Here is a 144,179-nt window from a genome sequence, read left to right as displayed (position 1 = left end):
TAACCCCGGGTCAGTCACTGGATAGAATTGTATGGGCATTGACGTCTTTGGCTGACCGATGAGTGATCTTTGAGGTGTGTTTGGGATCAAAGAGTGTCAAGGGTGTTCTCGGGAGTTCGGCGCTGACAAAGACGTGTGCGTGCGTGTGTGATTGTGATGAAGTGAGGAGTCTCGTCCTCCTCCAAGGGCCTGTAACTCAGGGTTTTCATCAATCACACGCTCCCCTTCCTCCCTTTGCTGTCCTCTCACTCCTTTAATTCTCTCTCACCCTGCCTCTGCCACATTCCTCAATCAAACGAGCTGTCCGTTGTTTTTTCGAAGTTGTCTTTTCTCCCTCTATGCCCTTTATGTTTCTGACCGTCCTCCCTCGTCCTCGCCTTGCTTTTATCTTTACCCATTTATTTCTCTACTCTCTTTAGCTTTCCTTCCCCGTCTTTCCCATCACACTTGTCCTCATCACCCTATACTTAAGTTCCAGGTGAGTCCCATTGTGGCTGTGCAGTGTGTGCAGTCATCTGCCAAGGCCTCCCCCCGAAGTCATGATTTATGAGCGCTTTTACAGGAGGTATGTTTGCCTAACAGTCACCTATCAAGGAGAAATCCCTCCTCCCAGCACTTCATTTCCTTATGGACTTTTTACAGAACACAAGTGTCAACTCCACTGACCCCATTTTTAAGGAACAGTCCAAATAACAGCATGTACACCACCCACACATACACCTCCACCTGTGTCTTACAAATTCATTTATGCGACTGATTCCGGACACTTGGGGTTTTCTTTCTCTATTTGAAAAATCCCTTTTATCCCTTGTTGTGAAGTTCTTATTTTGAGTGCTGATATAGCCCTCTTAACCCTTTGAAACCTGAGCAAACAAAAAAATAGTAAAAAGAAACTAATAAAAGAAATAAGTAAAAAGTAAAAGGAAAAACTGAAAAAAGAAAAATAAAGTTAAAAAAGGCAAGGAAATGGCCTGGGAAAAAGTGCTTAAATAAAAACTGGCTTCTTTGGCGGCAGGGTCTGTGTTGTGGGAGTGTTTGATTACGCAGCAGTTGCATCTAAAGCACATTCTGACGCTTTAATATACTGGAGGAGTACCTGTACATTTCTGTGTGAACATGTAAAAAGTCTGTTACTAAGGTTACAGCCAGGTCTTTGCAGACCCAGCCATTACATGAAATGGTGCCTCATTTGTGACACATCAAAAAAGGAGACAAAGGTGCACATTTGACGTCACAAGCCAAAAACTAAATTTTCGTTTCCCTGCCTACATGTCAACACTGGCTATATTTTCTGAGAGTCATCAACCTGGGAGGATTTTTTTTTTAATCTTGTTTAAGAAAGGTAACCCTTTTAAAATTTAGCAAATTGGCTTGAGTTCTTTAAAAAAAAAAAACATAAGAAGGCAGTGAGCAATGAATGAAGACATGATCCCAAAAAAATAATTAAGAAATCAGTTAAAAATACAAGAAAATTGCCCCAAGATTAGAAAGCTGAAAAAAGAGATAAAATAAAGCAAAACACACAATAACAAACAAACAAACAAAAACAAGGAAATGGCCTGGGAAGTGTGCTTAAAATAATATCAGTTTTGTAGCATATATATAAATAAATAGAATATCAAATAATGTAGAATGTATAATAATATTTAATATCTAAAATTTTATATTTAAAATTATGAAATTCTCAATATGTAATTTTCCCCTAACTGTTTTCTTTCTCTAGACATTTAATTTCTTGGTTGTTTATTGCCTTTTTTCCCCCGGAAATTGCACCAATTAGCTCAGAGTTCAAAGGTTGAAATATTTGTGAAAGTCATCTAAAAGCAGCACAGGAAAAGTGATGCCACTCCAGGTTTTAAAGGGCTATGCACATGTGCTTTGTGATACATGAGTAATAGCTGAGAGGATGGCTGTCTGTTTTTGGTTATGGCTCTGTGAAGCTGATATAGGGCAGAAATCAAACAAATTCTGATTTCTTTTGTTTTTGTGTTTTTTGTGTGCCATTTTTTAGTCTTCTTTGGTATCTTCTACCTCAGTTTGAACCTAGCACAAACACAAATCCCACCAACCACAAAAAAAAAAAAACACAAATTAGTATTCCCCAAACCCTCAGCATGAGCTAACTACTGAGCATTAGTAAGAAAACTTGTCCTGCTGAGTTCTCTTGCTACCCTGGAACAAAACGTTGGCAGGGGACGTTGAAAGAACTTCAGCGTAATGTCAGAGCCGGTGTGGGGGCTAGAACTGTTTTTCATTTGCATCCCTGAGTAAAGAACGAGGCGAGCGAGAGGATGGAAAAGGAAGGGAAAGAAGGGCAGGATAAGGATGAAAAGTTGTTTTGAAGGATGTTGTTTGGAGGGAACGAGATGTAAGGATACGCCGTTATCCTCCAGAGGGGTGTTTGCTCGCTTTGAGGCCTTGGCCCTTGAAGCGCTGACAGACATGTGCTTCATAGCACATTTAGCAGAGTGTTGATACGAGTCCAAGAGCCAGACTCCCAAACAGGTGGAGAGAGAAGGAGAAGGTGCTTCTCGTATAAAAGACTTGTTTGAATATAAGGTTTTGAAACCGTGTCTGATTTGCAATTTGCATGTGGAAATGTATATGTTATGTCTGGGTGCACTCTGTCGGTGTATCCTCCCCATGTGTTTTGGAATGTGCGCTGAAGTCGTGTTCACACTGCAGGCATGCGTGTTCATTTCCACATGCTGCTCGTATCACATTTTGATAACTGTTTATATCCATTTGGCTGTAAGTCGTATCCCGTTTCACTGCAAACTGGCAGTGCGGAAAAGACACGCTCGAGTGAAGGTAACAAAAGACGTCACATCTGTTCTGAAACTATGGCCGCTGCTTGTTTCCAACATGATACAAATGTGGTCAGAGCCTTTGAAATGGAGCTAATCTACTTGGACTTCTTCCATTGTTGGATAAAAAACTTTTTTGTTGTATGTGCCTGAGCCAGCCCCACCTATTAAGAGCTACAAGCAGTTGCTTTGCTCCCCCTGATGTAGAAAATTTGTCAGGGGCAATAAGAAAATATAAATTACAAAAAAAATTAATGTCCTAAACAAAAAGTGACATTTATTTTGCCAGAGATGGTCAAAATGAACAATTAGGTATGCTAAGCAAGTTATTTACTGTCCCCCACAAAACTAGGATGTGGTCTATTTAAATGGGAACATATGTTATTTCCATGTCCCAGGAAAGTATCTGAAAGTGTCACAGAATGTGATTTCCTCAAGTATAAAGTCTGGAGCTTCAGAAACTTTTTTTGCCCCAATTTTTGGGTCATTTCTTGTCGAGTTGCTCATTAGCATCCTCTCATATTTTTTAAAAGAAATGAAGGCAATTTGCTCTGGTTTAAAGGGTTAAACTTTTTTTTTCTAGATGCAAATTAAACTTCTATATGATTGAATCAACTAATCAGTGAATCTACAAATTTCGTAAGTGCAATTGTGAACACAGCGTCATTGTCAGCATGTGGGATGTGGGTGTGTGCGTGTGTGTGAGGGGGGTGTTTATGCGTGAGTGGACTGGAGTGTGTGAGCATTTGCGACCCCTCATGTGTGGTCAGCATCTATGGTTCTTATATCACAGTTTGAATCTCTCTCTCCCTCTTCACAGCGTCACCTGAGATGCTCTTTCGCTGTCCACTTGCCCCGAGGCTTCAGGTGCATGCGGCCATTCATTACCTGCCAGTCACCTCATAGTCACATCACTCTACCCCTCTGCTATCTCCACCTTTCTGCTCCTTTCTTTCAAACAGCCCCCCTTTTGTTTCAGCTTTTTATGTTCTCTGATTACTGTTGTTTTTCAATTTCATGGCCATTTCTTCCCGATAATCAATTTGCACAACATGCCCATTACTTATTACTGTTTGCCTCAGTTGCAATTGTCTTGGTATTCAATAATCATTTTCATTCTTTTCTGCTTGGTAATTGAGGCAGTGGAGTGTGTGAGTGTGTTTTTCTTCTCAGTCTAGTCAACTCTGTCTCTCATTCTCGCTTTACTTTGTGTGTGTGTGTGTGTGTGTGTGTGTGTGTGTGTGTGTGTGTGTGTGTGTGTGTGTGCATTGTGCGACCATAGTGGCGAAACTGTGCACAGCTTGGTGGCCAATAGAAAGACACATTAATTACACTTGATAAAAACACGACAAAGCATGCACACTCACAAACACGCAAAGATGTGCACGTACGGAGAGGAAAACACACAAGGACACACTGTCTCCATCTCCAGCATTTTAATTAAAAGCCAGAACTCCCAAATGTCGAGAAAATGACACACACACAGGCAGCACCGGTATTTACAATCCGATGAATTACATTTTCATGCCGAAAACACAACACTAATAAATCACACTTTTCACATTTAATGCGGGATCCGGTGACAAAATATGACAAAGTTTTATGCTGGGTTTTCATTTCCTAATGGTTTAGGCCTTACTGCTCTCATTCATTCCTTTTTTTTTCCTTGTCAGCTTCCATCACTGTCCTCATCTATCCTGGGCTCCTTTCTCTTGCCTCCACCTCCTGACTTTCCTGCCAACGTTACTTCTTCTACCTCTTTTCCCTACTCCTTTGTCCTCTGTTTTCTTCTTTCTTTCTCCTGCACCCCCACATGCCTCTCTTTCTCCCCTCATTGGGAATAGGAGGTAATTTAGAGCGATGTAGGTTAATGACAGCGGAGACTTGCGGCGGCCGCAGTGGCCTGGTGTCTGGGAACACGCCTGGAATCCAGACTAGGACATCTGACATCCTCTTCCTCTTACTGTATGCACTGATGAGCTCTGAGCAACCTCATATTATCCTGTTTTAAGCTGCATACACTATAAGAAATTGCTCTTAAGTGCCCTATTTTCTTAGCGCCTCACTGTAAAATTTGACAAGTTGATCTTAGTTGAAATAATCTTGAAGCCTTGAAAAAGGACAGTAAATATAAAAATTAATCTCCATTTATGTTTACTTAATATCTAATTAAGTCTACTTAAAAATTTGCCATATTTACTTATTATTTTTAAGTTGTTACTTCTTAAAAATGACATTTGAACTGACCTTGTTCTTTCCAAATGTTAGCAGCTTCTGTAAACCAAGTTAGTCTGACTTAACTTGATCATAACAAAGAGGATTTTGCCGATGTTGAAGTTAAGAGATGTGCAAGTTTAGTTTCTTTAAAAGACAAATATGACTACCTAACACTTGGAAAGACTGATTTAATTAAACTCTTCATTTTTAAGTTGCAACTTTGCAACAAACTTCACAAAATTACTATTACTTGTACTTTACTTGAGTATTTTTTTCATGCTACTTGATACTTTTATTCCACTACACTTCAAAGAGAATTACTGTACTTTGTACCTCACTACATTAATCTGACAGCTTTAGTTACTTTGAAAATATGATGTAGAATATGAATTAAATTACCAAATAGTGTATACAAGTACAGCTCCAACAGTTAGTTAATTAATCAATCAGTTGATTCACAGAAAATTAACTGACAATTATTGTGATAAACATTTAGGTCTTTTTTTCTACTATATATAGAGATAATTTTTCTATTTCTTTGGTAACATTTTCAATGCAGAACTTTTACTTGTAACAGAGTGTTTTCACAGTGTGGTATTAGCACTTTTACTTAAGTAAAGGATCTGAATACTTCCTCCACCACTGAAATTAAGTAAACAATTGGATTTAATGTAAACATACATTCAAATTCATTGTTACATTTGCAATGTTAGTTTCCAAGATTATTTTAAGTAAGATCACCTTGTCAGATTTTACAGTGCATGGCTAATAAAGTTCACATACTGCTCACCTGATACCAAAACTGAGAACGACCTCAAGCATGAAATATTTAGACACTTTCTATAGGTGCCTCCTTCCCAGACCTCTCAGCAGGCTCATCCAGACTACCCAGCCCATCTGTCAATACAGTATACAAGAAGGCATTAATCAGACAGCTCTTGACCATGACAGACCCCCTCTCAGCCACCCCAAACATCCCTCAGTTCTCACACAGTTGTTGTTAATGTCCAGCCCGCTCTGCAGAGACGACACAAAAACCCCTTTTGTCTAATTGGCTCTTTAAGACGCCCCAACGATTTAAAAGTCTCCCTGGTGGCAGCAGTGGAGGCAGTGGCTATAGCATCTCCTGCTGAGCTGTGACAGGCTACTGTTTACCAAAACTCTCCCTCTGCTCCTCCTCCCCCTCCTGCCATCATCTTTGCTTTCTTTCCCCGTGACTCTCCCACACAAAGGGAGGCTGCCCAGAGCGAGGGGAGAAGCCCTAAGGCAAACAGAGGCCCAGACAGGAGGACAGAGGACCATTGATGGCCAACGTATTGACAGGGGTCCTGAAAGACACCTCCGATGGATGGGAGGAAAAATGGGGGGAGAGAAAAAAAAGTGGATGCTGCATGGACATTAATTTACTAAACACTAAGCCAAGGCAAAGTGTTTGCACTTACTCATTTGATACCAGCCAAACTTCTGAACACACTCACATACAGCTTTCAAGGTCTATTGTGTAGATTTTAGGGGGATGTATTGGCAGAAATTGAATATAATATACTAAGTGTATTTGTTTTAGTGTCTAATCACCTTAAAATAAAAATAGCTGTGTTTTAATTATAAAGCTGTTTATTTTTACATAGGGAGCAGGTCTATGGAAATTGCCAAGTTGCACCGCTAGATTAGTGGCCCAAAATGGCGCTGGCTCTTGTCATGTAATACAGAGCAGGTGGACCAGGAGACAACAGGCAACAGGAACTCAAAAGGATCAGCCTTTAACCCCATAACACTTGGAGCTACCAGTTTTCCTGAGCTGCCTTAAGAAACCTCTCACGAGCACTTAAACCTATGAAAGGCAACAAGCAACTTGCCAAGAAATGTGCCACAATTGCAAGAAAAAAAAAATTTAAAGTAAAAGGTGAAGAGAATGAAAAATGATTGTTACATATTATCAAAAAAAAGAGAATGTCTATTGAATAGAAATCTTATCATTTTATATTTAAAACTTGAACACAGAAAAAAAGGTTTTAAAATGTCTTTTTTTAGCATTTTCTCAAGGTGTTCGTTTATTTTCAGGTAATTTTCCTAATTTACTTTTAATTATTTAGGCATTCCTTAAGGTGCTTAGTGTCTTCTCTCTCATGCTTATGTAAGAAATCAAACTAATTTGCTCAGGTTTCAAGGGGAGCAGCAACTGAACATCACACATCCAAAACAAAGATTGAACTGAAAACCTTAAATACAAACCAGACTGACGAGGTGATGAAGTGCAGGTGGAGGAAAATGGTGGAGAAGCTCAGGTGAGGGAAATAAAGTGATGAGGCAGAAGAACAGGCAGAGAGCTGATAGTCTGAGAGAAACTGGGGAGCAGGAAGGACTAACGAGGCTGATGCAGGACAGGCGTGCAGCTGGGCTAACGAGGGAGGGGCAGCTCAGGAAGACAGGAGAGGAAAACACTGTTAACTGACACTGAAAAATCAAGAAAATACTATTGTATCAGCAATAATCTGGCCAAATGAAAACAAAGACAGACTCACTAATTTAGACAACTTAAATGAGGCTTATACACTAGACCAGTAGAAATATCCTGCAACAGGCCACAAATTAACAGCATAATATGTTGCATTCATTTATTAAAGAAAGCTGACTTCATAAAAAAAGTTTAAGAAAAATAAAATAATAGTAAAATAAAAATGCTAAAAAAAAAGAAGTATTCATTTTATTCAAATTGAGGATTTTCTAGGGTTATGACATCATATAATGTCAATAAAAATAATGATAAATAACAAATGAATAATTAAAAAAATTAAATATATAATACACTTTTATCATTCATTATTTATTCATGATAATTACGATTATAACCAATCATAGAAAATGTAAATAGAAGCTTTGCATGTTTAAAAAAAAACACACAAAAAAAAACTTTCATCACAACCCTTGTTTTTACAAGTGCTAATGTCTGTCTGAACACTTCCTTGGGGATATTGGAAGATGGTGGATAGTTAGGAGAATTGAAAAAAAATTTGATGACATACTCAAATAAATTTGTTAAAAAGCTTCAAAAGCATTGTGGGGGGGGGGGGGGGGGGGGGGGGGTGTCATGTTGTCATGTTGGGTCAAGCTATCTTCCATATAGGAAGCTTTTAACAATGCCTGCACAAAGAAATGCATTTTGTGGCACAATCAGCAAAGTAAAAATTCTTAGCTAATGTGAATATTTCCTGATGTGAATGCTGCTGACATCTTTTCATTGTTGCTCTCTGCTCTTCGTTGTAATGCATAAAACTGTGACTCACTCTGGTTGAGCTGTGACAAGTGCCAATACCAGGAAACATCCACTCTGAGCTGCTTTGTTGGCAGGCAGAAGTGGTAATCTTTGGCAAATATCTGGACACATTTTTCCTGTAGTTTGATAGTTTTCACAGAGTGCATATCTGCTATTTCACTGTTTTTGCCCGAGGCAAATTTGAGGCTTATTATCTGTTCAGCAATTAGCAGGCAATCTGCTCATTATCAAGCCAATTATCCTGCACTAATAGCATGCTTAATCAATCTCATTTCATCAATTATTACCGTTTAAGGAGGTGAGTGCGAGATAATGACGCAGTAATTTGAAGTCAGAAAGAGTTGGGGAGATAAGAACTAAGTTGTTTAGACTGTGAAGATGTGTGTTTTCTGTGATTGAGTGTATGTGTGCGTGCATTTGTACTACTTGTAATGCTTAATGTGAGCACTTTTTTGTGTTTGTAAAAATCTGTGTGTGTGTGTGTGTGTGTGTGTGTGTGTGTGTGTGTGTGTGCGTGCTTGTCTGCATGTCTGTGTGTAGTTGAGCATGTGGAGATGAATGGAAGCCTGTGAAGCAGCAGGAGTGTGTGAGGTGGTGTGTGTTGTGCTTGTGGTGGCAGCTGCTCTGAGTGCAACATTGTCCTCTGGAGATAAGAGGACGGGGCCGCGGTCACAACTGTAAGACTTATCAAAAGGGAGCACGCACCATTACACAGCTATTCTGACAGCCTAAACCCTCCATTACACACACACACACACACACACACACACACACGCACACACACACACACAAAGGATATAGACTCACACACAGCCATATGGATGCATGTTCGAAATGATTTGCTTGAGCATACAAAGACAAATTCTATGTGCACATATGGATGCATGCATGGATAGACACAAATGCCCATGCACACACACACACACACACACACACACGCACACACACACTCAGTAGTTCACACTGTTTTCTAGACTACAGTCATTTCCACTATAACCCCCTCATACAAGTAATCTTTGTATGTCCTCACACACACTCACAACACTAAGTACACACTCACACACACTGTTTCCTCACCATTGCCCATGGATGCCCAGGCGAGATGCCCTGAAGGGGGCACGGAGGACAGGGTATCATTTTCAGAAGGGGACCCATTGGCCCGTGTAGCCCTCGCCCCACAGGGCAGGGTATGTGTGTGTCATGATGAGGAGAAGAGGGTGGGGTCGGGGGGCATTAATTACCTGTGTGCTCCTCCTGCTGAGGGAGGCACAAAGGTCGCCCCCGCCGAGGGGCTAATTATTAGGAAAAGAGCTTTTTAATTTACCGCTGTCTGCTGCCATTCCAGGGAGGAAGAGAAGCATGTCATTCAGTGCTGCTGCTTGTATGTGTGTGTGTATGTGTGTGTGTGTGTGACGGGGTAAGGCACTAAAATGGCACACCCAGCCTGCACAGGTGGCCCTCGATCTGACCCTGTGACCTCTGAGGACACACACAGTTTATCTGGAGCCCTGTTGTTTTCATGATGCTCACAGCTGTCAATCACCTGAGGTGGAGCGGAGGTGGGTTGAGTCACAGAGGCCTGCTGTCAGGTGGATGATGTTAACGTCAACACATTTTTGCCAAAATAAAAGTCTTCAGCTACTTTTGTGAAAGTAAATGCACGTAGTTTTGTTTTAAATGTTGAGGACGACGTGTCCCCTACATCCATCCTAAAATCTACTCGGATGAGATGATGTAATGCGATGATGTAATTGGGAGGAAGGAACAAGTGGAAAAACAAATAACGACCTTGTATCACATTGTGCACTGTGTGTATACTAATTAATACAAACGGCAGAGAGACCAGGGGCGTCACTTTGTGATAAAAAGTCGTGTGGACAGATGGAAAAAAATAATAGTTTAAATGGTTTTCAACATATGCAGTTCAGGAAATGTAATGGAGAGACTGTTAAGAGGTCAGAGTAATTAATAATAATTTAGATTGGGGAAAAACAGCACCACATTTTCTGCATTCTGGTTATTTTTTATGCATCAATTTATATTAGAAAAGTCTTTATTTATGTACAGAAAATCAAAACATTTAGGTGCAATGGTGACAATATGAAACATGAAAATAAAATGGGATACAATAAAGTGACGCTCTCAGACATTCTATATTGCCTTCAAATATTTATTCTTCTGTAGATCAACTTTACTCAACACACGCACGCAAACATTTTACTTTTCTGTCCTCTTTTGTTTGGGGAAGTAACCTCTTCAAATGTGCATGTTGGACTAATCTAACCCTGGATTTTAATAGCTCATACACACTGTAATGTTCAGTGAATATATAAACTTGGAAAAAAAGGAAACTTTTGTCAGGAGTTGTTAAATGTGGTTGTTTTACCTATTTTTTGTAGTTGTTTTGTCACTCTTTATAGTTCCTTTGCATTCCTTTTTGGTAATTTTGACACTCTTCCAAAGAATTTTGCTGTGTTAGCGGGTCAGTTTAGTTCAGAGTTGTGAGCTGTTTCCAGCATTAAAATTAATCCAGCTATTGATTGTCTTAAATCGCTTTAAGCTGTAATGTAATTATTTTTAAAGTAATATATAATGAGTTGATTTTATTCTTATTGTATCTTGCCCAACACTGATCACGACATACAGTATTTATAAAGAAGTTAATTTAATTTCATTTATGCCTGAGCTTTGGGGCCAGAGCTGTGATTAAAATGTCACAGAAATAACAAATGTTTCTTCTACTGTGTTTGGGTTTTTTGCTCATTAGGCTTATACATGCCTTTTTTTTGTTTTGCTACCTTAGTTAAAACTTAGTTTTGTCATCTATGAATGATCATTGTTTTCCTTCCTTTGGCTTATTAAATTTAAAATAGTGGGCATCCACCTCCAGAGGGTAAACCTGTGTGAGCATAATGAGAGAGGATGAAGAGGCAAGTGAAAGAGCAGGACAGGCTGAGCTGCAGTTTGATATTTAGAGTTAATGATTACCAAAGTCCCAACTCACTTTTCAAATCTCAGACTGATGTAAATACTGAAAAAAATAATTGTCTACTGCACTACTTCTTTAGACCGTCACTGTGAGCTCATGCACACACACACACACACACACACACACACACATGCATTCATCCCACATTCCCTTTGACACCTAAACTCACCCCATCCCACCCCAATTCATTGCCAGTCTTTTAACATGCGCCACCACAGCTGCACCCGAGCCGCAAAGGAGGGGTGGGGGGTTGGGTGACAGGAGGGGGTCTGTGGATTTTTCAATTAGCAGCGGCTCTATGAGCTTCTCCTGTTTGAGATATTCTGTCAGGTTGCTCCCTCCCAGCTCTGCCTTCCTGCAGTCTGTCAGATCCTGCTCCTTCTGTCTTCCTGCTCCGTCTGCAAATCAGTAAACCCAACCGCTCACATGCACCCCTTCCCTCAATGCACCCCCTGGCTCAAAAACCAGCAGGGGGTCCCAGTCTCCTGACACAGAATGATCTCTCAATTTGAGGGGAAGTAATCCATTTAGTTTGTGCACGCGGCCTCCATATAAGTGCTTTTTTCACCCCCCCCCCCCCCCCCCCCGCTTTACCCTTTTCAGTCAGGCTTGTGAATAAGCCAGGTCGATTTCTGTTACATGCTCCCACATCTGCTCGATAGGACTGTTATTCCTGGAATGTGTATAAAATGCTCCAAATATCATATTCAAATTAGTGGTGGTTGAAACATGATCACAGTGCAGATTTTTTTTACTTGCTGTCTCTTTTGTCTTGTGATGTCTATTTTGTGATGTCTGTATGACTTATTTTAGACATATGTCATTTTTGTTGCTATTAGACTGATGACAGGAAAACAAGCACAAGTACACAAGTGTTCCAACTTACAAAATAGGTCTTTTTTTTTTACAAAATGGTGCACATGAGTGTTTCCTGCTCTATTGTCTCTATTGTCAGGACTATATCACCCTCCGAAATGCATTCATCATTGCAAAAAACAATTTGCATAACTGTTTTCTGATCTGCCATGACAGCCCACATGTTGGCCATGGCCGCCGTTAAAACAGTTGTTTAATTTAGCCATAAAAACTGCAAGGTTAAAGCAATAATGTGGCAGATTTAAATGATTTAGAAGCATCCATCAGTGAGGGTTTCAGATTGTAACCAGCTGAAATTTCTCCTGGTTAGAATTCCTTCAGTGTTCATTGTTCAGGAGGTTTTTTCCAGGATCTGAATTATCATCAGAGGTCTCCTCCTCTCACGTAGATATAAACGGCTCATTCTAAGGCAACAAAAACACAGCCAATCTTTTCAGGTGTCAGCGTATCCCCCTAAATTGTACTGATGTCATGACATAGCCATGTCAGTTTGCTAAAGCTTTCACATGTGTTTATTGTAACACAAGGTGACTGCTGGGTTTTCAAATAAGCCTCTGGTGGACAACAAGTGGTGACTCTATTTAATTATTTATTTTTATTTATTCAATCATAAATTGATGATTTAATGAGAATTGATATCCCACAAAACATCATCATAACATCTGAACATCCTATCCTTGTCACACATGATAGCAACATTTTTCTTATCCTTTTTTTGGTTTTCAGCAGTCTTGAAGTTATAGCACTTGAGTCAGACTTGACTTAACAAATTTGAGGACTTGAGAATCCCTTCACTAACACTTGACTGGACTTGGATTTTCATTACTTAAGACTTGACTTAGACTTGAGACACATGACTTGAAAAGAGTTCACTTTTTAATCAAATATTTAAATTTGAAGTTCTGATTTATTTTTGTAACATGATTGGGTGAATCTAGTGTAATATGCTAAAACCTTGCAACGTACTGCTACACAACAGACCAGCAGAAGCCAATGCACAGGGCCACTACCATGGAGGAGGCTGGTCCAAAAGTAATAAAATCTGGATTCAAGGATTATGATGTCAACTAAAAAAAAAACAAGGAAATGACCTTAAAAACTTAAAATAATAATAATAATAATAATGATAATAATAATAATAAATCTACAAAATTCTACCTACAAAAATAGACAAACAAAAGTATATTCATTTTAAAAATAGTTCTCTGGATTTTTTTCCTAGCTTTTTTTTTTTTGCAGGACATTCCTTCACAAGTTGCTCATGTTTTTGAAAGAAATCGAAAAAATTTGCTCAGGGTTCAGGGGTTTATAAAAGGCTTCTGAATGCAGCAGAAGAAAAGTGATGTCACTTAAGGCTGCTACGAGTTACGGTAATACTTTAGCCTTCCCCAAAAAAATTAAAAAGTGCATCAGTCATCCATCCATCGATGTACTCATACTATTTTTTCTATACAGTGTCTTTGTTCACTTTCTGTCTGCACAACAGTCTTCACGCTTGTCAGTTCAAATCCATGATCTGATACCAGATGACACCTTTAAATCTGTTGGATTTGTCAGGTGAAGTCAAAATTGTGAGCAGTAAGAAGTTCTCTAACTGCAGTGCAGTGACTATTTGAAGACCTCCGAGTTCAGCAGAGGAGAAATAATGTTTAATGTCGGGGAGGAGAGCAACACAAAATCTCTGAAATGAGAGCGACTGGTCGGCCCCAGCCTCTGCAGCGAAACTAACCGGCTAAAGGTGTCAAGCTAAGAGGTCATGACTCGCACACACATACAATAAGTCATACACAAGCACGTACACACACAATCCGAAGATGGCCCGCTGTTGCCATGGGAACAACCTGCCAAATCCTGTGAGTGAGATGTATTTAAATGGAAATCTATCCGCATTCCCCCCCTGCACAAATCCAGATTCATTTCAGACACCCCTGTTAGTCCCCCCCCTTGTCTTGGTGCGTTTGGCTATGGCTGGTCGCACTGCAAAGACAGCACAGCCCAGAGGTTTTTAAGAAGATTATCAAACCCGCAGCGAAACCAGTGGAGGCGGAGGGTGTGTGGAAACTAATAAACACAGAGAAAAAACCCAACAAAGACATTTGGGGAAAGGGAGTGAGAATGGGAGGAGGTTTGGCGATGATTTAATTCAAATTGTCATGTTCCTGCTTGAAACGGAGACAGACTAATTCTAGCTTTAATATGGATTTACAAAATGATACTGAGCCATTTGCAGAGGGAGCTGGGAGTGGGCGCCAGTCCAAAGGGAAGAAAAAGTTGAGACTCGGGGATTTGGCTGAGGATATGTGACAAAAGCTAAGTGGCAAATTAAGGCTGAAGTTTTTCCTCTCCATTTCTTCTGTTAAAGCCGGTGTGGAATAAAGATGTTGAGCCTGATGTCGAGGAAAAAAACCCTGAGGAAGAAAATAGGACAGGACAGGAGAAACAAGAGAGGAGAGTGAATAAAAAGGTTTTCTCCTGCAGGATGTTCTGGGGAAAAAAAGGCACGCTTGGCCCAACCAAAATTTCGTAAGCATATGGTTGATTTAGCTGTGTGAGAAAGAGAGAGGGTGTGCATTTCACCACCTGTACCACCCCTGGATGGGATTGTACAATACTTTTTTAACCACCAACTCTGAGAGGACCTGAGTAACAGATTTAGAAAGAATACAGGCTGTATTTATTTTCTGTCCTGGCTGGTACTACTGAGAGTTAAAAGCCAGTGTTTGTGAATATGGTACAAATCTTAGTTGTTTAGTTGACTAAAATGTGGTATTTGTGGTCTCAGTGTTTTAAAGACCATAAAAAGGGAACATTAGAGCTGTGATAATTAGTAATTGTATGCTCGTGAATCTGAATGAAGATTATAGTTGTAGGGGAAAAAAATGTCTAAAATAAGTGTCAATCTGTCACCTTGATTCCAATTTCCAATTCTGTACAAACCTAATTTCATTAGTTCAAAGACAGAAATAATGACTGAAATTAATGACTAAAGGCTGAATAAAGTGTAATGAGTTTTTGTCAACTTCATTTTGGATTGCCATTGACTAAATTGACTAAAATTGACTAAAACTATGAAGGAAAAATGAAATGATTGAAATCTGACTATGACAAATAAGCATTTTATATCTAAAGACGAAGAACTGCCAAAACTTACACTAATACTTGTACATTTGTTTGGAAATTAGCCTTTTCGCTAATTCTAACACATTTATAGCAATGCTCATTACTATGGGCTGCCCCTGTCAAATATACAAATAAAGTATACATCACAAACATAACATACACTAAAATGATAACACTCTTTAATCACCCCTTTTTTTAAAATTCATATATTCTATTCATATGGTCTAAGCCATACCAGAAATATTAGGAAACATCAACATCAACAACCCCCTCCAAAATCCAAAAAACTAGAGTGCTAAGACTCAAATATGTGATGTATTCAACTTTAAAATCCATTTTTATTCAGAACAAAGACTGTACACTCAAAAAGAAAAAAAAACAAAACCAAATTCTTCCTAAAGAAAATATTCTGCCCGATAAAGTGAAAGGTCACCAATCCTCCCTTCTTCCTGCTATCTCAAGCAAAACGTGGAAAACATTTCCTACAGACGACCCCTTTCTTGAAAAGAAAAACAAGTAGAGCTTATACTGCAGCATTGCCTCCCTTGACCGGGACACACAGTGTTTGTTGTAAAGCTGCAAGTTTTGCCTGCCAAATTTGCATACTGGGATCCAAACAGTGCTTATCAAAACCAGGTGTAAACGCAAGGGCCTGTCAACCAAGGTTATTACTGTATATTTAACTGAAGCTTAACTAAAACCTAAAACAGTGCAAAATTAATTGAAATACTGAAATAATGATTTTAGATACTACAAAAACAATTGAAACATAGTAGAGTAGCCACCGACAAAACAAACTATATATATATATATATATCTATATATATATATATATAAATGCATGTCTTCAGTTTTAGTCTTTGTCAGTTTAGTCAGATCTGTTAACACATGTTCACTGAGACTGGAAAGACATGACTGAGTGAGTAACTGTAGTCTGAGACTGTGTTGTGTTTAACACAATTCTGAACTTCTCAAATCTTGCAAATTTCCACTGTATTATAAAAAATTATACAGAAAGAACAGGTCAACAAAAACTAAAAATAAATAAATAAATACATAAAAATTAAACATAAAAAACTAAACTGAAATGAGCAAACCCATCCTTGAAACGCTCTGAAACTAAACTGAACTGAAAACAAAAAATAAAACTACCTACTACAAAACAAACCAAAAAAAACCAAAAATAATGAAAAATACAAAGCATGTCATCAGATCTGTCATCAGATCTCATTATGGACATATGGATGTCAGACGGGGCTCACAGTTCATTTGTGCTCGGGGCATCCTTACGGGTTAATCCAGCCCTGCACCTGCCTCTGGTCCAGGGATTAGAACCATCACGGTCCAGCCCCCTCTCAGAACTAAACACTCTCGCTGCCCGAGAAGTGTGTGTACAGAAAGTTATTACATGCCGCTTAACATCCTCAGTAGTAGCAGTGTAGACACTGATAACTTGGCCCATTAACGTTACCCTCGACCAGCTTCCTCAGGGAGTACACAGCATGGGGGACGATCCTTCTTGTTCTGCCGGCTGTGCCGCCCACAACCTCGCTCTTTAGTGTTTACCTATATATTTTACTCTGACGGAAGGAACAAATTAATCAGCAAGTGCTCTCTGTAGCACAGTGCAAATGTGCTGTTTGTGACTAATGATAGTTTGAGGTTAATTTGTACACCTCCAAATGCACCTCCTGTGGAATGGGAATGCGTGTGTGTTGATGCAGGCGCACATACACACACTTCCTTATGTTACATTTACTGCTCTCCCCTGGGCTAAGAAAGTGCCGTTCCTCTGGAGGTATTAATGAATCACTTAGCTAGCAGTTACAGCTGCTTTAACCCATATAAATAGATACCGCAGCCTGTTTTACATTTTAATACGCATCATTTACCCTTCTTTTACCTACCTCACACTCACATGAAAGCACACGAGGGCCCTTATCCCCCCATATAAAGTGCAAATTATTAAGGATCAAATATCTTTTTATTACAGTCACTATTTTTGGCTTCATGACTCAGCGTATGTGTATTCTGTATGTTTCAGGAACAAGTGGCTTGCATGTAAATGTCACTGACTTTACTTCACCAATGTCATACAAGGAGGACATGTAAAAGTAAAGAAAACAAGGATATACAGTTTGACAAAATGACGCTTACTGACTACCGTTACAAGAGAAAGAAGAAAATAACAATACCACCCTCATATATGACTGCTTACTCTGTATGCTCATTCAATGGTTTGTATGACATCCAACGAATTAGTGCCCCATGAATGGCATTGTTACATTAGGCCAAGCTTAACATTAAGTTATGTAGGTTAGGTTTAGGCAAGTAAAGTTCCCTTAGGTTTAGAAAAAAAACAGTGATGACATTCACTTGATTTCAAACAGGACACAAACACCCAGCCCGTTCTCATGTTGCACCAATACCACCACGTTGACAGCGCTTTTGGTGTAAGATCGTGGCACCAAAAGCCAACATTCGCATATGCGTGAAACAGCTGAATGGCACCTGTCGCGTCACTTGAGAACGCAGCCAGACGGAACCCGTCGCATCCGTGTGAGGTTGAAATGCTGCCAGTAGCAACATGGAGCACGAGAACAGGTGGGAAAGGCGGTGATTGGGTCAAACAAAACCAGGACTTCCATGTGGGAGTCTAGTGTTTAAGCAACACAAGCCTGTGGTTAATGGTAGAAATATTCAAAAAAATCCAAGTGACCATTGCTTGTCTTAAAATAAGTACGTTTGTTTCTAACATCATAAAACTTCACAGGAAACAAACAGCATGTTCTCAGGTGATAGTCTGGAGTCTGTTTGACCACTGGTAGTTGCTGGGCGCATAACATACTGCTGCCAGCCAGTGCATTTCATAACGCCGCCAAGGGAAAATGTCATCAGTATCAGTAAGTGGCAGTATTTGACGAGCTGGGTTGTTGCCCGCTGCATAGACAACTGGCTTGGTGTGTTTCACACAGCCACAAAATGTGCCCCACTGTGTCAGTATTTCACGGTTAGGTGTGAGAACGAGCTGGCTACTTTTATTTCAGTAATATTTATTGTGTTAAATTAAGCTAACTGACTGGTAACTCCAGATTTCCGTACAGACATGAGAGTGGCATGAACAACATCTTCTCATTGGCAAGTAAGTGAATAAGTGTATCTCACAAAATATCAACCTACTGCTTTTAAATGCTTCACTATTTGTATGCGTGTTTGTATTTTAGTATGCAAGCTGGAGTTCAAGCCCAGCATTAGATCATCACCTCTCCTTGAAAGTGGCACTGTGGAACAGTGGTTTGCATTTTAGAGCGGCACTAGATTTATGATAACAGATCCCGGCACCCAGTGTGACACACCGCTGAGCTCATTATGTAGGCAAACCTCCATTTAATAAGCATAAATCTGCATACGAGTTAAAGGAAATGTAAACTTGAATGACCTCATCATATATCACCTTTCCAGGAGTGTCTGACGAGTTCTAGCCAGCTGAATGACATTCTGTGTGCCGCTGTAATTGTCAGTGTAAAATAGTCATCATCATGTCATAGGATCTTGAGTGGTACAGGGGGACGGTGTTAAAACTCCGTGGGCGTTTTATTGCAGGACAATGACGTAGTGCTACTGTACCGAAAAGTCATGCTGGGTGCATCTGTCGCAAACTTTAAATGGATCAAGGAGAAAACAAGAGACGGGTTAACGTCTAAGCCACTTATTTTCTCAGACAAAGGAAAGACATTTGAGAAATGATACATTATGAATGATTTGATTTTCCCCCTCAACAATTCCAACCCAGATTGCTGAAACTAACCAGAAGAAAATAAAGTGGTCTCGCGGTTGTCTCAGAGACATTTCCCACAGCTTTGTTGTCTTTCCAGACGTTTTCCCCCAAAATGATTTTCCCCATTATAATACACCCCTGGGTTCTGCTGCGGATTCAGTGCGTAAGATGTTTTCATGTGTCCCCTGCCAAACGCTCGCTCTCCGCTGAGCATGTTAACGACCACCCCAGATGGACTGCATCACTTCCTCTGAAGGCTGCCTGTGACTGCTCAAAGCGAGAGAGAAGGACGGGTAGACAGACAGAAAAGTGAGAGCAGTGTTTGCCAGGGGAAGGAAGAGAGAGGAGATCACTGAAGACTTTTCCATTTTACATCACAGCCCTGCAAGATGTTGACGAACAGGGACTTGCGGGAGGTGTCCAAGTTCAACATTAGCCCTCCAAAAAGTAAATTTTCACAGCACGACATTAGCGCATACTGCCAAACATGGCAACCAGCTGAAGAAACTGCTATGAACTGATATCAGACAGGGAAAGAGATGACTGGTTGCTCTGTATCCTCAAATGTAGATTAAAATATAAAATTCGGGGCTCATGGAAAACACGAACACGTTACACAGGAAGGAAATCCAGGCAATCCAAAATATATAAACTAGGGATGCACAACATTGGATGTTAAAACAATCAGTACTGTTGTTTAATGGTCGTGAATAATTATGTGCAGTGTGTTTGTTAATTAGCAGATGTCTTAACCAAACCATCCATTGTCCCCTCATCTTAATAAGTCAGCTCATATACTGCGTTAATTTAGAAACTTTGATATGTACAAAACTTGCTTAAATATAATATTTTTGGTTTGCAGAAATGATGGGGTTGAATATTTCTACGGTCAGACTGATCAGATCTGGTGAAAGTCTTCTACTGAGGACGCAGACCCAAGCATGTATTTGAGAAAACAGAATTTGTCAGTAACTTATACTGAATGGATTTCTTGCAGTTTTCAGATTCTCCCATGATCATTCCTTAAAATTTGAGTACTTTTAGTATTAATTAAATTTGAATCACAGTGATAAGATGCAGTGATAAGAAGAGTTATGTGCTTGTTCATCGATGACCATCCAACAAAATAAATAGATAAGCTGGCGAAGCTAATGAAAAGTAGCCTACTGACACCTTCAGCTCTCTCTTTAAAAGCCATAAAAGTCCCTTGAGATTCTTCCACAAATGGCATACCAACTTTTACATTGTGCGAGTGCAACTGTGATTCAAAAAAAAAAATCTCTTCTTATTTTATTTATCTATTGATTTTTTTTGTGTGTTGCATATTTTCATGTAATTTCCTTGTAACTTTTTAAGTTGTTGTTGCCTTCTCCCTGTGATTTTGAAAGAAATCATGCCAATTTGTGCAGGTTTCAAAAGGTTAATCAAAGGGACAGCAACTGAACATCACACAACCAAAACAAGGATCCAGCAAAAACTGAACTGAAAACCAGGACTTTAATACAAGCTAGACTGACGAGGTGATGAGGTGCAGGTGGAGAAAAAGGGCAGAGAAGCTCAGGTGAGAGGAATAAGGTGATGAAGCACAAGAACAGGCAGGAACTAATCAGGCTGATGTCAGACGGGTATGACAGGAAACAGGCAGGAAACAGACAAAGACAGGAAGTAACATGACATGACCCATGAGGAGATAACCTTCAAAAAAAAATCAGAAAATAGACTGACCATAATGAATACATGGAACAAGGAAAACACAAACAGAAAACCCTAAAACAAAGTCCAAAAAACAACAGAATAATAACAAAAAATTATCATGACAACATTACATTTATTCAGCTGATTCCTTTATCCAAAAAAACTAACGATGAGTTGATTGAACCATGTGGAAAAAAAATTGCAAGATGCATGCAAGTATCATTTTCATAAAATCTGCTAAAATACTACATTTTGAAAGATTTTTGCTTTAATGGCTGAAGAACAGATGAATTTTCAGTCTGTGTTAGAAGATGTGTAGAGTTTCTGCTTCTCTGATGTCAACAGGGAGCTCGTTCCACCGTTATGGAGCCAGGACAGCAAACAGTAGTGACTTTATTGAGAGGAAGCCCGACCTCCCAGGTAGTGAGAGAGTAGCAAGCTGATGACAGCAACAGAGCACAGTGGACAGGCTGTGGAGTATGGTTTGACCATGTTCTGGATGTAGGACGGACCTGAGCCATTCACACAAAAGGCATGTACCAGCGTGTTGAATTGGTTTCAAGCAGCCACCAGTAGCCAGTGCAGGGTGCGAAGGATGGGTGTAGAGTGTGAGGACATGGGGCTATTTAAAACCAGCCATGCTGCTGCATTTTAAACAAGCTGCAGAGGCCTTTCGCACATGCAGGAACACATGTAGTCTTGATCTGAGTGGTTTTTGCTGCTGTTATACGAGCAAGTACAGGTTTTTCTGTGCAGTTAGAGCTCATCACTTTTACTTCACTGACAAACAAGATCGTTTAGTTCATCTTCTTTGCGTTCCAATGTCCATACTACCATACTATACTGTATGGAAAAAAAGATTTAATATGTCTCACTTCATAGAATTTCAAATGTAATACGCCAAAAACAACAGGATGTTCAAGCCAACATACTTCCTGGGCTATTCTGACCCACAATCCTCCACAGAACAACAGATCCATCACATCTTGACAGCTGATTGACAGCTGACAGACACCCCAATGATGAATGACAGCGCATTTAAGTGACAGATCATCAGTCAAATGGTAATATTAGGGATATGAATTGTTTAAGGGAACAATATGTTGGTAACATAATGCTTAAAATGTTAGAATCCACAATGTATGCAAGGTAACAACAGCAGAGCTCTCTGGGTGAGCTCGGCGAAAATCGATTTGTTTTATCTCTACATTAATGGATATATGAGATTTTATGTTTCTTTTTGGTATGTCTTCGTTCATGTTTGTTCTGTAGTGAGGGTTTTTTTAGATCCAATATATGTTGTCATCAAACCTATGTAGGCTATTCATGTGAAATCAACTTGGCTCGTCGAATTTGTTTCATCATTCATCAAGATGAAGACTGAAAAGAGTTGTTTTCCACATCAGATCTTTAACATAAATCTGTAAGAGCAAAAATAAAAAACTATTATGAATAAAGTTTTGTTCAGTGTAGAACATAATGGAAACTATCCCAAATTGTCATCACCTCACCTCCACCTTCAGACACCCCCATTGTTCCAGCTGTCAGCCCCAGAGGGACAGACCTAAATGTGTGTGAGTCCTTTCCTGTGGTCCTTTAGCCTAACTTTTCACTCTGATGTCCATCCAGGATGCAGTTGGACATATGTCAGGGAGGATGAAGGCCAGCCTCCAACACCCTGCTCTTCACTTGTCCCAGCAACGTACTGGATGGATATCAGTGCTCCTAAAAAACTCCCTCTTCCTCATCCTCCCTTCCTCTTCCTCTCTCGCTCTGTCCTCATATTTCACTTTTCACATATGGGAAATCCCTCCATCTCTCACCCAGAACCCTCATCTCTGCAGGACCTGCTCTCTCCTGTTAGCGTTGTGGTGTTTGTGGTCCATTTTGTCTAAATCAATAATTGCCAAATGGAGAATAGATTGGATCATTTTGACAGTTGGATCTGTTTTTTCGGTGTTTTTTTCGAATGGCTCTCCAGAAGGTCAGAGAGAGAAAGCGAGATGTGGTTCCATGTTTAGTTTGGATCCGCTCTGACAGTGATTTGCTCGGCTTCTGCTCAATCTCACATTGTTGTAAAGTAATGGGATGTGAGTCACAAGGTCAGTTTGTTCAGCGCATGTGTATTTTTTTTCTGTTTTGTGTATCTTTTTTGTATGTTTGTGTTTACTCTTTTACATGTTTTCATTGCTTTTCTCGCTTTGCCTCTCTATCCCTGTGTTTCTGTCAGTGTGTTTGAGCACTCGTGTTTGTGTGTGGTTAGTTGAGGTTGATGAGAAACCCAGCGTTTGGCAGGGGAGCCATTGTGGCCGCTGCTCTGTTTATACAAGTTTCTGGCACGGTTTTTGTGTAAAGCATACCGTCCTCCTCTGGCCTTACAAACAGCAGTATACACACACACACACTCCTCTACAGCTTTCATTTTCACATCATTCACTATTGTAAGAATCTTGCTGTAAAACCTGAGTTAAAAGCCAGTCGGATCAGGGTGAAGGAATTAGAATTAATCAATCTTGTTAAAACCGCTTATGCTTCACACAGCCGCAGGCCTTAGTCAGCGAATGAGTCACTCTGTTGTTTGTTTGATTCCACGCAAGCTTTACTGAAAGACTGACGCTGGAAAACAATTTAACATCTCCTGCATTATAAATTAGAGTATCATACCTAACTAATTAAGTAATGGTCAAGTTTTGTAGTTTTCAGTGTGACTCACTTGAAAGATTTTAAAGACCCACTTTGACTTGTGGACCAAAGGTGAGGGTTTGGTTTCAGATGTCTGGGGGACCAAAAATGACAAACTGTGTAATCATGTTCTCCTTTAAAAAAAAAAAATGCTGTGCTTTCCATAATAATGTAAGCGAAACCAAAAAATAAAATGATATGTAAACTGCACCCCTTTACTGTATGAATTATGTTCAGTAAAAGATTATAGGGAACCGAAAATATTTAACCCACACTTCACAAAATGCTGTGAATGCTATCATAAATTGCAATTATGGATCAGTCTCGGTTAAGAAAGAAACTAATTTGATAAAGACCAAGAATGTGTGGTTTATGTGCATTGGTATTTTCCTGGGCCCAAATTTTGGAATCTGCCCACTTCACAGATTTGACTGATTCATCTGGCATCATGACATAAAACAGCGGTTTTTCGGTTAAAATAAAAACTATCCGATGAACGCTGCAGGGTACAAACCAATTGGCGAATCAGCAGCAGGGTCAGGACGAATGCATTTTAAACCCAAGCATTGTCAAGTGGTGTGGTGTAACCAATGAGGAGTAATAACAACAATGGCGAGCGCTATAGACAAGACAGACAATTCTGCCGTGATTGTTCTGTCAACATCGCCCATCATGGCAATTAGTTTTTACTTTTAAAAACTTAATCAAAACAGGTATGTTGGCATGACCTCACATTAGTGTCGACTTAAAATGATGTTAAATACATCACGGATACGTTGGTCTCTAGAAACTGGTAATGGAAATAGATTAGCGTGGATACAGTGTCAGACTAGAGATGGAAACATAATCTTATATCTGTCTGATATCAGACAACATTGGCATTAAACCAGTTAAAGCTACATATCTGCTGCTCAAACCAAAATGTGGGATCGATTCCTTCTCACTGGCACTCACACTTACTATTGGTAGTTTGTTACCACTCAATCAGGCTCCCTTCACCCCTGTAGATCATAAAATGTAAATGGGCTTTATAAATAAAATTGAATTTGAATGAATTGACTTGAATTGAATAGTCTTTATTACTAATAAGTACATGTACACAGCAAAAAATATGTTTCTTTACAGATTTGAGCACATGCTTGTATTTTTCAAACAGCTTATGTTGACTTAAAGGTATTAAATCACCATCGAAGAATTACAAGGTTTAGTCTGCATTCTGAGCAGCTTTGAGACATAGAGTTTTTCCAGTCCAAATAGCAAAAATGATATGAACCTCATGATACGAACACCTAACATAATAAGTTATTCACAGAATAGGAATAAATGAATAACTCAATTTTGAAAAAAATGTCACATAGAACTTTATAATTCCAACGTGACAAAATCATAAAATTGGCTTATCCTTTTCCAGCACTGTGTCACTAGTGACTCTCTTCCACCCAAAAATTCAACATTATACCCATTAAAAACACATTTACTCTCACTGATACTGACTTGATGATATATAATGTTGTGATTACATCTGTGAAGAGGAGGTTGAAAACATGTCCTTGCCAAAATTTGTGCCCATATAGGTGGGTTTACCCAATCAAGATGGCCATTTTTGGCCCATACCCACCAGGTAGCCCTTGCATAACCCTATAAAAATGTTAGGCCCACTTGGGAAAACCCATCCACCCATTTGGGCATTTGGCATGGGGCCATTATGGAACCTGTGGGTAATCCCATATTGGGCCCATTTTTCAGCCCATTTAATACCAACATGGGGCTCACACATGAATGTTGGCTGGGGTAGTGTCTGCAGATAATATCCTCAGGCTGCATTTGGCCCCTAGAAGAGCCACCAACCAGAGGCTTTTATGTAGCTCAAGAAAATAAAATGTCCCTAGGAAGTACATCATAGTAAAACTGTAAAAGTGTGGGGTACACAAAAAATATTTCATGTGATTGGGCCTTGTCCCCTCATCTTAACTGACAAACCTACTACTAAAACTATAATGTTCTGTGTCTGTATTATGGATCATTAATGGTAATATACTGCCTTCACATATGTAACTTGACTGAACTCTTCTTGCTCCTAGTTCAAAACACTTTAGGTTCCTTCCTGAGAGTTGGCTCCCTGTTTTTCTGCCGTGAACACACATCTAACTCTGTATCTGGCTCGTGTCTAGCTAAGCTGAATTACATTTTCAGTTGACATTCAAATCTGCCTCCAACATGGCCCACTTGGATTCTTCCTTCCTTCGCCAGAACCCAGATTGCTGTTTACATCTTTCCCGCTTCTAATATTTACATGCTGTAAAAATGCCAGTAAACGCCTTGTCTTGATTGTTGCATTATCCCAACAATCCATTACTGAGTGGGATGTTTTGCTTACTAAGCTGTCTGTCACCTGGTTGGATCCACACGACAAAGCTTATTTCCATGTACAGCATGACACCAAATGCATCAGCGTTCTCTTCAGCAGCTGATTTGGTTGATGAGATGTTGGGAGCATCTTGAGTGTATTTACGTCTGGATTTAATGTCATGTTTGTCTTGAGGTCTGAATGCAGTCCAAAGCCCAAATAAACTGTTTTTTCCATTCTTTAGCAGTAAATGTCTCATTCCTGGCTTGGAGTGCTAAAGGAACATGCTGCACATATCTCTGGCAGCTTATTGCCATAATTTGCCATCACAACTAATTGTCCAGATTAGACAAAAATAGTATAACTTGGTTGCAGCAGAAATTTGGAAGAATCTATTATTTTAAAGGGATAGGTTGAACCTTTTTTGTATGAGGTTCTTATCCATGGTAAATGTATTACCTTACAGTAGAGTAGTTATCGATTGCCACCATAGAAATATAAGTTCCCATCAGCAGTTTTGAGATACTGAGCTTTAAATGTTTTGCATTCCAAATAGCAAAAATGATATGAAACTTTTTATTAAATACAAAGTCCAAAAATGTATTTATTTAGTTATTTATAAGTGGGGCTCTTAGATGGCTAAAATAAAATAACTATGCCGCTGTTGTTCTATAAATTTTATTAGGGCTGGGGGATATAATGAAAATCAAATATCAAAATATTTTTGGCCAAATACATTAGTATCAATATTACGATGATATTGTAGGGTTCAACATTCACACAGCAAAATCTTTGCTGAATAACCATCAGCTGTATGGATATAATGATTAACTCAGAAATGGCAAATAATAGAATACCACAGTCTGGTAACTTCAAAAAATCACATCACTTTACTGGAATGCAGCCTTTAAAATCAGGAAACGAAAACACCTACAATATAATGATATTAGAAATCAAAGATTATATGCAATATCTAGTGTCATGTCACCATTGTGATATATTATTGATATATTTTCCAACTCTATATGTAATACATCAATGATAGACTAGTACATCTTAAAACCCATCTTGACTTGAACTATATCTTTAAGATAATGCATCTAGATTTGCACAATGTCTGACATCTGTCTGTGCCGCTCACTGACCCGAGTCTTAACAGAGACCAGCAACAGCCAATGAAAACACAGCTTTACAAGGACAAAGTAGAAGATGTGAGGAGTGATAAATGCTTGTTTTGCATGTTGTACCACCACAAAGTTTAGTGTTTTCACAATGCTGGGCATATTGTTGGTGTATTTTCCTTATTGACATTTGAGTCCTTGTAGAGAATTCTCTTCCCAACTGTTTACAGACAACCACTTTGTCTGGCAGGGAGATCTAAACATGGAACATGTCTTTATGGATAGAAGGATACTTCAACTAAGGCAGTCATCTGTTTATTTTCTAGTGAAATTTTAAACATGAATATAGTCAGCTCTTGCTTTTGAGCCAAATACTTAGATGTGATTCTTTAAGGGCCTTGACTCTTACTTTGTTAAATTCTCAAATAGTCACTGTCTATAATTCCTCATATTCTGTGATCGGTGAGTGAACCCTTTGGCACCTTCCTCTTTCTGCTGCATTAATATGTTTCAGAAATAATCATCACAAGGAAGAACTGAGAAGACCGCTGAGAAAGGTCTTACAATTCACAGTGGAGGGTAGGAGACACGCACTGATGAAAGTTGAGGCCTCTACAGTTTAATGCTGATGTAATGTGCTCCTGCAATTTGAAAGCCCACTGCAGGAATACATCATTCAAATCATCAGTGACACAAACTGCCAAAAGCACACATCGTATCCTTAATGAATGCAGAACAAATGAACTGATAATGCAGTTCCATAAATATTCTACGACCAACAATGGCAGAAGCATTATATCTTAATCAACAAAGGCAGGGATGCAGCCTGACAGTCAGTTGTCGAATACTGTATATCAAATCAGATGATGTGCTTACACTAATGCAGCATTTGCCGAGATGGAATGATCTGATTAGACAGCCAGTGCCAACTCCACTGTATGTGAATAAATGTGTCACTATCCACCTGTTTCTATGTGTGTGTTCAATTTATGCAAAAACATCTGAGTGAAAAAGCCAGGGATTTGAAAAAACTAAAAGAAATATATATTGCCAAAAGCTTGGCTGAGTTGCAAAAGTTGGGGCTTAAAGATAAAAAATAAAATAAAATAAAATAATTAGACAAATTTCAATGGAAAACAAGAAATAACTGCCATGTTTCCATTTTTTTCCTACATGGTTTTAATTTCATTTGAAGTTGGTCCGGCACTCCTTTAATTACATCTTGTGTCAGCCTCTTCTACTGCTACGATGCTTCAATGGCACCAGACTGAAGAATCAAAGCCACCAACTGTTTATCTAATTAAACTCCACTCCTAATATTCATCTAACAGTAGAGGATGGAAACACACAACAATTAATACATTTCTTTTGCAGATTTTCTCTACATTTGGTCAAAATGTGTGTTCCATTTGGATGGAAACCTAATGCACATACGTCTATCAGTGTTCATGTTGACACCCAAGCTTGATTTGACATAAATCTTCTGATGCCTATGGATCTACTTTTTTTAAGTCACATCATTGTAAACAGTGAACAATAGTTATTTTAAGTCATTTTTATTTAATTTCAATATGTTTTCATCCCAAGGATATATTGCCACTCTGCAGTAGACTTCTGTGTCTGAAAATTATGCTCTAGGTATCTTTCTACATCATCTGCTCTGATTTCAGAACTGATATCAGTCGAGGTGTGAAAGGGTTAAATCACAATGTTTGTGTGGAAAAAAGACTAAAATGCAGAGAAAAACTTACCTGTGCACACGTGGACTAGGCGTCAGTCCAGCTCAGCCACCTTTAATCTGCACTTTTGGAGCAGAGGCAGAAGTTACAGTTGTAACTGATCTGGCGTCTACCCAACCTCGCGTTGTAAAAGGGAAATAAGCTGAACTTATTAAAACGAGTCGGTTCGCTTCATGAAACACCCCCTCGTGTGTTCAGTCATGTAACGATCCCCCTGCCTCAGAAGCTGCTGGCTCCTTTTTTTTCTTTTTTTTAGAAAGTCACCTTTCATGCCGGCGCTCCTGACACACCTGTTTGTAATTGGCTCTTATTAGAGGAGTAATGTTTTGCACCTGTGCCACTCAGCGACACTCACTCATCCAGCCAATGAGCAGCAAAAGTTGTAAAAGTCAGCCTATGAGGGACGGGCCTTGTAAAAGTCGATTAGACATGAAAGAGGAGCTGGGATTGATGCCGGCCCTTCAGGGGAGGATTTCAGTGAAAGGCTCTCAGAGCAGAACAGCTTGGATTTATTCTAGTGGTGAAAAAGATACGCAAGATGGGACAGATAAGTGTTTTGTCAGATGGATGTAGCTGAAAACACGATACTCGACTGATATAATATTTCATATCAGAGAGTTCATGTTTATTTCTCTCTTTTTCTGCAAGGAACCTACAGATACTGGCGGCTTCTGTCTCAGTCCTTATATGTGTGTTTGTGTGTGTGTGTGTGTGTGTGTGTACGTGCGTCATGGTCTGAAGTTATGACAGCTCGGTGACAACACTCAGTTTGACTCATCTAACTTGCACTGTGATCTGCGCCGTATAAAATACACACACAGAACAGATACTTTATCATCATACTTCAATGGACCTTCACCCATGCAGATAAAAAGGGAATGTCTCCCACACACGCACACACACACACACACACACACACACACACACACACTCCCTCTCTTGATACCATGCAGAGTTCTGGCTCCATTCCTCCCCCTCTCCTCTCTTCTTTCCTCCCTTTTCCCATTCCTCCCTCGTTCCATGTCTTCCCCCTCAGGACAGGTTCAGGGTGAGGGCAGCTTAGAGAGAGAGAGGATGGAGAGATGGAGGAAGTGAAAGTATGGAAGGAGGTGCAGCAGCAGCAGCTGTCCGCTAATGAAGTGCCTGGCTCCCACCATAAACCAGTACCGACAGATATAGGACGGCAGCTCTGCGTGTGTGGGTTTGTTAGTGGGTTAGTATGCAGCAGTTTGCATGTGCATGAGTGGATGCATCAGCATGAGGAAGGGAAATGAGAAATTGTACAGTAACAGTCTGGCTCAATAATATGACTTAAAGGAAAACACAGATTTACATACAAGTACTTTTGCCCAAATGATGATTTAATGTTGAGCTTGAAGAATCATGCTTGACCTTGGCTGTAGTATTTCATGCCGCTCATAAGCCTTTTCTCAAACCATGTCACATTCTTTATCAGATATGATGTATAAATCACAAAATGCTGCAAACAGACAGACTGTCAAAAAACAAATAAACATTTTTTATTTTTTGTCACACTTCCTTTACACCAATCAAATAACAGATAAGCCATTATTTTTTGTAATATCAAAAGTGGGTTTTTGTATGTGATTTTTGCTTTTTTAAATTCTTTTGACCAACCTGCTTTAACCCCACTTAGCTTTGCATTTAATATTGAGCTAATATTATTTAGCTGGCACCAGACATTGTTATGTGGTAATAAATAAACAACAGAATGTGTAAATAATGTACATAGTTTCAGTGACATGTCCCATAGGGTTGTAAACTCCCATTTCGAAGCCTCGAGTTTTGCTTTTTGGCCGTCGCTGTCCTGGTATTTTGGAGCCAGAAGTGACCATATACCATAGACCATAAATATGTGGAACTTTAAGTTGTAATAAAATGTAAACATGTATGTAACATATTAAAAAACAGTTACCATGAGTGTTATTAGAGATGAAAACTGTTTTTGCAATGCTGAACACATGGGGGGCCACGGGTATTTACTCTCTTTTGGAGCCAGCCTCAAGTGACCATATGATGAACTGCAATTCCGTATTGGCTTCATTTTGCAGCCTCAGAGGTTTCCGCATGAGAATATGGTAATAGAAATAACAATGCAAGTGTTATATTACTGAAAATATCATTTCAATACATTACTCTAAATATGGTGTAGATTTTCCCAATGTTTCCAGACCAAAATGCACCATAGATGAAGAACAACCCTTTTATGTGAAATGCGTTGTTTGGAATTTATATTTATTTGCATAAATCTTGCCAATTGGACCACACACATATAAAAAAAGAAAATCTTTCTAAAATTTCCTGGGCAGTTGGACTGGAATCATTATCTTCCTAACAGTGAACAGATGCAGAGACAGAGGATAGAGGGCAGAGAGCAGAGGCACTGTTCTTACATTTGTGATTTCACTTCTTATCATATTCTGGCAAAATTGCAGGCTAATGGAATATGGCCCAGAACGAAACATTTGGACCACTCGAAGCGCATTTGACTTGCCAGATGCTTGAAGTGGACCCACAGTTTGAAAGACTTGTTCCTTTTGTGTGCTCAAGAATGAAATAGATTCATTTTCTCATGCCTGATCAGAGAAAAAAAAGGGGGGTAGAAAGTCTCAATGGAAACATTACCAGAGAAACAGAAAATTTAATTTTAGGTCCTTACACGACTGATGTTTTTTTAAAAACTGATCCAAGGAAGAAAGGGTCAAAGGGAGAGTCAAAGACATAAATAACAAAAAAGATAATCTGGTCCTGTGTAAATAAAGAGAAGCACAGGAGCTGATTCTGCATATTTTCCCCTGTTACAAAGTAAAGGGAAAGACCCAAAGGGGAGGTGATGGAAGGCAGAGCGAGGCCAACACGGAGAGGCAGACGAAGAGAGGGGAGTCACATAGTAGTGGAGGGGTGTATCTCACGGCACTAGGTGCGCTTGAAATTTACAACGTGTGGTCTCCTGCTCTAAACGCAGATATTAAAATCATTACCACTGTGTGTAAGCATAAGCTCTCCTTTGCCGGAGCCAAAGGTCTGTGTTTTATGGCTCTTTTATTTAGTAATCCACAGTGGTTTCTATGAGGCTCAGTTTCCCCTCTCGGCCTGCCGTTCTGACTGCTTCCCTCTTATCAAACAAGGCCATTGTGTACTTATTATTGAGCCTCTAATCCAGTTATCAATCCTGACAGCAGGGGAAAAGTACATACAGTTAGCTGTGAAGGTCGGCTCACATGCGAATTGATTTAGAGACAATAGCATACAGAAAGACACAGAGATAAAGGCCGAAAGAAATATTTTCCAGTGAGAGTAGCAAGGCAAAAACAGTAAGTACAGTGCAAAAACACACACAAATGTACACACATGCCTAGACACTTGCCTATAGTTTAACAGCCTTGTAAAGATTATAAATAAAATGTGATGAATTTAAAAGCTCTTACTGCCGAGTGTGTGTGTGCTGGTGTGAGACGTCATTCGATATAAGCAGCGGCACAGACTCGGCGAGAGAGCGGCTCCATGTATCTGGCATTCCAGTGCAGGGTAAACACTGAGTCAATGCTATGTTTTATGTCAGGCCAGAGAAATTCATTACGTCTTATCACACATTCAGGTTTCAGGGTCAGTAGCAGAGCATAAACCCACACATGTACTCAATGTTTATTATTGTGCACTTACATTTATTACACTCCTACGTTTTCATAACTCGCGTACGGGCCAAAGGCCCAGGCTGAAAATTCAGTGTTTATTAAATGGGCCGCGATGCAGGAGTCTGCATGGAAAACTCATTGCTGACACTCTCGGAGCATAAACAGAAGTAAAGCAGAGCAGAGAGAGAATATAGAGAAAAGCTTTGGAAAAGTAAGAGGAAAAATAAAATGGGTCTTTTTAACCAAACTACATATAAAAGAAAAGGCACAGATATTGTGTCTCCCCGTTGCATTCCTCTCCACAAGTTTTTAAGATATCCATCTCTTAAGAATCTGCCTCTACCCCAATATAATACGGAGAAGGAGAACTGACAGTGACTGCTGATTAGTGGGATAGTGTGAAACCAACGGTTGGTCATGTGCTGTATTGCATCACCTGCCTTCTCACACACATTGACAGTATGTGTATTCTCTTATGCATGCAAGATAAAAACAAAACTGTGACTCACTCATAAAAACATGACTCTGAAGCACTACTGGCAGTCAAAAACTTGGCTTTCCCTAACCATAGCCAAAGGATTGGCTATGGTTAGGGAAAGATGTCGGTTTGGGTTAAAATGACTCCTTCGGTAAGATAAGGGAGTGGTTATGTTCAAGGTTTTCGGAAAACAACATTAAACTTCATGTATGAGTCATGAGTACACACAGATATGATCTTAAGTTGTGCATGTGAACAATACTTTTGAGTCATACATCAATATTCAAAATGTTCCATCCCAAATAGTAAAATATTGCTGCTACTGTGGACTCCTGCATCTACATATTACACTAATAGGTAAAGCAGCCTAAAATACAAAACAACGTACACTTTGTTTCCTCTTTTGCCCGAGGGTAACATCACCTTCAAATGACTGTGGTTTGTTGGTTTGGTGTGTCTGTTGCCCATGTATGGGTTTATTGAGGTGTACACACAGGCAAATAGCAAAGTGGCAAACATGTGCATCCCATTTAAGATCAAACGCAATTCATCAACATACGTAGGTGGGAATCTCTTATTATCCACTTATTGCTTTATGTGAGGCCCATTCTGAAGCCCACTGACTTTTGGTTGGAAACGAACAGTGGTGTCCCGTGTCATGGTTTTGTATGTGCATCCAACCACCCTGACCTCTATAACATTGTCATGCAACTTCCATACAGTGAATGTAAGGCATCAACGCAAGCCATATGTACTACCCTTGCTAAAGGTTTTTGTCCCTAGAACATCAAATGACCTTTTTTTTATAACTGGAACAACTGCTAGGCTCAAGTGACACACTGGCCAAGCTCTTTCTTGATTTCCCTCTTCCCTCTGGGTATTGCACATCCACTTGCAACACATGACAGACATGGACGCAGACGATTGGTGCAGTCAGAGAGATGAAAAGGAATAAAGAAAATTATTATTATTATCATTATTATTATTATTTTCTATGCTGTGGACACCACATACAAAGTTACTCCTATTGCACAGCAGTTGAGTTATATCTTTCAGAGAAGGACATCTCAAAGCTTGGGCAAATAAATCAAAAACTATCTGCATGAGTGGACTCAACTCAAGTTAAGTAAGAAAATAGTTCTGCAATATGGGTTCCCTGAGCCTTCAGGGAAAAGAAAAGTGTAGGTATGCAAGATGTTGAGAATGTAGAAGAAAGATATCGTTTACAGAGAGTTTATTTCCCAGAGCATTCCAGACGTACCTGTCTGCTACCGTCTGCTTCTCTTTATTGCTGCCTGCAAATGGTATGCTTTTGATACAGCGAGGTATTCAAGGCCACCGGAAGAAAAGACAATCCTCAAACTACACCTCCCCCTTCCATTCAGCCTTAGTATTTTTGATTTGCCTTAATGATCAAAGGATGCCTCCAAGCTTCTTGACCAGTAAGTTTAACACAGCCTTGTCTTTTCTCGGTTGAAATACTTTCAAGATACCCTGCATTGATGTAATGGATTCAGGCCTTGGAGTCTGAAGGCCAAGGAGAAGTGCTTCACATTCAGTTATTTGTTTGGACTGGCTGTTGCATGAGCTAATTACTGCTCAAACTGTACATAACAACCTTCCCACCCTCACACAAACGCACACATTACTGATTTTAACTCCATACCTTTCTGACTTGCTGCCTGCACTTTAAAGCCTTCTCTCTTTCAATTTGCCTTGCACACACCGATAACTTTCTTGGCCTAGAAATTAGTTTGCTCTTCTGCGGATAGAGGCTCCCTTGTGTACAGGATGGCTTTTCATCTGACTGTAGCAGATACCCTTGGCCCAGTTCATCTGCAGCTCATCACATGCATGTCAACATGGCAGCTGTGTAGGCCGTTTCGCGTGCTGTTGAACATCACTGACTACATCATTCACTCAGTTACAGGACAAAAAAAAGACCAACATTGCAGACTGTTAAATCACTATGTGGTAGTAGCATTAAATAAAAAGGTTTATACCTTATTGAGTTCAATGCTAGTGACCTCTTTGATGTATTTGTTAACTGCTAATTAGTCTTTCCGTGTTTTACACTGCAGTTCATCAGTTACTGGAGGAGTGTTAGGGGGAGTGCAATTGTCAGAGATCTGAATCCACAGAGGAAGAAAGAAGAGGTAGAGAGTATTTCTGTAAGAGTGCATGACTGTGCATGTGTGTACTTGCTCCTCAATGTGTGTTTCTTGTGCTGCGTTGTGCGGTTTGCAGCTCCGGTGACTGATGTCCTGTTCTTCCTGTCTGCCGGTGTGGATGGATGTGCGTGACTGCACCACACTCAAGGCCGACACTGCTCTCCCCCAAGCCCCTCCCTGACCCTCCCTCAGCCTGGCTCAGCTCTCATTAGCCCAACGTGACCCTATTCAACTCTGGTTGACACTCGCCCGCCTGACTTGGCTCTCCTCAGTCGCACCCGACCCTCCTCGACCTGGCCTGGCTCAGCGCAACACAGCCTGCTTCGTCCCAGCGGCTCTTACCAGGGAGTGAAGAGAGGGAGCCTGAACCTTGGGGCCAGCAGATATACGAGCCCTAACTGCATTTTCATTAAGCTGACTGTCAGTATGAAAAAGCCCTTTCTTTTACCTTGTTTTCCTTCTCCGGTCTTTTCTCCTCCTCCTACGCCCTGTCTGTCTCCCTAATACTTTTACGTTCAAGGACGGAGCAGTCGTTTGATGCTTTATGGTGGAGGGGAGCCGGGCTGAAATGAAGGTTTTTTTCTACTTTGTGTGCGTGTTTGTGTGAGAAAGTGCACTTCATGGGGGGGAGACGCAGAGCTTGAGGAGATAGATGGCGAGAGAGGGATGGCCATTGTGAGGTGATGACCTCAGTGGTGTAGAGATTTAGTGAAGTTTATACGGGCAACATGCTCTTTTGACAAATGGAGTGGTGTGCATTTCAAGTCATTAGACAGCACCCACTCCTACAGGGGTAGAACAGAGTGTGTATTGTGTTGAAAGGAGAGTCCTCGGTTCATACTTTGCTCTTTTCCAATGCACCAGTTTTCTCTTTGTAACTCCATCCTCTGCATTCCACTTTCCAGTAAAGTTGTTGATTTTCAGCTCAAATATTTCATTCAGAGTCGTGTACATGTGCTTGATTTATCCATCCATCTAATTGGATGTAATGATGGTTTGATGAAAACCACACACGTGCAACAGCATCCACTGCACACCTCATCCCCGGTCAGTCCCCTCTAAATTCACCACACATGCGAGGCAGACAATCCTCCCTGACATCTCTGACGTGCTGTGGCTGTATAGCATTTTTATTTTCCTTCTGTCCCAAACAAAGCCCATAACTCAGGCACCCTTTCCACTCCAGATCGTAAAGGCGGGGTGGAAGGAATGTTAGGCAAGTGGCTGTTTTACAGCAGGAAGCGGGATGTAAATCCTTTGGGTCGTCAAAGCGGGGGCGGCTGGGCTGAAGACCACTGCTCTGGGGTACAACCCTAGACAAAAGACGTCTAACCATCATTGGACCCCCCGCAGGTGCACCTTTATTAACAGGCAGATCACACCCGCATATGGTGCATGAGCATGCATCTGCACTGAATGCAATCTTGAGGAGACGAAGCAAGAACATTATATCATGCCAGTCTTTGCTTCAAGTGCATCCTCTCTTCCTCTTCACCCCAGCGTCTCCTCACTTCCTCTGCTAACTAGCCGTATTGGGTGACCATAAGTGCTGAGAGTGTGCTTGTTGACGAGCAGAGTGACTGTATTTATGGCTCTTTCATAGGTCCTGCATGAATAATGCATGAGGGCTCATTGTGGCGCGCAGAGGAGCGCTGGATGTAAATCGATAGGTGTTCACTTGGACTGACACAAATGATATCTCCCCTAAGCAGCTCCCTCATCTCTCTCTCCCTCACTGTGTCTCGCTGTCATTTTACACCTCGTCCCGGGATAATAATGTTTACCGATGCAACATCACTCACGCTTACAAAAACACATGTGAGCAAAACACAGGATTAGGATGGCTTTGATGAATGCATTCATGTGTCGCTCGGAACGGATAAACAGATGAATAAGTAAATTCTATTCATTGCCTGAAAGGGAAAAGAAGGGAACAAGCATTGACTGGAGCTCCCTTTTTTTCTCCTGCTCTCACCATGAAAGTGGAGTGTCTCTTCTGAGAGGGGCGAAACTGATGTAATGACATGTAACAACACTACAATCTCAGGGTGACAACAAAGACTGAAAGTTGTGCTTTGGAAACTAATAACAGTTAAAAGCACTCACAAATTCTTGATTTTTAAAGATATTTTCTCTTTTTTGTTGTCTTTTGCTATCACTGATCTGCCTACAGCTATTGGCAGCACCTGGATATTACTTGATGTCTTGATCAAGACTCCTCACTTCATGTACACTTGTTTGAATGTCTTATAACACTTAAGGCCATGTGACAACTTTAATCTAATTCTTTGTAGCATTTTTTTTTTTTTTTGCTTTCAGCTTTTGTTGAATTTCTCCACCATATTTGCAGCAAAGAATTACTTACACTGACATGACAGACAAATCTTTTATGTTAGGAGTCACACACACAGGAAATGTTTACAGTATATTTCATAAGATTACATTAAGTAACCATTCACACATTTCAGTGTGAAAGCATTCAATTTGCTGAATGTGTCTTCCTCCTGGAATGTTTTCAGTCAGTCTTTCTTCAGTTCAGTCAATGGAAACTTGTTTTCAACTCCACCGCCATTAGCCTCCTGTCCTTGTTTTCAGATTGAAGGAGTGTTTATAAGTATCATTTGTTTCCACCACACAAAGAAACTCTGTAAGGCCTTGCTGACACACCTGTTTTGGAGGTCACAAGGGTCATGACCTGCATGTGAAGGGGGGGGGAGAAGGAAGTTTGTATCTGTGAGTGTAGTGCCTTTAACCAAACCTCAGCCCATGTGGTTTAGTTTTTCTGGGTTTGTTTTTCTCAGTATGATTGAGTCACATTTTATTTTTTACATGTTTTATATTCCGTTCAGTGCCAGTGGTTTTCCTTCTTTATTTTGCTTTCTTTTGCATGAGGCAGCATTTTTATGCTTCTGTTGTGCATTTCATTTCTCTTACGTACACGCACACACACACACACACACACACACACACACACACCCACACACCTACTTCCTTAAACACATTTTGAGCATTCTCACAGAGGCGAGTTGTCCTAATCCACCTGGCTTTGGCTCTCAACTTCCCAAATGCCGACATGAGAGCTAGTCATAACTCATCATACACACACACACACACACACACGTACCCAGAGTCACACAACGGCCGCTACTCCAGAGGCTTTCTTTGGTGAGCCATCGGCGCCGTATTACATTAAAGGTCAGTTACTGAGTTTCCATTTTAGCTTCGCCTTCCGCCGGTAGCTCGCTGCGAGCCAAATAAATTGGAGGATTGTCTGTCAGGCCGCCTATTTGATTTGCTCGGATGACTCGGAGTGTTTGGCTTGGAAGTAACCACCTCTGCCACCACCAACCCTCCCTCCTACTGAAGTTACATTTTAACGCCTGGCATGGAGAAAGTGTCATTATGTACGGCAGCTTAGCTCTTAAGTGTGATCGTGTCATTGAGTATGTGAGGAGTGAAATATGGTCATACTGATGCACTGCTGTGTCTACACACAGTATATGTGATGCTGGTTACTAATCCACGAGAGACCAACAGTGAGGGAACACAAAATGTCTTTGTGAGTTTTATTAAAGCAGTTTTTGTAGAAAAGGGCGTTATTTGAACACCATGTGGTTAGAGAAAGGTCAAACAAACGATGCATCCAGTCTTGATCATACAGTTTTCACCCTGCTGACTGGCTATTCAGCACTTTTACATTTTCAGGTTCCCAATTGCAGATCACATCTCTGACTGACAGGCTATCAAACTTCCACTTGTGTAAAAAATGTAGGTGCAGCATGAAAGTTACCCCATAAGATAAAACATTGCTAGTGGCTGCGTGAGGCTGCACTGCACCAAATTTGGTGATCTCACTCATCATGCCATAAACTAGAGGGAGCGCAAGGACTTAATTAAACATGCAAAATGCAAAATTGCCTCCTGCAGAGCTTTAAACTAAATTCTAACATTAACATGCTAACCTGCTAAAAATGCCAATACTTAAATTCAGTCTTCCATTTATATATATATATATATATATATATATATATGTAAGGACAAGTGTTATCAACTGAAAGCTTCATTGTTGGGATACAGCACTAGTTCTTAAACCATGGGGGTGTTGTGCCCCTAAACTAAAACTGCTGAGAGAAAAGCCAGAGGTCTATTTTTAAGTGAACTGAATTCCACACAGAGAGCACACTTTCTTCTTCTCTTTCTCCCTCTACTCACTGTTGTCCCCAACGGACATGTTAATCTCCGCTGTTTCAGGGACTGAGTTACCCCTGCAGACACTTTATTTAGACTAGGCAGAGAAAGAGAGAGAGGGAGAGAGAGAATAAGCAGAGGCAGAGGGAGGATGGTATTGTGGGTGGGGGAGGTGAATGTAGACCAAAATTTGCTTAAAATTCATCACAGTGATTGATCGACGTATGTGCATGTGTATTCCAGGATGACAAATGTTCAAACGGCAAGTTTTTAACAACTAAAAAAAACATGCTTGTTTTAGTCAAGTGTGCCCAACATGGATTTTCCGTGTGGGTTTCATCAGCTTGAGGGTCACAGTCTGCTCTTGACCCACAGAAGAACCACGTAATCCTTTAAATGAAGTGAAAACCTGAAAATGTCCAGAACCACAGCAAAAAGGTTTTCACATGACAGAAACATACATGAACCTTCTACAAACTACAACAGCAGTTTACCGAACATCCATTCAGCTACTCGAAAAAGTGAGCAGCAACCTGTTACCAGCCAAACCCTGGTCTGATTGTAAATGTACTTGTAAAGTCAACTTTAACGGCTATGTGGTAAATCATTGACATGCTACTTTGTTCAATTACACAGTCTCTACTAACATTTAATCTACACCTAACCAACCATTATTAATACATTTTCACAAAAAAATATGTTTCAATAACTGCATCTGCTTGGAAAAATGGAAAAGAAAGTCAGTGGTGACAGAAACTGAAACTACCTACACGATCTACAGGAGAAACTAATGCATCAACTGCCTAACACAAGATATGCAATGTTTCTCCATTACCTCATTAATAATTCAGCAATCATTTATCAGTTGATTCTGTTGTACTGATGTTTTCACTGAGGTGAGAATGGATTTTTAACTCATAAATAAGATAAGATGAACCTTTATTGATCCTGAGAGAATGAATTTGTTTTCATAGCAGTACAAGGGCAGCAATAAATGAAGTAAAAGAACAAAAAAATATGAGGTATATAAAAATACAATAAGAATATATTTTAAAAAGGAAGAAAAAACTGTACAAGAGCATTTGAAAATATGGTTGTAACCAGTAAAACACCTGCAAACATGCAACATGTTTCTGTTATAAGTGGTGTCTCAGCTATTCCCATCTCAAGTGAATGCAACAAAATCATTCCTGTATACTGCTCTCTTTTATGGTAACTGTGCTGCACAATACTGTATGTCACTGCCCTCATAAATGTAAAGTGATGTAGTCTGTCATAGGCAATGAAATACCCGTGTAAATAACATAACGTACATACGATTTCTTCAATGATTATACCATAATTCTGACCATTCTAACATGACAACATTTAATAGGGGGCTATCTCCGCTTACTCAAAAGGAAGTAAATGTTAAGTCCTATTTTAACTCTACATTGCGACCAACTTTAGTTACATTTGAATTTACAAATTTAAATATGTGACTGTGCTGCGCGGTGTTGCCAACTTGATGACTTTCTCACCAGATTTAGCGACTTTTCAAACACTCTTACTGACTGTATTTCTAAAAAGCAGCTTGCGACGGATTACTTATTCAGTCCATCATAAATATGAAATTGCAATTAATTCCCATGAACACTGCTAAAAGTAATCACAGTGAATGTCCTCTTCTGCCCTCAGTGCAAGGTCTCTTCCTCTCTTTCCTCTTGTACCGTGTTTAGGCAGTCAGTAGATGTAGGTCAGGGGGGGAAGAGAGAAAACGCTGCTCGACACAGAAGTGGGAGTTCGGTTGCGAGTTTTTATGGATAACTTATGTTGATGCTCTCGCTTTCTGGAAAGAAAGTGGTTCACAAAGTGCCATAGTTTTCTTACCATTCCAATGGTTTTATGGGGATTTTTCCATTGAATCTAACTCAGTGAAGTTGTAACGCTTCCATTATCATTTGGAAGTGAATGAAAAATGACATTGCTAATATGCAAATGAACATATGACATCACCTGTCAACATTTAGCAACTTTTGGAGCTATACTTTCATTGGAATAGCGTAACACTGGCTGCAACTACAAAAACGGTTATATATCAGACAGTGAGAAGGTCCTCCAGGCTGAAGTGACACTGTTTTAGACTCCCATTAATTAGCAACGTCGTCTAGATGATCTCTCCTCCATAATGAAGGATCTTGAATACTGTGTGTGTGTGTGTGTGTGTGTGTGAGAGAGAGAGAAAGAGAGAGAGCGATAGACAGAGGTATGGTAGAGTCGAATTCTAATTTGTACTTCTTCTTCTTCCACGTTTCTTACCTCTTTTGAACCCTTCTTCAAAAATGTTCACTTCTCATTGAAAACCTTGTTGTCACGCTTCACTGGCGAGCAGCAGTTAACTCTCCTGTTCTTTAAGAAACATCACAAATTCCCCTGAGACAGAGCATGGCCTTTGGATGAGAACCGAATTGAAGTTATCGGACCTCCATGATTTGTTAAAACAGGTTAGCTGACCCAGTTTAATTGCCAATTAATAAGAGGAAAGACTTGGGTTTCCATGGTGATAGACTACCTATGAGTTCCCTGGATAGGTCCATCCAGTAATGATGGTAGAGATACGGCAATAATAGTTATTAATAGGTGCTGAGCCACAGGGTTAATAAGGACACACAGAGATGAGCTGAAGATAACGGATCCCCTTCTGATAGTCAAACTTTAAATCTTTAGGGAGTGGAGAACTTCACTTGGAATGATTTGTCACAGCATATTTTTTGCCTTTGAAACCTGGAGAGAAGTCATTTTCTTGTGCTGCCTTCAGACACCTTTCCCAAGTGTTTAAACCTCTGAACCCTGAGCAAATAGGTGTGATTTTATTCAGAAACATGGGGGAAAAGGCAATGAGCAACCTGGTAAGAAATAGTTGATTTAGAACATTTTTTTTTTTAAATCTAGGGGAAAACTATATTATAATTATCACAATTACATATTTTAAATTATTTTACAGAATTATTTGAATCCATAAGCACTTCTCCAGTTCATTTACTTTTCTTTTTTTAAACTGTCTTTTTATTTATTTATTTTTATCCATTTCTATTTTTTTTTTTTTTTTTAGTTTTTAGTTGTTTTTTTTTTAAAACAAATTTTCAGGTAATTGTCTTGTACTTTTTACTACTGTCTTGCTAATTTTTGGGTCCTTTGGTCTTTTCTTTCTCATTGTCTTCTTTCTATATTTTTGAAAGAAATCAAACCAATTTCCTCAGGTTTCAAAGGGTTAAAATTTTTGTGTAACCTATGCCATGTTCACTATAGCTACTTAATGGACTGTACGATTACTGTCAGGGGTTCAAAAAGCGTGAGCGGACTGACCGCTGAACCAAAGCACGATGCACTTCATTCAATTAGCATAACTGTAACCTTATTAGGACCGAGCCCTGACTCCACCAGTACATGCTGTGTGGTCCCACTCCAACCAGTCAAACACACACACACACACACACACACACACACACACACACACACACACACACACACACATATTCCCACACTAGATGTAATGTACGTGTACTGTCGGGATTTGAGGGCAAACATGAAAGCAACGCTGTGTTAAGCCCTTACACAAACACATGCTCACTGGAAACACACTAACACACACTCCCCCAATATATACACCTTAACTACTCAAAAGGCTTGCTATTTTAAACTTTTATACCCGCAAGCACATTTTCTCACAAACATACACAAACACACTCTGCCTCATTCTTGCACACGTATTTTTACAGCGTCTCCTGGGCTGATTATACATGCACACACACACACACACACACACACACATACAAGCACACAGCCGACCAGCCAGTCAGCCTTAGTTGTTTTTGGACTCAGGAGTCTAGTTAGCAAAGGCTAGTATCAATCATTTAGCCAGTGGAGAGCGGCTCAGTCGATGGGGTCGTGTATGGGTGAAGAACCCAGCCCGGCCCCAGAATCCCTCACTCCGAGGGGGGTTGAGGAGCCGGGGCGGTGGGGGCCGGAGTTCAGAGATTGAATGATGTCTTAAATAGCATGTAAGGAGGCACGCTGAGCAAGGCCGGATGAAAAGGGCTGCAAATAAATATGCAGGGAAATACCAGCCCTGCTTATTACACGGCTTTATTAAGTACTCAATTTTCACTGTCCAAAGAATGCACGCTGAGCTTTGTTATTTCTGAAAAACACACTCCTGCTACACATCGAATTAAATCACTCTGTGTGATCTCGACTTCAGCAGTTTGTTGATTTCTGATCAGCAGAAAACTGAGAGGAACATGGCAGGAAATGCCAGTTTATTAAGTCATTAATTTCCAATCATTTCATATGCTAATTTGGAATTGATAAGGAGCTGGAGCCAAATCCCAGCATGCATTGTGCAGCTGGAATGGAGACACACATGAGAGGTCAGCAGTTGTCACATTGCGAAGACAGAAATGACTTATTTCAACTTTCTAATAATGTAACCTGCACATTTTTTGGGATTGCCAGGATGATTTGGACACTGACGCTGCACAGAGGTCGTCCAGTTTCTTATCTAATGGCTGTAAAAATGTCTCGCAGGATGTTGGTTCAGCTGTGCTCATCTTTTCTCATCATCCATCTTTTCTTCAATATCTACTGATGCTGACATTTGAAAACCTCGACCTGGTAGCAGGAGGAGAGTTTACAGCCCTGTCAGTGGATTTCCTCATCCCAAAAAGTGACTAGCATCCAGACATCACCACCATCCAAAGCTAACCACACAAAGAACCACAAAGATGAACAAAATAGATGTAAGAGTGTAAATTTAGAACAAATTTAGCAAAGCTGACAGAAAGGCATCTTTAAATGATCGCACCATTGTCAGATATAATAGTATATACAATAGTGAACATCTCTAAATAATTGCACTGCACTCTGTTTTTCAAAATGTGTCATGCTACTTTCAGATGACTGCAGGAAAATGACCCGAAAAATATATTTATTCAGTATAAATGTTAATTTAATTCAATTCTAAAAACTTTCTTTCTATGAGGGGCAAGTCCTGAGTCAGGCAGAGTAAAAGAAATATATAAAAGGACAAATAAATGACCAACAGCTGCTACAAGATGAGGAGAAGGTGGACTAAAACGCAGGAGACTGCGACAACTCAAACAGATCTCTGTAAATAGGGAAACAGCAAACAGAAAAACCACACGAACAGAACAAGAACCAACTGAAAACCAGGACTTAAATACAAGCTAGACTGATGAGGAGATGAGGTGCAGGTGGAGAAAAAGGGGGAGAAGCTCATGTGAAGAGAAAAAGGTGAAGGAAGGACTAACGAGGCTGACGCAGGACAGGTGTGCAGATGGGCGAACGAGGGAGGGGCAGCTCAGGAACACAGGAGGAAAAACACCAACTGAGACCCAAAAATAAGAAAACACAGTTTTCTCAATAATAATCTGACCAAGTGAAAACAAAATACAGACTTAACTTAACCCTTTGACACCTGAGATTGATATATTTTATTGTGCTGCTTTCAGAGCCTTTCACAAGCATTTAAACCTCTGAAACCTGATAAAACTGTTTTTCTTTCTTTCAAAAACATGGGGAGAAAAACATAAAGACCAACTTGGAAAGAAATGCTAATTCATAAAATGTGAACAAAAAATCACCAGAAAATATTATTAGATAAATCAAAAATAAATAAATAGAGAAAACATGTCCAATTATATATATATATATATATATATAATTAATATAATTAGATTGTACATTAGTTTGAGTACTTTCTTAAGGCGATTTCCTTGTTTGTGTGTTTTTTCCACTTTTTTTTAACTAATTTTCACATTATTCTCTGGTAACTTTTTTTTTTTCTAATTTCTTGCTAATTTGCAAGTTGTTTGTTGTCCTTTTTCAGGTTTCAAAGTTTAAATGAGTCTTATATACCAGACCAGTCTTCTTAAATTTCTGAAGAAATCAGGTCACAGATGAGACGATGATCAGGTGACAGAGACATTACAGTCACAGTATGTGACCAACAGGGACAGTGGCCATGTGGTAGCGGTAGAGTCAGATGGTAAAAATGTCCAAAAGTAATAATAAATTACTCAAAAGCCTTGAAGTAGGAGAGAGTGGGGCCGGCACAGTGGGTGGTGGTGGTCAGGGGCTTGTGTGGATGGAAGACCAGTTGGTGTGGAGGTTATTCCTAGACAGGATAGCAGAAGGGGGCTGGGAGCAGACTGGAGTTTAGTAGTCGAACAGTCTCATATACAAAGGTTGCCTTCCTCCTGTTAGTCCCTGCTGCAGGGAAGCGCAGACGCCTGCCAGAGGGCAGCCCGTTCAAAGGCTCTGTATGGGATGTGGGTGGGATCCTCGTCTACGGAGTGAGCTTTCGTACGGAGAGCTCAAAGACCGGAGGGGATGACCTTCGATTTTGGAGCAGGTGTGCAGTGTGCCCTGGAAGACCTTCTTATTATTGATTGTGATAGATTTGAACCAACAGATGGATACCCCAAAATAATATGCTGGCAATCCTTGATGTTCACCTCTGTGTTGTCTTCAGATTGTAGTTTGTCATTGATCACAGTGCCCAGTTATTTGTCTGCTGCACAGCTTCCACTGGTTTCCTGTGAGTTATGGCTACAGTCCTCCCAACTCCACGCTTGGTGATATTCAGCTCCAGACACGAGCTGTCACACCATTCGACAAACTCATTGAGGACAGGCCCGTGATCTTGGGCAGAGCCTGAGAGCAAGAAAAAAACAGTATCATCTGCAAACTTCACCAGATGGTAATTAAGATGGAGGCTTCCAGTCATCTGTATGCAAGATGAACAGCAGCTGTGGATAACAGATACTGTTAGAATCAATCATATCCATTAATTCATTTATTTACCAGCATTCCTGCTTTATGCACTCTAAACAGTATTTTTTAAGATGTAGATTTAAACAGATATACAGGTTGTTTAATAAATGTAGTTTATTTACCATTATTAGCATTTTTTTCTGTTGTTGCTGCACATGTGCTCCAAGTATTTTGATTGAGGTTGCATCAGGAACAGACGTGCTTCTGAGATATATTCTCAGTGCAAAGTCTATGGAAAATTTTCCACCAACATAACAACAACTGGCTTTACATTGACTCATTTGAATAAGCCTCCCACCTGTCTAGGCCTGTCCTCCCGCCTGAACCTGAGCACCATGCACTCTGCACAGGGCACCAAAAAAACATAACATTTCAAATACCAAACTGAGTGCAGCTTGTACTGGTTATTATACTTTTTTTGTTTGTTTGTTTGTTTTAATGTGCTATGCCTTAATATTCTAGATTTAATTTAATTTAATTTATTTTTTTAATCAACTCATCAGAAAATGTATTCTTAGTTTATTGTTGTTGTTGTTGTTGTTGTTGTTGTTGTTGTTGTTGTTGTTGTTGTTGTTGATGATGATTTGTTTTATTAATTTGCATTTTTTAAATGTTCATTTATTTATTTTTCTATTGTCATTAATCCATGTTCCATCCACAAGTGAATTGAAGTTTTCATCTTTAAGTCATATGTTTGTATCTGTATATATTAGCAAGTGGATTATGTGTAACTTATTTAACGATTGACTACAATCTTTAACATAACCAATAGTGGCATTAGTATTGGAATTTTTATTAGTATAAATGCAGCTATTGTAATACCTTTTTTTTGTAAAATGTAAGACTAATCTCTTGTTAACAAAAACCTGCTGGCCATGAAATAAATGTTACATACAGACGAGCTAGTCTGTTTCATACTGTATTTCTGTATTCGTGATCTTATCACAAAATGTTGAACCATGATCCCCTGGCAACGGTGCTATTTTTAATTCCATTCTCAGACCTGCTGAAAACCAAGGATTAAGACGGGGAGGATGGTGTGTGCATACATATCCACATGTGTGTGTGTGCTGGCTTTCATGTGTTGTAGCCCACATGTGAGCAGTGATAGGAATCTTATTGCTGTCAACAGTCCAAAGGCCAAAGCTGCGCTGAACAGAGAAAATCCCCGAGCCCGCCTCTCTCCACAATGTTACCGAGCTCTCTGTCTCCTTTAATCTACACTCCTTTTTCTCACCGCTGGTCTCAAACCAGCAGATGATGGATGGCCGTTGTGTCACAGGGTGTCTTTTCTTTCTCTCATTCACTCAATCATTCCCTCTTTTTACTTTTTGTGTTCCAACTTTTTTAATAAAATAAGGTTAAAAAAAGGGCTTTGGGGCCAATTGTAAAAAAGTTTGAATTGAATCTCCTGTCCATCTCCCGACAACTTCTTTCATCTACAGGTTTCTTTTCGTTTCTCTTTTCCACTTTTCTCCCTCTTGTCTTTTTATATATACATAGCTGTCCGTCCATCTCAGTCCATCAGACAGATATCAAGGGGATTCTGAACATTGCTTTCACTGTGATAACCAGGTTTCTGCTTGAGCTGATAGCCTGCCGGACCTTCATCAGGCCGCCTTCCAGACACAGAGGGGGATGAGGATGAGAAGGATGGGGGTTGACTTGATTAACCTTCATCTTTCTGGCAGAGATAGAAGCCAAATCCACATCACCCACTCACACATGCAGTGTCACTCCTTAACCTTCCAGTTTGTGAGCAGAGGAGTCCAAGACCTGGTGGCCGGGGAAAGTGGTTTGCTCTGGAGATTAGCATGTTTGTGTTTGTGAGTGTGGATTTGGCTCTGGTGCACATGTGAGGTCAAAAGTCAGCCTATCAGGTGGGACCAGCAGTGTGGCCCGTGAATCTGGATAAGGAGCAATTGAGTGGTCAAGTAGGAGACCTCCCATTGCCTTCATGTGGGAATAGGCCACCCGCCGGCACCCTTTGGCCCGGAGGTGAGATTAGTCTGGTGGGGCTGATAAAGCTCCACGTTCTCCCAACAGACCAACAATCACTGAGGATTATGCTCCTGGAGAGCGACGGTTTCCCACACAAAGCAGGTGGAGAAAGATGCAAAGGCTAACTTAAAGGCTCTTCTTGTCGTTGGTTTGGTGACTACGGCCTTGAGCAAAAACAACATAGCAATTTAGGTCTGCTGGTTGTCGTCAGTGTCAAACAATGGATTTTGGTTTCCCAGAAAAGCAGCTGCAGAATGTGTTCAACCAGCACATAATTTGGCTTTGCAGCAAATGTCTTTCAGCTTTGTCCTCCTAACCTTTACACAGATGTTCAGGGCTATGGCATGTTTGAAAACAGCAATGTTTTATTAGGTGTCGAGTACTGAGGTCATTAACAGAGGAAACTTCTTCGCCACTTCATCCAGATCTCCCCTGAAATCTCTTTATCAACCCTCCATGTCCAGCTTCTACAGTCTACAGCCATGGTAGCAGCTCTGTGAGACTATGCTTATAGGTACAGCTTCGTTGGTAGAAATGTGGTGGTAACTGAAGTATTCGGCAAGTGGAAAGATTGGACTAGATGAAATGTCAGAGGATCACTAAAATTTGCAACAACATTTGCATCCCATTATTGTCCAGACATTAAACTCAGCACCAAAGTTGACACTGGTGGCATAAGAAGAAAAGTCAAGATCACTTTAAACATTAATTTTGTCTGAGAGCCACTGTACCAAATCTCCAGCCGGTTCTGCTTCTGAAATCTTCAAATACCGTCACTTTTGCAGTGATCTCGACACCAAAAGCCACCTTTACCGTCCAGATGATACATCGCTGCATGGCGTCAGCCGAGAATGCAGCCGTGCAGAACCATTCACGGTGTTATGATAATCCATTGACAAAATCCATAATTTGACTTCACAGCTCACTTCCGCTGTTGGGCAACCGCTACCTTGATTGGTTAATGTGTAAAGTAAAGCCAAGAACATTTTCCCAATATTACATACACCTAAACTGACATTGATTTCTTTTATGATCAGTCTTTTTAAGCAGCTAAAATGCACAAAGCACCACAGTATATAAAATAAATACAGCATACATGTAATACAGGTTTTGACTGAAAATGACAACAGAAACAAAGAAGGATGCCAGTTTCACAGTTTCTATTGTAACCTAGAAGTAATTGTTCTTGTTAGTTCGACATTACAGTGATTCAGTCTGTAGTTGTTCAGATATTGCCATCTGGATAATAATGATGGACCCACCAGCCAAATGACCATAAGACCTACATTGAGAAAGAGAAAAGAGCCATGCTGCAAGGGTGGCTGAAAAAGGTTTTAGAGACATGAAATTGAAAGAAATTGTAGACATGTAAGTAAGTGTATTTTTGCTGCTGTCTTTTGTTTCTCCAAACTGCCCTTTCAAAAGAAAGCAGAAATCGCCGCTTCTTTCTTTGAAAAATCTTCACTGAAGGTTCTCATATAGACATCTGTTAGGTATGTATTTTTATTACTTTCAAGCATCCTTGCGTAAATGTTCTCAGATCTGCTGCCAATTACTTGTGAAAAATTTCAACTCAAATGCATTCTCAGTTTTGTCTCTAAAGTTGCCACCCATCAATCTTCACTCTCCTTCATCTCCCTTTTCTCTCTCTCTCTCTTTGTCGTGCCGACTCAGAGCTCTGTTTGTTTTGTTCTCTGATTCTCATTCGTCTTTCGTTCACTTCCATTACTCACAGGAGACTCAGAGGGGGGAAACAGTTGCCTTTAGGCCGGGTTGCAACTAAGAGAGGGTGCTTCTCCCGTAAGTGCTTTTTCATGTTGTTGGGTGTTTGTCTGCGATAGTTTCTGCCTCTGGTGTTTGCCGAAACAAAGCCGCGTTTGACGGCTACACAGACATGTTTTAACTGTGAACTGAGAGATTTCAAACACGGTTAAATTAAGATACATTTTGTCATGCTGCCAGAATTTGCTCCTGTTTTGTTCCGACACAGGCATTTTATAGGCCCTTTATGGGTATCGCTGCATACGTGTTGTCCATCAAAGGTCCACACAAGTAATACCTCACAGACCAGACACAAGGTCAGCTCTATGCTGGAAGCCTCTCGATCAATATGCTCAGACGTTTGAGAGGCTCTGCCCAGCTATTTTCCCACTGAAGCTTTCAGCTTTCGTTGTTTTCTTCCCCCAGCTTTTCTCTTTTTTTGACCCTGTCAGTTATTTCCCTGTACGTCATAGCAGCACTAAGTTTTCCTCTTAAATTGTCCTTCACCACAACAAAAATGCCAACCAATCACCTAGAGAGTTAAGAAAAGAAAACGCTACACTAAGAATTTGGTTGAAGCATCTGGGGATTAAGATTGAAGCATTTGGATTATGGATTATGATGTTTGGATTTAAGGATGCTCTTGAGAACGACAACAACAAAGGACAGAGTAATCATAATGTCAGTGTGAGAGGTGGCAACCCATTGTGACTGGCTTAAAGGACAGAGCAGGAGGGGTTTTATCTCTCGAATCAGGAAATTGAATTATGAAACAAAGTGACCCAATGTAAAGGGCTGCTGGGAAAGTATGGAGCTGCAGGGGTTAAGCCTGTTTGAAGGGCTGGTACTTCACCTGAAGGTTTCTTAATTAGATTGATTCACAAAAGCACAAAGGCTACTGGCGGTGTGTAAGTGTATGTATTTGTTTGGGTGTGTGTGTGTATTAGAGAATCTGAAGTAGGTTTGCTGACTCTTGACTTGTTCTTCATTTTAGCCCCTTTGTGTGTCTTTAAGTATAAGACACTTAGTTTTAAGGTTATTTAAAGCAGCCCACAAATGCCAAAGCACAACATTTAGATGATACTACAAACCCTGGAACAGACCTAGTGTCAGTCTTTTTTCTTTTTTTAAATTCACATTTACTAGTTGTACTTGGAAACTATGGAGCGGTTAAGGTTTGGGAAATATTGTGCAACTTGATCTCATCTCTACTTATCATATTTTGGTGCTTTGGCAGAAGCCAGCAGTGTTTTTATAATGACACTGGGGCAGCCTTTTCAGTTGTATCTTGACTCAGAAGGCGTTGGTGATAAGTATTGTGAGCCAGCTCTCTAAGAAGAGTTCAGCAGTCAGAGCATTTCCCAAAACTCTCCCCAAGCACTACTGGCCCTGCATGTTTTAAATCCCTCCCTGCTCAGGTGATTCGAATGATCAACTCGTTATGAACTCCTGCTGCTTGATGACAGGCTGATCATTTAATTCAGCTGTGTTGCAGCAGGGAGAGATCTAAAACATGCAATTGGTACTCAAGGATAGGTTTGGGAAATTTTGGATTAAGGCAACAAAACTACTTGTTTAGGGTTAGGAAAAAAATGTACCCCGGCGTCAGTGAGACGAGGCTGGACTGTGGAAGAAGCAAAGACTCTATGGATATAATGTTTTGCTCTGAATACAACCAAAGTCCTACAATATTAGGAGTCTGCCATCAAGGAATCATTTCCAATATTTGTATTTACTTAATAAAACAAAAACTTCATACTGAGTTATTTGGATCATTTTATGTGATTTTGCATCAAGATACATATCAGAAAAAGAAACCTAAAAACTATTAATATCAAAATTGATTTACATTTGAATTGCAGAGTCTAGTGTGCATTCATTCTGCTGTGGAAAAGGTATGACATTTTCTTAATATAGGTCCTAAAAAGATGTTAAAGAGCCCTCAGTTTGATCTCAAAAAGTGTGCAGATACCCAGTACAAAAAGGGCATACTGCTTTCAGCAGTAAGTCTGGATGCTGTCACTGAAAATAAAATGTAAACTACGGAACTGTCCAATATGGATGTAAGTCCTACATTACCAGTCTAGCATAAGCCAAATTACAAATATTTCTTTGAAATTGATTGCGGATCTGAAGCTTTACATTTGTGGTGGATAAACCCAGCAATTATCCAAATACTGGATGGTCTTTTTTCCACCATCTGTGCTGCATTTCAGCTCGTAATAAGGCTCGTGGGCTGGAATGCCTGGGAGACCATTTTCCTGGGCCATCTCCCTGAGAAGTCAAAGTTTGAAAAGACGCTTTACAGACAGAGGTGTTGGATTGTGCTGATTTTGTTAATAGAGAGCCAGCGTTCCAGACAAATCATGGCCACTACCTGAACTTTGAACATGACTCTGCTCACTGTGGTTTGCCAAGTTTTGCACACAGCCGGCTTTTTCTTTCCATGTGACCTGTGCTGTCAAACTCCCCGTCTGGGTTTCCTCCTTTTACTTTGTCTTTTTATGTCCTCCTTTTTGCTAGCAGTCAGGGCTGCATTCAGGACTTCTCTTTGTCCTACTCTCCACATCTCTGCTTTTCAGTAACACACCTTCTTCTTTGTAGCCACGTCCCCATGATGATGATTCCCGATGACTTTTGTGGTTCCTTGGTTTCCTGCTTAGCACTACGAGGATGACAATTGTGAAATATCTTGAAAACAAATAGTTGTTTTCAAGGTGAAAAAAAAATCTTGCATGCTGATATAACCATTGTGTATACATAAATGCATTATTTCTTAACCCTATAAGAACTGGAGCGACATCACATTTCATATTATGCTTTCAGATGCCTTTGACAAGTGTTTAAACCTCTGAACCCTGAGCAAATTGGTGCAATTTCTTTCAAAAACATGGGGGAAAAAAGGCAATGAAAAGGCAATTTTTTTTTTAAAGTGAGGGGAAAATATCTGTGAAAAAGAGAGAAAAGCTAGGGAAAAACTCCAGAACTATCAAGATATATATTTCTAATTATGTTAAGGTCATTTCCCTCTCTCTCTATCTTTTTTTTTTTAACTTTAATTTTCATCTTTCTGTATTTTTTTTTTACTAATCTTTTGCTAATTTTTGGGTCATTTCTTCTTTTGTTGCCAATTGCTTTCTTTCCAAGTTTTTGAAATAAATCAATACCACACCAAGTTCAAAAAAGTCTAACAGAAAAACTCAACTGTTCTCAGATTGGGGCAAGTTTATCAAACTCAGCCTCTCTAATCTTTTTTCATCTTCTGCTATAAGCTTGCCAAAAATCTGCGAAGGAGGCACACTTTCCCTTCGAGGCCGATAAACATCTCCCACTGCAAACTCCAGAGCTTTAATGCATGCATGCCTTGTGCTGGTGATTTCTCAGGAAATGTGTAAAACACCATTTGGCTCAATGTTGATCTCGAGCTCCATTTCTAAAACTGTCCTTTCTCCCCCCAAGCTCTCTCTCTCCCAGGCCCTTATCAAAGACTCGGGACAATCAGTGGTTTATCGCTGCTGGAAGTGAGCGCAGGAAACAGATGTTGTTCTGATTAAACACACACATCCACACACACTGCGCCAAGTGAGCGGTGCTCGCTGCTGCTCCAAGGACTGAGAGGAGTTGAAGGGCCAAGTGTTGGAGTCCAGAGTCATGATATCTGCTGAGCATGTGCTGCAAAAGGGGACACGCTGCCAACAGACGGGCCGTTTTTCTGAATTCATGTGTGTTTAAGTTACACAGAGCAACAGCAAGGAATAGAGGGGAAAAACGAGGCCAAGAAACTGCTCGTCGTACTACTTTGGCCTTTTCCCTGTGTTACATAACTCCTCAATTATGTGCAATCTTATAATGCAATAATCAATGCATGATAGTTAGGTAATCAGCTTTCCTCTTCTGACATAATGACTGCAATAAATGACAGTGCCGATGGCCTTTGCATCACACACTGCCAGCGTATGCATGAATGAGAGGCACAGAGATTGTCGTACGGTTTCTACTTTATTAAGAATGCACTTTGGCACCCCTTTATTTTCTTCACTTTAGGCTATTATTTTACAAACTAGATATAAAAGGACATAAATAAATGACATAAGTTACATGTACCTAGAGCTCCTTGACATAAACAAAATAAAACAAGGCCAAAAAAACATGATCATGTCAAAAAAAAGTACAAAAGAAGATTGAGAGAATGTTAGATCTACATGACTAGATCATATGGCATCGGAAGGCATACAATGACAAACATTAACTCTTGCGTTTTGTTAATTTTTTTTTCTTTTTTTTTTTCAAATCGTCCAACATTTAAGTAAAGGAAAAAAGTATTTTACAGTACATTCTGGTTTCCTCTTCCTTCCAAACATGTCTTGCATATTTCCAAACAGGTCCTTTTTCGATAGATAAAACCCAAAAAGCCAAAAAAAGGAAAGAGCAGTAGAGCTGTATTAAGGACGGAGGTGTTTTTGTATTATATGAAGCGTCATTTTTTCAAAAACATTCGCATAAGTATAGTTTAAAGAGATAAAGGAACAAAAACAAATATAGTCCATTGGGTTAAACCTGTAGCTGTATGATGGGCTCTGGAAAAAAAAAAAATTAATAGTTTTCCCTTCTTAAACACCTTTTCCTCACTTCTCTGATCCTTTTGTTGTGTACAGGTGCGTCATTTTAAACTGCTCTCATTTTCTCCTCAACTTGTCACGAGCTCGGAGAGTCCAAACTCTCGTCCGTGTTTCGGCACGTTTCTATGCACAGGAGGGTTTTAGTCACACCGTGTCGCCGTGTGTCCATTTGCCGCTGTTACTGCCAAAGCAGAAATAGGCTGCATTCCAGAAAGCTGTTTAATAAATGCTGTTGCTGAGTAGCGGTTCGCACGATGGGAGCGACATACCTCACATCGTTTTTAATTTTTTTTAGACGACACAAAAGCAAAAAAAAAAAATTCCAGGGTTTTTCTTTTTCCATGTCAAAAACAATACGTCTCTGTTATCTTCTCTTCCTCCACAGTGGCATAAAAACAGACACAATTACTGATAGTACTTCAAAGATGTTGTCACTCATACAGCTACACACACACACACAACCGTGCACACACGCCATCGCATTCGCACGCTCAAATCAAACGTTTGTTACTTTACATGCAAACAAAACAAAACAATAAAAAAACAAACAAAAAAAAAAAATCACAAAATAAAATGAAACTTTCAAAATAAAAGTACATTATCCGCTGGAGCAGGGCTTCTCGATTATATTACATTCTTCTTATTGTCTCTTTTTTTAAGCTGTTAAATCATTCATAGTAATTCCAGTACATTGCTGGATAGCCACAAGAGCGTAGTGGCAAGTTTGTCAAGTTGTGACGGTGGACGTCCCGGACGCTCCGGGATGGATCTGTCGTCTCGGTGTCGGAGGATACTCCAAGGAGAGGACGGGAAAGAAGGAGGAGGAAGACAAAGAGGAAAAATTCTGGCCGTGGTGAGCAAGCCGGGATCCTGTTTATGATGGACGGCAGCAGCTGGGGAGAGAAAAGGGGGGGAGGGAAAGAGGGGGTTGCATCAGTCATGGTGGTTTTGAATATAAACAATTTCTGCTTGGCATCCAGTCCTGACCAACAATTCTGCTCTGCAGCTCCGGCCTGATGGAACATTCGACTCATCTGCTAAACAAAGTCGAATGCCAGAACCGGAGCATCCAGAGACTGCGAGCGGCCGCACTACAGGGGGAAATATGGATTCTGTGGCAACGATGTATTAACTTGTGCGCGCCACATGCTGCTGTGCATAATATATGAAACATGCCCTTGACTTGTTGGCACACATCAAACACACAATTCACATGTAGCTGGCTTGTGTATTAGATGAATGCTCTCAACAGCTAATAAAACCGCACAACGCTGTTTTGTAACGCAAGCTCCTCAAGCAGGAGTACGAATAATTATGGCACATTAACTTCCAATATTTAACATATGTGGTGTCTCATGAAAAATCAATCAGTAAATAAAGTAAAAAGCCTTTTACAGCAGGCTTTTTTTGTATTGTTGTATTACTTAAATTCAATGCTTTCTGTACTGAAGGATTTATTTCTTTATACTGCTTTTATATATATTTTCAATATTGAGTCAACCCACATTCATATTAACTAAATAATTTGCAACTATTTTGATAGCTAAGCAATCATCAAGCAGAAGTTTAAGCTTCTGAAATGTGTGGTGCTTATGATTTTCTTTACCATGTAAATTTGCTGATTTTACTATAGGCGACATAAGCAGCCACCTCTGAAGCTACCAAGGCCCACCCACTGACTCCCAAAAAAATCGAACACGGGAAATGGTGAAATGTGTAGGTGGACAGCGTTAGAGTATAGAAATTAAAAAGTCAAAAGCCACTCTGGGTGCAGTTCAAGAAGAAGACACAATTTGAAAAATTGCAAATTTGCACATACCGTACCCTCTGATTGTTTTTCTTTTTTTCTTAAATCATTATTTTAGATCAGGATGACATTTGAAAATTTGTAGTTTGCAAATGAAAAAAAAAGGAAATATTTGTGCATACCATAGCCACTACTTTTTTCCCTTTAAATTATTATTTTATTTGTTGTATTTGTGCCAATTTCTTATTAATTCTTGTCCTTGTTAGTTACAAATACAGAAAAAATTATTTTTTTGTCTGCATGTGTGTGGAGGGGTGTTTGTTGTGTCGGGCTCTTATCATGTACAATAGTAATTGATTATCTTTGGGTTTGGGATTGTTGGTCAAGCTCTTTGAAAACATCACCATGGCTCTTTAAAATTATAAAAGGGGATTTTTTCACTATTTTCTAACACTGTGGACAAAACAATCAGGTGAGAACATGATTAATAATGCAGATTAATTAGGATAATTGTTACTCGCAGCTCTATTCAAAACCATCAAAAACTACAGCCTCCAAAATGGCCATTAAATCCAATTATGAACCTCTCTAAACTGCATACATTTTAACCAGTTATACAGACTCCTACTAACTTGTGACAGTGTGTACAAAATAATTCAGATGAGTTAACGTTGGCACATAAATTAAACCAATAATGTAAGTGGGTGAGATCAGTCTTGAACTTGTTAAATCCATGCTTTATTAACTCCTGCTCGTGTGCTCATTTGTGTGCATCTTCAACTCAGGACCAAACTTGGAAATCTGGCCATGGATTGATGACACAGAGCCAACTATGTGTTGTATCTGATGCTATTTAAACCAATCAAAATGAAAACACGACTTCTATGTATTCTGGCAGCAAATTTGCAAATCCGAGGATAGCAAAGGAATGATCCGGCCTGCTCTCACTGTGATTGTCTGGTGCTCGTCGCCTTTGTTGGTTGGATTGGTTTGGATTAGAGTAAGAGTGTCAGGGTAAGCTAATCAGAGGAAGGCAGGCAATTCCCTCACTATCCCTGGAAACGCAAATTTGCTTCCAGGTAGCATCACAGCATACTGGTGTGTTGGCTCAAGAGAAAAATGCCGCCCCAAAAACACCTTTTAGTCTTTCCTGGAAAGTGCTCCCGAGCTCTGGTGGGGTCTGTGTGGCTGATTGGGAGTCGGCGGCTGATTAATTCTTCTCATTAACATGCCAGCAGCATCAGGCCCGCAGACTGATCACAGACCAGTGGCTATTGATCTGCTCTGGCTACCCGAGGTGGCGCGACCCACTTGTTAATTAACACACAGCTTCTGGAGCTGAGGGGCCAGTGATGAGGGAGACAGGGGGGTCTAATGGATCTTTTAGGGCACTCTGTGGCTGGACGTAGATGATATTAGAAGCATACTGCAATAATAAAGGGATGTTTGATCCAATATCTTGATTTGTTTTATTTAACCCCTTGAAAGCTGGAGCAACATCACTTTTCTTGTCGTGCTTTCGGCATCTTTGACGAGTATTTAAACCTTTGAACCCTGAGCAAATTGTTGCGATTTCTTTAAGGAAAAACATGGGGAAAGAGGAAATGAGCAAGAAATGTTCCACAAATTGCAAGAAATTAGTAGATTTAGAAAATTATTTTTAAAAATAGGGAAAAAAGTTTTCCAAGTATTATTTATTTTTTCTAATTTCAGGTAATTTTCTTCTTGCAAATGTTTGGATAATTTCTTCTCTTGTTGTTCACTGCATTCTTCCCATCTTTTTGAGAGAAATCAATTCATAGAGTTAACATGGCTGTTTCTGCTCACGCTGAGTAAGACAAAAATACTACTGATTCTCACCTTGATGGCGGTTCTTGTAATCCTGCGTGTTTTTCTTTGTTTATTTGCTTGGCGATGATGACGCTGATGATTCTGATTCATTCTGCATCCATATTGCCTTTTAACATCCTTTTGTACAAATGAATCCTGACAATAAATTCCTTTATTCTCGTGTCCAATTTAGCGAGCCAATTCAACTGGTCCGATCAGCTGTCCATCAGAGGTGGTGAGGAAGAGTCGGAGGCTCCTGCAGAAGCTGGGCGGCTTTGGGGCTTTGATTAAGATGGGGAGATGAATGGAAGAATCCAAAATTGTGTGTTTATCTGAGGTGTAGGAGGGCATTTTTGGGAAGACAGGGGAGTGGGAAGGCTCCTCTGGAACATCAAAGACATTCTCAGCAATGTCCTGAGGGCAACAAAATACAGCGTTCTGGGAGAAAAACAAGGCCAGAACAGAGCAAAAAACACAAAAAGCTCTTCAAAAATAAGCCCTCCCCTGCACCGCCATCTCCCCTCAGAATCCAACCCTCAACCTCTCAGAGATTCACTGTTTATATATGATGGTCGGGATCTTCCATTTTGTCTGTGAGATACCAAACAGATCCAGCTGAGAGAGAACAATGGTGGCCGGGGCAGCCTGCGAGTCCCACAGAAACAATTCATGTACAATAAACACAGTCACAGGAAATCAAAAAAATCTGCTCCGCGGATTATTCCAGAAAGAAAGTTCCAGAAACAACACTCTGCCCAAGAGGAGGAAGAAAGGTACGGTTCCCCCTTTCCCTCGCTTTTCCTTCCAGACCATTAAAGGCACTCCAGATTAGCCTCTCGGAAGCACTTTTCCAGCCGTCCCTCCATCTATCCGTAAATGCTGCAGACAGAAGCGTCCCATTCTCCAAAACAACAACAAAAAAAGGGTAAGGTAAAGGTCTGATTTTTCAAAAAGTGCCATTTTCACCACTTTTTTTTTCTTCTTCATCAACATCTTTTCTTTTAGATCCAATTTAAAGTGCATGGATGAGGTAAACTATTTCTTCATAGTTTATTTGTCTCTTTTTTTATATTTAATCTTTTTTGTTATTTATGTATTTTTTTCATAAGAAACGAAGTCGCTTTGCTTCCTTTTTTTCCTTTTTTCTTTGTTTAAATCTCTCAGACGGGAACCATTCTGCCTTGCATCTGTTGCATTTGGGACAGCATTCCCTGGACGCTGGTCAGGATCTTGTTCTGGTGTGCTGCCGAGGAGATGCCTATGCGAGCCATGTCCCTGAAAAGGGGGGAAAAAAGAAGCCTTTTAGGACCGGGGACAATAATAACAAACACACGTAGGCCTGATCCACATGATGAATTTTACAGCCTTCCAGTGGAAACGAGTCTGACAGTTTAACTGCTATACAAGGAATTTCACTTGCCAACACAGCAATCCTAATCCTGTAATCTAACTGGCTGAAAAATGAAAATATTACAGACAAGTGACAGAATCTTAGAAACATTTAACACACGCAGACCTCGTAAAAGTTGTCACATATTGATTCTGCATGAGTCATATTGGAATAGTTTGACATTTGGGGGAATAAACATGAGAAGATTGGTACCACTCTCAAATCTGTACTCCAAATATGAAGCTACAGCCAATTAGATTTAAGATTCAAAGCAGATGTAAACAGCTAGCTTCATGCCAGAACTATAGAAATTAACCTAATTATTAACAAAAAAGAAAACAAAATAAAACAAAACACCCTAATTTTTACCTTTCTATTTGTGTATGAATTTTAAAAAATCAATTAAATGTGCTAATTTGTAAAATTTAGAGGTGTTGCATAGAAGATTATTTGCTGTTGGACAGAGTTTTTATGCTATGCTAAACTAAACTAGAGGAAGATAAACTTAGAGAAGCTAACCTGTAACAAGTTTAAGTTGTTTCAAAAGTCTTTATAACATTCCTGTTTAAATAATTAATTTATTGTTTCTTTATTATTTTTTGAAATAGTCAACATTAAATATAAATTATTTTAAAATATGAGGGCAAACATTTTTTTATTGTGATGACTTATTCACAGCTGGAATAACTCCTTTTAAATACTGAGTTTTATGGAACGGGAGATTACTTATTTATTTAGTCATCCACAGATCTTGTTACAAGCATTTAACCCAAAAAAAAACACTAAATGCTAACTCATTTCTGGGTTTTAGGGCTCAATCCTGCACCACTCAGTCCTGAACAATTCAGACCATAAATTGGGACATTTGTTATCTTTGGACATAGAGAGAATTAGAGTCTTACTCTTTGTTTTAGCAACATTTCTAAAAGTGTCGAGTGAGACAACAGAAAAACATATGTTCTACTTTATTGCCACAATTCCCTTGCTATAATAAAAGTTTTTCGTTGCTTAGCTTGCACTTTCTGTCTGTTTACTCCTTCCCTACATCCTCTCCCCTCCGTACTCACTCTTGTGTCATGTGGACCACAGCCTCTGGAGTGGTGTAGCCGGCGGCGGTGAAGTTGTCGCTGTATCTCTCCATGCCGATGGCCTGGAGCCAGTCCTCCACTGTGCCCATGGCTGAGGACGCCTCGGGGCTTCCCGGCTCCAGCAGGGTGGTGTTAGGCCTGGTGGGCGGAGGAGAGGGAAGTGGAGAGCGAGTTTTAATGACTGTCAGTTTGGTTCTGTTTAACAGTCAGTGTTTGATGCTGTTGTACTTCAGTCCAGGACTTAAGCTGTAAGCCCAAAATCATGTTGTGTGCAACTGTCTGTGCAAAAAAAACAATAAAAGTTACATTCTGTTTAAGTGCTTTTGACCTGAAAGGTAATGATCCACTTTCTTAAACAGTCTGGATCGCAACTGATTCGTGACAACAGAAACGTCAGCATTACAGGAATTAGTTTCCTCATGAAGCTGTTGTGTCAAAAGGCGTGACACATGAACCTCGTTCGATGACAGAGAGTTACTCACACGCTGTAAAATCCACCATGCTACATTTCTCTCCAGCTAGTCTTTTGGGGTCGTATCTGTTTTGTTTCCCTGTTTTGTGGCTCCTACCCGAAACCGAGCCAAACCAAACACGGTTCCTCCTGAGTGTGACCGACACACTTAGTTAATCCTTATTTTACAGAAAACACGTAACCCTGGCATACGTTTTCACCGCACGCTGGAGTTCCTCCTCACATTCGGATATTCATCAGCAGAATTACCTCCTCATTTTTTCACTTCTTACTCTCCCTTCTTTTCTCCCCAATCTTTAGTTGCTGTTGAGCATTACAGCAGTGCCGTCGGCCATGAAACATTTACATGGGGCCGGTGAGTCTGAGTCAGTGGCGGTCTCGTCCCGCTCTGCTGACTCTCTCACACACACACACACACACACTATCTCCTTTTATCGCTCTCCCTTCTTTAAAAGGGATGTTGAGTTGAAGTGTGAGAACAGGATGTCAGACTCTTTAATAAGTCATCTCTACTCAGTAGGTGGAAAAGATTAAGCATAGGGATTCCTTCACACACACACACACACACACACACACGCACACGCACACACACACACACACACACACACACACACACACAAACTCTCTACTTTCTCTTTTCCTCTTGTAACAGTAAAAGCTGCATTTATAGGATTCAGTTCTGCTAATTACTCCACTAGGACTCCCCTCTCGCTCTCACTGTGTCCCATTAGGTGCGTGTGTGTGTGTGTGTGCCGCTCGCACGCGCTCACACACTCGTTAAACTCAAACAGACTCCCATCGGCCTGCGTCGAGTCTGTAAACACACGTAGGTCATTCTTAACACATTTAGCTGCTCCAGAGTAATGGTGTCGGAGCTGTGGGGTCATGTTTGTTTTTAACTTGCCGTTACATCGTAATTCTCCCGCCCTGTTGGAACGCCTACATTCCTGAGTGTACAGCACCATTAAAGCTAGTTTGCAGAGAAACCCATTACGGAGGGTGTTTGTGCTGAAAAGAGCCACACGTTGCTGGTAGATAATGTTTAATGGTGAATGTAAACAGTGGCAAGAGAATAGGAGTCTGTGTGTGTGTGTGTGTGTGTGTGTGTGTGTGTGTGTGGTTGGTGTGAGAGGTAGAAAACTGCATATGTAGGTAATACACTGTGCAGTAAATAGGATGCATATGTGAGTTTATGCACATTTGTTTTTGGTGGGTTTTTTTGTAACATTTTGCAGGTCACTGCTGTGAACTTTATGTGAAATTCCACAACTTTGCAACACCTTCAAAGACAGGTGGAGCATGCGGTGGTGCAGCTGCCTGGTTATGAAGGGTTTTTTTAGCTTAATTTGCAGTAGTTTAGTCAGGCACACCAATTAATGCAAAGACTGTGTGAAATAAACACAGATAAGTGTCATATTATTAGTGATGTCTTTGGATGTCGGGAGCTTCTCTCCCGGAGCGTTGGAAGTGTGGGTGCAGGAAATGAAGACAAATGTTGCTTTCCAACTTAAACTCAGTGTCGTCAGTCTTCCTTTAAAGGTCAACAAAACAAAAACAGGCATGTAAGTCAAAACTCTAGTTCACTGTCTTCTGGGTAACATAACTAAAAACTGTGCTCTTCTCTCTGTCTCAATCATTCCTCTAACTGCACTGACCCCCCCCCCCTCACTTGGACAATCAGCTGATTTGTTTCAGCTGGGCAGCAATCAGTGTCCTGGCTGCCTGCCTGCTGGCTTATTGTGGGTATTGTAGTCTTTTAATGGATGCCATGATGGTTTGTAGTCTTTGCTGCAACCACCGGGAGGGAATGTATCTTCCCTCAATGACTGTAGTTCTCATGACATCACATACTGAATAATGTGATCAGTTTATAACATTATGTGATATTATTAGAATTCATCAAATTTCAAAAGTTTGCAAAATTACAACATAACACAATTGAGTAATTAACTATAATGGTATCTAGTGGTATAACTATTATAGTCACTGTTTTATAGGCACCATTTCTTTAGTAAGAAGTAGTTTTAGAAAAAAACTGTTGTGTTTTGTGGATTAACCAGACTAACAATGGATAGGGCTCAGACTTAACTGGAAAACAACACTGTGATGGGACAAATGATAACCAAAACTGCCTGCAAAGAAAAAAAAAAGTGAAGCCCCCTAGACACTCTTATCAAGGTGGAAATTACGCTGCGTTATTCTACCTCACCATTCTTAGAAAAAAAAAGGTAAAATGCGAAATGAGGGGACAGAGTTGTCTCGCCTTTAAGCTGCAAGCAGAGGCAGCAACACATAGCATCTATCTCTATGTGAAAGGGACAGCCGGCATGATGGGACGACGGACAAGGTGGGTGTTATATTTTGACGATTTCTTATGCGTGCAACCAAGCTGTTTTCACAAACTGCCAAATGTTTTCCTTTGAAAAGTAATGTACCCAAATTCATACATATCCTAGGAATTTTGAAAGGCTGCGATCACATGATGACTGTGCTGAAAGGTATAACCAAGGAAGCAGTCCTGAACGGTCTTTTGATGAGGCCCGTTGAAGTAGTGGATGGGTCACAAAAATTTGGACTTTCCTCATGACTTAACCCTGGAAATGTGTGTTCAGAACCATGTAATTGTGAATAATTTTAAGTGACGTCCTCAACATGTTTCTTTTCCTAAACCTATCCACAGTAACTTGGTGTTAATTGCGTAACTGTACTAAGGATGTAATGAGCAGCAGTTACTAACTAACTTGAGGAAGAACAATGAGCAAAAATGCCTACAAAATGGGGAGATAACGAGGTCAGAGAGCTCTTTACACTCCGAGCAGAGGACAACGATCAGCTACCATACAACAGAAATGGTAAATGGTTGTTACTGCCATGTTATGCCCTTTTGTTTTGTGTATAAAGCACTGCCACGTATGTTATAGGTCACACTACAGGCCAACGTGTTATATGTCACGTCCGTCACACCTCTTTTGCTTCTGGGGTGCCGGCATGCTATCTTAAATCACACACTAGGGGCAACATAATGCCACCATTGTTTGGTTCTGTGTAAAAAAGTGACTTCACAGTGACCCTGTGGCACAGTCTCCATGTAAAAAGGACTCAAGTAAGACAATGTTTTTCTATGATTTGTGTAAACTGACCCTTTAACACCACATCTCTAGCGTGTGTGTCTCGCCCTCTCACCTGACAGCAGTCTCTCCCCCAGTCCTCTTCAGAGTGTTGGGGTTGCGGATCAGCTTGTCCAGCATGTTGACGATCTGTCCAAACTTTGGCCGGTCGGCCCTCTCTCGCTGCCAGCAGTCCAGCATGAGCTGGTGGAGCGCCACAGGGCAGTCCATGGGCGGCGGCAGCCGATAGCCCTCATCAATAGCCTTGATCACCTGGACAAGAGATCAATGCTGCTGTAAGTCACTTTGTCTCTGAGTTTGTTTGTGTGGAGGGAGTTAAACTGAAATAAAAACTGTAGGCAGTTTGATTACAGCAAAGTCGTTCTGTTTCCCCCTAATTTTATACCTTTTGAGTCACCTTACTTTTGACACCTACGCAAGACATTTAGTTGTGAATAAATTAAATTCTTTAGCATCATTAGTGCCACTAGAATTGTAAATTCAACGTTTAATGAGAAAGGGGAATATCCTGCTGGTGTTTTATCACCCGGCAAGTAATTTGATTACATAACCAAGTTAAAATGATGAAGTGTCTTTTAAATATGTTTGACATTACGCATGCAATTGGGAATTATTGCACTCAAGCTCCAATATTCCAACAATAATTTCACTGTATATTATTGATGCCTGTCTACATATAATCGAATTTCTTCAGACTTACATCTTGGTTACTCATGTCCCAATATGGTCGCTCGCCATATGACATCACCTCCCACATGACGATGCCGTAGCTCCACACGTCGCTGGCCGAGGTGAACTTCCTGTAAGCGATGGCCTCTGGGGCCGTCCAGCGGATGGGGATCTTCCCTCCCTGTAATTGAAAGATGGGCTGATTAATGAAAGCTGACAAAGCCGACAAGCAAGGTGACCACCACATCAGTCGGACACATGCTTGCCTACACACATGACTCACCCTGGTGGTGTACGCAGCCTCAGGGTCGTCCTCCAGCACTCGGGACATGCCGAAGTCGGACACCTTGCACACCAGGTTGCTGTTGACCAGGATGTTGCGAGCCGCCAGGTCGCGGTGAACGTAGCTCATGTCTGACAGGTACTTCATGCCCGATGCAATTCCGCGCAGGATGCCCACCAGCTGTATCACTGTGAAGCGACCATCATTCTTCTGCAGAAAACGAAGGGAAACGTTTAAACGTGTTTCTTGTCATTTCAATGGCATCTTGAATGATTTAAAATGTTTGACACACATGGAAATTCTGTCTCAGTTTCAAATAAGTGATTTATAACACACCACATTACTATATTATACTATATAACAGCTAAGACTGTTTTGTTTCATACATGATTAAGTGTTTATTAATGTTTTTTTAAATAACTGTATAAAATAGAAATGCTCAATAACAGTATGAGCTGTATGAATACACATAAAACATCCTCATAGTGTACTACACAACATTTCTTAAAGCTACGGTTGGTATCTTTTATAATAAGGATTTTTTTGTCATATTTGCTTTGACTGTCACTTTATTCACACAGATGTACATAAGATAGTCTGTCAAAAATCCTCTGCTTATTCTATTGCCTTGTAGCACTTCTAAAGGCCTAACTGCGTGTCAAGAAAAACAACCAATCACAGCTGAGGAGTGTCTAACGCAGCTGTCAGTCTGCATCAAACTGTCTAATATGAATCAAGAATCTGTTACTGCATTGCCTATTTCTAGCTTCAAATGTTTACAGAGACACAGTGTACTGTTTGGCTGTAAAATGAGAACGTTATTTCACTGGTCTTTTGGCAGCGTTGAGTTCTCGTCTCAGATGTGTCAAACATGGCAGCCGGGTCAAAAACTTTCTCATTTTATAGCTGAACAGTACACCGAAACATGCTTGTGAAAATGTTTGAGGTGAGAAACATGTAATGCAGTGACAGAATCTGGATTCATATTTGATCAGTTTGACGGTTCACAAGCAGTGATTAATATGAATGCAATCTGTGTTAGAGGCTCTTTCGCTCTAGCTGGTTGTTTTCGGTGATGCTCTGCGGTTTCACAAGACTACCTGTTTAATGTACATATTTTAGAATATAGTGACAGTTTCAGCAAATATGGCAAAAGTCATGATCATAAAAGTACCTTTAACTGTTTATCGACATGCAAACCATATCGTAAAATATTGAACTAAGGTTATAAAGGATTTGCTAATTGTCTATTCAACAGTGCAAATCATTCACAGGCAGGTTTACATCAGTATATACAGTAAATGCGTTGAAAACACAAGACATGGTGCTCTATAGGATTGCGGCCATATTACAGTTATTAAGCATCTGATCACATAGGGATTTTGGATGCATAATAAAAGGACTTATGATGGGACAAACATTAATAGACAACCTACTATTGTACAATTAATTGTTATTTGTGCAACATAAGTTAGTAACACGTGTTCCTTTGAGACCTCTCTATGTTTGCACTGCAGATTCACTGGATAAAGTCGCTAAGCATCATCTAAAACCCAAAGTGCAGTGAACCCTGGAAACACCGAAGGTGAAACCGGCACCAGCCTCCTTGTCGGAAAAACAGTGAGTCGATCGAGGAGGGGATAAAGATTAGGGCGAATGTTTGTTAACGAACACTTGTAATTTCGGGGGATGACATTACAGAGATAAGATGGGATCAGCATGCTAGGGTCGTATCGCACGCTCGCACACATGTGCGCAGACAGAAACGCATGACTGACCCTCAGGAATGCATCCAGCGATCCGTTTTCCATGTACTCTGTGATAATCATCACTGGCTTACCTAGGGAGAGAGAGAGAGAGAGAGAATGAAAGTCAGATGATTATAGAGGTAAACGATGCACATCACAGCCCGACACAGCAGGGGGGGTTCTCCAGGGAATATGTGTGTGTGTGTGTGTGTGTGCGTGTTAGGCCATCCATCTCTGTCCCGTAGTGATTTAATTAGCTCAGTTGCCCTGACGTCCCACTTCTTTTTCTGCACATGCAAAGGCATCTCAGCTGAAACACAACACTACTACACACACCATCTTGTGTTTATGCAAATACGAACTGACGCTGGACGCATTATCCGAAGTCTCATCGCAGCCGCTCACCCAGAATCCCTCTGACTAGCTATTTATGTCACTCACTGTCCCTTTGCCCTCTTTCTCCTCTGCCAACTTTCGTCGCATCTGTCACTCTCCTGCTAGCTCCTCTCTATTGCTTTCCCTTCTCTCGCTCTCTTTCCCCCCTCGATCCCTGCCACTCCTCTCTGGCCTTTTTCACCCCATCCCTCTGTCTTCTTCTCTCCGTCTCTCTTGGGGGAGCGTCTGTGTCTTTATCTGAGCCGGGGCAGGCGGCGGGGAGGGTGGACATTCCCTGGTGGGTCTCTGTCTGTCTTTGTCTCTCAGGATGAGGGGGGATAGCGGTCATGAGGAGAGGAGGAAAGAGAGAGAAAGAGAGAGAGAGAGAGAGAGGGTGAAAAAGGAAAGGGAGGGTGGCTTGTTTTTGTCCCAAAAAGGCAGCAAGCCGGTGCCTAACCAGCCATGGCAACAACACATGCTGAAAAGTGCTGCCACAAATTCCTCCAAGAACAGCGCTGCTCTTTGCGGTCCATTTGGAGCGGCACAGTTAAGGTGGACTTTAAAGCTTATTGCGCTGACGAGAAGTGCTGACTTAATGCCTGGAGGGGAGGTTGTGTGAAATCTCTTGTGCCGGCCGAGCAGTTGGCAGCTGAGGTCTCGAAGGTGAAGTTCCTCCACTCCACAGCAGTCCTCTCGCCGTGCCAAGAGGCCGTCAGTCACTGCCTTACCCGCCGTGTGATTGGCACTCCATTAATTACGGGGCGCTCTGGCGATGCCCCCGAAAAGAGGAAGTGGAGTTAAAGCTGGGGGGAGAGCTTGGGCCTTCTTTGTCAGCCATCTTTGTTCCCTTTGTTGCTCGCCTCTGCCCCGGGGCTGCCGGTGATTGACAGCTCCCCAATCAAGTCTGAGGAGCGTCTGACCTGCGACCTTAAACTCTCGCCTTCCCAGCCCCGCCCTCTTCCTCCCTTCCCATTTGCATGCTAATTCCTTGTTTACTGAATACGCCCTGCTGCCTTTGGCAATGAACTCTGGGCAAGGGCCCCGCCAGTGGGCCGATTATCACCTGCCAACAAAACAGGGAATGGGGAAAAACGCAACAGGGGGACAATATTGGGGACGTTGGGCAAACGCTCCTCGGAGGCCCTGGCGTTTGCAGCAGACAAAGCTCTGGCTCTTAAACGCAGATCTTTTTCAAATTAGCACGCTCTTACTTTATGTAAATCAGCTATTAAACATATCTTCCGAGCTCTAATGGAGGCTGGATTTTAATTACACGCTCGCATGATAGAAACATACACAGGCATCAAGATGGTGGACGATGGCCAGCAATCCTTAGTGAGAGATTTTTGCACATTTATGTATTTCGGTGTCTATTTGGAGTTCCTCCATAATTAATGAGGCTTAATTGGCTCAGTTGGACATGCCAGCAAACTGAGGCCAGATTGAGAATTCCTTTTAACTTGATTGTAACGGAGAGGAGGGGGTGCAATTCAAATAATGGATTTTTAATAGATTCCTCTGACACACTCAAGTGTAAAGGACTAATTTGCCCAAACCTTGTGTCAGACTCTCAAAAGTAAGAGTGGATGGAGGTGGAGTGGGAGTTCTCGTGTTGATCACTTTGCTTTGGCACGTCGTCCTTTCATGTCCTGTCACTGCTGCGGAGCTCATCTGCTTCTCCTTCATCTCTCTGCCTCTGTCTCGCGCCGTCTCTTTCTCTTTCAGCCTCCGCTTCAGTAGTCCTACCACCCTCTATTTTCTGTCATTCCCACTGTTTTTCTCTGTCTTTCGTCTAATCCAGTGGTTCTCAGCTGGTGGGTCACGGTTCCATTCTGAATGAACTCATGACCATGTCAAGTTTGTGAAAAACATACTTTATTTTGATGTACAGTGAAATTTTTTTTTAGAAGAAAATTTGTGATTTTTGTTTTCCTACAGAGGTGCGGGCTAAGCCTCCAATGTCCTCAAATCCTAGAAACGCCTGTTTTTACTGTATTCTTCATTGTTCTTATTCTTGAATACGTGGTTAATTTCTCATATGTGCGGATGTTGAACTAAAGATTAAGGAGAAATTTGGACCCAGTGAGCCGTTGGGAACCACTGATCTAATCCATCAGCTCCTAACTGCCTTCCTGTCTCTCTTTCTCTCTGCATCTCTCTTTGCACCTTCCCTGTGTGTCTCCTATTTCCTCTCTTTCCTCCCGTCCATCTGTCTGCATTGTCTCCGTCTTTCTCACTCTGTCTCTGCGAGGTCCGAGAGGTCATTCCTCGTGGTGAGAGGTGTGATAGGTGATAAGCAATTCTGCCTGTGCTGCTGTTCACTTTCAGCTCCGGCTGGGCTAAATGTGTGCTTCTATCTGTGTGTGTGTGTGTGTGTGTGTGTGTGTGTGTGTGTGTGTGTGTACGTCAGTGTGGAGACGCTGTTATCTAGCACAGATAGGGCCGGGCTGTTGTGTCACGACACATTAAGGCACTTCATCCATCTAACCCAAGCCGAGGCTGGCCATCAGCTATGGTAACACTCACGCACACATGCGTGCAATCAATGGTGCACATGTGCCGACAAGACATTTGCGAGCACACACACACATACGCCTCTAGCTTAACAAATAGCACCGGGAAAGGTGTAAAGGTAGGGAGAAACAGAGAGACGGAGAGCAGAGAGTGCCAAGGGCAGAGGGAGGGAGATTTGGCCGGTGTTTTGTGGCCATGCAGCAGCAGATAGAGAAGGGATAGGGTATCACTCCCTAACCCCAAACACATTTACAGCTGACACCATGATTAATGAGCCTGGTGCCGCGCTACAGGGCCTGTTCCTGGACCCATTAGACCCCCTCCCAACTGCCCAGCTACCTCAAACTCCCCCTCCTCTCCAACGCTGGACCCCTTCCATCTGGACAAAGCCCACCTGGGGATACCCCAGATGACAACACCCATGTGCACAAACACATATGTGCAATATACACGTCGCCAAGATCAGATGCACCAATAAGTGGTCGTATTTCTTTAGATACTGTTGGTATGCAGGTATTAACACACACAACGCCACACAAATACACACATTTGGCTGGTAAGATTGGTTTGTCCCTACACTCACCTTTATCCAATGTCACCCAAAACCGCAGACATAGTGTGTAATGATTTATTGTTCCGTTTTTTTTTTTTTGTTTTTTTTTAAGGGAGAAAGGGGACAGCAGAAATGAATGTCCTTTCTGTATTATTATAATATAAAAGTCTTTGTGTGTGTGTGGGTGTGAACTGAGTATTATTGCAGTTTCCTGTAGTAATTTAATTTCTCCAAAATAGTTGAAGGTCTCTCCAAATGCAAACCAAATCATGTGGGGATCCAGTGTTTGCCTCCTGTCTGAATGTGATGTTTTTTTTCTACACCTTACCATGTCACCTTTTGCCTAACCATCCATGTCAGCATGAGCGTTTGTTGACATCCTGGCATTGTGTTGCGTGATGTGCTTGTGATGTCTAATTATAACCATGTGCACGTCATCCCACGATGGGCATTTATTGACATCACGATAGCACTATCGTCAACAGCAGACAGAAGGATATCTAGAGGTGTGATATGTAGACACCGCAGTGATCTGCAAAACAGCAATACGTGACGACTTGAGATGAGAACGCGAAAAAAAAAGTAAAGAAATGTTTGACATACATTTGGTGACCACGCCTTCGAGGTGGATGATGTTCGGGTGGTCGAACTGCCCCATGATGCTGGCCTCAGACAGGAAGTCCCTCCTCTGCTTGTCGGTGTAGCCGGCCTTTAGCGTCTTGATGGCCACGCAGATCTCCCTCTTGCCCGGCATCTTCAGGCGGCCGCTGCAGACCTCGCCGAACTCCCCTGCAAACACACGCTCCAGGTGAAAAATGTGGAATGATGATTTAACAAGCACTCTGATACTACAGCTCACGGATTATAAATGACATCAGGAAGGGAGTGTGTGTGTGTGTGTGTGTGCAGGTTAGAAGGGGTCCACTTTAAACATTGATCAGGGTCTCTAATCCCTCACTCCCCTCCTCCTCTCGCCCACTGGAGCAGAGAGGAGAGGGGAAATGGATATTGATTCTTTCTCTTTATTATTTTGTCATTGGATGACTTTTCTGTGGCCACAGGAATAGAGCAGACAACATATTTAGCCTCCTCTGAATTTCATTTATTTTTTACTTTTTTACTTGTTGACCTCTCTAGAGACAGACCGAATGTTATTGCCTCAGCAAACAATGATTTTTATTCAAGAGGAGTACACATGAGAGCAGCCACGCACAGACATGAATCACTGGGAGAGATCGCTGCAGAATATTTGCATGAAACGAATACCAAATATACTATTATCCCATTAGGCGAGATGCTTTTATCCAAAGTGTGTTACAACATCCCTTTCTTCCATTACACTGCATTCATAATAACTGATGAAAAATGACAGCGTGAACTTAAGTTGCTGGATTTTAACCATTTAAAACATGAGCACATTGATTTGACTTTTTGCAAAAACAAAGGAAGAAGGCAATGGCCAACTTAACAAAACATGACCCAAAGATAAGCAAGAAATTAGTAAAAAGTTAAGAGAAAATAACCAGAAAATTAGAAAATCAATCAATCCCCAAAAGTGCTGGAAAAAAAACAAACATGTATACTTTTTGCCCATAACATAATTGTAATTATACAATTATAATAACTGTGAAAATACTCTTCTGGACATATTTTTTTTAACATTCTCCTTTAAAAAAATAAAATAAAATATAAAACATTTCAGGTCGTTCAGGTTTTCTCGTCACCTTTCACAAATTTCTTGCAATGTGTGGGACATTTCTTGACAAGTTGCTCACTGCCCCCGCCCCCCATGTTTTCTAAAGAAATCAAAACAATTTGCTCAAGTTTCAAAGGGTTAAATAGCTTGTAAAAATCGTCTGAACGCAGCACAAGAAAACTGCTATTTGACCAGCAGGTTTTCAAGGGTCAAGCTGAATATAGCTCCTCACCAATGCCGATAACTTTCTCGATCTTGATACAGGAGGCGTCGATCTCTTTGGCGAACTCACGAACAGCTTGGTTTGGGTCCTCATAGGTGAAGGGATCAACGTATATCCTCACTCCTGAGAAAAGAAGTATGGAGAAAAAAAAGGAAGGAGAGAAGAAAGAAAATAAAGAAAGGAGTAAAAAATGAAGGTTAATTCATTCCGGCGAGTACACTCCATCTGTTCTTTATTTCCATCGTGCTGCAGGCTACACCGCCTCCTCTGTGGAACCTCCTCCTTTCTTCTCCCCATACCTCGCTCCACACTCGGCTTTTCATGTCACTACGACTGACTCCAGTGAAGATGGAGCTCATTAACTTGACTTTTTTTTTGTGGAACGCAAATAACAATGCTGATGACTTGATAATGAGGTGTTCGGAGCATGTTAGGATGCAAGTACATTAACTTCAAAATAGTTTGTTTTTCTCCTCCTCCACACACACACATTTTATGGGCTTCATTTGCGGTTTAGAGTGCATGCACATGAGTGCACCTGACAGCGCTAATGTTTTTCAATTATAGAGTTGTGTAGGTGGAGTGTTAACTGTGAGTTACCTTGATGTAAGTGCTTCTCTTCGTCCGAGTCCTGCTTGGCCTTGCTGTATTTACTCCTTCTGGGGACAAAGACAGCAGGATGGTCAGTCACAGTGACAACAGCACATGGAGAAGTTTTGAATCTCGGGGAAATTATGTCAGGAAAAAGGGCATCTGCATGTCTTGTAAAAACTAAAATAATATATAACATTAATGAAAAATAAGTGTCAATTCAGTAAACCCTAATTAAACTCAACAAGACTCCAAACCCACTTATATATCAATTAAATTATGTCAAGTGGTGACACAATCACTGATTACTGATCATACATTTTTATTATTAATCTATTATTATTATCTGTCATTAAGTATATTGAATTACTTTTATTTGTAACGGGGTATTTTTTTGCATTGTTGTCATACAACTTCCAGTCAAAAGTATCCTGCAGCACTGAAGGTTTCTGAAGGGCACTGACTGATAGCAGCAAATCAATCCAAGAGAAGATGCACTTAAATCCCTCTGAATCCCTCAGGCAGCCTGACACCTGTGCTTATATTGATGCGTCGGGTCAGTGGTGGAAATGACCAGATGTGCGAGACATTGTCCTCCTCTATGGTTGTGTAATGATGGTAAACGGCTACGTGATTACAGTCCCTCCCCACAATCACAGGATGGCCGCGGCAGCACAATGACAGTGGCCGTCACATGCATATAAAAAAGGCTGAGACAACCACCTGCTTGGCTGGGGAGAGAGGCAATCACATGGAAAAGAGAGGACACACACACACACACAAAATCAACATCCCCCTTCACTCCCCATCATTCTCAACACCAACACACACGGAAACAATGATTTGCTTTCCATATAAAGAGGCACACATAAGGGGATCAACGCATGCCCATAAAAGGTACACGCACACACACAGGAACAGACCATTAACACTCCCCTTCCCCCAGTGCCACCATGAAAACAATACTTTTTTTTCACATAAGGACGTGCACACACATATACATCCCCGATACACACAGGGGGAGTGCGGTTAACACCCTGAGGTGAGGCAGCCCCATCTGCATGTAATCCCATCTGTGTGACGGTGCTTTGTCCTGCTCGCTGGTTAACACCCTGAGATTGGGTCACTGCAAATCCACCTGATGCCTCTCTGTCTCACTCTCTCTGTATTCTATCTCCTACTTTTCATTGCCCGCTTATCTCATTGTCCACCCTCCTATCCCTCTCCTGCTTGCTTTTTTTTTTCTCCTCTCTCTCCCATTCTCTTCACGGCGGTCAGCAAGGCGCAGCGGGGGAAAATAACTAGCGGCTGGGATTACAGCCACTAGCTGAGAGATGGAGGGAGAAGGATGGGAGGATGGATGCAGAGGACAGGGAGCGAGAGGTCGCTGATTGCATCTCTTCAGCTGTCGGAGCTGTCAATCACGTCTCCGGTGTGGCGAGTCATCACTCGTCGGACGTGAGCGAGTTGCACTGGCTGGCTGTGTGTTTGCGCGCGTTTGTGTGTTTTCCAGTGACGTCCGTCTCCTGACAGCTACTTTTCCCCAGCGCTAACCAAGACATCCCTCATCTGGGAGGAAAAAAAGGACAGACAGAAAGCAGAAGGGACAGAAGGATAGAGCTCACCTTCGGCTGATGACGAAAGCGCTGATGAGGATGATGAGGAGGACCACGCTGCCCACCACTGACACCAGTAACACCGTGGAGTTGGCCCCGTCACCAATAATGGGAGCTGGAACTGAAGAAAAAGGGAGGAAAGATGGGAGGAAAGGAAAGAGAAAGGGAGGGTGGTTGGACAGAGACAAAGAGCAAAGTCAATATCAGCGTGCTCGATCGAGTCGCCGCACATGAAAGAGCACACTCTGTACACTCTGTGTTTGTCAGTCACTGACCCCCCTCACACTTCCTCCCAGTGTGTCTCTTCCTATTCCATTGAGACAATGACGACCTATTAGGATGTGTGCTTGACCATGTCATTATCATGCGCTGTGGTCTCTATCTGCATTACAAAGGGGACACCTGGGCCTGAGTGCATCTCTGTAGCCCTCTTCTTCTTCATCTACCAGTAACAGTTAATACCATACAACATGGTGTTTACTTGAGTAAAACTAATAAGCTCAGGCTTTTTTGATTACATTTTATTATTGAACTGATAGATTCCAAAGTGTTAGGCAGCATTTACATAAAAATGGTCCTACTAAAATTGTTTTTTAACAGTGGCTTTAGTTACTTTAATTATAATTCAACTCTATTTGGCCCATTAGCCATAATTCATACTGTCACTTATAAAAATACATAAATAACAAAAATGTCAGTGATGTAATCCTCCATCATAAGGCTATGACAAGTTCATAATTCCCAAACTGTCTTTTTTTTTCTCACTCCACTAATCGATATATTGGGGCGATGCTGTCGTACTATAGCAGCCAAACGCAAAGCTTTGCCTCATAATATAATGAGAGCCCAATTAGCTGCACCAGCCCGGGTCGAGGGTTATTTTTAGAAATGAAATCACTAGCGGGACCGAAAAGTTACACACGTAGCCAGAAATTTACCAAACTGGCAACACTGAGAGCACCGCTGTATAATTCAAGACAAAGCCAGAGAATTATCGCAAAATGGAACTGGCACAATATCAATTATCTTGTTTCCACATACATTAGAGGCTAAAATTGTGAATTAATTACAAATTGATTAACTATCTGATAGTATTATAAATATTCTGAATCACAGCCTGCCCCAAGATTATATATTATTTTTTAGGCTGCTCCATTGCATCAAATGGGAATATTAGGAATCTGTGGGATCTCCAAAAGAATAAAATAAAGTTGTGGGTTTTAGTAGACGCTATTACTGTAGTTCTCTTGGGGTTTCAATAAGTTTTCGAGTTTTGTGTTAACAATGAACACTCATAACATTTAAGGCTACTAGCGAGAAGCTAAAAGAAGCTATCAGCAGCTTCCAACTAAAAGTATCAGAAATGGTATCACTCTTCAAAAATCCATGCAACTTGAACCCTAGCTGCCACTGAGGCTCATTGCAACTTGAATAATAGAAGCTACTCAAGTTGCCAGTCAGATGCTGAAGCACAGTATCATTTATCTTTTATAGACGACAGCTATTTCGATTAATGACTTCACAATGAAGGGACAAACTCGTAAAAGATGCTATCATTGCAGGATTTCACAGAAACAGGCTGTGTTAGAGCTGGCATCGAGCCTCTCTGGCTCAGCAGTGCACTGATGTCATCAAAGCAAGCTGAACTCACCGGAGTTGGTCATGAACTCAAACGGACCGCTGAATTCCCCGTAGCCGGCCGCCGTACGAGCACGCACGTGAAAAACATAGGAGGTGAGGGGGGTGAGACCCTTGATGTCAGTGTTCCTTGATGAGGTTTTTATGATTCTGTAGCTTCTTTCATTTTGGTCCTGCGGGATGATAGATTATAGTGAGACAGAGAAAGCAACCAAGAGGACAGGATTTCTTACAGCCTGCTTAAATGTATTGCTGTTTTGGAGATTTATCGCCCATGGGACCCCTTACCTTCTCATAGTACTTGACCTCATACTCCAGGATGACCCCGTTGGCTCTATCCGGTGGCTGCCAGGCCAGTGAGATGGTGTGTCTTGTGATATCCTTCGCCTGGATGGAAGTCACTGGAGAGGGAGCTGGTAAGATGATCAAAGAAAAAGAAAAAAAAAATTTAACCCGCTGCTCTTTTCCAACCCTCCTTTTTTTTCAGCCTTGGAGACATCAAGTCTGTTTTGTGTTGCTCTCGTGAATCCCCGACTCTTTCCTCCTGCTGAGAAAGTCAAACAGCGGGCCAGGCCACAAGGCAATCACTTCCATTTGTCTTTGAATTTGGCTTCCATTCAAAATTGGAGGCGTTACAGAGCTGTATGGCCACACAGCTGAATTGCCAGAGAGGGTATGGCAATACTCTACTTCAGAACTAATGGTTGGCATCAATAAAACTGATCCAATTTCCCCTCGGCTGACGCTAGCATCTCAGACACTTTCCTACAAGCTGGCAAAATAATGTCTAACTTCATTTTCTGAGGATACCCGGGTCACCCTGGGAAACCTTACGCTGCTACAAAGTCCGCCTCGGAAAGCTCGAAATGAGCTCAAACGCCTTCGCCTCCTCTTTTTTTTCCATCTTCAATAGAGCAAATCAATTGGTTTTCATTAAAGCTCCAGTGAGCGATCTTATCTCAAGCCCTTCCTGCCGTAGCTGATAATGAGGCCATATTTCAAGCAGCCGTGCTATCTGCGTTCAGACGCCTTTAACATGTGAAGGTTAAAGCACAGATAATGGCTTACACTCGTCCCCTCCCTCCGGTGTGTCATGGCTGCACAAATCAAACCTCTATCTTCAGGGAGTGTGACAATGCTAAAATTGGGTCATACACACTCTTGACGCTACAAAGAGAAATCCGTCGGTGCAGGAGAGATAGTGTTGTAAACAGGAAAACACTCATGTACAGATTGAGTTTATATATCATGGGCTAGGTGGAGTTATAGACCAAGGAACAAAAAGTTACACAGATGAACAAACAGCTGAGAAGACCTAGAATGCAAACAAGCTCTTGCCTGAGCAGTTTGGGAGTTTTAGCATCTACAGTAATCCTATAGGAGCTTAAACCCACGTTCACACAAGTACCCTTGAAAACTATCTTGGGTGGTGTCACAGTATTATGGTATACCAATGTATTTAGAAATCCAAAGGTATGTTCTTCAATACTATCACAAATACAGGAGCTGCTCTTTCTTTTAGACTCATTATATGTGGTGCACAAACACCACAACACCTAATGTTGGAGGGATAAGTTACAGGACTGTAAACGGCTGCCAGCAAGCAACGGCAGGAGAAACCCATAGGGAATAACGGCATGTTTTTTTTACATCTAACTTGTTACATTAAGGATTTATTTCAACCGAACCGGAGCTGGTCATAGATGAAACAATGGACGTACTACCGTGGCTTGGGTGGCATATTATTATTACATATTGACAACCAAACATCTCTTCTCCACAGAGCCAGAACAAAGCAACACACAAAAAACAACATTTCCACTGATGCCCAGGTAGCGTTTCATTGTAGCGTCTGCTCTTACAAGTTCTCAAGGAGAGAATCTTTGACCTCTGCTCCTCATTGATACTGTAACCTTACTCGTTCCAGACCATCTGCCTTTTAAAAAATTACAGTGGGATGATTAATGAGGGGTTCGCGGTCCACCGATTATGATTGGATTATCTATGACATTATATACATTCTCATCACTTTGACCAGGGGCTCCAGGGAGCATAGCCTTTGAGCTAAGGCTAACAAAACCCCTGCTTTTAGCCGGAGATTGAGTTCAAACGGGCCTGGAATTCAAGCACCAGCCTCGGATTGAGTTTCAGCAGGGTGAGCGGTCGGAGGGAGGGCGGAGGGGGTTTGTGACTGGTGGGGGACTTGATGGAGATGGAGAGGGATGGGATTGCAGACATCTCTTGGTAAATAGATTAACCCAAGGTTGTGTAATCCTGTTGGCCTAATGTGTTGCGTCTCCGTTAAACAATTAGATGGCGGCCATTTGTATCCCTCCGATCAATCTTACCCGGCAGCGAGAGCCAATTTGAAGGCCCTCCTGGGGCTGAGCAGGGACGCTCTGGCTCAGAAAGAAAACCCCTGAGGGGGTCGGCGGCCTCTGTGCCCTCCGAGGTAATCCACACATCCATCTTTGCTCCAAAGATGACAGATATGGCGATTTAATCGCGTTCGCCTCCTCTTGTTGCGTTTTTATTTTTCCCTCGACTAATGTGAGGATAAAGATGAGTGATTTTCTGAGTGGTCCCTTCTGAGATTCCCTACGTGAGACTGCAAGGTTAGAAACAGGCAGACACAAGATAGGTGATCCATCAAGGCCAACTTTTTTCCTTTCTTTTCAAAGATAAATTAGTCAAAGGAATGCCAAAAAAAACAAAAAATACTCTCAAACCACGCTTACACAAAGTGTACAGACCTAATGCAAGACTAAACCTGACATGTCTATCCTCAATAGAGAGAAGTTTAACCTGAGGCTGCGACTTGGGCAGACCATGCCAGACGAGCTGGCACCTCTGTAGATGAATTTAAATATGTGGGGCAGATCTCTAATTTCTTACTGCCTCCTGAACGCGTGGGCTAAAAATGCTGGCGGAATACTAAGTGTTAGACGCAATGAATATTCAGATCTCATTTCAGAATCGAGCGCTCCAAAAAAACTCTTTCACAGCCTGCGACACTTGTGCACACACAGTACACACACACATTCCCAGTACCACAAAGGACCTCATTACACAAACAGAAAGATAGAAATTCACACAGAAAAACACACACCTAGTGCCATTATCTCACACAGACAGAAAACAACTCAATCATGCCACCTATGCAGACATTATAATGAGTAAGGAACCTGGCAGTGGCACATGGAGTTCTGGGTTTGGTTTGGAAAATCACTCCCCTGAGACAATGGCGCATCATTTTTTTTTTTTTATTTGTTTGAGGTTTTGCCTCTGCATGGAACACAGTTTGTCAAGTGAGCAAGTTTGTCTTCGCCAGCGTGTTCATCACAAAGAATTTGTGTTGCGAGGAGCAGCTGCGGTCGGCGTGAGCAGTTGCGCGAATATGCGGCCGATTACAGTTTGACATTAAAAGAGACAGGGGCCGGGGTGCACATGTGGTTGCCAGATTGGAGACTGGTTGCCAGATTGGAGTCACTGGATTTTGCTGCCGCCAAGGAAAAATAGCCGAGGAGGGAGCCGTTTTTCAGGGTGTCGAGAAAATGGCTCCTGCGTACAAGATCCTCTCCCCCTCCCCTGCCTATAAAGCCTGCTTCCATCTCCCCGAACACATTTCCACATGTCCGATTTTTGCCAGAGAGATGGAAACTCACACACGTGTGCTGACAGACGTGCCCACACACACACTCTCCCTCATGCACTAATTCACTTTTAGTCACCTCAGCCTGCCAAGTATTTTGTATCGAGACATAAACACCTCTCTCTCTGACTCTCTCTTTCCCTCTTTCTCACACATACACACAAAGTGCTTGATCCCATAAAGAGGGAAAAAACATCCATTTACAGCCAGGGGTCAGTTCAAAGCTTGGACGTCCCCCCTCTCTGTCCCCTTCCTTTCCTCATGCAGGCCGGGGTGAAAGGGTTACACCCCGGCTGATTTACGACAGTGGAATTGTTCATGGCGAGACGCGGAATCTGACCTCTCCGTACACACACATGCTTGGTCACAGATGCATGCACATGCAATCAGCAACATTCATGTCTTAATTTTTGTCTCCGGGCATATTTCTCCGCCTGCACCTTTATCCATTTTCCTCTCACGCAAAAACACATAAGCGCTCCTCCCTTTCCAACCTGCCTACCTCACTTCTTCCTCTCTAGCCGATATTTGAACTTTTATGGAAAGGCGGTGGCAGGGGTGTCTTTTCCACAGCGCTTATAAATCCTAATAAAGCTATCATAATAAATGTGTAATCCACGGTGTCTGGATGACGGGAGGCGATACAGAGAGAGGGACAGCCACAGATGACTGGCTGGATTACCAGCGGCTGAAACCAGAGCTTCCAAAGCCCCTACCGAGCATTAGCAGGACGAAATCCAATCAGTCTGGAGCTATTCTCTTTAACACACACACACACACACACGCACACAAATTAGAAGAGGCACGCACACACAGAGACACATAGAGGACATTGTTTGAGAGGCAAATGTAGATCATCCCCGTCCACGAGTGTACAAACATTCTGCGTAGCACATTTTCTCACTTTTAGCCAAGCATGCAGTCAGTTCTGCACATGTCCAAACACACATACACACATGCACACACCATAATAGTGCTTCCAGCTGCAAGCTTCATATAACTAATCCTGGGGAACAGTTGTGAAACATGCACCAGTGACGAGCCAAAGGCAACATCATCTATATCTTACAAGTCAGAGTCAGCAGATTAGCCTCGAGCAACCTCAGGGGGACATCGTTGTGAGGTTGTGTGTTATGTCTTTGTTTGAATCCATGAGTGAGAGTGTGCACTTTGGAGTTTTTGCGCAACTCTGCGTCATGGCGACTTTACCGACATGCTGTCACGAACCCTCGGCCTGGACTCCGGGGTGTGCTCCATTACAGCTCCCACACATGCCTGTCTGGCAGGACTCGTAGCTCTCCCACAGGCAGCACATCCATTCATCTCTATCTTCCTGACCCCAGCTGATAAATCAAGCCACTGTGTCCTTAGTTTGCCGGTCCGAGCCCTATTCAAGATATTCGCTTTTCCCAGGGATGGAAATTAGTGATAAAAAGACAACACAAAAAGGCACTTTGCGTGCCACCCAAGAGAAGAGCAGTAAAGAAGACCAAGGTAATGATCGGCTATAAGTGGAGGAGAGCAGGGGAGGGGATGAACAGAAAGGGCCAGGGTCGTAAAATCCATTTGCACAACAACCGGTTACAAAATGGCTAAATGACAAAACAACGGGAGGCTTTGCACGCACCCCCGGGCTAGAGGGCTCTTCTCCAGCTCTGGAGGAGAGGCTGTATTCATGGGTGTATTCTACTAGAATAATTATACACACACACACACACGCACAATCCAACAGCATTTGTAATGAAGCCTCCACAGATCAATACGACTCATCTAATTCATTAGCTTGCCAACTAAATATAGCACGTTGCCCCTATCTTCAGCCTCGGCTTCTCATGCCTAATTATGCAAAAACTCAAGTGAAATATTGCAGAAAATAATTTACCAGTGCAGAGAATCCATCATCCTCCTCGGTAATCATCCAGCCTTACCCCAAATTATTTACAGCTTTAATAAACATGTTTTGGCACGCAGATTGCCCCCCAAAAAGTACCTCAAGCGCTCAGTGTAACGAATCTGTGCTTTGCATCAAATATAAGCTCCTCATACACAACTACAAAGCTCCTCTACCAACAAACATTATTCCCATTGTACACTCACAGAAACTATCTTCAAGTAGTAAGCAAACCACTGGGGATGTCTGAAATTTAGTTGACTGAAACCCTATTTATGGTGGTGAGCTCGACACTTTTGTTAAGTGTTGCTCGACAGAAATCTTGTATTTTCGACACAACTTTTTCTGTTCATGTTAAGCACCTGGAGAATTGTGTATGTTGCAGATTCTAAGATGCTATCACAATTTGTCGCACGTGATTGGGAAGTCACACTGCGTCCTACAAACATCTCCAGTTTGGTCTTTAATGGTAACTTTTGGGCTGTTCTCATGCACTGTTCGTATACATACCAACAAAAAGAAACACACCAAAATTTGTATATACTCCATGTAATCATCAGCATGAAATTTGTGTAAAGTGCCTACCCCATTTATTTGGGAAGGCTGCTATCACCAATGTGCTGATGAGAATGAAGAAGGGAGCATTGTATGCATTAACCATTGCATGAGTGTATGTTGCAACTTTAAATAACTTGCAGAAACCCGAAAATACCAAAAGTGAATCTACTCATCCATGTACCACGTTTATTGGACCAGCACATATTTATCCTGTAACTCCCTTGTCTGGGTTCAGTGGACGCACTGACCACCTCCTTTTATGGGTTTCTAATTATCTTCTCAGGTAAGTTTAATATCTCTTTCTCTTCAGTTAACTCACCGATTTCAAAATCAATAAACGCCCCCATCATCAGCTGCAACAGGAAACTGAATATAGATAGTTGTTACGCAGTTGTGTGCTAAAAGCAATGTTTAGATACTTCCATAAACCTTTATATAAAATTGTTATTGTAAGGTAATTATTGGTCTGGTAAAGCTAAATCCATAAATCTTGCATAATGTTCAGTCAGGTTAAAAAAATATATTATAGTGTCAATATATCAGGTCAATAAGTGTTGACTCAGATCGACATAACACTTATTTATCCTTGAATTAATCAATGCTACACTGGTCACTCTTGGGAAGCCATTAACCTTCATTCAGGTAACAATTTGACCAGCTCCAAGATTCTTACAAAAAAGTTGACTGAAGCTGTACTTCAGGCAAAGGCAAATTTTTGACTTACTTTAGCTGCTGAACCCTTTTTCAGTCCACTACCATGTCCTTTCCACTAACACAACCTGAATCATCCACTCACTCACAGCATCACTGGGCATCTTACCGGCCTGGTTGGTGGTGACGGTCACGGAAACGGCCTGCTCTGGCCCGGGGCTCTGAGGCGAGACTCCGTTCACAGCCCACACTTCGAAGGTGTAGTTGGTGTGGGCCTGAAGCTCATTGATGGACACCCTGGTCCCCTTCAGGCTCAGCTGCTGGGGGCTGAAGTGGATGCCATTGCCGCAGGGCTGACAGCGCCGTCCGTCGGGCCCGCAGCGCTTACACACCACATTGTATGTCAAGTCCTGGCGTCCTCCCGAGCTTCGGGGTGCGCTCCACTCCAGGTTTACCGAGGTCTCGTTCACTTTTGAGATGAGGTTGGCGGGAGCCGACGGAGGACCTATGGAGGAGAAAAAAAAGAGGAAAGAGTTGATGTTATTAGCAGTAGAGGTTAGAGGCTGAATGCTAAGCAGGCAGAGAGCTACACTAATTTATTTTTTTGTAGAAGACAGAGAGAAGCATTATTTCTGTAATCACATGAAACAAACTACCAACTCACGGTTGTATGCTTCCAAAAACCAGTCAAGTTGCATTAACAGTTAATGTCCATGTCTGTGAATCAGCTATCAGCACAGTTTCAAGGTGGGCACCAGAGATTACCGTCACCAATTCAGTATCTGACCAAATGTCTCACCTTCTGTTCCTGAGTTATGGGGTTAAATAATGGCCAGAAAAGTATTTTTACAAAACCTTATGATGTCACAGTTAACCAGACCTTTTGGATATAAAATGTCATCACTTTATCATTTTATCCCTTCAGACATTAGTGTGGTATATTGTTATAATTACAAATTAATTTTTGACATATTGTCACCGTGACCTTTAACCACCAAATTCTTATCAGTTCATTTTTGACTCAGAATGGTCGTTTGTGCCAAATTTGAAGAAATTCCCTCCAGGTGTTCTTGATATACCATGTCAGCGAGAATGAGATGGATGCAAGTGACCTTGATCTTTGCTCTTTGACCACCAAAGTTGTTTCAATTTAACGTTAAATCCAAGTGGATGTTTGGGCTAAATGGATGGATGGATAGACAGCCCAAAAACATAATGCCTCGTGAGTCATGAATGCCATCGCCAGTGTGATGTGGAAGCATAATTAAATATTTTAAAAAAAGGACAAGTTGGTGATAGTAATATTAACAATAAGTGTTGAATAGGGCAAAGAAAGTCTCCCCTGGGTCAGGGAACTGATTGTTTCTACGCATACACATAAGAATGATGTAAATGTGTAATTGACTGGGTTCCCCTTTTATTGAGAGCTGAAGTTTCTTGAATTCCCTTTTAATGTCCTGTCCATTACAGTGAGGGAGGATCCAATTTCACCTCAGTTAATTCAGCATGTTAACTGAAATCCAATAGGCCGCCAGCTTTCTTTCCCATTCATATGTCGAATCAGCTGGAGGTGGCAGAGGGCCCGAGCCCGCTGCTAACAGTGGGGCTTTATGGCACCCACTCAATAACTTCAGACAAAGTTTGCTTTGGACCCCGTTATTAAGTTCCCTGCTTTGATGTAGTGCTGTAGTTTTATACGAGAAGCAGCTCCACAGATCTGCGACACAAACTCCCCCAGCTCATCAGTTTCAATTTACATGTCAGCTCTATTGTAATTAATGTGTTTTTTTGCGTTGCTTTCAAACATAAGCGACGGTAATTGACTTAACTCTCTCTCCCTCTTTCTCTGTTTTCCCTGTCTCGCTCACTCCCTCTCTGACTAATGAAGCGCACGCGAGCGGGCTGGGGGGGATCGATGCAGGGTGAAATATGAAAGCTAGTCAGTCCACAGACGAATCATTTCACAACGGAAATTAATTATCAGTGTTATTTTTGGAGGAGCCGAGTGGCAATGAGTGATTTCACAGAGACACAGAGAGCAGCGGAGGGGACAGTGTGTGGGAGTGTGTGCACGTGGTCGCCCAAGGAGGAATAAGTGTGCTTTTGTTGCCGCATTAATGGAGACGTGGAAGTACAATTTTTCTCATGATGCACGCGTCTTTGCAGAATGCTCATGCGTAATGGACTGGACTCGCATATGCCAGCATTCAGAAAGTGTTGAACGCAGAGGGAAAGCTAAGGCAGTAAGGAAGGAGATGGAAAAGGACAGGAGGAGAAGACAAACACCGTCTGTTCGTCCAGGAAGCATAAAGTCACTGATTAGTATGGAAGGAGCAGGTCTGGATGGATGGAGGGAGAGAGGGGACAGAAATGGATGGTGGCGGCTGTGGAGGAGTGTCTGTTTAACTGAAAATGACCTTAAGAGTCACTAACACCACAAGCAGTGAGATAAAAGGATGCAGGGTGTGTTAATATTAGCATCGCTTAACTTCCCCTTACCAACTGCAGCCTTCAATGAGAGCCTATTAATAAATTCCCATTAAAAATGATGATAAAGCTCCAGCTCCCTTCTCTTCCCCCGCTTTGCACCCACTTTTCCTCCCTCACTTTTTCACCTCATTCTCTGCGTTTGCTTCGCAGACAATGGGAACAAGTTACAGATGGGGTTTCTAAATTAAGGTGCCTACACCCAACCATCATTATAATAGTGCCTTTGTCAGTGTGCTAGGTTCAACTAACCTCTAGTCTCTTTCAACACTCAATAATGCTCCATCTATGATGCACTGTAAAGCTATTACATGGCTGTTATCTGGACTTATGGAGCCATTAACTTAACAGGACAAAGGTAAAATTAATGTTTCCGGACAGTGTCTAAGAATGTGTGTGTGTTGTTCTTCTGTTTATGTCCTCGCGGGGATAAAAACAGAAAGAGGAGATTTGTTATTTCTCACTTACAGGCATGAATAAAGGAGCTTTGTGGAATTAAATAGTTTGACATGTTGGAAAACATGTTTACTTTCTTTTTTGTCTGAGAATTAGATGAGAAAATCAATACCATTTTCATGTACATAGACTAAATGTGAAGCTTAGCTTTAAGACTGACAGTAGGCTTAAAGAGAAACACAAATGTATCAAAGAAAATATGTTAATAAGTGAGTTTTGGAGGAGTTGGTGGGATCATTTTTATTTCATTCAGACAGAGCCAGGCTAGCTGTTTCCCCCTATTCCTAGCAAGCTAAGCTGACCGTCTCTTGGCTCATAGCTAGCATATATCCCTTTTCCACCAAAATTAGCAAATTTATTCAGGCTTTTTAAATACTGGAAAACCCACCAAAACAGCTTGCCATTGCCAGTAGACTAGAGCTGTGTACACGGCTGGAGGTCAGTGAAATTGTTATAGTTGTTACTTCTTTTGTTTGTTTGCAGACTAATTTGAATCAATGTTTGAGCTCCGTTTGGGCGTAGATGGATGGTATTTTGTGTTGGGGATTCATCGCATCTTGCCGGTAGAGGGGCTTAAATCAGCACTTTCACCCAGTTGTTGCATTTCCATCACTGTTGATCTGAGCCAGAGCTGAAGTACCTGTGACTATTGCAGAGTCACTTTTACGTAAATGTGAATGCTGATTGTTACCTTTCCCATTACACAGAAAAGCCAGCTGTTAGTGAGTGTTGGTGGGTTTTTTGTGCAGTGGAAAAGGGGCTTACAGACATGAGAGTTGTATTGATCTTCTTATCTAACTCTTGGCAAGTAAGCAAATAGGTGTATTTCTCAAGATGTCGTGAACAAGTATTCCTTTCATATAACAGCCATGTCCTCAAAGATGTACCAAGATAAGTGGGCACGTGTGTGTGCAATCACCCTGGGATGATTATTTTGATAGTTTGTTGCTATGGCAAGAGTTGCAACAGCACTATCTAATTTTATGACTGTATAAAGTCCTAAAGACATTCCACCATATTTCAGTACTCCCCCCTGCATTCCACAGACATACACACACACACACACACACACACACACTACCTTTGGCTGTACCTGTCGCTCTCCCAGAATGCACCAGTGGGAGCAAGGGAGCGTGGGAGAGCCGTCAGCTGTGACTGACACCCGGTAATTAATCCTGGGAGAGAGAGTGGCGTGGGGAAACGGGAGCGCAACACTCGCACAACCTCCGTACAACGTTAGCTCAGCATGGCCTTAAAATTCACACTCCTTACGGGAGGATTCCAAAGGGAGAAAGTTTCTCCTGAAGAAAGTTAGTGATTTCTTTTTCCCTCTTCTCCTTTTCCGTTCATTTACGGCCTCGCAATTTGCTACAGGCCTTATTTCTCTCTTTCCTGTCGCTCCCTCGCTTCCATCTCCCCCTACTTTAATCTGTCTTTCTCATTTTCACTCCACTCCCATCCTCCATCTTTCCTCCCTGCATGCTCCCAACCTCTCCTTCTTTCATCCCTTTCTCCTTCTGTCTCTTTCTATCAGTAAGTGTTAGCCAAGTGTTGTGCAGGGCCGAGGTAGAGAGCCGGCTAAATTGGCCAGAACATCGACCCCGCTATTACCATCCGGCTGGGATTCATTCTATGCCCCCCTTGAGTCCTCCCCCGACCAGCGTTCACTCCTCACTCCATCCCTCCCTCTTCCTCCACAAAACCGCCGCTAAGCAAACTGGGCAAAATCTGAGAAACACATCAAGGGCAAGTAAAAACCCCAAAATGGAGAACACCGCCTCCCTTATAACCTGAACGCAGTGGAGGAACCAGCTCCCACGGGTGTCTGTCCCTGGTCCTCATTACCGCCCTGTGTGTGTATTTATACTCACCCACATTTATTCTTGTGTAAAGGCTTTTTTTGCCTTGAACATATTTTAATATGAAACTGTAAGCTTATGATCTGATTGGGATGCAAATTCTGTTCAGGGGGCACTTTCTACGGTACAGTACGATACAGTATGATATGGTACAATACGGTCCTGTATGGTGTGGTATGATGTGTTAAATTATGATATAATATGATACGATACAATCTGATACAATGTGATACGATACGATACGATATGATACGATACAATACGATACAACTTTACCATCATTTTCCACTGAAATCTATTTTGCATCCTCAGACAGCTCTGCTCAAACATTTTATACACAAATTATACAAACAGCACACACCCATAAAAGCTCACCAGTCATGACTGTGGGACACTTTACATAAAATGTGGGCTACACATTAAAAGTTGAACATTTTTTATAGAGTTGTCTACGGAAAAAAAAAATGTTGTACCTAAAAAACTATTTACTTTTCAAAGCATGGATCCAAAAGTGGTCTACAAATAAGTATAAAATCAACAATTACAACAAATGTAAGATAAAATACACAGCAAGCCAGAACAAACAAAAATAAACCACAAAAAAAGTGGTCAAAAAAGACTGCTACAGCAAAGAATATCCAATAATACTCTAGTATAACGAGTCAGTTGTCCTGCCAGAATCTTCAGGCAGATTGATCCATAGTGTGGGAGGCAAGTGTCCCTTGTTTCTAATCTGAAAAGTGTTTCGATCAAACATAGCAAACATTAATCGCCTATCAAAAGAACAACTGCTGCAAACAAGCAAAGATGCAAGAAAGGCCCTGACAGACAGAATCCAGCAGGAGTAACGGGCCTGCACACAAACAGTCGCACAATGACGAAAATTACACAACATCCAGTTTTAATCATCATCTTGCATCGCTAGACTCCGAGCTAAGAGGGGGGAAAAGCGTTTTCAATTACCCATACACACACACACACACACACACACACACACACACGCGCACACACAGACCCAATTACCAGAGATGCTGGCTCTTTCCCAGCCTGACCTTCAGCAAGGCAAACTGGGAAATGACTTTAAGAAGGCTTTTTTTCCCTCTTCATCTGCTCTGTTCGTGACTCTGAGTGGGTTTTGAGAGAAAGAGAGAGAGAGAGTGAAAACAAGATGTGAATGAGGAGGGATGTGTGAGTGACAGCTGTAATTACAGAGCTCTAACATGTGGGTGAGTAAAAAAAAAAAAGATAATGCGCAAGGAAGGAAAACAGCAGACGACAGACGGGGTGAGGGTTCAGAGATCAAATGTTGACCGGCTGACGAGGCGGGGCAAAGGTCGGCGAGGGAGTCCGGCTAATGTTCAGTCCCTAACTGGGGAGTTGGGAAGGTAGTGGAGACGGCATAGCACGGCGCTGTGAAATAAGCCAAGTAATGAGCTTTGACAGCTGTTGCTTGCAGCAGCCATAGTCAAATGCCACGCTGACTAACAGGACAATGGGAATGAGCTCCAAGATCATGCATTAAAAGAGGGGCAGTGACATTGTAGGAAGGATCATGTTTTTATTCTCATAAAAAATACTTTTCACTATTTATCAATGGTTATAAATTTAAACAAGTTTTGATGTTTATATTGTTTTTCTACCTGTTGGGCTATTTATTTATCTATTTAGTTGTCTGTTTGTTTGTTTATTTTCTTACTCTGTTAAGTGATCCTGGGTACTTGAAAGGTATAAAGCTATATAAATCTAAGTTATTATTATCATTATTATTTATATTAAATAAAAGTTACATATGATTAACAGGTGAAAATTGTATATAAGGTAAAATCCAGGTAAAAATTGTGTTTTGAATATAGAACTTGCAGCATAGATGCACAAAACTGCTTTTGATTCGTCATAAAACAAAAACTATTTTTAAATTGGTCTGATGATTCAAAAAAAAAAAACAGTGACTAGTAGCAATTTTCTGTCGGAAGTAATCAATTAACCAGCTAATCGTTGCAGCTCTACAATGTTGCTGTTCCATCATGTTTTAAGGACATTCTCAAAAGTTTACAAATGTTTTGTGTTATGGCTCTTTGTCAATCAGACTTACATTTTTTTTAACTAATTTTGCTACTTTCTAATTACAGTTTATACAAGTTAACAGCTGATTGATAAAAACTTTTCTATTCGCTGGTCCAAGTACAATCTTTTGGCATCAGTGACACTTGAAAAACAGTGCGAAAATAACTCAGCAATCACCACTAATCACCAAAGATGTAGCCAAAATTTAACAATCAGGGATGTTGCAGAATACCATCTTGTCCATGTATAACTCCTATTCTTGATGCTGAAAATATTCCACAATAGAACATTGTTTATGATGTCGCGTAGAGGCGGTTCAGCAGGGGAATAATTAAAGGCCGTCCAGTTTTGTTGCTGCTTCGACACTTAAGTGTTATGCAGGAGGGGTTCGGCGACTCGTCTGATTCAATAAACTGTTTTGCTGAGTGATGAATCCACAGGAACTTGACAGATCATTGAGGCCGAACGGCGAGCCAAATATGAGCTAAGCAACTTAACAGATGTTTTGGTTGTTTAAATTGCTCAATGACACATACTCACTCATACGCAAACGTCTGTCATGTGTAAGTACGAGTGCTGTTAATTTCCTGGGAATTGAGATTGTGGGGATTTTTGTGTTATGTGGGTTTTTTTCTGTTTGTTTTAAGTTTGTGTATATATCTGCCAGTATGAACTCCCAGTTCTGTGAATCACTGAGGGAATGAGGTCTAAAAAAGGAAAAGGTATCATTAGGCAGGATTGTTAACAATATTTGTTATCACAGGCATGGTGAGTCAGGGGGGAGGATTGGAAGAACCAGATTCACCAGTGGTTGACTCATACATCCGAATGGAGGAAAGTGCAATCACACATTGAGAGATAAACTTCCTTTAGCTTGATGCATTCCTGGATTTATTTCCCCTTTCTTTCTCCTTGGCACCTTACCCTCTTCGACTCTAACATCTTACTCATTCTCCGCATACATCTCCAGCTTTTCGTCTGCCCTTGTTTTTCCACTTTCTTTCTCACCTCCCTGCTAACATTTTATCTCTATTTGTCTTTCTCTACCGTTTTCACCCCCCTCTGTTATTTTGCAGTCTTTCTGTGGAAGACTGAATCTGGGATGCAGCGGTTTATACCCTCATTAGTTCTCTGTCACCGTGACTGATCACTAAGTACCACCTGGAATCAAAAGACACCTATTAAACCAGCAGCCGCCTGCTTTATGTGTGTGCAGAAAGGCTGTCTCTGCGTGTGTGAGGGGGTAATTCAAGTTGACATTGCAAGAGAAAGAGAGAGAGAGACAGAATCCATGACCATGTTTAGGCAAAGGCAAACACTCTGTGCTCTTTCCCATGACAGAATGGTGTCAATACTACAGTATATGGCAACATTATTTGCAAAATCATGTGGGTGTACTTACGGGTGCAGGGCATGGATGCAGGGTCTGTTTCAGATCGGAAGTATCCCTTGTCGCAGGCGCAGGAGGTGGATCCCTCCCTGACAGAGTAGCTGTGAAGTGGACACTTGGAACAGGAGCCATCAGTGGCCAGAGCTCGGTAGTAACCAATCTTACAGGCTGAAAGATAACAAGAACACAGAGGCAGGTAAGTTTTGGAACATATGTGACTTCATGAAAAACAAGCACATTATGTACAGTTCTTTAAAGAAGAAGGTTATAGGAAAAGACATGGGATAACCTAACCCTTTTGGCTTCAGAGCCCATTTTGCAGCTTGCTGCGTGTTTTTATTTAATTGCTGCTAAGCAACCACCAAATCCAATGAACTTAGCATAACTGCTATTTGGCCATGAAGCAAACTTACAGATCTGTACCTGAAAATCTGCATAACAAATCAAAAGGCAGAGGGCACTTGCTCTGATTGAGGGTGAGAGGTTGTTATCTCATGGTGAAAGAGAAACACAGATCCATGTGGGCACATGGGACCATCAGAGGAGAAATCACAGGGAGTACCACCAGCTGGTACTCCACAAGCTTTGCCTGGATAATGATCAGTTCAAGGCTTATTTTAGAAAGAGCCGGGGACAGTTTGACAATCTGATGTCAATTGTTGAGCCTAATTATGGTTGGTAAAACATTAGAAAGTAGTTGAGGCAACAATTTGTTCAGAGAGGTGTTGGAGCTTGCCTTGGGCAATGTTAATAGTCATCTAACATTAGTTACATCAAACCATGTACGTTTCTACTTGTCGTTATTGCCACCACAGAAAGCACGCCTCTCAATTCATCTGATTGGACAGTGGGAAAAATTACATTTGTGCTTTTTCCACTCAAGGCATTTAGGGCGCACCAGCAAAAACAAAGCAAAGCAGCAAACGCTTCACTCTCACCGAAAACCAAAAAGCCACTCCAGGCTGCTGAAACGCACCCTGTCTGATCAGAAGGGCTGGATATCTAACTTCAAGTTAAATCAATCTGTGCCAAAGTTCGGTACTTAAGAGTGTACCTGGGTGAGAACACTGGGTTCAGACATGAGACAGGAGAACCTTGAAGTCGTAAAACAACCTGTGGAACATAATAGATTCCCAGCTTTGGGGCACTTTGCAGTGGAGATCCGAGGTGTCGCTGGGTTTATAAAGGGGATGGAAGCACCACAAAATGCCCTGAAGCCGGGAGGCCAGCTATGGAGCTCTGTCACTTGCGGACTTCAGCTAAAGGTATGTATCTGCACCAAATTATAGGTACTGGCAACAGCGCCAATATCAGTTCGAATGTCAAAAGTTCCCAACCCTATTGATCAGGGTCCTCGGGTACATCCACAATATGTATAAAAGATGAAGATGATATTAGCGTGATAATGTTTTGGTATTTTGGCGATGTTGCCATAGCATTGGCACTTGACATCAGAAAGTTGTTTTCAAACTGAATATAAGAAGAGAACTCTGCCATCTTTCCCATTTTATTCCAATTAGCAACAAGGAAACAATATGTTGGTTGCCCAGAGGCTTCTGCATCTCTCTCCGTTTGTCTTCATTTTCCATCTTCAATGCTTTCTCCCCTTTCTCTTTTTTTCACAAACCTGCATTCTGTTATCAAAAACAACAGAGCAGGAGTAAAGGGCACTATTTCCTCTGACAAAAAAGAGAAGATCAAATAACTACCTCTGGTCTTTCTCACAAATTTAAGCTATGCTCAACTGGCAAGACTCCGAGCCGCAATGAAACCAGAGCCATTGGCATTTCAGGCCATTTAACAAACAAATGCCACCACGCTTGGCACACCACAAGCTCTGTCACTCTCTCACAAACACACACATTCACACACACCTCAGTCTGAAATGGTAACCTAAGTGACACTTTTCCTTCTTTTGGCGACAGTACTCGCCTTTCTTTTGAGTGACAGTTTGATTGGATGGCTTGTGTTTCCAGGAGTTTCTCCCTCGTCTATCGGTTTCTATAATGGCAAGGGAAGCCTTGCAGGGTTATGTTTCACCCTCTGAGCACTGAACCAGAAGAAGAGGACAAAAGAACAATTCTTCAAGAGGCGCGGCGCAGACAGTCGCAACACCGATTGGACCAAATAACCAGTCAGTCAATGAGGCAGCCATGTGCTTTGCAGTGGGCGGCAAATGGTATTGGGATTGGAAGATCGGTGGTTTGGGTTTTTATGGAGTGGGTGTGTAAATTTGTATGTGTCTGCCTTGTTATGATGTAAAAAGACCCATTGGAGACAGATGGGTAAATTCATACCCAATATAAATCAGATAATTACACGCTTATAGTCTGCAGGGGTAAATTGGACTCCCCTCCTTGCACACAAACATACACACACAATCTTACTGTCTTCACAAGCACATACACGACCCAGATCTAAAAGTGCATTTGAAAGGCATGGACTCCAATGCCACAGTCATAAATACACCAGGGGATCCTACATACAAAAGAGCAGTCACATAAACAAACTCCCACATGTGTTCACCACACTAGAAATCAAATCAATGCCTATCCACACACACCGCAGTGAGGAGGAAGTCTGTCGTCCAACAAAAACACACATTCCACCAACCATCCGACATGCTCACACGTACAAACAGAAAAAGAAATCCACAAAATACCGGGAAATCCCTCTCTTGGAGGCGCAATAAAGTCAAGCTCTTTGCCCCGCAGCAGCTCTTCTCTAGCAGCTGGATTAGGGTAGCGTGGCGTTAACCGAAGCCGGGCTAGCAGCTACCTGCTGAGCCATTCATTGCCCGTTCCCACTCAGTCAATCAGGGCTAAATCTCTGCCGCTTCACTCGCTAACGCTAAGCTAAGGGTCTCTTTGATTGTGGCCTGCAGGGGTGCGTGAAGCCTCCCTTTCTTTTCTTCATGGTTGCCAAAAAAGGGGGAAGAGATTACTTGGACAGCGCTTTGTGTTATCTCTCTATCTTTAAAGCAATCTTTCAATGCTCAGTCTCATCGCTAGAGACAGAAGGACACTGGGATTTGTGGGTATTGTTTAAGAGGCTGTGACCGCTTCAGGTGACAAAACACAAAGTTGCTGTTAGGGGTTTGTACATGTGCGCTGACCAGGAAAAGTGTCCTGAGTTGAGAGAGGGGTCAACCAGCTGTTTGAGACGATGCCCCCTTTGCTAAAAGCTGAGGGGAGAGTTAATTGAGTCCCATGCTTCACAGCCTTTGGGCTTGAGCCTCTTTAAAGAGACACAGTCTAAGAGGGCTACCTCAAACTGTGCACGCTTGATGAGTTTTTCGCCCATCAATTATTAAGCTGTCCCAGGCTGAACCCAAATTCCCCACTGGCTGTCCAAAGAATTCCTTACCCAACTCCAAATCTCTGTTTGCCACGGACATACTAAGCATCTTTATACGCAGTTTGAAACTCCGCATTTGCAGAAATTGTGTTTGAAAATGTGATGTCAACATATGAGGCCTTGTTTATAGCAGCGACTGCCCTGCAGAAAGGAACAGTCGAGGGGAAAAGAGAGGTCGATATCCAAGTAAAGCCGGGGAATTTGCTTCCTATTAGGAGTGTGAGTGTGTGTGTGTGTGCGAGGGAAGAGACCGCAGTAGTGGGTGGTCCAAGAGACCGTGGCTTCAGAGAGGAATCTCCCTTAAGACTGGCTGGATTTATCACTGTCCGGGCTGGCAAACCCACATACAGACGCAAATACAGACACACATGAACACACATGTATTCAGTTTTTATGGGATGTGAGCTGAGAAGCCCTCATCATATCCTCTCGTACAGCTCTCAAAAGTCTAACCCAATTTTTCCACCCCATCTTTTTTATACTGTCTCCTTTTTCGCCCTGTCGCTCTCTAACTCTCCTGTATTTTCTTCTCACTCTGATTCGCGCTCTATCTCGCTCTCCCACTCTCCTAGGCTTTTGCTCGGCAGGCCTCCTTTCAGACAGAGAGGGGTTTGTCAGGTGCCAAATCCCTGAGCTGAGAGATCAAAGGCAGACAAAGAGACTGGTGACTTACTGTTCTATTCTGGAAAGGCAAAAAATGGAATCCCTCATAGACCGGGACATCGCATTCTTCCCCCTTTACTCCCCCAGCAGCTCTTTCACTCATTCAATCCTCCTCTCGGGCTTTAGTCTTTTTTCCCTTTTGTCAGTTTCTCCCCCGCCCCATCTCCGTCCCTGTTGTCTCTAAGCTAAAGCACGTTTGGAGAAAGGGGGCAACGAGGGTGGAGGGAGAGGGTTGTGGGAGTTAATGAGTAGTTTTGTCCGTGTGGTGGGGATTCTGCTGGCTGAATTGGTTGCGCCATGTGAGGGGAGGGGAAAACGGGAAGACAAAATCGTCGACGCAGCCATCTGCAAAAATAGGAGTGCACAAAAGCTAATGATACAATGATCGCTACCCACACGCGAGCAAACTAGAACCAAGTTTTCCTCTGAGCGGCAACAACCTACACGCCAGGCTTTGAGCAGCCATGGATGCTCCCCACGCTGCCGCCAAATAAAACCACATCTACCCACACACCCGCCCACTGCTGCCCACCTTGAGTGACCTGCATGCAAAGCCTGATAGGCAAGCTATTCTGCAGCCTACACAACAAAGTATCCAATCCACTCGGGACTGAAAGCATGAGAGCAAACTTGCACTACAATAGCCGTCCAAAAACCCCAGGAATATAACACCCAGCACACGGCGCACAATAACTAGACTTGCCCAGGCAGAACAATTGCCTCTCTTATAATCAGAAAAAAAGAGAATTAAGTTCAAACTACGGCATTTTCCCTCCTTTCAAGCCTGCGCTTTATCTTCTTTGGGTGATGAAAACTCGGTCACTCTTCCTTAGTCATAACAGACAGTGAGCGCTCTTCAGAGGAGCAGTCAGAGGCGTCCTCACAAAGACGCTCTTTCAAAAAACGAAGCGATCAGCTTTCAGGACCTGAGGGCAAGGAGAGTCTCTCCTTCTCCTGCACCTTGAGGAGCCAGCGATCTCTATTCAACCTGCCTTTCTGACATATCCCTCTGCCTTTGTGTTTCTTCTATCTCTTTTTTCCCCCTGTGGAAGCAGTGCGTTGTTTAGGTGAGACTCCTGCTAGAAAGGATTACTATTCCAAGAGTGCTTTGTTTACCCCCCGGCTGCAGTCCCTGACTGATTTTATTAAAAAAGGCAGTCAAAGTCTTGGGTGTATATACTGTCTAGTCTCACCCAGACACACATATAGATAATAATAGACCATCAACATCAATACACCTGAGCCAGTGGCATATTAGCAGGGATAACTAGCTGCTGACCGTTAGCATCTGTCGCTGGAACAGCAGGAGAGTGGAGCAGGTTAACTCATTAATTCCGTCACTGGGGGTTATTAATTACCTCCGGCCCTGACTGCGACACGCAGCCACACGGCCAGCGAAACCCATCAGCGTGATTGATGAGGGACACACGGCCACCGAAACTGATCACGATGATTGATGACATACACTCGTCACACATCTTGACCTTGACCTGGGGTTTAAAGGTACCGTCCTTTAAAATGCAAAAAAAAAGTCGGGTAGTGACATCTGGGTTGACATCCTCACTAGTGTTAATGAAGGCCAAGAACAAAAGGCAGCGAGGCTAACGATGTTAATAACACACAAGCCAACCTTGCTGACAATCACTGCGGCTTTGCTAACAGTGGCCGGTGCCAGGGGGTGCGAGAGTTGCCAGCAGTTTGTCTGTCAAATGCCGGATGATTTATAACTGTATTTTCAGCAGCACCGATCCATCATGCAAAGAGCCACCCACAACACTGGCCTAATTAAAATGTCTGTACCTGACACACCAGCCAGGGAAGCAGATGAGCTAAACACATTGTAAAAATGCGTATTATAACAAAAGTAAAGCCTGAGAGCAAGACATTGTTTTATGCAGTAAGCCATTAAAATAGTTGGGGCCACCAACTGTCCCTATATACTGATTTCTTGCCCTTTTGATCCAAATTTAATACCAGACTGCTACTTGAAATGTGCTTACTTGTAGCATTTTATGTCTTCATAACTGATTACCTGCTAGGTATGCTGTGAAAGTGTATAAAACCTTTCTGAAACTGTTTTTCAAATAGGTTTTCTGTTACTATACAGTCCTGTTCATACTCTGAATTTTTCTGTTAAAGAGATAGTTCAGATTTGAAATGGGGTTGTTGAGGTACTTATCCATGGTCATTGTATTACATACTGTAGACATCAGTTAGCATGTCCTCAGTTTGGAGAAGCAGGCTGGAGTCTGACAGATGAAGCTAAGCAACGAATCAGCAACAAAACTTTGAGCTACCTTAAAAAAGCCCCACCTTAAAAAATAAGAATAAGAATAAGAAAAACAGTCATTTAATATTACTGAACACAGGACCTGCTGGCCTACCACTGCCTCAATCAGTTAGTTTATTTGTGTTATTTTGTGACTTTGGTGTTCCAAAGTATTAATTTGGATTCACCAAACAATACAAACACAAACTAACTAACTCACTGAAGCAGCAGTAGACTGCCAGCTTTTTAGGCAACTCAAACACATTTTGGTGCTGGCCACCAGAGTCAGTACTCCTGCAGCTTCTCCAAACTGAGGGCGCGCCAACTGATACACTACAGAAATACACTGACTAAAGATAAGTACATCGTACAACATCACTTCAAGAAATCCAAACTATCCCTTTAAGAGTGCACTGCGGTGCCACCTATATTGTTACTGTTTGGATTACATAACTGAAAAAAAACTGAAATATTGTTCTGAAGACTTCCTGCAGGCCAAGGTCTCCACGTTCTTATTGACACGTAGAACTCCACTTCCCCCCTTATTCTTCCAGTCTGGCCTTAAGAAGGAATATTAGTACAATGGTTATATCGCAAAAATCTAAAGTATTCCACCCAGCTACTTCAGAACGGACAAGACCACTCCTTAACAAATGTGAGCATGGTACTGAAGGTGAATGTAAGGAAAAGAACGAGACGCTGAAAGAATGTTATAGAGATGGACAGAACAGGGAGAGGCAGCAAACAGATCCATTTTTGTTTGGTGAAACACTGTTTAACTTGGCAAGCTTGGGTGGGGGCCACTCAGATTCCACTTTTGCACCCATGCCAGATCTGCAAGGGTGCACCACCCAAAGGCGGGCATTGCGCCAACCCACGATGGACCTTTTGTGACCTAAGATTTTGCACAGCAGGTGGGTAATGGACTATAATTCAAGGCAAACAAGACAGAGATATATACACAAACACAGGCTTACAAAACCCAGCACACCTGCACACTCTCAGGTATGCACACAAAGCCCTTTAAAGGCCCTCTGGACTACACAGATGCAATACCATGCATGCATGCAAACACACACCCACCCAACGGGCTTTTTAAGCACTGGTACACAAGCACAGCAGGGACGACAGGAGGTAAATAAACTCCGTCAAGGTATTGTCTTGGTCCAATTTCCCCAAGGTCTCCGGAGGCTTGAGTCCCATGCTGGACATGTGTGAGCGTCTACTTGAGTGTGTGAGCAGGCTGTGTACCTAGCATGCTTTCCTGACATTATTTACAATGAAAAGACCTGCATTTCAATTCAATTATATAAAAAAGAGAGGCAGAGAGGTGGGAGGTGGGGGAGGGAGGGTATGCTAATGCTGTTGTGCGAGGGGACGCTCACATCAGCACACACCGCAAAACAATTGGTTGAGCTAAACTATTCTACTCGCAGCGAGTCAAGGAGAATGGGGCAGGAAAAGGGAGGATGTGTGAGAAAAACACACACAAACACACTAAGAATAGGTGAGGAGGAAGAGGAAGCGATAGGGAAGCAGTCTCGATGGGGCCTCATATCCAAATCTGTAAACAAGTGTAAAGCACGTGTCGCGCTGTAGCACAAATACATAACAAATCACTGAAATCCCCCACAATGCAACACTTGCAATGCAACAGCTTTGTAAAGGTAAGTATGTGTTACTTGTACTGTTATTCATGATTGCATACGTCGTAAAGACTTTAGAGCTGTGCAAGACATCAATGTCATAACCATTTTTGATACAAGAGTTGATATTGTGAAATTTCGACATTGAGACATGCTGCATTTTAAATGCTGTCTTTTCCAGGTTTTTAGGGAAGCATTACAACAAGTGGCACAATGTTTTGAGCTTATTTAACTGTTTAACATGTGTGGTCATCATACTCACAATACAAATTACAAAAACATAACACTACCCCAGATCCCCGTATAGTATCATCAAGATCACCCCGTGCTTATTATTGTGTGGTTATTTTATCTAAAAAGCTGTTTCTCAATTCAATTTCCAGAAAAACACATTCCACTTTGTTTTATGTATAAATTGCATGTTTAATCTTTCAATCAAATCAAACAAAAATGTTTAATAGGTAAATATCGAATATATCGCACTGATGTTTTACCAACAAAAACCAACAATGGACCGACTAAGCATAAGCTAAAAGTAGAGCTACAACTAATGTAATATAAGAATGGATAATTACCATTGCAATTTCCTAATGCCCCAGTTAATGTAATCAAATTAGGAAAAAATATTATCAGTGTTGTCATGTCCTGTTTTTAAAGGCTCCATTACAATAAAAAGACTGCTCCAGTTCTTCTGTTATTTGCCTTTTCCCACTGAGTCATTATATCCACATTACTGATGTTTTTTCTTCCATAAATTTAATTATGAGAATATTTTGTGAAGGCATCAATAGTCAGCCCTTCAATACAGTCGCAAAATATATTGTGATATTTTATTTTCACCAAATCACCCAGTCTTACTTACTAAAAAACAAGCCAAAAAAAAAAGTACTGTGGAATGGCTGACATTTGTTATAAAATAGCAAACTAATAATCAATTTTCAAAATAATTGCTGATCATGTAATCAACGTATCAACTCTAATCAAGGAGTTTTATTAAGATTTTCAGAATAAACATTTCTATTCTCTTGTTGCCTCACTTAATTAAAGAGTGGCGTGTTCATGATATAGTGCTGTTTGGGTAATCTGTGTCAGTTTTTCAATATTTACTGAAATGCAATTTGTGCCCTCAAGGACTGAATAAACAATTTGAACATCAGCCACATCTGCGACTAATTTAAAATGACACATCGAGTTGAAGCATCCGAGTGAATGTTGATCACAAGAATTTATTTTGTTTAGAAAAACAGAAGGTATGAATTTAAACTAGTTTTTTTGGGGGGGTGGACTGTGAACTAAGTGTAAAATTCAAAAAGTGAACCATGAATGCAAAAAGTTCTTAATCTGTGTGAACATGCACAACACTGATAATTGGATAAATTCACTTTATTATCCAGCTCTAAAATGCCTCCCAGTGTTCCCACCCTTTCTCACCAACTTTCCACAGGTGTGTGACCTCAGGTGGCCATAATGATATGATGTCATTACCACAAAGCCATATCACGTATACCTTGAAGTGAGGATAAGCCTTTACCTTCATATCACACAGCCTTGCGTAAATGTGGAGACAAATTGGGTAAACAGCTGCCCGCAGATGGGAATTTCAAAAGACAAACAACCCAAAATGAAAATAAGTTGCATTGCCTGCTGCTCAAAGTGAGTTTTGGTAACTCTGATAGATCCCTGTAGTAAATGGAATCAAAAAGCACATTAGGAGATGCCATACATACAGTATGTCAAATCGGAGTGCACACACGTGTCAACACTTAAGTTTGCAGAAACACGCATACAAAAACTTTAATTACCTAATAGTCTGCGGTCTCGGGGGCAAGTTTAACATCAACCTTGCCGGTTTCTCAGAAGCGGCTCGGTGGGTTCTGAGGAGGGGTTGGAAAGGGTCGACTTACGGGTGAAAAGGAAGGTATTTTTAGGTTGTTTGTTTAGGTAATCTACTTGTAGCTCCCAGACGACAGCCTGTCTGGGGCCTCGGAGCACCTTCTATTGTGTGTGTGTGTGTGTGGGGTGTGTGTCCCTGAGAACACCGCGCACACTATCGTGTCTTTGCATTGTGTGTGTGAATACATGCAGTTATATGCACTCTGTGTGTGTGTGTGTGTGTGTGTGTGTGCTCAGCCAGGGTACATAAATACTTCCCTGGGTCATCAGCTCTTCAACAGCTCATGTCAGCCCATGGCCGGTCTGCTGGTCTCCACTGTGGCTGTCACTGCTTTAACCTTTGACCTCTCCGGGTGTCACTCAGGCCTCACTCTCTCCAGACCACTTTCCCCTCCTCTCTCTCTCTCTCTCTCTCTCTCTCTCTCTCAAAACAGGATCGAGGTCATTTCTGTCGTGGAAGTGATACCCTCTCCGACTTAAAACTGTGTCAGCTCCTGTTTGCACGCCATGGCTTTGCATGACGTGTGCATGCATTCCAAAGTTAGTAGCATATATATGTGTCCACAAACTTTGCAGTTGGGTGCAGGCGTTGCCCTCCCTAACCTCGGGCTAGTTGAACCTGGCCTTGCGGGGGGGGGCCACAGAGGGTGTAACAGGAGCCTGGGGTTAATGGCTACTGCTTAGACAGGGTTACTCTGCTAATGTGTAACATTTTAGCCTTTAGCTTTGATGTGAGGACAGACACACAGGCACGGCGACGATGGGAAGAGGCAAACAAAGGGCAGTGAGATTCAAATGCACAGTGAGCTTTGAAGTAAGTGTGTGGGCACCACTGGAAGATGGCCAGGGTCGAGTTTCTGGGTTATGTTTTGTATTTCTTGGACTTCTCGCCTTTTTTCACTTCAAGTGTGTTTCCTGCTGTCTTTCTGCCTTTTCTGTTATCTCTCCTTATCTTTATGGTTTCTTTCACCACTTAGGGTGATGCACCGTACTTGGCAGCTTTGTCAGTGATTCGAGCAGCACTCGATGCCCTGCAGAGCTGCCAAAAATATGTTCTCGATTTCCTTATTTCTCTCCTTAACACTGCCAATATTGTATCGTAACACACCAATCACAAAAGATGGACATCACACTAACACCCTCCTGATGTTTAAATTGCTTAAAAGAGAAATAAACCAGATGAGAACATTTTTGATGGTTACACACGTTGGTCTATAGGTAAATTTTGCTGTTCTTCAGTTTACTGCACTGGGCAACAACCAGGTCTGCCAGAGCTAAATAGAAGAACCACTCATTTGGCATTCAGAAGTGATGCCCAGTGAGCAAACCCTGTTTAGCATTGTTAATGAATGCCTCCTTTCCACCCAAATTAGCCCATGCACGCAGGTTTTTAAACACAGGAACACCTGCTGAAAATAGGCTATAGACTCCTTTCCCATTACCAGTAGACCAGAGCTGTGTACACAGCTCTGCAGCAGAGGAGTATGCCTTTCTGTGTGTGTGGTGTGTGTGTGTGTGTGTGTGTGTGTGTGTGTGTGTGTGTGTGTGGTTTTCTTTACTGGTGTGTCATATTTTACATTACATATAGGCAACAAGGCTAAAATTTAGAGTTTTAACCTGGGTGTGCATGCTGCATCAATAGCAGTATAAGCAGGGGTAGTAGTGCTAACATAGTAAACAATGTTTAAGGGGTTTTGTCGCTCAGAATGAAGGGAGGAAACAGGATGCAGGCCATCATGTCCAGCAAGCTCCCACCCAACCCTGGTGGTGCGCAATGCAGAGCAGCTAAAGGTGGGCAGCGGGCACTCAGTCTTTCATGTATAAACATGGCCAGTCAGCTGATTTTAACCAAAGCGAACAGAAAATAAAATAAAAGGAAAGATATTAACACTCCAAAACATTAAAATTTCCCTACTATACATCACAATAACCCCGAACTCCCCAACCCTCTGAATGGACTGCACTTTGAAATGTGGTTTCAAAGCTTTTTTTTCTCTTGAAAAAATAAGCCATTAGTTGCTGGTTGGCCTATCACAAGCAAAATGTGCCAAAAGCGATATCCCTACTTAAAAGGTTAATGGTGTGGATTATCCAGAGTAATGTGCTATCAACACTTTCCATAGGGACTGCTGAGTCATAGGGTACAAAGTATCAGGTGAAACAACCCCACGATACACAGCAGGTAGTGATATTGACGGTAATATTTACCACAGCTGGCAGAGGTCGCGACACGACCACACTAGGCTTGTTCAAAGAGCGATCACCGTCTGTACCCATAACCCCCCACTTCACCTTTCACATCTCCAGCCGTTTATCAGGGCCACTAGACAGGAGTCAATTCATCTTCTTCTCTCCTTTCCTCTATACACACACTCTGTCACACACATTCACGCTCTACTTAGATATCTATGTGCCTTCTTTTCATTTCAATCACTTCCTTTTATCTCAATCTCTATCCTCTCTGTCTTTCTGTGTTTTCTCCTGCTTCTTCTTCCCCTCACATTCCTCTGCGGTGTGAGCCTTCAAGGGATCACATCTCTTTATTTTTTCTTTTTCCTCTGCTTCCAGCAGTATTTGACAGCTCGCTGCGGATCAGGGGAGATCAAGGTTTCTAATCCCAGAGACGTGCCCTAGCATGGACACACCTCCGCCTTTAGCTGGAGATCTGCAGCTTTGGTTCCCCAGCGCTGCGAGGTCTCCACATCCCCAAATTACACTTTGGCTCTCCCACAGAGAGGTTATACCTCACAGGCAACCCCATGGTGTGTTTGATACACATGTAGTTTGCATGCCAGTGTGCAAACACATGTATTCACAGCAAGAGGTCAGCTACCTGATCTCAAAGTTCTGGCCTGTAACCAAGTATAGGTGCATGTATGAGTTTATGTGGATTGGAAATTTGAATTGCCAAGCAGTTCCCACTGTAAACTCCCAGGAAATAGTCTGTGTGCTAAATATAAAGCAAGAGCCAGCAGCTGGTTAGCTTATCTTAGCATAAAGACTGGAAGCAGGAGCAAAAAGCTAGCCTGGCCATGCCTAAAGATCACTAATTAACATGTTCTTTTTTTTCCGGACCTGACGGGGAAGAATACATCAACAAGTGTTGTAGTCTGTTATATACCAAAGGAGGGAAGAAGAACAACTTCCAGCATGAAAGCACAACAATACATGGAAGATGACAAGTGCACTTCCCATCGACTAATTAAAAAGAAAGCATTTTTTTTTGTTCGTTTATCCAGCCACTTTTGTGTGTTTGGTATGTGTTTAGTTTTGTCTCTTCTTTGTTCTCCCCCCACCCCTTATCTGTACTCATCATTCTACACACCTCCACCACCACCTTGTCTGCAATCAAGCCTGTACCTACAAGAGCGCCAGCTCTACCGCCAGTCCCTGTCCGATTATTGCCGAACACGGTTTGTTGCAAGTCAAGTAAAGCTCTATTTCTCACCTTTTCCACTTTTTGCCTGCTTGGCTGTTTGTGTTTTTTGCTAAGACCTCTTCAGGTCTCCGCTGTCTCCTAATGCAGTTGTTCGTGCATCTTTTGTCGTGCAGGCTGTTCTCATGCACTGTTTTTACATTTTCCTACATAAAGTGATGCATCAAAATTCATACATGTTCCATGTAATGATAATTTGTGCATAACTACATATTCTGGAGGCCTGCCATCACATGACCATTGCGATGATGGCAGTAATGAAGGAAACGCTCTCGAACTGTCCAGTAAAGAGGCAGTTTGGGGTGGTGGATGGGTCACACAACACTGGAGACTGGTGTTGAGGTAAATCTTCACCATGTTTCTTATTCTAAACCTAACCACAGTAACTTGTAACTGTAGGCCAACCTGGAAGCTAACATTGCCCTGGTTCCCTCGTCAATCCAAAGGATTTTGGATCATTGCCAAAAATAAGCACTGTAGTAAACAAACGTTTACGATACTTACATGTTTTGATCAGCAAGTTAATCTTTCGAAATGAACATTACTTTCAGGATTTCTGAAGCCTAAATGTAATTGCAAGAGGTAAGAAGCTATTGCTAGGCTAAAACGAACTACACTACGGTTGTGTTGCAACCACTACGAAGCTGTAAAGCCGTGTTTGACACAGTTCAGCGCCATGAGATTTTGTAATCTCATTTAGCCACTAAAAAGCTTTAACGTTTACGAGCGGGGTATTTACTGATGATTTTTATGTCATAGAGGAAAACACGAGAGTCTCAGCTTGTGTAAACTACAGACCTTACTGAACGCTTTTAACCAAAAACACATTTAAAAAATCCATTGACCTTGAGATGAGGGGACACGAGGTGCTGAAATGCAAACAGATTTCCAGATTTTAGGACTCATATCACATAACTTAACGTTAAGTGCATAACGTCATTCGTGGGGTGCTGATTTGTGTGATATCAGACAAACTGTTACGCGAGGATACATTATCTGGTGATGATTCATCCTGAGTTTGATTGCCATCCAAGCCATGAAGTGCTTTAAACTCATCTAACATCATCATCATGCAGGTAATGAACATGACTTTTCCTCCACAACCCTGGATACCCAAAAATACCTCCTCCCACTCTATTGCACTGACAGATGTTGTCCAGAAAATTATGTTTCCTCCCAACAACCTCCTTGTATTCCTCGTTCTTCTTCCTACATACTAATCACACTTTCTCAACGTGTGTGTGTTTTTCGAGGGAGAATGAGCCAGTGTGCCATTTCCTCCACCGCCGTGATTAGAAAAGGGTGATCTGAGCTCATTAAAATGGGCACTGCGTCCAGTCTCAGGGCACATCAGATTACAGAGCGGCCCTTTATTGCAAGGCTTTTTGTCATAACCCCTAACTGATTGCCACGGAGCAGCCTTTGATTTGGCCACTGAACTCTGCGGCCCCTGAGAAAAAGGATGACGAGCAAGGAGAAGAAAAGACCACCTACTATCGCCTCGGCAGGATGGAGGGAGCTTAAGATAGAAATCAGGGGGAACGAGAGAGAGAGGGAAAGATAAAACATTTTCAAGGTGTTTGCAATCAGCCTCCCATTGTCGGATGCTGAGGGAGAGTTTGGCCGTCCATCTGAAGAGCTGCTGGGCTGCTTTGTCTCCGGGCTCAGATCGCGCAACGCGATTGGAACGTTAATAGAAGTTTATGATACAGCATGTGATATGCCTGCTGCGACAGATGCACGGAATAAATATAGGCCAGATAATAGTCCACACACTCTCTCTGTCTGTCCGCACACACACCCCAGACCTCGCGATCAGTAACACATTGCCCCAGATCAAAGGGATTTCCGTGCAATGGTGAACCGACGGATGAAGTGTAGAAAAAGCACGGTTGCCAGACTGGAACTAAATCTCTTTCCACTTCACTTCCCCCCATGTTTTGTCTCTTTTTCTCTCCTCACCTCCCTCCCTGCCTCCTCATCTCCATCTCCTCCGCTTTTCTTGGCGAGAGAGGTCCGTTCTCGCTCGCTGTCAGCACAAAGAGGGTGGCAGAGACCCTCTTTCTCTTTCATAACCCCTCTCTCTCCCCGAAACAGTCCACCCATGCCCACTCGATCCGTGTCCACTTCTACCTCTGTCTGTCTTTCTCTGCCTATACATCCGTCCATCTCTCTTTACAAACCAGCCTCTCCGCTCAGGCCATCAGCTGAGCAAAACAACAGCTTTTTGGAGGGAGAGAGGGAAGAAAAATTTTAAGTGAGCACAAGAGAAAGAGAGGGGCAAAAGAGCAAGAGGGAGAGTGTGCAGGAGTGCAGGAGAAAATGGAGGGAGAAGAAGGGAAACAGCCGGAGGAATGGGGGAACGTCAGGGATGGATAGAGGGAGAGGGGGGTGAAAGGACTGCGGGGTTGTGTTGGTAGAGAGCTGGGGTATTGATTCAGGGCCTTTTGACATGCTAATTTGCTTGCTGACTGCTTTAATCGCTCCCTCTTCCCATCGCAGGCTTCAAAGAGAGGATGCTTTTCAAAAAGATGAGAGAGGAGAGGAGAGGAGAGAGACATTTTATCATCCTTTTAAAGCCCTTTTTGACACTTGCACAGCTATATGTTCCTGATGCCAGCTGACAACCATGTTAGCGGCACTGTAACAGATCATGTAAGCTGTCCTTACTGCACATTACCTAATAATAGCAGGCTAACTCAAGTGCTTATTGGCATCACTGCTACAACTAACGATATTTCTGTCATTTTAAGACAACTGTATGCCACTGATTTAATGACAATATAATAGCATTATAATGCAAGAGCACCCCAACAAGGAGCTATCAACTTTTAATTCAACCAGAAATGAAAGCAAAACATTTCTCAACATAGTTAGAAAAACAGAACTGTTTTGGAGTCAGAGCTGATATTTTGGTCTTGGAGATACATGGTTTCCAAAGGACAAAGACACAATATGAAATCTGTGTATTTACTGTATCTGTTTCATATAAGACATGCACCAATAGCTGGCAGTCAAACTGTGTGGAGCACTGGCAGGCTTTAAATTTGGAAACAGAGACATTTCACAGATATAATACTCAATTTTTACTTTTTCTTTTCACCAAGATTCTTCTGGTGCTTTTCACCAGCTTTCATTTCTATCATGCATTATAGGAAAAAAGTGTCCCTCAACAGCAAAATCTTGAAATCAGTACATTTTGTAAGCATACTGGCATCTTTTATGCTTCATTTGTAATTGTTCCAATATTCTATATATAAACTGCAAAATCATAAGCCACATTGTAAAATGGGTCCAGAGCACAGCTTGACTTCTTCATTCTCATTTTGAAAAACAAAAGCCAGCATTTATTATGCCAATTCAGTTATATCACCCTATTTCAAGAATTCAAATGACACTTGTTGCAGTTCAACTCCATCTGAAACCAGTAAATGATCTCACGCCACTGACAGTTTGGTCACTTAGTGGGCAGTTTATAAAGTTTTCATCCAAACATATTATTTAGTCTCATATCCAGAACTGTTTTTTTTCCCCCCAAAAAAACATTTGAGGCTGGGATAACTCTATTTATTTCTAATGAAGTCTGACATGCTTCTGGCACTTCCTTGAAACCAGTGTCAGTTTCTTGTAGCAACACAAAACAAAGCACATTGCTCCACAAACTTCTTAAAAGGAACTCGATTTCAGAGGAAAAAAATGAGCTTTGAAAACTCAATTGGAGATAAATGACTTAAAGATGTATATTCATGGCAGTGTATCACTACACGCTGGCGCTGTGGGAGCAGTACAGCCATCAGCCCAGGGTCATGCTCCATCACCAGTGGCTTCCTGCCCTAAACAGGGCACGGCGAGGGGAAAGAGAGAGGGGTGATGAGTGTCGAAAACTGCAAAGGGAACAAACACCGAGGCAGGACGGCAGCCCGAGCAGGAAAAACATTTCAGCACCTTAGCTAATGACGGCTGAATTACCACTCCCCCCTCACCCCCCTCTTCTATCCAGCCAAGGGAGGATTTGTGTGTGTTGAGAGGAACTTTTTTCATCATTTGAGGAGCAAAACAGGAACAGAGTATATAAAAAATGTTTTAAGCAATTATTTCAGCAGGAAGGGGAGGGAGGTGGTGGATTGCTCATGAGACATTTTGTCCTCCCTTTCTCTATCTGTTGTTCTTTCCTGCTCTCCGTTGGTAATAGATTCCTCGTCTCTATTCAGCAGCACAAAATGAGCCTCTCTGGTGGCAGGCAGAGTGATGAGTACATTCACCTCCACTCTGCTGCGCTCTGCTCAGCACTGACTGTGTGTCTGTGTGTGCAGAAAGCTTGCTATAACTCGCTATACATATTTATGAATGTCTCTGCGTAGTTGAGTCTATTACTTAATATGTCTTTTTCTACATGTGTGTTGGCTGGATTTTTGTGTTTGTTCGTGTGATCCTGCGTGCACGGCTCTACATGTGGGTGCACAAGTTGGTTGCTGTCAGCTCCTTCCCTGCATGTGTGATTTTTTATTATTCAGATTTGTGTGTCTGTGTGCATGTGTGTGTTTGTGGGGACAATGATAGGTGATGATGTTCCATGTGCTGCCTCTCTCTCCAACAGTGAAGGTAATCTCATTATTCAGCCCACTTCCTGCTGCTGCCACCAGAGACAGGCTGACGAACACTAACCACCTCGACGGCCAGAGCGGAGACAGGGGGAAAAAAAGAGAGGAGGGAAAAAAAGACGGGAGAAAATTGCTAGCAGAAACTCTGCAGAAAAATGGAGGGAGATAAAAGGAGAAATAGATATGTGATGAGGGGGGGGGGGCATTAAAGCAAGAGGAAATATAAGGAGACAGACATGAACAGAAAAAAAACAAGATGCAAATACTTCATTTGTGTGAATGCAGAAGAGAGAGAGAAGGAAAGTAGAGGAGGCAGAGGAAGAGCAGGGGACTGAGTCTGTGTGTTTAAAGCCATCGGGGACCGGCGGGCTAAATAGAATTACGTGGTGAATTTAGAATGATGCTCTCAAGCGCATATTTAACACTGTCAACAGAGGGAAAGAGAGAGACACACACACACACACACACACACACACACACACACGAGAGAAACTTCATCCCTAAAACCTCTTAATCCAACATGAATGAGAGTTTCCAGCTCAGCAAAGACTGCTGGGAATAGAGAGGGTGGCGGGGGGTCTCAGGTGAGAAAAAGCTCAGATCACAAACTAACATCACAACCAGGAACTAAGCCGTTATCCTCACACACACACATGCAAACAGGTTTTGGGGGAGCACACAAAATTGTGAAAATGAGGGTTAAAATCATGGAAATGAAATGTAACTTGTTGCTTCGATTGCTCTTCTCATAGTTGACTTATTACAACACAAAACAGACATGCATTTGGTGTTTTTAAGGCTGCAAACTTTCTTTATCTTTTAATCTGCAGATCATTTTCTCGGTTGATTGGTCATAGTTTGATCTAAATGTCAGAAAATAGTGAAAACTGTCCATCACAATTTCTTAAAGTCCACGGCAATGTCTTTAAATGTCTTAGTTTGACAGTCCAAAATTCATAAATATTAAGTTTATAATTATATAAAACAGAGAAATGCAGGAAATCGCCATATTTGAGAGGATAAAAGCAACATTTTCTGCCAATTTTGCATGAAAAATAACTTTAACAATTAATCAAATATCAACATCATTGGACATTATATTTCTGTCGATTTAGTAATATATTAATTGACTTAATATTGCAACTCTAGTGTTTTTTTTATTAATTAAATGAGAGCGGATCAAAGGGTAAAAAAATCAAATGTGCTAAACTCCATTAAATTAATGTCTTTATTAAATTTTTAGAGATATAAAAATGTAAATGGTAAAGTCTTCAAAAACTTCAGTGTAAACTTAGCTCCTTTTTTGAGTCATGTTAGTTACTATTAAAGAATGTGTTTGTGTCTTGAATGCTGGTGACGATAGCTTGTGAGGCGCCAGCTCACAGCTCAACCATGAGCTAGCATTCTTAAGCGTGAAAAGTGTCTGTCACCTTCACGCCTCAACCAAGCCATATCCTCAACAAACACACACGCCACCAAATTTAACTTACAGGAAACACACACCACTTGGGTTTTACTGGTTTTCCTGAAAAACACACGACATTACTCTGCAGCGGCAAAAATGCTGCCAGAGCGAGTTCTCGCTCAACCCAAAAAGAATTAAACAGTTAAGGTAATTATCATTTTCCCATAATGACATAAGTACGTAGTTCTTGCTAATCTCTCCCTCCCACCTCCTCATCAACACCCCCACCCCTCCAACAGTAAGGACCCCCTCACCAGATGAGGAGCGAAGGGAGTCCCTGACCCCACCCTTCATCAACAGAGCATGTGGGGGGAGGTGGTTAACAGGGAAAGGGATCTTAAATGCAAACAGACAGAATCCCCTCTACTTAAAACTGGGGGGCCCCTTTGGCCCTGAGTGCCCTAGTAGCCCCTCTTGCCTTGGCCCTGGGTGTACACCATGGCCACCCTTGGCCCACCTCGAGCACACATGCATCCACACACACACACACACACACACACACACACACCCGCCACAGCTGTCAAAATCCTGACGTCTTAATCAATCCTGGATCCACACTCTGTCAGACGTAGCAGTAAGATGGATGCAGAAGGGGACGACCTCTGAACTCTGCCAGGGGTGTAGAATACAATTCCTACGTGCTTACCCCCCCCCCCGAAACATCACCAGCCTCAGTAGGCTCCGCTGCTGCCCCAAACAATGATGGAGGAGAGCCCATTCATCCTGGGCTGGGAACCAGGGGCCAAGGTGCCCTTGTAACCCCGCACGTACACAAGACAAGCACAGACACACAAGTCTGCAAATGCACACACACACAATTGGGCTTGTGTGCGGCATAGAAAAGCTGCAAACCAAGCTGTGTAGTATACGCAAATGCTGACACACCCTTGTACACTTGTTTAAACTTTTTAATATGTCAAAAAAAAAAAAAAAACTGGCAACATCTTACCCCAAAACTCTCCACTGATATCCACCTTCCCTCCCCCGAAACCAGCTCCTGAGTCCTTTGGTCAACATGGTCATATAGGAGAGGACCCCCTCTCCCATAGAGCCTGTCACACCGAGGAATATTAACCAGCTCATCAGTGCACTTGAAGACTGACAGTGGCCAGCACCTTTTAACCCTTCAGTCACTGGATCTGACCCACGCTGACGCCTCAGGCAGCCATGCAGCGTCAAACCCAGTGTGTACTATCTAGTTTCCAATTGGAAGTGAAATGCTGAGAAACTTTTTAAACTGTGTAATTGAAGCTAAAAGTGAGCTGAGTGGATGCATTGGCACTGTTAACTTAAACAAACCAGAGCAGATGCAGCGATATGTGAACTAAATGGATATATTGGCTTGAAAAGCAATACTGCCAACTCAGAGGCTGGCAGACACTACGAGACTGCATTAGTCATATAAAAGCAAGGATTCCAAATCCTTTGTTGCCTTCTTTGGAGAGTAACAGCTATTTTTCTCAAGTGGAATTAAAGAGAAGAGATAAGGAGCCGGTTTCAATGTTGCAGGCAAATTAAAGTTATACAGTATGAGATCAGGGTTCTCATTCTGATTTAAACAAGAGAGGTTATTATAGTAAATTGCATGATAGAAAGCCAATCCAGGCAATATTTACTTAAGGTCTGAAACTAACTACTTTCTGGTCCCTCAACCCGCCAGCTTACTTGTACCCCTTTGCCTCCCCACCCCCAAGCAGCCAACAGTACCCCTAAATCACCAGACCTGTTTGTCATGCAATTAGTCCTCCAAGATAAAGGCTCCCTCGTAAATTAGGAGAGGTGTAGTGGTCCGTCCCCCTGTTAATCACCCGTGCCCAGCCTCTGACCCCTCACTGCTGTAGCTTGCTGCTTTTTGTGTGTGATGGTGGTGGGTGGCGGGTGGGGTACACCAATAAACCATAGTGGCAGAATTGGCATCCACTCGTCTGGCCAGCTGACAACTGCGCCTCGGCTTGGCAAAAGGCTGCATGTGATCCACAAAACAGCTGCTGAATACTACTAGATGCTACCCACAATACCCTGCTGCATGCCATACACCACAACCTACTGTGTGCAATGAAACAAGCAAGGTAAATTAGGATAGCTCTATTAAATGCCATTTCTCATAAGAGCCTACACTTGAAGGAAAATTTGCAACATTCTGTTTGCAATGTTTCCTGGGCATTTCAAGGCAATGTTTTATATTCAGGAACATGCCGAAGGCTCTATCATGCTCCTGATTTAAAGAAATTCTGAAAGCAGGCACTCTGCACTGACCTTAAAACCTCATCAAACAGCCTGGTATAGGATCACAGCAAGCTGAGACTAGAATAATCGTCCACGGAGGGCTATTCCCCCCTACAAAATAGCACTATTCCAACCCCATCTCACGGCTGTGTATTTTCACTCTTCTCATACCTGTTTGGAATGATAAACTCTTTCTCCCTCCTTCCCTTCCTCTAAAGCTGTCTATCTCTTTTTCCCAGCTTCGCTTTCCTTTGGGAATAAGAGAAAGAGATGGTTGGGGGTGAAAGACACAGCAGTAGTGCAAACCAGTTGGAGCTCTACCCTCCTCTCCCGGTGTCACCAATTCTCCTGGGATGCATCCCATTGCACAACACCTCCCAGTGAGCCTGCTAATTACTCCATTTACAATCATCATTGCTTCTATCACCCAACCAGACACTGGAAAGAAGACTGTAGAGAGTAGCAGAGCGAGGAGTAAAATATATCCAACAGAGTGCAAGGTGGGGGAATCAAGGGAGGGAGGCGAAGGTAGGACAAAGAGAACGGAATATGGGGGATAAAGACAAAGAGGCAAGAGATAGGAGGATGGGGAGAAATTAAAGAGGTGGGATACTGTAGGGACTGGCAGGGTTTGAAGGTAGAGAGATCTATAAATAGAGAACGGAAACACAGTCAGCCCCGAAAAACACAAGACAAATGTCAGTTCTTACCTTGGCATTCTGCATTGCGCTCCTCGTATCCAGGGTTACACAGGCAATTCCCAATGGGCACCAGCCACTCTCCGTCAGCCCCGCAGTACATCTTTGGAACCTCCTTCTCCTCCGAATTATCCACGCATGAGCCACGAACTTCCACAAGTGAAGACGTATCCGCTCCAGTGATGGTATCAGGAAACTGGGCCAAGTTACGCACCGCTAGAGGACATTTCTTGTAGAAGACCCTTACGGACACGAGCGCAATGCATGCCCCAACATCCTGGAAGGCCAAATAGAAGCCCTTCCGGGTCAAGGCGCCCACATCCCGCACCTCTGTGTTCAGCTTCATGATGCGATCGCCGATGTCCACCTGTGTGAAGCTCTCATCGGCAGCGATGGTATCAATCTTGCCGAACTGGTTCTCGCGAATGTAGCGCTCCTTGTCGTTGTTGGATTCATAGTAATAAAGATTGAAGGTTTCCTTGCAGGTTCCCATGACCCCCGGGAGGCTGTTGCAGTCCCGGAGGGTGAACTTGATCTCAATGTAGACACGCTGGGCACCGCCTCTGGGGATCCAGTCAGTGCGGAGCCAGTTGTTCTGGTTTGGCTCCATGACATTACACACCTGGTATGTCCGGATGGGAATGTTCTTTTCATCCATAATACTCACTTCCTCCCACTGGGGAAAGGACACAACAATTAAAAAAGGTTACAAGGATATTCTTAAACCTCTGAGGTTCAATCAGCAAATTAATTACCTGAATTCCAAACCATAGTTTAAGAAAATACAGAACAGTCAGAAAATGCTAAAGCACTGTCATGGCAGAATTGTTAAGGGTTAAGAACATCAGAGAAATATATAAAGGTAATGCTCTCCTAATTAAAATGGACTATGTAAGTATCACACATGACTGCGAGCCAGTCCAAGAATGAGAGATACTGTGCAAAAGGGCATGCGAGAGAGATTAGTCAATATTTGAGTTTCAGCAGAGCAATTAATTGATGGCTAAACTTAATGCATATTTTATGAATGGCACCTAATAGACTTGTTAGGTCCTAATATAGAATCACAAAGATATTAATATTCATTGCTTCCCCTCAACTGTGAGAAAGGAAATTTGTAATTAGATCTTTGCCTGTGTAATGCCTATACTTCAATTACTTTGGGAGAGGTATACAAACTCGTCTCCACACACACACTAAGAGACCTGTATGGCTCAGAGTATCGGAGAAGAGAAAAAGAAAAGGAAAGACAAACACAAGATTACGTGGATGCAAAAACATAATGTCTGGAATCAATGCTAATGATCTAATGTGTGCCTGCTTTGCTTCAGCATACATGATGGGGAGTGGGAGACAGGGGCACACACGTTGTTAGTATGAACTCATTGGAGAGAGAGAGAGAGGGACGCTGACGTGGGGCGCATGGATTACGTTATCCAAGCTTATTTTTGCCAGGAGGGAATGTTTGTTTTACTTATGATAAAGTTCCCCCTCTCGACAGATCACTGTGGAGCAAATACGAGCAAGTCTTTAGAGGCTCGAAGCTCTGTGTTACCCCTAAGTTCTTCGCCGTGTGTTTTAAATAGAGTCTTTGACTGAGCTGGGCTGTAAACAAGAGCAGACAGGCCTTTGGCTGCCGTAGCTTCAGCCATTTAGAAAACTGTATAAAAAAAGTCATAATGGAACAGTGGAAGATATGGGTTATGCTGCCAGATTTGATTTGACGCCTTATCATAAACAATCTGGTTTAAAGGCTTATTTCCCTGGAGGAGGGTGGGATAATGCTAAACATAGCTGCGGCTGTACGATTTGAGAAAATGTCTATCATTCCCCGCTGTTCCATTCCACTCTGCTCTCTTCCTTTAGCCCCCCTTTTGTTGTGGAAATCAAGCGGCGCTGAGATAAGGCCGCACCTTTACCCGATAGCAGGGTAGAGGGAGAATAAGGCCAATTGGTCGTAATGAGAGGGTGAATGCAGGCTTGCCGGGGGCTGCCAGGACCCTGTCAATCACTTGTTTGTGATAAAATGGCCGAGGGGAGGACCTGAACACATCGCCAGCCAAGTTCATTGAGAATTGCTCGCGAGCAGAGCTTGCAACAGCTGCACAAGGTACAAATTCAGTTCCCCTGGGTTTCTATTCATTAAGTGACATGATTGTTGCTAATTTGTATTAATTTTCATGAAACATTAAAAGGCTCGCTTGTTCTCATCATCATCTATTATGAGAACAAATGAAGGGGTAACTGCTGCCTGACAAAGCACTGTTATTTGTTTAATGTCAACAATTATAAATTTAGGCCACCACTGACTTTTATTCAAGTACATTTTTGGCCATGATCAAATTGGTTAGGCATGGCATGTGCCTTACCTTTCTTCAATGCCCGTGGCACACTGTAGCCACTGTGGGGCCCCTATTCTTTCTCTTATCAGAGCCACTGTAGATATCCCAATTAGAAAGAGGGATCACGCATTCGGTCAACCCTATTCCCCGCTGCTTTATGGCGCGATCCAGTCATACTGCGGCAACAGCTAAACCCCTCTGCACTTTCCCCCTTATTCATCCATTCCAGAGGACCCTCTCTCAGCTGCCAAGTTCCTCTCCCTCTCTCGCTCTCTGCGACTCAATGGTGGAAAGGGATATAAAGTTTCTCCACAAAGACCGATTCAATCCACCGTCTATTCAGGAAACCTGACGCCCGCTGCAGTATCGGCCCCTGCATCTGACCATTACAGAGTGGTTAGAGAGAAGGGAAGCGAGGAGAAAGGGGAGCAGGGGTTGGGGGTGAGGGGGGTGCCTATAGACCGGTGGTTCTCAAAGTGGATTCCGGGGACCCCATGGGGCCCTGGAGGGCGTTCCACAGGGTCTCCATACACAACAAAATTCAAATTTACCCATATTTTTGTGTTTTAGTTTGATCTCACCGCAAGTCTAATATCCCTACAGTGCAGACAGCTGCACAATAAATCATCAACAATGATATTCCCATAAAGGGCTCACCAGGACTAAATCTTATCAAAGAGGGCTGTGTATCTGTTTGGCGGTCCACTCCAGAGCTCTTGCCAATAATGGATATTATCTCTCCATTTTTGCTCAATAGGGGACCATGCGTCCTAACAAGGGGACATTTCTTTGCAGTACTTACCCCTCCTTCTGTCGGGTTGGCGACCCATCCCAGCTCCCCCTGTACAGATCTGGAGTCCAATAACGTGACTGGAAAACAAGAATGGGAGAAGTGAGCACGCAGTCTCAGCCTGTCCATACAACATCAGCATTGGCATGTATAATCTACTTAGGTCTGACACACAGAGAAAGAAAAATGGGTTCCTATTTTTTTTTCTACACATAAAGGCTTAATGAATAGAAATGACTGTTAAAACGATTCATCGAGTAGAAAAATACTCTCATGATGAATGCCAGTTGACTCAGAGAATAAAAAACTGCAGGCCAACGAGTCTTGTAAATGTTTGTTACGTGTAATTCCCGACTGTGCATGTTGTTTTGATCGATTTCCGTTTACACAGAGTTTTTCTAGGAATGACAAAGCATTCCCCCAGTGTCTTTAGAATAATAATATTTCTTTTTTTTCTCAGCGTCAGCCCGAAGCATGTTTGGTGTGATCGGAATCAATTAGGGAGCCGTGGTCATAAACTTGGTCGCTGAGGGAAAAAACGCATTTAAAATGCCTCCAACAGACAGGCACACACTCTCAGACTCTCAATATTTTCTCGAAAACAAAGCAAAACTTCACGTCTATGAAGCGTTATTTAAGAAAATGCGTTCGATTTAATTAAATTACATATTTAATTTTAGGGGGTTTGAGTTCGTTGTGCGTAAAATGCTTAATCACTTGCTCGCTGTAAATTAATACATAAGCCCGTTATGTAGGTCCACACAATAATTTATTAGCTACAATACAGACGGATTCGTTTTTAAATTGGAAACATTTGTTTCATATTTAACTTTGCAGAGCCCGGGGTGCATCTTCGTGGACTTGTTGTGCCGAACAGCTTTTTCCTGCCGTGCAGTAAAGATACAGACACATGATTCTGCAGAAGACAGGCTCTGTGCATCCCATGGCATAATTTTAAATAAAATAAAGTACATCATTTATTCGTGTTTGCACTGGAAACTGGGCTATAAACTGGTTTGGGCCTATTAATCTGACACTGGACACGCTGCGCCCCGGGATCCCGAGTATACGCTCTAGACCCGAAACCTTCCTAGCTCTTGTTTTGTGCAGAACACGCCGTGCTCAATTTAAACATCTTGCACTTCGCTGTTTGGTCGCTTTTCAGTAATCCGGGCAGAGAATATAACCAAAGACTTGTTAGTACTCGTTTAGGATTTTCTTTAATTCGGTGTGTATCTAATACACAAACTGCACAATTTAACTTTCACAGCTGGTTTTATGTCATTCTCGTAATCACATTCTACCACAAACATACTTTGGCGACAGGAGGGATCATTGTGAGCAATTCCTAAATTGATAAATAAAAAGCTGCTCGTTCAGTCGGATGTGCGCCCGATCTGCGAGTCTCCCACTGCCTCGTCAATGCGCTTAATTTGTGCTCCACAAGCCGTCAGTCTATTAGATGCTGCGCAACATTTAACTTCTTTTTAGGGAACGAGCAGTTTGACCTTCTCTCTAAACTGAGAGATCAGCATGTATCGGGGCTCAGGCTGTTCCTGCTCTCAAGCTTTCGGGCAGTTGGCACGATCCAAACCCAAGCCGAGACCCAACACAGCCGATGCGCATTTGGACAGCCACTTCACATTCCACTTGCGTTCTCATAAAACTGCAAAAGTCGCTGCGTAAAGGTGCCCGTCGATGTTTTCCACCGTCAAACTCATCGCGGCTCCACGCACTCGCAACACTGGGGCCACGAAGTGAGGCTCCACAGCGCAAACACACGGAGACACGGAGCGGGGGAGATGAAGTCACAAGTCCGCGGCAGTTATTTTTCTCCCGCAACAACCTTACCTTCATTTGGGGGGTATATCCGTGCCGACGAAACCAATGTAGAAATCCCCAAAACAAGAAAGGTGGCCGCGAACAAAATCCCTGCCATGAGTGCCATTTGTGTCGTTGTTCCGTTTTTCCTCTCCTCTTTTTCTTTCGTTGCTCTTCTCCCAGGTCCTGCTCTCTCTCTCTCTCTCTCTCTCTCACTCACTCCCCCTCTCTCTCGCTCACTCTCTCACTCTCTCTCTTTCCCAGTGGAATATGGGTTTGAAGCGGACAGTGGGAGAGGGACGCAAGGAGCGCACCACAGCCAGGAGGCGGGTCTACTCTGTGCGCTCTGACGCGGAGCCCGTCAATCCATATAGGAAACGTAGTGGACGGAGGGGGGCTTGGGGGAGAATAATCATTAACTACCCCCTCTGCAAAGCCCCCAAAACAAGTCACTCTCTCATTTACCAGTGGGCACTTGGGGGAAAAGCGGTTATGGGGAGACTGAGAGGTGGCATTTCTCCATATTTGCCGTGCAGGTACAAAGGCGATGAAAAACTCTTTGAGACACCGTGAGTCACCGATTGACATTAAACGAGTAAACTGTGGGGAAATCGCCTTTAAGTGAACAGTGAAAACCAATGGGGAGTGTGTGACTGTGTGTGTGCGCTGCCCAGATTTTACCCAAAGCTGTTCAGAGAAATAAATCTGCTTCAACCACTGCTTTCTTAACTTGAAATGAAAATAAAAACTGCTCCTCGACTATACATGAATATAAAATCCAATGCGTCAGTTTGTGTCCTCTCTGTGTTCCTCACCGCTCACACTGTGCTGCTGATCCTGCATGTAGTCTGGCTCCAGTCAAGCGCAGCGCTGTCCAAGGTGAGCCGCATCAGACCAAGGTCGCCACCTAGCGGAGATATTGACGCCTGTTCTGCCTCTAAAATTGGATTAAAGAACAAGCATGAGCATGACCTCTCTAACATTACATGCTATTGCACTTTGTGAAATTGACAATGCCTGCCTTCTGATCGGTGGCCAGCATCTATTGGATTATTGTCACTTGCTCTTATTCTAATATTATCAAGGCTTTATGGGGATTTATGATGAAATGTGCAACAGAGATTCATCCATCACTACAGGGTACAGAGCAGACCTGGCATTGGAGGGGCTGCAAAGGTGAATGGTGTGCAGGAACTGATGTTTCTTCTGCAGTTTTTCTTCAAATAAAGGGTGTATTGTTTGAGAAACGCCAGCTGTGTCCAGGTTTGGGGTTTTGCCCAGGGTGCTCTCATTCTTTCATGTCCTCCTACACAGGTCTTCTATTGCTCCCATGAGATGTGCCCCATTGCACGGGCAGGCAGGAGACCTTTCAATGATCTGCAGGGGAGATTGTCACCGTGTGGGCAGGTTAGGGCGTTCTGCATCAGCACACACTGCGACAAAGGACCACAGCCACAAACAGCACCTTGTGTCTTCTTTGGAGTCCCTGCTTCCTGCTTCTTTCTGGGGGTGGGAAGTCAAAACAGAGAGCCATCACATGATTATGTCTGTCTTGTGAAATCTACTATAATAATTAAATAAAGCAGCCGCATGCAGTTTGAATTTCGGCAGCATTATTTCCATTCAAAATGAGAGTGCAGGCGATAAGAAGTTTTCTTTAAATTTTGCAGGTGAATGTCCCTTTTCCCCTCATCTCATTAGAGAGAAGAGGTGTGGACTCGAGTCGCATGACTTGGATTTGAGTCAGACTCGAGTCACAAATTTGATGAACTTCGATTCAGCTTGACAAAATCAAAGAAGACTGCAACAAGACTTGGACTTTAATACCAATGATTCATGATTTCACTTGAACTGATTTCATCCCCAACAAGTCGACATTTAATTCTCCAGATCCACTTTGTTTGAACCAGAACATTATGTTGAACATTATGTTACTCAGTGGAAGTACGAGAAAAATATCCTAAAGATATTTACATTTGTGATGCATATAAAAAAACTATGTGGTTGTCAACAACAACAAATTGCAGTTTGCAAAACACGAGTTGAAAATTACAGATGGTGAGAACTTAGTTCAACAACTGAAGTTGCACAAAGACCAGAGGAAGAAGTTGAGGTGGATTAAGATAGCGAGCTAGTGTGGGTGCTATAAGCTGTAGTATTAGTTAATAGTGCTATTATGCTATGAAAGTGCAACGTCAGCACTATTTTTTATCATTAAGTTCAGTCACACTTGTTTTAACAAATAAATAAAATTTAAAAAAAAGCATTCATATTTAACTTGGAACTTGTCAGTCTTGATTTGGGGCTTGGGTGCAAACAGCAAGTTTGTCCCACCTCTGTTAGAGAGTCATACATATCTACACATATGAATGTGTCTTTGTGTGAAAATATTATCTGTAGCCTTTAGCATGCACGTTTGGCAGATTCTAAGCGCTTTAGTTCCCATGCCTTTTTGAAACTGTCACACCAACCTCAATCTTCCAAGACTTAGCTAACATGTATTTTTTTCTGCCCATACAAGGAAACATCTAGGGGTTTTCTCATAGGGGTGATCTCACTGCGAATAGACCTGCCATTGTCTGAAATGCTTCTACAGACATAGTGTGGCTTTGTTTTTCCCTCACGGATGTTGCTCAAGAAAGAGGGAGTATAGTGTTTTTTATGGTAGGAGAGGGCAGCCATGGAGTCCGGATCTTGGATTGCTCAAGGAAATTATGTTAGGTCAAGAGGAATTAGGCTGATTTGGGAATAAGTCAAGAGGTGTGTGTGGATTTATGAGAGTCTCCTGGGACAGGATACTGGGGTTATGGTCTGTCCTGGGGAAGTATCTCAACGAGCGTAATGAAGCACACAAAGCACCTGGTGCTCTGCCAAAATTGGTCAATTTATGCCCAAACATTGATTGTGCAAAACACCATCCTAAGATGAAGAATGCCCCCCACCCCCACCACCCCATGGACAAGCCTGGCAACCTTAAAAAAGCCAGAGGGGCACCTGGAGGGCCACTTTTGATCTTTTTAACTAATGGCAAAAAAAGTTTTTGGCAACAAAGGCGGACTGCGATGGTGGTCAGGACAGGGTGGGAGTGGGCGGATTGTGTCTCTTGTCTTCCTTAATTTGTGTCACACTGTTTTTGATTGATTACGCTCCCATAGTTTCCTTTATCTTCCTGTCAAACCATCGGCTTCTTTTCGAGGGGCGGTGGGGGGGGGTTAGCGGTGGAGCACCCCTCCCTTTCCACTCCCTTCCTCTACCAGCCCACTCCGCTTTCTCCAGATGGCATCTGCTGCCCACACATCTGCATTGTGTGCCAATCATGCACACCGACTCCAAATCCTTTTGCTTAAGCACACACACACACACACACACACACACACATATACACACACAAAAGCTCACTGAAATAAACACACACAAACTTGTGTAGTAGACTGATTTGCTGATATTTGGGACGCCTATCGTCTTTGATAAAAACTGGATATGAGTCATTTATGTCCCACTACCACATAGTCGATGCTCTGACTTTTTCACATTGTGTTAGTCTGTGAAATCACGTCTGAAGATGCTATTTTAGGTTAGGTTTGGCTGACCTACATCTTAACCATTATTTGACCAATTTTACCCTATAATGCACAGCTGAAGGAAAAGAGAGACTTTCTTCCACAGCAGCCTTGCAAGCTGTTATTAGAAGTCACAGCTGCACCAATCTGATTGATCCCCCTGATCAGAAAGTGGTTTTGTTGTTGTAGTTAATTGTCACAGTGATTGGTCAGGATAATGTTCACATACGTAACCATATGATATTATAACAGAGTATTTGCAGCCAGGATCAGTCCAGCCCAGTGGCGGTGCATTTCAGGGAAGTCTTGGGCAGTGTGCTCCATTTTCTTGTTTAATTCTTGTTGATTACAGAGTGGTCATAGCAAGAGCTGTCAATGCAATCAAGATCTGACGATACAGCAAGGTTTTTTAATATTTTAGTCATGTAAATCGCCTGCTGCTTATTTCTCCCTTCAACGCACCCTTACTTAAAGTCAAGCAGCCGCAGCAGCTTCCTTCTGCCACAGTGATGGAAAGTAAGACACCACTGCACTTAAGTCAGAAGTAATATGCACCTTGTGTCAGACGACAACATATCACCAAAGTACTTTGAGTTTGAGCTTTCATCTACGAGCTACAGGTGCAGCTAATCAGACTGATGCTGGGCAGAAACTGCATCAACCAAGCCAGCACAGCACTATTTTGTGTTCAAATCGCCACTTAACTGTGGATGAAACTAAATATAAAAAACTGAATATATTCAATCATTTCCTTCAATGTAACTTAGCCAACAGAGATTTGTTTAATGCATGTGATTAACAGCTGTAATCATAGAGCCTTTATACCTGAAGAAGATCCTACTAGGATTGACAAACTGCTGACTGAAAAAAATCATTTTATGGTTTGGAGTCAGTGTGCACTAATTATTTTCATGCATGTTGACTTCCAATAGTTTTGCACCTACATGTGATACAGTATGTGGATAAGTAGTGTCTTTCTAATAATGTTATAACATGCATCATCCTGCTGATAAGTTAAGCATCAGTGATAAGAGAAACATAAAGCCACTGTAATCTAGTCAGATAATGCTGAAAATAACTTTTTTGCCAGGGACTGTTTAATCCGATGTCTGCAGATGAAGTGATGGTGTCGCGCCACATGGCTTTCGTCACAAATATGGTGATGTTTTTCCAACTTTGCTACATTTATAGACTGCTACTGGAACCAATGAGAACAGAGTCCTTTGGCTTGTGTTTGTTATAGCTGGCATTTCTGATTGGAAGTAAAGGGACAAAGACTGTCAATTTAATATCAGCACAAATTGTCAGTTACCAGCTTTTAAAAACCCAGCAGACGGTTCCAGCAACTGTACTCAATCTACTACATCCCTTCAGGAGGTGCACTACACATTTATTGTCAACAAAGCAAAAACCTCCTGCCGCCCTCCCCCTCTTATCCTCTCCCACCTCCCTTACTACAGTTCGGGCCATTCTTTCAACTAAAGCCCCTAAAGTCCCTCCTGCTGGCCTGTGACCCCCCCCCAGGTTACGGGCCCTGCCCACCGCCTCCGGAGCAGCTTCACGTGGTGTTCCTTGGTATCCGTAGTCAGGAAGACAGTCCCCGGAGGTCAGAGCGAGTGGGAGTCGCAGGAGACCAGAGCAGAAAAGGGAAGGGGAGATCAAAGGAGCAGCAGGAGAGAAGCTCTGAACCAGAATGTCAGAGATGAGATGGAATCCACCGGACTGGAAATATTGCTCACAAAAACACACGGATGCACTTGTGCACACAAGCAGTATACACTTGTGTTTCGCAAGATGATGGGACTTGTTTTTATCTTCGTCCGCAGTCTTCCAAATCTCCTGCGGACGTTTTTCAGTCACATACATCTCCTGTTAATTCTGCCAACTAATTTTAAACCTATAAATGACGACGAGAATCACTGATGATCCATTTCAAACGTATAAATCTGTCAATCGGTGTCATTATATTATCTCCAGAATTGTCTATTAATCCTTTCATATCATTTATGTAAGTCTCATTGCCATTACATACCATGTATGTATTTTCAGCATTTCTTTTCTCAATTTCTCGACAAAGTTACAGCACTTACAATGCTCCACTGTTTACTCTTTATCTCCACAGAACAGCTTTGGAAATGTTTACGAAATGTAAAGTCTGACTTGCATCATGACTGCGTTTATCTACTGAACTGCTGCTTGTCACTTTTCCTTTTCTATTTACATTTAAATGTAAGGCATGCAGTGGACACTATCATCCAGAGCAACTGACAAACCTGTTCTGTCGTGTTCATGATTAGGACACCATCAGTTTGACTGAAGGTGGCCAGTTGGTGGCAATAGGCCTTTTCCACAGAAGACACTTTTACATGACACAGCAGGAAAAGCACAGGCGGAAATAATGAAATTAACGACGGCTGAATTCCACGTAGCTGCTTTGATTTCAGCGTCCTGGTACTGTGCATGCCTGCTTACTGTCACTCTAAGACCTCTGAATATGACAGAGCCGTCATTAGTGTCATTAGTAACACCTGTGCTTTTCCTCTCCCTCTATCAGATGTGCTGCTCTTTGTGTATTCCCTGTGGTGTTTGGACTTGAAGAAAAGTCTCTCAAAGTGTCTCTCCACAACATTTCAAAACACACTGATGTAGACATGGCTGTTGGAGCAAATTGGCCAAAACTGGCAGCTCGCTAAGCTCCCCTTGGCTACTGTTGCTGTCAAGCTTTCTGTTCTCCTGCAGCACATAATGATACAATAATAATGGTGGCAAATTTATTACTAAAGATTTGGGCCCTGTTTCTTGTTGGCTGAGATGACAACAGTCATTAGTAGATTTTATCAGCTGTAGCTAACAAACTGAAGCTAGTGCTAAAAATCTGAGTGGGTTTTGAACAGCTTTTCTTTTTAATTAAAATGCAAGAATTGCAAAAGGGTATAGATATGTACTTGATGGCTACACATATGATATTGTGCACAAAAAATGTAGCTAAAGTTGCATGACTCAAGCAAAAAGAAATAAAGAAACTGCATTGTTTAGATATTGCATTAACAGTGTGTTATTGTCATAGACTGTATTGTCACCTTGACTTCACCTGTGGATTCTTGTTTTGAAGCCTTGAGTTCAGCAATTTGGTCCTCGCTTTTTCGGAGTTTTGGAGCCAGAAGTGACTAGATGAGAGAGTGGCGCTGTGGAGGAACGATGGTGGATTTGACTTTTTAAAAAATATATATATATCTTTTACAATAGACAAAGAAAATGAGGAATAACTTTTTAAACTGCCAAACATAACCCTATCTAACGCACGTTTTCTAAATAGTTTGAATGTAATCTTTCCCAAACCAAATAAAAAGGCAGAAATCTAAATTCTGATACTCCAGTTAATGAAATGCCCCGTGCCTTTCAACATAATGCTCGGTTCATACTGTAGATAGTAAGTTCCTGAGCCTGGCATACTAATGCTCACGGTTTAAGTTAGATAAATATACTGTTTGATCCAGTTCTTACACTTGGGCTTTTGTGTTTTTGGCTTAAAAATGTATATATACAAAATGTATAGATACCGGATATAGCTGGAGAAATCCAAGCTTCACAGGCCTGCTTTGCCACGATATCACCGCTAAGTTGTGATTGGACATTTGAGTTTTAGGAGGAGGGTTTAGTGGATGGTCAGTCGGCACTGTAAATAACGGCATTCTCAGACACAATGATAACATTTTACACCACAGGAGCAAATTTATTGCAGTGTGATACGACTGAATAAACTCAAGAAGAAAGCATTCTTCAGCAGAGTCCTGTTAACTCTGAAACCCTCCACCACCCGTCCTCCATGCAGCCTCCGTGCCCCATGCTACGCCGCTGGCTGTTATCTGACCTATTCTCACCCCTGCCACCCAGCTCTTTACCCCCTGACGGCAGCATGCCGGTCAATAAGAATCACGGCAGGTCCGGCAGCGGAGCCCAGCAGGCGCAGGCTCTCCCTGTGATTGTGGAAAAGGAACCGAGCCGCAAGAGACCCTTTGTGTCATTTCAGAATTACCTGTGGGTTTTCAAAGCGGACCGTTGTTGCGTCTGCCCCGTTGTTTACCACCCTTCATTTTCCAGTTGTTCTGGGAAATGCCACTGGTTTGAGACTCGACAGCAGGCGGTATGCGCTCAAACAGTCTCTCTAATGCCACACTGTAATATTACTTCCCTGATAAAGACATTTCGAGGTTACGTGCTTTTCTCTGGCGAGTCTGGCAGAACTAAATGGAAAGTGCAACTGAAATGTGCATTTTACAGAAACCTCTCTCTGCTAGGCTGTGACTAAGGTGTGTGATTCACAAGTTGCCATGTCTTGTTTTATGAGGTGTAAAGGTAGCAAAGTTGTATCAAAGTCACAAATTAGCCTTTGTAACCACAAGAAAACCCGCTTATCCCACTATTTTGTTGCAGAAGCATCATTTTCGGTTGTTAGGGGGATGGGTAACGATCCAGCAAACTCTCATCTTGCTGCCAGATTAAGCCGCTGCCGTTAGATGCATTTCGATGTCTGTGTCGGCGCAGTCACTCAACGCTCGAAGCATCAACACAAGCTACAAATCAGTTTCAACTCTAGGCAGCTTTAGAATTTTTATGTAAAAGATTACACGCAAAAGACATTTGGCAGCCGCAAAAGGGAATAAGCACTCCAGGGGAAATGATTTAAGGTGTCTCAAAGTTAATTTATGGCGTTGTGTCAGGCGCTTCGGAGCACCTCCTAATCATCATACTTAAAGGAAGACAAGGAGGAGGTGCGGTGACGACGAGTGTATGTATGTGGAAGATATGGAGGGCACGTATGCTTCCATGAGGGACATTACCCTGAGCCTTGGAGTGTTTGTAAATGAAGCTACGCCTGGATTATTTATGCGCTTAAACATTCAGTCACGCAGCATTAAAAGTCACGCACAGACTTTCTCTTTTTCGGTATGAGATGTTGTTTTAATTGTGAACTTACAACTCAGTACAGTTGCAGGCACGAGCGTCACATTCACACACAAACTGACACTTGGCTGAACCATCGAAGTCGTAGTGTGAGCTGGTGATGGGGTTTGTTTTCCCGATGATGTCATTTCCTAATTTAGTGAGAATAAAGAGCAGGCACAGAAGGCAGTGGGAGTTTATCAGCACACAATGAGCATTTGGCCCCTCAGCTGTTACTCTCAGGCAAACTGGTACAAATGAAAGGTGCTATGTGAAGAATTGTGGTTTCTTAGTGTGATTGTTGTAAACAAATCAAATCACAGTCAGTTTGTAGATTTATCTTATGCCAATGGTATCACATTTTCCAGTTCGTCCAGTCACAGACATTGTTGCTAACCAAAAAGCTTCAGCTCCAGTTCAAGTAAAAGACAGCACTCTCCTCCTGTTTTCATCCATAAAACAATCAAACTTCACTGCCAAATAGAAATCAGTCACAACAAGCATGCACAACTGGCAAGAGGCCAGCAAATTAATGAGGTAATGATTTATTGATGCTAAATGGTGACACGTACTCTGCTGTCTTTAAGTGATTGAATTCATAAATTTGCTTATTCATTAGACGGATTGGTGTCAATGATGGAGAAAAAACTGAAGATATGTCAGACAGAAGTGGAAAGCCTCATGTCATCCGCCTGAGATGAACAGGCAAGAGAACAGTATACTATATGTAGTAGAGTATGTTTGGACTAACATAGCTGTTTTTTGAAAGGATGCACCAATTGAGATATTCTTGGCCGATACCATGTTTAAAATAACAATTTGGCCAAAAGCAGATACCAAAGTCTTTTGTTGTTGGTGGTACAGACTTGCCACTGCCACAGGTTAATGTCAGCGTACTTGTTGATGGACCATTTGCAGTAAACAAGGCAAGCATCAGCTGATAGTGACAAATAAATGTCACTTTTTGTCAGTGTTTATAATGAGTATACTTTTCGGAGCATGGTGGTTTACGTTGGTTATTGTCATCTTTGTGTCAGTTTATAGTTTACACCGTTAGGGAGTTGGCTGTTACTTTTCCTGTGGCAAGCTCTATTTTTCTCCCAGCAATCTTCCAATCTTTAATGTAAACTGATGTTTAATTATACTATTCTAAAATGTTCATTGTCTGTTTATTTTCTGTTAAATCTTTTTGTGAGTGTAGTAGAAGTTTGTATCTTCTAACCAAACTAAGTCATGACTGAGTGACATGGTAACATTTATCTGGGTAATTCTTCTGGGGAAGTGTTTGGATTTAGTGTAGCAATTTGTGTTTAAGTAAACCATTTAATGCCAAATGAAGGGAAAAAAAGATTTACAGTTTAGTTTGGATAGCTGTGTTAACAGTGGTATCTGTTATGCTTTGACATTACAATATATGTATAATTAATATATCCATCTTTGTGGTGAAACATACTGTAGACTTTACTACTTACATTTCACTCCGTATCTGCATTTCAATGCAAAAAAAAATAAATGAAATCAAGCATAGGCCAAGAAGTATCACATAAAACAGACAGAAGCATTTTCCACAATATAAAACTCTGCATTTCTCCTATTCATTACATTTTTTATGTGTCATGACGGCCCTCTAGTCTCCATTCAGGCTTCATGTGAAGGTATTGTATGGCTAGTAATGGTCTTCTGTGTTAGCCGATACACCGGTGTCTGGTATTTAGGTGAATCAGTGTCAGGAGAGCAAAAGTCAGAGGGGATCTGGTTTTTTTTAACAGAGTGATGGTGTCATTTACTCTCCACAGTGTTAGATTTGTCTTTGTCATCTCAGAGAACTCAGAAACCCTTGGAGTTGTGTGCATGTAAAGCCCAGTGCGACATTGTAGGTGATATAGAGCTTTGGTCAAATTTGAGCTGATTCTCATTATGCCCTAGACAAACTAGTGTCCACAATATGTCATCTAACTACATTAGCATAAGTGTTTATACCTGCTCTGAATGGCTGCACCTGAAGGCGACATCTGCCGTCACAGAGAGGGCTGAGATTTAGCCCAGTGCATTGTATAAATGGAGATCTTTTGTACAGTCTCATTTGAAGTGTACTTAGGCCAACTGTTACACCTGGTCAGTCTCTGCATAAAGTGTACATGATTGTTGGACTTCTCCTTTCGTATATTTTAGGAAATTGTTGGATGCAGACTTCATTGATTCCAACACCAGAAGGCGGTCTCAGATACTGCTAGACAATGCAACAAGTGCTTTGTTTGAAGCCCATAAAGGCCTTAGTTAGAGCATTACGTGATCAACAATACATCTCCCAGGGCTCATATTCGATATAATAATGTGTTGTGTTTTTCACTTTAAGGTGGCTCCCTACAGCTTTTAATAACTCCTTTTTACAACACTGCCATATAATTAGAATGTATTTAGTGTCAACTATGCATATAATCCTGTGACTCATATGTTACTTGCAACAGTAAAAGCACAGTGTGAGACAATATTATAACCTCTGTTGGCTATTTACAAAGATGAATTAACTCTATCTTTCACTCCAACGTGATTCATGCACTTTGCAGCACGGACCACTGAACGCATCTGAACCTCGAGTGGGTCATAATTTCAAAGCATACGGAGGGGGTGGAAGGCATATGCAGTAAAACAGACAAAGGCCTTTATTACTGATGTATGAGTATTGAGTATCATCAGGAATGTTTTTAGTCCAGCACCACACACACCAAAACATCTTAATGCATGATGAACCAGCACATATTGAAATACTCATGCTCAGACTAACCCCGCTGATCCGATACAAAGAGTTAGGGTTAGCCTCACGCTAACCCTAACCCTCCACAACAAGCCCATTTACACATAAAGTACAGAAGACACATACGAAACAACCAACATCCAGTCCCCAAACAGCACATCCTGCCTCAAGTCAATCAACATCGTATTCATTATTATCAGCACTCAGGAGATAAATATCTTATACACACAAAAACAGACAGAGTGTGCACAGTGTACAGAGCTGTGCATGCACCCACACACTTGAGACAGTGAAATTAAAAGCTGTTGGAGTGGGTGAGAGACATTGTTTAGGTCATTTAAAGTGCAAGTTTTGAGAATTTCACAATTCAGAAAAAAAATGTAATTCAGGCTTTAATTCATAAAAACATTATATCACTCTCCAAAAGTTTCAGGCTCACAAAGGCTACAAAACATATCCAACTGCACATTTATCAGCAACAAACCTCAGTGCTGGAGCTTCTCTGATTTTGTACAGAGATGGAAAATTGCTAAGGTAAAGTATATTGTTCAGACCTATTCGTTTCCTCTCTTCCCCTCCTCCTCCTCCTCTTCCTCCTCCCGGGGGCGGTCTGTATTTGCACCGTGGGTGTTGATGGAGGAGGTGGGTGAGGTAGGGTTGAGCATGGTAATCACCTAAAGGTGGGCCGGTTGCTATGGCGTCCCGCCGCTGAGCAGTGACAGCAGCGAGAGCTTATTGAGTTGCACAGAGGAGGAGAGAGCTGTCGAGCTGTCGAGACCACTGAGGATTACACACACACACACACACACACACACAAAACACAGTTTGACTCACTATGCCAGCGAAGACCTTCTATTAGGCGCATTAATCCTCGGACATGACTTCTAACCACTAAACCTTAAATTAGTAGCTTGAAAAAACTAGAGTGGGGCAGAGGGGATCTCATGAATGTATATTTTCTTTAAAAATATCTATTAGTGTTCATATGAAAATGGTTGTCATTAGGACCGAAGTGCAAAAACAACAAATTCACACACACAAAGTCCAGTATGGACAAAGTAGACACGCAAGACACACAGTCCAAAAACACATGCAAAGACAAAAACAAACTCATTCAAAATAAACATATTCACCAAGAAACAGAGCCATCCAGAGCAACTGACAGCTGCCCACATATTTGCTTGAAATAAGCATATTCAAACACACAGATGGGGGAGAGAGAGAGTGAAGAAGCGAGGGAGGAAGCGAGATCCAGTCACACCAACCATCTAAAACACACAGCAGCACGCTTGCAGCATGGGACAATATGTGCTGATAACAAACTGCGCCAGCCCAACACCAAATATCAAGCTGAGGAGCTGTGGGCTGCAGATGCAGCCTGCTGTCTCCCACTGGACCCAAACTAACACAAACAGTCATCGAGACATGTGCTGCAAATAAAAAGGAAGAAGAAGAGGACGTTTATTCTGTCAGTCAGACTCCATGCATGCTTCCACACACGCACACACAAATCCCTAATAAATTCACCACTCTTACTTTGATTCTCATTCAGATGATCCCTCCTTACACACACTCACACACACAGTCACACTTAAACACACACACACACACACACACACACACACACACACACACACACACACACACACACACACACAGGTAGCACCTCAGTGCCAAAATAGCAATTACCCATCCTGTGCTGTGAGATAGGAGCTGCTGGCCCCCGGAGCAGCCGCCTGTTATTACTTATGTAAATATCGCATGGCAGTGTCTCTATCCAATTTGGAAAAGAATGACAGAATGTATGTGTGTGTGTGTGTGTGTGTGTGTGTGCCGGGGTGGTTTATCTGCATAAGGATGAAGGTAAGAGTAGAGTGTGTGTTGATGTGTTTGTGTGTGCTGTGTGTGCTCTTGTGAAGCAAGAAGGTATTTCAAGTCATTTCAGTCAAGTGAAATTGGGAGGCAGAAAGACAGCCAAGATGTGATGAAGGAAATCATGGAGGAGGGATCCATACATTTAGAGTAGAAATAGGATGTGTTGGGAGAAAAAAACACATTCTGAAACAGTGCTTTTCACATCAGGTAGATTGGCTTTAAGAAATAAAGGGAAAGTGAGAGGAAATTATATTTTATGATGATAACAACCGGTACGTGGAGGAACAAAGAAATCCTACACACCGAAAATCAACTGTCAGATTTTTTTCAGTCAGGTTATGTTATCCACCCTCCTGTCTTTAAGGAATTTAGATGTGCAGAAACCTGTTACAACTATGGTCATACATTTCTAGAAAATATGAAATAGAGGCGCTAAATGATGTTTTTACCTGTTGAATCCTTAAGGGTACATGCCCAACTCAATGTACTACTGTGGAAATAATGTATGCAGTATAACAAGACTGAAGCCCCTATCCCACTGCACAAAAAACCCCACTAACATCTGCTAACATCTGGCTTTTGTATTCAGTTGGAAAGGTTACAATCAGCAATCACTCCTGGGACAAATGACTCTGCAGTAGTCATGGGTATATATCGACTCCAGCTCCAGTCGGCTTTGATTGGTAGCGATGGAAATACAACACCAGGGTGGCTGCACAAATTTTGTCCCCTTTGCCAGAACGATGCAATGATGGGCTGCCACAAAATACAGTCCAACTCCATCCAAGCAGTACTTGAACATTGTTTTTAATGTTCAGTGCATCAGCTGTATGGCCATGTGTGCAGCTCTGATCTACAGGTAATGGGAAAGGAGTCAATTGCCTACTTCTCATTCAATTTCCAGTTTTAAAAAAATCTGCACATACGTGTATTTTGGTAGAAAACTATTGTCTGCGGCTGATTCCCCAACATAGCTGCTAAATAGCACTAAACACAGAGGACAACCCAGGCTGATGGGAATGTCTTTGGTTTTCCATGTATTTGGTCATACACCCAAGTTTTGGACAAAATGCAATTTTGACCACATGATAGTGCTAGAAGGACATGAATGCCGAGCAATTTATGTTGTCAACTTCCATTGCTGACAAAACTGCAAACGTGAACTTCATAGTAGTGCTAAAGAGATGGTCGGGGATCTCCACAGTCAGTAGTATTCATCCCCGTGAGACCATGAATGTCTGCTCAAACTATAGTGGCAATCCATCCAACGTTTTTTGAGATATTTTAGACTGGACCAAAGTGTTGGACCAACCAAGAGAACAATGTGACCTTACAAACACCATACAAACAACATGAAATCTCACATTGTGCACAGTTAAGCCAAGTATACGCTGTACAATTTTAGCCTGTTTTGTCCTGATTTTTGAGGTGCACGACTCATTTTAGAGTCAAGTTAAATGTCAGCTTCACCGCTCTATTGTTAATAGCCAGGACGGTCCACAGGAGCCAAGGGGCCGTTTTGTTCAGTGTGAACTCTCAGGATGTGGCTTGATGATCTGACTATACAGTGTGAGCACATTAATCGTGAGCTTTGGCTCTACAGTGCAGATGACTTACTTGCACAATATAAATTGGAATTAACAAAAAAATGCACAGTGTATGTACAAGACTGCATTAACTACAAGTATCAAAACCTCACAGTATAATCTGATTTCCAGCACCCCGACACTTACTGTTTAATGGATAAAAAGTCAACAGTAGCTGGCTAATAATTGACAAGCTCCTGTTTGTCTCAGCTCAGACAGATAGATGATAAAGAGACATCACCCTTCTCCTTTCACCTCAGCCGTGACCCAGTGACCTTTCTCATGTGAGCATGGTAAAACATACTACATGAACAAATCATTTGCCTGACAAAACTGAGCAAGCCAAACTTGTTTTTTACAATGACAGTTTGTCAATTAACTAGAAATTCTACAAGCATATTGAAATGGACTCAGTGTTCATTTTTATCATGAACCTCACAAACTTTGTGGGAAAGTCATATTTAGGAAGCTGATTAAAAGCTGATTTTCCCTTTTTTTGCATAATTTTAATCTTAATCCAAGTCAAATTACAAATCATTATAAAATTGCAAGTTTTTTTTTTCAATCTTGTCAAGTTAGTCATCACATTCATGATCTGAGTCCTTGTCATGTCCAGTCAACAAAAATTAAACTTATAGCAGATAGTTGAGTATAATTTGACACTGTACACACAAAATAAATGTATGGTGTACAGAAAAGCATAACAAACTTGTGTTTTACAGTAACAAGTTGAACTTAATATATAAGAGCAATAACAGAGGATCTGACAGATAAAGCACCAGGTTGTAATGAAAGTGGAAACAGAAGCATTTTACAATAAAGCTCAGTAAATTAATCTTATTTTTTGTTACATCATAAAAAATGTGCACGTTATTTTTTGGCAAAAATGCATAACACCCCAGTCCTATTTTTAGAATCCTTGCATAGCTCGCTGCACAGTCCTGCCATCTCTCTTTGAACAACAGTGAGTAAGCCCTGCATTAAGCCACTTGAGCCACACTGAATCCACTTACAGCTAAAAGCAGGTGGGCTTCCATCCATCCCACCACTATATGTGCGGATATACCTTTGGAGTGGAGTCCCCTGTGTCCCCCTCGCAACCTAACCTCCGCAATAAAACCCCCTGTCCTCCTCTCCAGTTCCCCCTCAAAGGTTGCAGGTAAATGGGGTAATCTCCCGGCCCATCGCCCCCTCTCTCTGGATGGATGAAACTCAAGCCCCCCGTCGCAGCGTTTAGACCCCCATCCTGCCCACTTCCAACAAGGCCCACCTATTTCTCCCTCTCTCTTTCTCCCTCCTTCTCTCTCTCTCTCTCTTTCTCTCTCTCCCTCTCCTCCTATCTAATCACAGTCCATTAGCCGCCCCATTAAAATTCTTTTGTCCAATTTGGGAGGAATGCTACCCTCGTGGAAAAACAGAATGAAGCCACAATAGGGCCTTTTCAAATCGTGCTCGACTTTTATTACTGAGAGTCGCTGAGGAGTGCCACCCACCTCCAAGCACCACTATGTCTTCCAGTCCCCTCCTCTTTGCTCTCAGTGTGTGTGTGTGTGTGTGTGTGTGTGTGTGTGTGTGTGTGTGTGTGTGTGCTTGCACTGTATATTAACATATGAGGGTTAGAGCGAGAGGAGAGTATATTGAAAATACAATCTGTGCTGTGCATTATATTCATGACTTAGGGAATAAAATGTAGAGGCCAATATAGTATGTTAGTAAGTTCGAAAGCTATTTGACCATCCGATAAGCAAGTCTGACCGAGTATTGTGCTCTTTTAACTCCATCTCAATAACTCTTGGGCCACCAGATTACCTCCAGAGTACAGACATTTTGCGGGGCGCAGAGTTGTAGAGGAACTAAATGAAGATGCCGGTTTCTTTGGTTGAAAAGCTGAAATGGTTTCATGGAATCGTGGAAAGTGGTTCACAACAAGCTAAATGGTGATGATGATGATGATGACCTCGGAGTGGAAAGATCAAGATTCAGCCATGGCCTGTGGTCTTTTTCCAAGGCAAGAACATTTACAGGAACCACCACATTTTTTTGGGACTTTCCCATCAGAACCCTTCACCCAGGTTTTGGTTCCTGGGCCCAGTTCCTGCCAATGCATGCCCCTAACGCCTAGTTCACAAAACATGACTTCAGCCCCTGATTTTCCACTCAGTTTTTGGGACAAAAGACCCAGCTCAGAGGCAAATCAGCACTTGAGCACTACGTGTGAACTGTTCAAAGATACAAGCTGAAAGGTTTAAAAATTCATCTTAAAGGTTCCCCTTGCGAAATAATTGGATTTGTCTGTAATTTTTTGAGGGAGCTTTAGCAAATGCTTGAAGGAAAGGTGGAAGGTGGACTATTGTATGCAATGTTTCTGTAAGTTAGTAGCTTAAGAACTTATTCAGAATGCTTCTTTGTCACTTTCTGACTGTGATATTTTGTAGTTAAATACCCGATCCTGGGTTGGGTTGACCTGTGCATCACATAACATACTCTTTTGGGATTCATCCTGGTGAAAGTTCTTGTAGTGTGTGACCCTTTGGTACTGGTCAGTAATGTTGTGCGAAGACCACAATACTCCAAGTTTCAAGAAAGCGAGATGTGTAGTGTGAACAGTAAAGCAGTCGGACCACAAAAGCCTCCAAACTGTTTGATCTAGGTTCCAATTGTTCTGACGATAAGCAAGCACTGGATGTCTTTAGTATCAATATTAGAAGTTGAAATGGGAAGTCCTTGTAGTGAAATTTAAATAGAGTAGGCTAGTCAACTTTTCAACTATTTCAGGTCAAAGAAAGATAAATTTACAGAGATGAGACAACAAGCAAACAAGAGACATAAGAACTTAAATTTACTTGCTAATACAGCTCCAATGTAGTCACATACTGAGGCAAAAAATATCCCGAAAATGCAGATTTTCACTACTTAAGATATAGGCATCTTGCTATTGTATTTCAAGTGTCCCATTCCACCTCTGTGCTTCTCTTTTTCAAAATTCAATCATTGAACAGTGAATTGGGGTGCAAAAACAAAACAGTAACTGTGTTTTTGTCTCATCTCTTGCAAGAATTGTCTCCCGGGCTCTTGAGCTCCTGACTGACCTCAGTATATTGCTGTCTCCGCTGTGTGACCTTGTATGCTGCCTTCTTGATTAAAACTGACTTGTCATTTTATTTCGATGACACAGAATAAAAATCAAAAAACATGCTGCCCAAAATCACTCTTCATCGTGTCCTGTAACAAGTAGCTGTTTGAATTGTCGGGTCTTATTTCATGCTCGGTTATGCCATCAAACACTGCGCTGAATTGATGTCATGGTTTAGTGAGCATCTTGTCTTACTGTTACACTATTTCTACAGTGAGACATCTCACAGTGTGCCTTTGTGCTTGTATTTAGAGGCATAGCGTCATGTTTGCATCAAAACGACCATGATGTGGATGTCAATATATTCGGGTTGACTAGTTGACTGAATTAAAACCAGTGGGCCTGAGATTAACCCCCGGAACGTGGGAACCTCTTAAAAGTGAACGAGCGGGAGATCCAAAGAGCACACACTGACGCTTGACTGGCACACACACACACACACACACACACACACACACACACACACACACACACACACTCAGCCTTATCTGTCAGCATTCTGGGACACAGGCTGCAGAGGACAGGCAGGTATGACAGGCCAAGACATGCTGATAACAGATAGGACCGGCCATTTGACAGATGGCATATGTGTGTGTATGTGTGTATTTGACAGACGGAGTGGCTCGAGGTAGAATTTTACCAAACCTCACTGTGCATGTAACAGTGCAGATGAACAGGGAGGAAATACAGATTTCTATGCACTGATAGGTGTCTGAATGTGTGTGCGCACACATGTCATGGTGTGTTGCTCAAGGGGGTAGGCTTCCATTACACCTTCCACACGGTAATTACCAAAATGAGGCCAGCACTCATAGGAGGGGGGCTTTCCATTACCAGTTCCCTAATATGCAACAAAAGGGTGCATGTGATGTGTGTGTGCGTGCGCACATTTGTGTGTGAAGGCCTATCATAGCAGTTCGGAATATCATGCTTTCTATCACTAATGCTCAGTGATTTCGGTGTTTTGCTGTTTGTCCATTAACATAACACTCACAAACAGATTATAACGCATTAAGTGGGTTAGGAAATAGCTTGGATGGCACATGTGTTTGTGTGTGAGCATGAATGGGTGCAATACAGTAGTTTGCATAACCCCAGTGTGAATGTGAGTGGGTGGGAGAGTTGGAATGTGGGGAAGAGAGGCCGACATTGAGAAAAAGTCTCAGGATTTATGTATGAGTGTATGAGTGTGTGTGTGTGTGTGTGTCCTATATACTGTAAGCCTAGATGTAATCCAGAGCAGGAAGCAGGGCAGGGCGTTACAGTAGGTGTTAAAGCTCCACTGCTTCCCTGAAACACTGCTGTTGACTGTTTCACTCAGTGCCCGCTAATATGGAGCCCCTATTGGGTTTCAGTGCCGCAGCCCACTGAGCGCCTCCAACCGTCATCGCCGGTGCAGAAACCAACCAACCGAACACTCAAGGTCGCTCTACGCCGAGACGCAGCACATAAACGAGTTATAAAACTGTGTGCAGCAGTGCAGAAATAGCTAAATGATAGAGCAATGTTTCTGCAAAGTGAAGAAATAATATCATTAACAAGTATGTTAAGACATAGACACTTGAGATTTTAGCACATAAGGTAATTGTAAAAAGGTAATAAAACTCGCCTCCTCACTGACTTGAATTATCTCATCATAAAAGGTTTCACAGCAGATGTTTGGAGCTCGCATCAGAGATCAGAGTTTGGCTCCATATGGTTGTTTTTGTTCGACATTTATCCCAGTTTTGTCCACTTTTGAAAACCAGGAAATTGCATGTCATGTTATTTTCCCCACTCTGAGCCAATAGTGCTGAACCAGTCTAAAGAAGACAATGTTATCCATCACAACATGTCAAGAGCTTCCTGTAACACAAGCTCATTTACTTCCTACATTGACGGTCACGACACTGGAACCTTGCTGTCTCTTCAAAGAACAAGACACGTCAACACTGTTCTCTGACAGGGCTGTCGGACAGAGTCTGGCCCATCGGGCAACTACCTGTCAACAAGATCCGAGTGCTTTATCACCCTCTCCTCCCTTTCCCAGACCCCCCATCCTCTCTCCATGTGCTGATAACGACCTCAGAGCAGTGTATTCGTATGGGGGGGTTGTAGGTGACAGCGAGCCTGTTGGTCCTTCGTGCTACTTTTCACTCTCTTTAAGGTCCTTTACATCTAAGACAGGCAGTGTTACCTGTTTCTTTGTCTTCCTGGGCTAGGCATGGACTTCAGTCACAAAGGGTTTGAAGATCCACACACAGAGGCGGTGGGTGGCTTTAGACAGAAGCTCTTGAGAATCAGTGAGGACTAACGGCTAGATAACGAATTGCATTTTGGAGCTGGTGTGAGTGCAGAGGTGGGGGGCTGAGGAACCAGCTGACGTGAGACTGTTTCTGGGGAAAAGTTGGCCTGGTGTGAGCCTGCTACCATCCACCCCCAAGAAGATGCACCACGCTCAGGAAAAAGAACAAAGTCAACACTCCTGTAAATATTACGATAGCTACTCTATTTAAATTTTTTACTAAAGCAGTGCTGTGTTCTATCAAAGCGTTATAAGAACAATGGGAGTGTGTATTTGTTCTCCCCTGGTAGACAGTATAACCTTCTCTTTGCTGCTGCAATGACCCACTTCCCCCAGAGGGATGATTAAAGTTTTATCTCATCTTAACTGTTGGAAAAAGTTGCTTTGAAAGCATAATATATAGCTCATTAATTTTCAAAGAAAATACATGAGATTACAATATCGTTTCTGCAGAGCGCAGGGTATGAAATCAGCTTTTTTTCTGAGTTATGTGCAGCCAAGCCACTGTTACACAAGAGGTATGTTGGTCATTTATATTTCTATTTCCACTATGAAAATATCAAGCAGAATGACATCATGGCCATTTTTCTTTACTTTGGAGTGAGCAAAGGCATACAAGGAAATACAGAAAGCAGCTTAACAAAATGAGCTTTAAAATTTATGAGCAGCCATCCCACGATAACCTTTATTTCACAGTTAGCTGAATTTGTTGTGTTTCCTCTTTCAACCATTTCCCTTTCTTCTCTTATTGTCTGTCTGTTTATTCATGTATTTGTCAGGTGAGAGACAATCATTTGAAGATGGTGTCCTCACTTTGGTGTCAATACACACATTCAGGCTGGCTGAGAGATGTCAGGATGGGGGTGGAAAACACACACACACACACACACACACACACACACACACACACACACACAGGCATGTGTTCTCCTATAAATCCTGCTTCGCTCTATCTTCATTTAACTGTGTGACCTCAGTCAGCAGCACATGCAAATGTTGAAGAGATGCCTGAAATCTTGTTCCCCTTTGTTTAGTCTGTGACACACTGCTTTAAATATTCGGAAATTTGCTCCACTGGCAGAAAGACAAAACAAGAATGCTAGATATTTATTACAGATACTAAAAACACCTTTAAAACATTTTTTTTTGAGGGGAAAAGATAACTTTAGGGAGCATTTTTAACCCAATTCAGCCGCCAAAAAAGATGTTTGCATGAACATTTCTGCAAACCAAGTGTACGTTACATTGGGGCATTATGATCTAGCAGTTCCACTGGACTTTACATTGTAACAATGCAGTGGTTAGTGTGTGGTCATAATATGAATATTTACAATATTCATGGATGGATCACTGAACAGGCCCACTGGGCACAAGAGGCCCAGCAGTCCAAAGTATCAGGGTAGCCTTTGCCTGCAAAATGTCACTCAAATAAGCATGTGCTGACCAGGAAGAGACACAAACATGTCAAAAAGAGACACAAACGAACCACAAGTAGCCGCAAAATTACTACACAGAGAACAAAATGATTAAAAAAAGACACAAAATGACCTTAAAGTGACACAAAACTGTCACGGCTCCTAGTTTTCCTTGTGTTCCTTTCCATGTCTCTCTCATGTTTCTACCTCCCTGCCGACATAACCCCAGATCTCTTCCCTAATAAATCCACTATCATCATTACCCATCCATGTTTGAGTCTGCTTTTGGGTCCGAAAAAAAGCCCTAACAAAAACAACAACAAAAAGGCACTAAATTAGAACAAGGAGACACAAAACAAAGTTTTGCTCCTATATACAAGTGTTGACGGGGGGGCTTTTGCATATCTGTATCCAGGGGCCACCAGCTGACAGAAAGGCCAACTGTGCTGCAGAGGTGCGTTCACTGGCAGTGGGAATGCAGCCAATCGCCCATATTTAGCGTGGTTTACCCATGTTTGAAATACCCACTTGCATGCGCTAAGTTTTGTGGGAAAGGGGTATAACAGTCCCATGACAACCTTGGCAGGAAGCAGCAATGTCTTCAATTGTGGCACTGTCCCTGCTGACAGGTTGCTACAAAAAAACTCACTATTTGAGTCTAAAAAGTAGCTGGAATATGCTAAAACACTGTCACCATCCCCCCCAAAAGTCAGCTCACATCACTTTGGTGAAGTTGGTATGCTACATATAAAAAATGCAAATGTAAATCATTTGTGGTTTGCAGATACTTATAATGTAAACCTTTTATTCTGGCAACTTGACTGTTTTAGCCTTATGAGACAATGAGGAGAACATAGGAAGACAGGAAACAAGAGGCTTATGATATGCAGTAAAGACCTCTGGATGGAATCAAACCAGTTGCTGTTATGTGGCAGGCGCTGAAACCTTTCAGTTACCAGTCCGCCCCAGGGCTTGAGACTTTAGGAAACACACCTATTTGCTGCCTTGATGAAAACTTAGCTGAGAAAAGCTGTCCTGGGAAAGTGCAGCTAGAGCCTGCAGCAGGCTATCACAGGTTAGCATGAAGAGTAAAAACAAGGATTGGATGTGCTGTAATATTTCTTGGCTGAGACCAGTTGCCAGGCAGCCAGTGGAGACTCCAGGAAGTTACTGGTCCTGGACATGAAATAGTCAGGAGACAATTTTTAAAGCATCCTAAAGAATCCTATTAAAATGCCTTCTTAGACGCCTTGAGTTTCATTTGTAGATCTAAGCAGTCCACTCCACAATTCTCCCTGCAGCAGCTTTAACATTCATTCTGGTTTGATGATTCCTCCCGTTTTCCTCCATAAAAATATTGCAAAAACACAAAGATAGCCCTGAACCCCAGAAAATGGTTATTTAGGGTTATAATGAATAATTCTATGGAACAAAAGCTAATAATATGTTATCTTTTAAAGTTTATTTTAGCCTTGGAAACATTAGTTAACAAAACAGTCTCACTCAAGGTCAATTTAGACGAAGTTCTGACACTTTTGATCAAATCAGATGATCTTCATCAGCAGACTATACTCCATGTAGGAGTGTACCACAGGGCCATGTGATCCAAGACAGCGCCCAAACAGACCTTGAGATGAGATCGTTTTCTCAGTGTTTTAGAAAATGGTTTAAAAAAAATAAACCTGCAGAAATGAGCATATTTTTTTCTCAATGTAGCATCCAAAAAGTTTAATTTCCCTACTGGAAGCGAGTTTGTGGCTCAGCATTGGAAGCATGACCAAGGTATAGGTCTGCTGCACATCGAGCCACGTATACGGCATGAAGCAGACCCTCGGGCAGTGGATTTTCAAATCACGCTTTGTTATTGCAGGAGGCCGCAAAGGAGAGCAGGAGAGCAGATGCTTCGCTCATTCAATCATGCATGTCACGGCCCGGACCGCTCTCTGGCTGCTGAGCTCAACCTCTCTACTGCCACCTCTCTCTGTAGCACGCACTCGCTCTGACTGTCTGAGTCAGCCTTTACTTGGTGTGAATGTGTGTGCGCTGCAGAAAAGATACATCTGGCATCGGGTGCTAATCTAAGCCAGGTGGTGGAAGACCCCATCACTGTTGTCATGAATGTGACAACAAACTGCCAGGAACCTCACACCCTACACTGACCTCAAAACGAGGAGGAAATGTGTGTGCTGAGCTCCTGTTGTGTGTGTGTGTGTGATATGGAGAATTTGTTTTATTGCTCCAACTGAATCTGTGTGTGTTTGTGAAACAGACAGAAACCATAGTAGTAATAGAAAGAAAGATATTAATGTTGATTGTGTGTGTGTGTGTGTGTGTGTGTGTGTGTGTGTGTGTGTGTCCTTGATTTTCCTGTCCACAGAAGCCCACCCGCAACTTGGCACGTTGAGACGATCAGGATCCTGGTGGAGTGTCAGCTGGTGACAGAGGGTTGTTTACCTACCATGACGGATGAGAGTGGGGTCAGCAGAGAGGCAAGCATTTCATCTAACGCCACCTCTGACCAGCACACACGCGCGCACACACACACACACACACACACACACAGTCTGAGTCTGCACTGTGTCTTTGCTAAGTTTCAAACTGTAGGCCAATATAATTCTTGTATCGTTTCCCCACTCATTCATCAAATGATTAATCAAGTAAATGCCGCTGAGTTTAAGGACTGTTCTTGAAGAAGCTAAGTTGGAATATAGTGATATTTATTTGTCCTCATCACTCACTGAAAATAATCAAACAGCATTTTACTATATAGCTGGATGTCGATCTTGAACATTTATTGTTGATATTACTTTTCGAATTCACCAAATATTGGATCAGAAAATGTCCCTTTTCTCTTAACTCTATTTTTGTTTTTGTGTATTTTTGTTGTTGTAATTCTTTTACTTTAAATATGTGTGGAAACTATTGCCCTGCTGGCTGCCCCCATGGCCCGGCCCTGGGTAAATGGAAAAGGATGGATGTTTTTGGAAATGACCTGTGTGACATCTCACAATTCCCGTTTCTCCCTTTGAAGCCACAGGATGTTTGTTTATTTTTTTGTTTTGTATTCATTTTGGTTATTATCGAAGTAATAACAGTTGCATTTGTTTATGATGGAAGTAATATATTACTTATATGTAAACATCTTTGGAAAAAAAGGCATTTTAGCAGCTAAATGCTCCACTATTCACGAGCTTGTTGCTCATTGTTTTCCGTTTGGTGTTGAGCTGGTAGTGTACACTGGGATTTTGGAGATTTCTCACTGCAATCAGCTGTCTGCTGCTACTAAAAAATGACACTGATGAGAAGAAAGTGAGGAAAAACATCAAACATACACACTGCTGAGAAATAAAAAGAGCTGAAAGACGCTCTCAAGTTGGGTAGATCTGAGGGAAACTGCAGAGTTTGGTGATGATTCTCTGTGGTTTCATCCATGTGAGTAACCGCTTCACATAAAAAAGTCGTGTTAATATGAAAATATTTCTTTGCTTAGCTACATAAAGTTTAATATAATTTAAAAAATAAATAATCTTTCAAAACTGCATCATGTTTACATGTAAAATGTAATATTACTGCACATGATCAACAATGTAGGTGCCAGATTATTATCTTTATTAATATTATATCAGTATACACCTTATTTCGTCATGTGGTGTTGGAATACAGATATCACTGCTGTCAGTCAGTCGGTTTTGTGAATGAATGGAGGTAAAGGGGTGACAAAGAAGCTCTATTTTTTTGCTGATCACATTTTACTTAGTTATATTTTGTCACTTTCTATGATTGCTTTTTTTCCCGTTTTGGACACCTCTATACAGCCGTGGAACTTGTCTTGGACAAGGCCTATTTTTGATGAAACCCTTTTCAACAATAAACTTAAAAACGCAGTCATCGGAGTCGTCTCACTCATTCAGAGACAGACAGCTAACTTTCGAACAGACATATTGCTACATGTGACATAGGGATAAATATTTAAGTATGTTAGCATAACCTTCAGTGATCGGTTGGCAATATGGAAACAAAATTCAGTTTACAGTATTAGTTTATAGCTTGTTTTTGCTTCAGCTACACTAAAGCTTTGACTGTAAGCAGAAGACGTGCACTGTGTGTAGTTGTATAAACTCTGCACTATATGTACTGTACACTACGTGAAAAAGCTTTCTGACAACGTGAAAAGTTTGACAATAGTCTAAGCTCTCCGCTGCTTCCTGATCACCATGCTGACAGTGAACACACACACACACACACACACACATGCAGGCACGCTAATTTAGTGCAGCGCTCTCCTGTTCACCGTCCCAGCTGGCTCCGGCAGAGTTAATGCTGAGAGGTGAAAGGCTCTGTGGGCATCTGGCCTTAGAGACAATAGAGTAATTACAGAGGATCTCAAAGGAGGAAGGACCCTAAACCCTGTCAGCTGCACACACACACTTACATATGCAAACCACAACCCACCACAGACCCAAACAGGACTGGTTTTAATGGGAGGTAAGTTTGTGTA

The 144,179-nt window shown here is 41.9% G+C and overlaps 1 protein-coding gene across 3 annotated transcripts; it reads right to left on the bottom strand.

Moving 5' to 3' along the window:
- Window positions 1–53,720: 53,720 nt before the first annotated feature.
- On the bottom strand, window positions 53,721–118,318 carry epha4l (eph receptor A4, like). 3 transcript variants are annotated; one of them, XM_042486071.1, is made up of 18 exons: window positions 118,160–118,318; window positions 116,321–116,388; window positions 113,189–113,852; window positions 90,935–91,090; window positions 82,836–83,171; window positions 76,203–76,327; window positions 75,928–76,087; window positions 74,286–74,397; window positions 72,670–72,728; window positions 72,079–72,192; window positions 70,754–70,939; window positions 66,739–66,800; window positions 64,961–65,170; window positions 64,709–64,858; window positions 64,064–64,260; window positions 60,388–60,546; window positions 57,961–59,205; window positions 53,721–55,246 (listed from the first exon to the last, which is right to left on the bottom strand). In XM_042486071.1, the coding sequence occupies exons 1-17, from the start codon at window positions 118,254–118,256 to the stop codon at window positions 59,091–59,093; spliced, it is 2,970 nt and encodes a 989-aa protein (XP_042342005.1). In that variant the 5' UTR covers window positions 118,257–118,318; the 3' UTR covers window positions 53,721–55,246; window positions 57,961–59,090. The 3 variants fall into 3 exon arrangements, with proteins under 3 accessions (XP_042342005.1, XP_042342003.1, XP_042342004.1); XM_042486069.1 differs by having other exon boundaries at window positions 64,709–65,170; XM_042486070.1 differs by having other exon boundaries at window positions 64,709–65,170; window positions 72,670–72,725.
- Window positions 118,319–144,179: the final 25,861 nt, after the last annotated feature.

This window comes from Plectropomus leopardus, chromosome 5, assembly GCF_008729295.1.
Source record: "Plectropomus leopardus isolate mb chromosome 5, YSFRI_Pleo_2.0, whole genome shotgun sequence".
Classification (NCBI taxonomy): Eukaryota; Metazoa; Chordata; class Actinopteri; order Perciformes; family Serranidae; genus Plectropomus; species Plectropomus leopardus.
Note: the sequence above shows the minus strand (reverse complement) of the source record. Positions and strands in the feature narration are given on the sequence as shown.

Excerpts from the sequence above, each read along its gene's own strand:
- epha4l (XM_042486069.1), bottom strand. The coding sequence starts at position 118,256 with ATGGCACTCATGGCAGGGATTTTGTTCGCGGCCACCTTTCTTGTTTTG. Across the intron at positions 91,091-113,188 it reads GCGCAATGCAGAATGCCAAG|CCTGTAAGATTGGTTACTAC; the intron begins GTAAGAACTGAC and ends GTTATCTTTCAG. Across the intron at positions 59,206-60,387 it reads GTGGTCCACATGACACAAGA|GGACATGGCTCGCATAGGCA; the intron begins GTGAGTACGGAG and ends CCCCCTTTTCAG.